The 144179-nt window shown below is 41.4% G+C and overlaps 2 protein-coding genes across 2 annotated transcripts; both read left to right on the top strand.

The window, feature by feature from the left end:
* Positions 1-15746: 15746 nt before the first annotated feature.
* Positions 15747-42435, top strand: PRRG4 (proline rich and Gla domain 4). The gene is made up of 6 exons (XM_056136197.1): positions 15747-15922; positions 16227-16349; positions 26126-26289; positions 28670-28718; positions 31760-31892; positions 39577-42435. The coding sequence occupies exons 2-6, from the start codon at positions 16250-16252 to the stop codon at positions 39809-39811; spliced, it is 681 nt and encodes a 226-aa protein (XP_055992172.1). The 5' UTR covers positions 15747-15922; positions 16227-16249; the 3' UTR covers positions 39812-42435.
* A 26492-nt stretch (positions 42436-68927) lies between these two features.
* On the top strand, positions 68928-141130 carry QSER1 (glutamine and serine rich 1). Its single transcript, XM_056135885.1, has 13 exons — positions 68928-69153; positions 96161-96273; positions 96854-97015; positions 101583-105275; positions 122438-122760; positions 123461-123577; positions 124042-124175; positions 125209-125426; positions 127686-127823; positions 131576-131673; positions 135269-135421; positions 137741-137836; positions 139467-141130. The coding sequence occupies exons 3-13, from the start codon at positions 96919-96921 to the stop codon at positions 139605-139607; spliced, it is 5208 nt and encodes a 1735-aa protein (XP_055991860.1). The 5' UTR covers positions 68928-69153; positions 96161-96273; positions 96854-96918; the 3' UTR covers positions 139608-141130.
* The last annotated feature ends 3049 nt before the right edge of the window (positions 141131-144179 follow it).

Below are 144179 nucleotides of genomic sequence, written 5' to 3'. Positions count from 1 at the left end.
CACTGCTCAGTTACCAGAATGTCAATATCTCTTCACCACTTATCCCTTCTCCCACGGTGTCTCTTTAATTCCCCTTCCTATATAATATTCCTGTACAAATTCAAGTTCCCTTTCACCTGAAATTTTAAAGAAAGTTTCTCTAGATTTCATTTTTCTAGCTTATATATATAAATAATAGGTCATACACACACATACACACACACATGCGCACACACACACGGGTGTGCCCACCATCCATTTTAGGAAATACAGCCTACTATTGGAGGTGATGGTTATTGACTAGACTTATTGTGCAAATAATTTCATAAAATATCCAAATGTTTAATCAACATATTGTATATCAGAAACTAATATAATTATATATGTCAACTATGCCTCATTTTTTAAAAATATAGGTCACTGGAGCCTCTCCCATATCCCTCCCAGATTTCATCATTTTTCCATGCTTACAAGTAACTATTCCACTGTCATTTTTCTTTTCTATCATATTATTTGCATTTCTTTATATTTTACTACATGTACTGTGCCCTTGATCAATACATTGATTAGTCTATGCCAGTTTTCCAACTTTGTCAAATTGGCATGATTCGGGATTTCGAAGATAGCTCAAAGGACAGGATCCAAACACAAAAATTTGTAAGTCTACAACTGTATCTCATGGTGTTTCACTAATAAAATTTTCTTTAAAAGGACAGGATACATGTTTCGTATGTAGGAAGTCCAGATTTCATCCCAACATCACATAGTGTCCCCCTACCCAGCACTCCCCAGACCAACCCCCAATCGCAGAGCTGGAAGTGGCTCCAACTACTGCTGAAAATATTCCCCCACAAACGACATAAATATAAACACACTCCTTTTGTATTTTTTGTCTTATTTTTTGCTTTAAGATCATACTTGATGCAAATTTTAGTAACTTTTTAAAATTAGTTTGCCGGGCAGGAGAAATAGTACAGTGAGCAAGGAATTTACCTTGCACACAGCCAAGTCTTATTTGAGCCCCAGAACCATATATTGTCTTCTGAGACCTGTCAGGAGTGAATCTTGAACACCGAGTCAGAAGTAAGCACTGAGTGCAATCTGGTGTGGCCCAAAAAACAAAAGATAAACAAACAAAAAAATTATTTTAACAGGGTCAGAGAGATAGTACAGCAAGTAAGGTGCTTACCTTGCACAAAACTGACCTGGATTTGATCCCCAATACCCTATCTGATTCCCTGAGCACCACCAGCAGAATTTATCATGAGCATAGAGCAAGAAGTAAAACCTGAGTACAGTCAGCTGTGGCCCACCCATGCCCCCAAAATTAGTTTGCTAAGGAGGCAGGACAGAAGAGAGAGGGTTGCTGGGACATTGGTGGAAGAATGCTGACACTGGTGGTGGGACTGAAGTTGGAACATTGAATTCATTGCCTGAACAAGCACCAAACTATCAGGTTAAACTACTGGACAGAACATTACCAACCATAGTCCTAAGTCTATGACAGAACATTGCCAACCATGGTCCTAGGTCCCTGCCCACACCCACCCCAGATCCACTGGGCGTGGCATGAATGTACTAAGTAATTAATAATTAAAAGAATTAAATATTTTTATTTATTTTGAAAATCTAGGGATTGAACCCAGAGCTTCACATGCCAGTCATGGGCTTTACCACTGAGCAATCTCTCCCATCAAAACTAGACCATTTTTAATGTTTTTCACACATGTGGTCAAACTGCCATCCCCCAAAAATGAGCCAATGAATCACTTGTGTGGTCTCAGAGTGATTGTTTCCTCACACTTACATCAAATTAATAAGGAAAAATGAATGTTCCTTCTTTTAACTTAGATTCATCACTATAACTGGGTCTCTATATTATCACCTTAAATAATCTCCCTGATCTTTCTCCATGTCAATTAATTCTGTATGACAGATAATTATTCTTATAGTAAGTTTCCTTGACCCAGCTCAAAAATCTTCAATAATGCCTCACTGTCTACTGAGTTGAGTACAAACTCTTCTGTCATTTAAGACATCCCCCACAAAATGGTCTCATCACATATTTCCAGTATTACTTTGTTAATACACTATTATCCACTTTTCAACACATACCTGATGATGATGCAGTCAAAATCATATAGTTGGGCCAGAGAGATAGTACAAAAGGTAAGACACTTGACTTATATATAGCCGACCTGTGTTTAACAAACAGCACCACATATAAACACCAAGCCCTAATAGGAGTTATCTCTGAGCACAAAACCAGGAGTAATACCTGAGCACTGCCGGATGTGGTGCCCTCCCACCAAAAAAAGAAAAATCACACCGTCATTATTTTCTGAAGTATAACCTGTACGTTCTCATTTCCATGTTGTAATAATCCAATGATGCAAAGTTATATGGGAGTGCTGCAAGTCTTTCCTGTGCCCTGGGCAGATGTTGCTCATTAGTCATCATATTCTTTCCCACTGAGCTGGGACACAGTATCCTGACACAAGGCTACAGACAATGAACTGGAATTGAACTTGAGATGAAATTAACCTGTCATTCCTGTAGCAGTCCTTTCACCTACTTGGCCTTTATCCTAGCTCTTCTTCTTAAATTTGTTCCCATAAATTGAGGCTCATTTAAAATGTTCCCAGTTTCAGTTCCTAATTCAACTCTCTACTTCCCTTTCTCTACAATATTACATGACTCTTACACTTCTTATTTCATTTAGCCTTGTGTCATTACTTGGATGCTTTATAAGCAATTAATATTTAAGGCAGTAAGATTGATAGGGAGTTCAGAATCCAGAGTCAGATTGAGTCAGTTCAAGTCCTGGATCCGTACCAAGAAGCTTTGAGCACTTGAATAAGCTATAAAATACTTTTAACTTCTTTGAATTGACTCATCTGTGAAAAGGACATAATAATTGGAAAGTTGAAAGGATTCAAGGAGATAATGCAAGCCAAGGGCTTAACTTACTTAAATGCAATCACAATCACAATCGCAACCATCCTGTTATTCGTCGATTGCCTCGAACAGTCCCCAGTAATGTCTCTTCGTCCTAGCCCTGAGATTTTTGTTTTAAGAAGTGCCATATTCAAGGCTCTTTCAGAGTTAGGAGAATGAGACCCTTCATTGTTACTGGTATTTGGCATATTGGGTACGCCACGGGGAGTTTGCCAGACTCTGCCGTGTGGGCAGGTTACATTCGGTAGCCTGCCAGTTTGTCTAAAGTAGGAATGAGATGATAAGAGGTCGCGCAGCCGCGAATGCGGCCGCGTGCTTCCAGGAGCTGGGTTTTATAGTCTCTGAATCTTGGCCGTTGATGGGATTACACGGCGCCAGGGGGCCAGTTGGTGGGTGTGACCCCCGCCTACTGGAATTTGGAGGATCTGGGTGGAGAATTCCCAGCCCCAGTCCGAGTAGGCTTGGAGATCTCGGCCCCGGAACCCGCGTGGCTTTGTCCCTCTGCCGGTACCTTCATGTGTGCAGAGAGTGGTCTCAGCATGGTGGTGGCTGGTTCTGGAGGTCTTCGGCTGCCAGAGCCCTGGTCAGGGCGGGGAGGAAAACTCAACCCGCTCCCCTCCAAGGGGCCCCGGCGAGGACAGCCAGGTGCGGGGGCAGGAGACTCTGCCACTTAAATGCAACACACACTTAAACCTTCATAAATATTATATCATTTTCAAATTCTTAAAACATTGTTGCCACATAACTTAGTGTTTACACTTCTAGATATACATCCCCCAAAATGGAAAATATCTTCTCATAGAAATTGTCGCATGAATGCAACATTTTTCATTAAAACCAAAATATGGAAGCAACCCATATATTCATCAATTGACTAACAAGTATAGATACATATACTGAAAGAAATATTGTGTAGTTATAAAAAGCATAAAGCACATTGGGGCCAAAGGGATAGTACAGCTGGTATGGTGCTTGCCTTGCATGTGCCTAACTTGAGTTGGATCTCCAGCATTCCAAATGGTCCCCAGAGCCCCTCCAGAAGTGATCCCTCAGCTCAGAGCCAGGAGCAAATCCTGAGCACCGCTGTCTGTCACCCCAAAATAAAACAAAAACCCACAAAAAAGAGCAAAGCACAATGCATATTAATGTACAAACCTTGAAAACATACTATGTGGAAAAAGTCTGGCACATATTATATATGACCACATACAATCACTGTATCACTGTCATCCTGTTGTTCATTGATTGCCTCGAGCAGGCACCAGTAACGTCTTCTTCATCCTAGCCCTGAGATTTTAGAAAGTGCCACATTCGAGGTTCTTTCAGGGTCAGGAGAATGAGACCCATCATTGTTACTGACTTTTGGCATATTGTATATGCCACAGGGAGTTTGCCAGACTCTGCCGTGTGAGCAGGATACTTTTGGTAGCCTGCCGGGTTCTCCAGAGTAAGAACTAGATAATAAGATGTCACGCAGCCACGACAGGGACTAATGGAGACGTTGCCGGCATCCACTCGAGCAAATTGATGAGTAATGGGAAGTCAAGTGATCAAGTGATGCAAAATAAACCATAAATAATTGGTAATTTGTCGCTCTCTAGAAATTCCAGGAATAGACTAAGCCCACTAAAGCAAAAAGAGTTCCAACAATCTTGAGGTTACATATGGATAAAATATCATCTCTCAGAAAATACTAATAGTGAACTAAAAAACTTTTGCAAATAACCATTAGGTATGTGGAAAAAATACCAATAAAACAAGAGGCTATTGCACATGCTGGGGGAGAAGGCAGCTCAGATAGAGAGGGGAGCACCAAGTAAAGGGTGTTGGGAGGATCCTCCCAGAATGAGAGATGCATGCTGAAAGTAGAGTATAGACCGAACATAATAGCCAATCAATGCCTCTTTTGCAAACCATAGCACCCAAAAGGAGAGAGAAAATAAAAGGGAATGCCCTGCCACAGGGCTGGGGTGGGATGAGGGAGTGGGGGAGTGGGAGGGATGCTGAGAGCATTGGAGGTGGGGAATGGGCACTGGTGGAGGGATGGGTGCTCAATCATTGTATAACTGAAACCCAAGCACAAAAAGTTGTAAGTCTAAAACTGTACCTCATGGTGTTTCACTAACAAAAATTAAAAAAAAAAACAAGAGGCTATTCTTAAAGAGTTTTTTTTTTAACATTAATGTCCACAGATGACCAGGGAAAATTATGCTGTTAACATTTCTCATTATGTGAAAATGTGCTATAAAGAGGACTCTTTCTGGAGATTAATTTGACAATATGCATAAACACACACATACACACACACACATGCAAACCTAGAAAATGGCCTGGAATGATGATAGTTTATTAAAAATAGGTCAATATATTTGACCATGGTAATGGGTGTTTTTCTCCTTTTTCCTTATCCCCCAAATTTTTAACAATAAATTTAAGTATTAATTTTGCAACAGAAAATAATTAAAGTGTTTATTAACTTTTTAATAAACCAGGAGAGAGGCGAGAAACCATTTCACTTTGTTAAAATCAACTGGCTAATTAAAAAATATATATATGAATAAGCTAGAGTTTTAATTAACCTTGTCAATTATATACCTAAAAATGCTAAATTAGGCATTAGATCTGGTTATAAAATTACTGACAAGTTATTGTCATTGAAAATAGAGAAGGCAATAATCTCCAGTACCGCTGAAGAGCATAACCTCCATGCTCATGGAAGTAAACTGCTCAGTCGCCTTCTTTTTTTTTCTTTTTGGGTCACACCCGGCAATGCCCAAGGGTTATTCCTGGCTCTACACCCAGGAATTACCCCAGGCGATGCTCAGGGGACCATATGGAATGCTGGGTATCGAACCCGGGTCGGTTGTGTGCAAGGCAAATGCCCTAACTGCTTTGCTATTGGTCCAGCCCCTCAGTCTCCTTCTAAGATGATAGCACAGTAGTGAGGAGTAGATGGTGCCCTTTAACCACACACTTCTAAAGCTTTCTTGTTTATATTTGTCTATTTAACTAGCAAAAATTGGAGATTCATTTCACTTTTCATCTCTTGACGAATGAAGGAGTCTTTTCAAAGTTTTTGTTATCTTATATCTCATCTTTTGCAAATTGTCTGTTCGTGTTAATTTTTGGTTTGTGTGTGTGTGTGTATGTGTGTGTGAGTTTCTTGTTGTATTGTCTTTTTGTTTGAGGGACTACATCTGGCAGTGTTCAGTGATTACTCCCAGCTCAAAGCTCAGGAGACACACCTGTGGTGCTCAGAGGATCATGCAGTACTAAGGGTTGAGTTGGAGACTTCCACGGGCAAAGTATATGCTCATCCCACTGAACTAGCTCTCTTACTTGTTTTTTTCCACTTATTTGGGGTTTTTGTTGTTGTTGTTTTGTGGGGTTTTTTAAATCACTATTCTTGTAGATTAGATGAAGCACTTTAGGGAAGGGGTTGTGATTGAGTGGCAGAGCCTTGCGTGAGTGGCCCCAGGTTCAATCCATGGCATAATAAATGACAATAACAAATGATTATTTGTACTTGAAGTAAGTTATTTGGGGGTCACACTCAGTACTGTTCAGGAGCTCTACCCATCATCTAGCTGGGCACTGGGAATGGATTGTTCCAGAAAGCATCTTGGAGACTACTCAGTGCCTGGGATCTAACCAAACTCCTACACACAAAAACAAGAGCCCTAACATTTTCATGTGCGAGTGCATATGGGGGGGGGGGGCGTGTAAGAATTAAACCTCGGTCTCACTCATGCAAGGCATATGCTTTACTATTAAGCTACATCCTTTAAATTATATTCTTTGCTCTTTATTTTTTATGTAGGAGTATTGCTATTTATTCAGCCATTGATTAGGCTGATTGAATTGAGCCTGAACTCCACCTTATCTTTTTTTCTTTTTTTTTTTATAATTTTATTTATTGAATCACCATGAGAGCAGTTACAAAGCTTTTGGGTCTAAGTCTCGGTCATACAATGAAACACCCGTATCTTCACCAGTGCCCATTTTCCACCACCAAAAACCCTAGCATACCTCCCATTGCACACCCTCCCCCTACCTGTGAGGCAGATGATTTCCACATTACTCTCTCTTTGATTACATTCAATATTTCAACACCAGACCCACCATTATTATTTAGGATTTTATCCTTACACTCAGATTTGCAAAAAAGGTAACAGAAGACAATTTGTTTTCTATTGCTGGTTATGAATAACATATGATGTCACATGACTGCAGTAGTGGCCGTGCAATTTTGAAATTCCAAAATTTTACAATTAAATCTGGAGGGATTTCTACCAAAACCTGCTGGGTTCCGAGATTTGTTCCTGAATCTCTTGGATCATGGCCATTAAACAGCTTGATCAGGAGCCAGAGAGGCCATTTGTGGGCAGCGACTTGGGAATCTCGTTGGGGCGGGAGGAAAGGGCCAGCTCCACCCCCATTCCGTGAGGCCCCGCTGTCTTATCACTGTGGGCCCAATACTGACTGTCAAATGGCCTCTGGAGGATGGTGGCCACCGAGCCACCAAGGGGGAGCAGGTGGAGGGACAGCACTCTTTCCCCTCTGGGGTGGTCTGGTGATAGTAGCCTACTGCGGGTTCTGGACATATTTCTGCCAAAAGCCGCTGGGCTTCAAGATTTGTTTCTGAGTCTCTGGGATCATGGCTGTTAAGCAGCTTGAGCAGGAGCCAGAGATGACGGCCACCGAGCCAGGGGGAACAGGCTAAGGCACGAAACCTATTCCCCACTGGGGTGGTCCGGCACTGGTAACCCATTGCAGGGACCGGACGCATTTCTGCCAAAAGCCGCTGGGTTCCGAGATTTGTTTCTGAGTCTCAGGGGATCATGGCCATTAAGCAGTTCGATCAGGAGCCAGAGAGACCTTGCCTCCAATTATGTAGCTGAGCCGGAGGTGGTTTGTGGGTGTGTCTAACTTTTGGCCATTTATTTTCTTGGTAAATTTTACCCCAAGTTTTTGGGGTCTGGCAAAAGGCACAGCAGCAATTTTGGGGTATCTGGAAGTCTGAAGGCACCATCAGGCTACTGATGCACTCACCTCACAGGTATACAGATTGACCTGCTGGTGGCACCATACCCCGGTATTCTTTGCTCTTTTGGGGGGATCACATTTAAATATTCTCAGGGTTTACTCCTGTAGTTGCTCAGGGAATCATTTGGGGTGCTAGGGATTGAACTTGAGTTGACCGCATGCAAAGTAATCACCCTACCTGCTGTACTATCACTAGAGTCACTTAACTTTTTTCCTCAGCTATCTGGAGCTTATTTCAGAATAAGGTGTGAAAGAGGTGGGGCTGGAGATACAGTACATTCTTAACAGTTGGTAAAGTGCTTGCCTTGCACACGGCTGACCCAGAACCCCACAACCAGATCCCTACCAGAAATGGTGATCCCTGAGCACAGAGTCAGGAGTAAGCCTTGAGCACAGCTTGGTGTGGTTCAAAAGAAAAGAGAAGAAAAGAAAAGAAGAAAAGAAAAGAAAAATGTGAGCAAGGCAACTAACCCTTAAAATCTCTTTTTTCAATGATGTTACCCACTGCTGAGCCATATACCTAGGTCTTATAAATATATTTTAAACAGATTACACATTATAGTATTCTACTGAAAGAAAGTATCTGCAATATAATTAAGGTACCCAAGGAATCATCACTTAATACAACAAAATTCTCTAGAATGTCAATATTTAACAATTCTTCACAATTCATTGAAAAACAGAACTCTGTTGGAAGTGGACTCAGTTGGAAGGATTTTGACAGCTTTCTTTTGCAAAGTATGTATTTCTTACTAATTAACTTCCATATTACTTGGAATTTTTACAAAGAATGCGTGTTATTTTATGACTAAATGATTAGGTTTTGGGTTTTTGGGGGGGTTTTTTGGCTTTTGGTTTTGGTTTTGGGGACACACCCAACAATGCTCAGGAGTTACTCCTGGCTCTGCACTCAGGAATCGATCCTGGCACAGCTCAGGGATGCCTGTATAGAACCCAGATCAGACACGTGCAAGGTAGCAAGTGGCCTACCTACACTATCTCCCCAGCCCCAGGATTTATTTTTTTAGAAAGGAAAAAAAAAGTTTGCCCTTCATTTCATAAGAAATTGATGTCACATGTCAATGTCAGATTGGAAACGTCACCTTTTCATGACTAAAAATGAACAAAAGAAACTTCATGATTCACAGGGTGTGAACTTCAAGTGAATGGCAGTGTAAATGATGATTAAGTAGAATTCTAATGCCAGTGAGGTAAAGTGGAAATCCCGGGTAGAAACCAGGTATTCCTGTTTCAATGTCCAGTCACTTACTAAATTCCTTAATTTCTTAAATTTTCTGCATCCCCCTGCTAATGCACTAAACAAAGTTTTCATATTGTTAGAAAAGAGGGTTTAAGGACTATATATGAAAGTCTTCAAAATTGAACTAAAAAATGCAGACAGTCACCAGCAACTCAGAGAACCTAAAAATGTTTTTGCATTCTAAGTCTCCTCTCTGAGGGCATCTATAATTTCAATGTGCTCACATCTCAAAGGTCCACAGAGGGTAGTGGAGTATCAGATGTGAGTATTTGAGAAATAACAGATATTTTATGTTATTGCTAATGAGAACAAAATAATGTTTTAAGAAACATAATCTTTCCAAATCTACTACTTCTGAACAAACTATTTCACTTTAAATATATTTCAGCTTTTTTGGTTTGGATATTCCAATCTCATGGTGGTCAGGGGTCATTCCTTGGATATGCTCAGGGGACCATATGCCAGGAATCTTCTGCATGCAAAGCATGTGCTCCAGTTCTTTGAACCATTTTCTAGGTCCCTATTTCAGCTTTTTGAGATAATAATTGCATATATACACCTATATATACCGTGTATACATACATATTTTAGAAGTGAGAATTTGTATATATATGTGGATATATATACCGTGATGTGTATGTGTATGTATATGTATATATAAATGTACATATACATGTATGTATATATACATATATATACAAATTCTCACTTCTAAAGAATGTACATTCCACAATTAATGTTTCCCTACATTCATGTGAATCCATATATAATAATAATGAGTACATAACCACGTTTTCTTACAAGCATATTCTCAGACTTGCCTTTAATATATTGGTGAAAAGGACTAAGAGAATTGGGTAATGAACAGATTTAATGATAGCATTAAGGATTAAGGGTTTCTGTGCCCATTAAAATGTTCTCTGCCAGAGACAAAGAGGAAAAAAGTGTCTGCCACAGGGGCAGGGCAGGACAAGAGAAAGGGGGGTGTGGGGAGGCGGGGAATGGCAGAGGGAAACTGGGGATATTGGTGGTGGGAAATGTACATTCGTGAAGGAATGGATGTTGGAACATTATAATTGAAACCCAATCATGAACAACTTCTAATTGTGTGTCTCACCTGTGATTTAATAAAAAAAAATGTTTTAATTGCTCTGCCTTCTTGTGTAATGTGGGACCTCACAAAACTCATAAAATTGAGAAGGTGCTAACTGATTCATTTTACAAATATGAATCAAACATCTGTACTAAACTCTGAAGAAAACTATTAGGGTAAACAGAGAGACAGACAGACAGACAGACAGAGACAGAGAGACAAAGAGAGAGGAGAAAACTTTACCAAAGAAGGTTAAATGGGAGCCTAGATTGTAGATTTTCTGATCTAACATTTCTTTAAAAAAAGTTTCATTTATCAGTATCAGCAATGCCTACACTGTTTATTGTCATTCTTTCATACAAAACTAATGCAGGATTCTTAAACACTGTCATTGCATTTCTTGAAGTTTGTGAGCGATAGCACAGCGGATAGGGCGTCCGCCTTACAAGCGGCCAACATGGCCGACCCGAGTTCGATTCCTCTGCCTCTCTCGGAGAGCCCGGCAAGCTACCGAGAGTATTCGATATGCCAGACACAGTAACAACAAAGTCTCCAATGGAGACGTTACTGGGCCCGCTCGAGCAAATCGACGATCAACGGGAGGGCCTTTACCTTTACCTTTGTGACTTCTTTAAATTATCTTTCATATATTGTCCATAGAAAGCATGGTTTGGCAATTAATGCCAATTAATGTATATGAAAAAATATATTTAAGAGCATCATTTTGTTATGAACATGAGTTACAAAAAGAGGCAAAAAATATGTGTTGAACACAGAAAGTAAAATTAAGATTAAAATAAGTTTAAAAAAAGGGGGGGCTGGAGCAATAGTACAGCAGGTAAGGTGTTTGCCTTGCACATGGCTGACCCTGGGTCAATCTTCTGTGCTCCATATGGTCCCCAAGTCAGCCATCCAGGAGTGATTCCTGAGTGCAGAGCCAGGAGTAAACTGAGACCACCACTGGGTGTGACCCAAAAAATCAAAACAAAGTCTCAAAAATGTGAGAAAGAATTATCTTTGTCACAGCATCAAGAGCAAAGAGTGAGAGTTCTTGTTTCTTGAAGTTTTTGCCTTTTGGTTTCGGTTTTGCTTGGCTTTTCTGAAGTTATGTTATTGCTTTGCTTCATTTTGGGATTTTTTTGGTTTTGATTTTCGTTTTGATTTATTTGTTCGTTTGGTTGGTTTGTTTTGTCTTGGTGGGGCCATACCTGGCTATGCTCAAGGCCTACTCTAGGCTCTATGCTGGGAGTCACTTTTGATCTTCTACATGCAAAGTATGCACCCCAGCCCATTGAGTTATCTCTTCTGCCTGAGTGAGAATTTTAAGACCAGCTCTGACACAAATTCCTGTCACAAGTTCCTGGAGTTCAGATCAGAGTCTTTTGTTTTTTTGTGTCCTTCAAGTATTCTAAGGGTTACATTTTTCAAGTGTAAGAAGCAATTCTAATTACTATCCACAATAGGAATTAAGGTGACCATAAAATCAGAGCTCCTCTAGTACTGTTACTGAAGATTTTAACTGCTCTCTTATCAACCAGTATTTGTCCCTAAAGGATAGAATTAAACTGAACTCAAGTCACAAGTTCCTTCGAAGATTTTAAGCAAATGTTTAAAATAAAATGTTTGATCCCTTTATTTGTTAAATCTGAAATTACCTGAATGCACATATATAATCAAAATTGTGTAGTAGGAGTCTTTCATTTTCCATCAACTGAATTTAGTGGGATAAAACAGCAGGTACCTGATGCTGAAATGTCAAGACTAAAATGTCACAGAAGCGCCAACTTTGGTAAAGTTGCATCTCCCTTTCTGAGCAGTCATTTGAAAGGGTCACCAGTGGGTCTCTAAAAATGTGGATGTGACCTTACATTGCAGACTTTCATGGTTCCAACTTTAACAATTCCTGTCACAGTCCTTGAGTCAATACCCATGCCCCCACAGTATATAGAATCTCCATTTCATTCTTGAATTCACACAGGTAAGTGGGTGGATATATATATGGGTATGTACAGAGGTCCATTTTTGAGTTAATCCCATCTCAGTTCTCTGATAAGGGTTTTATTTATGATTTATTTGAAATTAAATTAATTTAAACTTTACCTACTGCCTTCCAGTACTGGGTCTTAAATCAAAAATAAGATTTGAAAGAGCTGAAGACCACCTAACCAATGGATATTCAAGACCATTTACTTCTTCATGTTTCAGCATCTTTCTTTGTAAAGTGAAAAATCAGTAAGCAACTAAACTCTACAGATGGCCAAAATAGGTACACTTGAAATGCTTCAAGAGAAAGGTGTAAAGCTCTTTTAACCTTTTTTTTAAAAAATGATACAAAATAAGCAAATGAGCACAAGAAGAAAATAATAGAAGAAACAGAGCATTTTGAAGAATGTTACAGCCATTCTCATTCTCTCAATTGTCTAATTTCAAACTACCTTGCACTTCCAGTGGCTGAAGCTAGTATGCATACTGCCACATGTTATGATATTTTTCAGAATCCAGTATTGGATACACTCAAGGATGTAATTCACCACTGCAAAACAGACTTTGATTTCTTCATCCATCTTCTCTTCAAGACAATCAACTCTGATATTTGATGTGAGCACAAAGCCTCATTTGTCTGGTCCAAATATCCAGATATGTAGGCGGACACATTCTACCAAGGAATGTCATCAAAGTTCATGTCTGCAGATTCCACAGCATGAGGCATCTGACCATTTGCCTCTCAGAATATCCTGTGAAGAGTTTTTTTCCTACCTGAAAATAAATTGTTTTCACTTCCTCCCCAACTATATTATTTTTTTCTCTTTTGGGGTCACACCCAGCGATGCTCAGGGGTTACTCCTGGCTCTGCACTCAGGAATTACTCCTGGCAGTGCTTGGGATGCTGGGAATTGAACCCAGGTCAGCTGTGTGCAAGGCAAACGCCCTACCTGCTGTGCTATCGCTCCAGCCCTGCCCCTCCTCCCATGTGTTATTGACAATGAACCACATAAAAGTCTTTCTACAGGTTACTACAGAGGACATAAAGAGAGATAAGTAGGTTCCTGCTCTTGAAATGAACTTTACACACCAAATACAGTTCTCAGACTAAGTTCTCTAAAAGGAGATGGTAGTGTGTTTGTCTCTCTATTGTCAGAGATGGTGATATAATTTGATTAAACTAATGAATAAAAAGTAGGGGGGAATGAATGTTCTATTGAAGTCCTTTCCTGACTAAGATACCAGCCACAAGAAATTACTTCTACTCTGTATAGTCTGATCCCAGTTGTTTAAAAACAGGATAGAGATTGATGGGCCAGAGAAATAGTACAGCTGATAGGGCACTTACCTTGCACTTGGCCAACCTGGGTTTAGTCCCCAGTTTGGTTTCAAGGAGTGCAATGTCACTTTGGCTAAAGCATGTGCTATTCAGAAGAATTATTAAATTATCGAGCATGTGGGGCTAGAGCAATGGCACAGTGGGTAGGGTGTTTGCCTTGCATGCGGCCAACCCGGGTTCAATTCCCAGCATCCCATATGGTCCCCCAAGCACCTCCAGGAGTAATTCCTGAGTGCAGAGCCAGGAGTAACCCCTGAGCATTGCCGGGTGTGACCCAAAAAGCAAAAATAAAAAATAAAAAATTATCGAACATGCTATTTGGACAGCATAGGATATGAACATCACCAGGCATGGTTCTCTGCTGCTTTCATTACTGAGTCAGCATTTCTGCTTGATATCTGGTTTCTGTGCCCTTTTTATTTTATTATCTAATTATTTATTTTGGAGACTGCACCCAGTGATGCTCAGGGGTTACTTCTCAGGAATCACTCCTGGCGGTGCTCTTGTACAGAATGCCAGAGATTGATGCTGGGTGAGCCAGTGTGCAAAGCAAACACGAAACTGTCCTTCCGGCCTTTCTCTTTAACCTCTCTAACAGTTTATCCAACTGGCTTAGTGTGGTGGTAGAGCACTTGCCTTGAGGGTGTGAAACCCTGGGTTTGGATTCCCAACACCACAGCAACTAAATAAATAAAACAAAAACTGTTCCATGGTCTCAAGTATTTTTTATGTAAATTATAGCTAATGATATGTAATCCATTACATGTTAAAATTGAGAGCATTTCCAGGTATTAGTTCAGACCAGAAAAGAAAGTGTGCATTTTTTTCCCAACAAAGAAAAGTTCAAGATTTCAATGTAACTTTTTTAAAATTTTTTATTAGTGAGACACCATGAGGTACAGTTGTAGACTTACAAATTTTGTGCTCGGGTTTCAATTATACAATGATCAAATACCCATCCCTCCACCAGTGCCCAATTCCCACCACCACGGGTCCCAGTATCCCTCCCACTCCCATCCCCCCCAGCCCACCCTGCCTCTGCGGCAGGGCATTCCCCTCTGTTCTCTCTCTCCTTTTGGGTGTCAATGTGACTTTTTAAAAGAATAATGAAGTGATACTGATCCTGGCAGACATGACACAGGGAGCTAAGAACAGTATATATGTATGAAACAACCAAAACTTCACATCTCTATAATGAGCATATATTGGCGACCAGAAATGTGGCTCAGTGATGGAGCACATGCCTTGCAGGTAATAGCCCTGGGTTCCCCCAACATAGGGTGGGATGGCGGGGAGGGGGGGGGCAGATATTGATATTTAAACATTCTACCATAGAAAATAATAAACAGAAATCACAAGATTATACATGCAGACATTCGATTAGCAGAGGGATGACATAACTGCATACTAAGTTGCTAGTGGAAATTTCCACCGAACACTCACAGGAGAGTAAAAGTGAAGGCACAACCTGTCTTATCATAATGCAAATAGTTTCAACCATCCTGGGGACATCTTGAAAAAGATCTCGGAGAAGTCCCAGGCCTGGCAGAACCCAGTGAGAACCAGTCCATAAATATTCAGGTGACTTCCCACTTCAGTTTCCTAAATAAGGTGTCATTTTCTTCTCCGAGATTCTTTCTCCTTTCCCGGGCCACCCTCTCAAGACATTTGGAAGGAAACTCCCAAGGACTCTTAGGCCGGTGGGATCCCCAAACTCAAAGTTGGCCTGCTGGAAGCGCCAATCGGTAGCCCTGCTGAGCACAGAACTGAAATGCTACCCAGAGTTCGCCCGGTCGACAAATGAATTCCAAACCCGCCACCCGCGCTCCCGAAGCGGAGCCAGAAGCGGCGACAGGCTGCCGGGCTCGCCCAGAGCCCCGGGCAGACGCCTGGGCGGCCGAACAGAGCGACGCGCGGCTTCTCCGGAGACGCCCAGCCGAGGCAGGGCTGGCGCGGCGCGAGGGAGGCCGGCCCCCTGGGGGAGGAGCGCGGCGGGCGGTCACAGGTAGCCCTCGCCTCCCGCGGCCACTGCCGCGCTCCGCCGCTTCCCGGATCGTCCCCGCCAGCCAGGCCGCCGCCGCCGCCGCCGCTGCAGCCGACCCCCGGCGCCTCCCCTCTCGGATCGTGGCCCTGCGAGGAGCGAGGCCCCGAGCAGCGCGGCGAGGGGCGTGGACCGTCGCGTCCGAACGCGGGCAGCATCTCATCACCCCACCGCGGGGCTCCCCGCGCGCGGAGCTGCTGGAACATGAGCGCGGAGCTGCAGGTGCGCGGCGCCCAGCCTGGGGCTTTGACTCGAAATCCGAGGAAGGGTTGACAGTGCCCGCTCGGCCTCGGGCAGAGTGGGAGAGAGAAACTTTTGCTTCCAGGAGCTGGCTCGAGCCACTTGCCCGCACGAGTTTGAGGACAGCCCCCACCCCCTCCCAGGGACCGAAAACACACGCGCGGGCCGCAGTGGGGCGCCGACGCGCGTCCCCCCCCCCGCCCCCCCAGAAGCACCTTGCCAGGCTGGGAGATCTTTCTGTTCTCTCCTTTTCACTTAGTATTGCTGTTCTTTTCGTTTGTTTCAGCTTGTCTGACGGTTTGCTGGACTATGTTGACACTTCTGGTTCTGCTCGGTCAACTGCCCAGAGTTACCGTCGCGTTTCCTCATTGCACAAGAAGACCGCAGGAGCCCAGGCATGCCGGAGAAAGTAAGCGCGCAAATCCGAGCTAAGTTCGCAGGTCTCAAACGAGAAGGGGGTAGCAAGTGAGGGACTTGCCTTTAGCAGTAAAACCAAAAAAAAAAAAAAATTTTTTTTTTTGTTTGGTCGCTGGCCTATTTGGTCGAGTTGCGGTTGTTGTGTTCAGATTCAATCTGTACAAATTTATTTCTACAGGTCTTTTCTGGCAAGTATATGTTTAAGACTTGGGTTGCGGTTAACTGGCTGAATTGGAAACCTATTGCAACTCGAGAAAAATCACTGAGTGCCGTTTTTTTCTAGACGAGGCTTATTTGGTAATTATAATGAACGTAATTACTTGTGCTTCCTGGAAAGATGGCATTCAGGGAGTTCAGGATCTAGCCTGGACTTGTTGTGAGATACCAGGCAAGTTACTTAACCCTTTTCAGCTTGAATTTCTTTGTGAAACAATGAAAGGGAGTGAGGAGCGATCGTGGGTCCTTACTGACTTTGGTTTGTTTTGTTTGGGGGTCACACCTAGCTCATGGGTTACTCCTGGCAGTCCTTGGGATCATATGGGATGCAGGGGATTGAACCCAGGTGGCAGACTGCACAGGCAGTTCTTACTGATTTTTATGTGTCTGATAATCAGGACTTACAAAAAGTCAGAAGTTTCAAAAAAAAAAATTAGATTTAGGGCTTGCTAACTTACATGCCTCCTGAGTTCCTGTTCTATACACTCAGACCCGTTCCTGCCCATATTTTAAAAACCTAATCTAGAAAAATAAGAAACGGGGAAAAACAAGGAAAAGAAACTTTTGGCACTCAGCCTTCTTTCTCTATGTGACCATTGTGTTTTCTCACCAGAACCAATGCTTTAGATCTACTCCCCCACAACCCCCGTCCCTCATTCCTTCTTAGCTGCTCCTATTCTCGGCTTTCATTTGGGAAGGATTCGTTACACTGTTACTCCTGAATGACTTATTAATCATTAACATAGCTAATTGTGTTCAACATCTTAAGGGTATATCTCTGTGTGTACATGTATGTGTGCATTAGATAATACCAACCTGGGGTGGCAAAGCAATTGGATAGTCTAGAGAGAGATTTTGGAGGAATCTTCCCCAAAATACTTTTGAGTGTGTTGCATCATTCACAGAGTATAAGATAGGAAAGACATGAAAAACTATGAAAGGAATTTAGAGGTCATGCTTGAATGGGAAAGTCTGGTCTTATCTGTGAGCGATGTATCTAAGGGGTCCTATATGTTTTAAAAGCTGATTTGTTCAGTTAGTAACTATTCTGTTTAACGCATGCTATGTGTTACACTTTTTGTTGCTTCATGCTATGTACTGAGGATGCAGAAGTTAAAAAGGCTGTACAACTTTTTTTTAATCTGGCAGGAGCTCCATAAATACATGGCAGAGGATGGAACCCAGTGCCAAAAGCAGAGAAAGATTAGGGATAAGGTGTGGGAAGTTGGCTCAAAGGGCTGAAGCACATGTTTTACATGTAGGAACTTCAGTTTTGATCATTAACACCACATAGTTACCCCAACAAGAAACCAGGAATAGCCGTAAACATGACTGGGTGTGGTCTAAAAATAAAAAGTAGTGATAAGACTGTTTCTGGAGGGATTGGAGTGATAGTACAACAGGTAGGGAATTTGACTTGTACATGGCCAACCTGGATTCAATTCCCAGCATCCCAGATGGTTCCCTGAGCACCGCCAGGAATAATTCCTGAGTGCAAAGCCACGAGTAACCCCTGAGCATCGCCGAATGTGACCCAAAAAGAAAAAAATAGCCTGTTTCTGGAGGAAATATGTGGAAGCAGTCAATGCTCTCTAACTGCAAGTAGATTCTAATAAGTAAGTTGGAAGCCAGGAGGAAAATAAGAGACCTTCCTCTGAATCCTGATAAAGACTCAGGACAGAGTTGAAAATGACTTCAGAGGAATTTAGAAAGCTATGGGGATAAAAATGTAAAATTATGGGAAGAGAAAGGAGGAAATAGGCTATCTGGGTTGATGGTTTGAAGCAACAGAATGTGCTTTTCAGATGACAATGGCCTTCGAGGATAGCTACAAAAAGAGACTAGTAATAGAAAGAGAATCTGGGAAGCCATTGCAAAAGTACAGAGGCTAGGGACCAAGGATGTTGCTTAGTGGCAGCACCCTCTCTTGCATTGTGAGGCCTTGGGTTCAATTCCTGGTACTGTCAAGAAAAATTAGGAAAAAAATGCTGGAGAGATAATACAGCATTAAGGCACTTGTGTCGCTTACTGCAGACCTAAATTCAATACCCCACTATATGGCATCCTGAGCCCTTTCAAGAGTGATCACTGAGAGCAGAGCCAGAAGTAAGTCCTGTATAGTCCCAAAAACAAACAAACAAAAAAAGAAGAGTGGGGGTGGGGTGTTGATAGTAGGGCTCCTAAAATCATAGGAGAGACAAAGGAGCGTTTTATAAGATTCTGAAGGTCTAAGGTCAACCACAATCAAATTGAGCTGGAGAGACTGTACAGTGGGTAGGGCATTTGATGTTTGACATCTCTATGGTCCCTCGACCACCTCTGAGTGCAGTCAGGAGTAGACCCTGAACACTGCTGGGTGTTGCCGCCCCCTCAAAAGATCAGAGCAAACAATCTTAAAAATAAAATACAATCAAAATATAAACTTTCACACTTAGGAAGTACAAAACAGCAATCCTGAAAGACACATTTCATGAGGGACAAAGATTTTCATTGGCATAAATTTCATTTCAGTGGCAATAAAAGTTTTTATGAGTAGTTATTATTTAAATTGAAAGTAGAAGAATGGGAAGGTAGAGAATATTTTTATTAGATAATATTCTTGAGCAAAAGACTGCTAAATAAGAAATTTAGGGGTTTTTTTAAAGCCAATAAAATGTAAAACTTGATGTGTATCTGGAATGTAGCAGTACAGAAGCAGAATTTTAATTCCCCTTTCTTTTGTGGGTGGTAGGACTGGGTCAGACTCAGAGGTGTTCATAGGCTGTTCCTTGCTCTGTGCTTTGGAGTGATCCCTGGAGGTTTTTGGGAAACCATGTGTGGTGCCTGATATCAAACCAGAGTCAGCCACACGCAAGGCAAGAACCCTATGTCCTGTACTCTCTCCAGCCTTGTTCTCCATTCTAAAAATAGTTTTCATATAGCAGGTATAACTAAGTCAGTTTCACTGCTAGCTTAGCGTTTCAAACCCCCTTCTGGGTCAGATCAATACTACAGCAGGTACGGTGCTTGTCTTGCATGCAGCCAACCTAGGTTCTATTCCTGGCATCCCATGTGGTTCTCCTGAGCATTGCCAGGGAGTGATCCCTGAGTGCAGAGCCAGGAGTAAGGCCTGAACACAGCCCGGTGTGGCCCCCAATCAAAAACAAAAACAAAAAACACTAAGCCAAGCTAACTACCACCAACTATACTTACGAATTGCTTCAACGGATAGATTTGAGGTTTAAGATTTTTCCCACTATAGAAAACTTTTTGAGTACCTGTTGTGACAAGCACCAATACCCTGCTTATGAAGCTTCTTTCCCCAGTGAAGGCAGCAAAGAAAATAAAAAGCTATTGCATACCAGGTGATGATCAGTCGTACTGAAAAAACAAAGTCTCAAAGGGTCAGGGAGTGACAGGGAACAATGGGTGGGGATGGTGGTTCAAGGTAACACTAAACCAAATACCACAGGAGCTGAGAAAGAAAGCTCAAAGTTATATTGAGGGAAATAGCAAGAACAAAGGCAATGAGATTAGGCCTTGAAAACCTTTAGCTACTCCAGAATGTTAATAATAATAATAATAACAACAACAACAACAGACTATAGGAGAACAAGGAGACTACTCAGAACTCTATTTTATTTTTTTTTTTTGCTTTTTGGGTCACACCCGGTGATGCACAGGGGTTACTCCTAGTTCTGCACTCAGGAATTACTCCTGGTGGTGCTCAGGGGACCATATGGGATGCTGGGAATCAAATCCGGGTCAGCCGATGCAAGGCAAACACCCTACCCGCTGTGCTATCACTTCAGCCCCTTTAATTTTTTTTAAACAATAGCTATTGCAAGAACGCTGATGCATGTTGGTAAAGACTTGGACATTCTTAATTCTAGCCCCATTTGGTGGTAGCATAAAACTACAAGAATAAAAAAGGAGATGAAAGTACAGAAATATTTCATTACATTGGCTACCTTTTAGAGTGTCTTCAAACAACTACTCTAGTTTTCCCTTGAATTCAGATAATTCATCTGCCTTAATTAGAACACAGAAACAATTACTCTAGTATTGCATTAGTCAACAGAAGTCTAATAACTTAGACACACCATTTTTTTACAGTGCTACAGGACTATTTTTACTGAATCCTAATGAGTTACAAAGTTGTTCATGATTAAGTTTCAGGCATACAATATTCCAATACCAATCCTTTCACCAGCATCCACTTCCCTCCATCAATGCCCCCAGTTTCCCACTGCATCCCCAGCCTGCGTCTATGACAGGCACTTTCTTCTTTTTCCTTTGAGGCACTGTGGTTTAGAATGTTATTGATAGGGTACCATGTATATCACTTTACCTCCCATTATCACCCAGTCCTTATTTAGAACCAAAAAAAAATTCTTTCTTTTAAAGGTTTTTGGCCTCACCACCATTGTTCAGGTGTTACTCTGGGGTCTGCACTCAGGAATCACTCTTGGTGGTGCTCAGGGGACTATATGGAATGCCAGGGATAGAACCCTTGGGGGTAGCACGCAAGGCAAAGACCCTACTTGCTATACTATTGCTCTGACTCCGAGAGCCAAACTGTTTTTAAAATGGCTCCTTTTTTCTCCTTTCTGAGCTAGTTGCCTCTCAGTTTGAGTGTGTATATATATATATATATATAGAGAGAGAGAGAGAGAGAGAGAGAGAGAGAGAGAGAGCAATAGCACAGCAGTAGGGTGTTTGCCTTGCACGCTTCCAACCCGGCCGAGCCAGGTTTCGATTCCTCCTCCCCTCTCAGAGAGCCCGGCAAGCTACCGAGAGTATCTCTCCTGCACCGCAAAGCCTGGCAAGCTACCCGTGATGTATTCGATATGTCAAACACAGTAAGAGCAAGTCTCACAATGGAGACATTACTGGGTCCGCTCGAGCAAATTGATGAACAATGGGAGGACAGTGACAGTGATAGTGTATATATATATATTATATATATGTATATATAATATATAATGCATAATATATATATACACATACATGACTCCACTCGTTGGAGTTCCCAAACATTTAATTACTAAATGTAAAGTTAGATACATAATTATATAAACACTTAAATTTTCTTAATGCTCTCAACAAATATATTCACTATTAAGTAAGGTATGAGGTTCACAGCGCTCATAAAAATCTTCTGGAAGATAAAAATGTATAAAAATTTTAGCGAGTGGAAACATCGTTGAAAGCAACCGATCTTGGAACCAGAGAAATGGCCATGCACGCGGCTGACCCAGGTTTGATCCCCGGGTACCCCATATAATTGACCGCACACCGCCAGGAGTGAGACCTTAGCGCAGTCAGGTGTGGCCCCAAACAAACCCAAACCAAACCAATTGATCTTCCAGAAGAACGATAAGGGCGATCAGAATACTCTAGGTTTCGTCTGGTAGTCTCGCAGGTGAAGAGCCGAGATGAATCTTCGTTTTGTTTCGGGGCCACACCGGATTCTTATGAACGGGAACACTGGGGCAGATTCTTGCAGGGTTATGGCGGCTGAAACACGGGACAGTGGGTCCCAGCCACAGCGGTGATTCTAGATCGAAAGGCACACCTCACACGGGTCTGAGGGGTCTGAGAGCCAAGAGCATCCTGCCTGTCACCCCGCTCTGGCTGCGCGGCCCCACCCCTGTCTAATGACCACCATTTAAACAAATCAAAAAATAAGATAATAGCCATCTTAGAAGGTTAAAAATAAAATAAAATGTATTATTATTAAAATTTTTAATAATAAAATTGTTACTATACTTAATCTAACATGTCTAAAATATTTTAAAATATAAGCAAATAAACATTATTAGTGAAACCTTTCACATTGTTTTTAAAATATAATATTTGGGCCAGAGTGATAGTACAACAGGTATGGTGTTTGCCTTATGTGTGGCCGTCGCTGGTTCAATCCCCAGCACCACATATGGCCCCCCAAAGCCTGCCAGGAGTGATTTCTGAGTGCAGATCCAGGAATAAGTCCTGAGCACTGCAGGATGTGGCCCCAAAACCAATATAAAATAAAGTCTTTGAAATTCTGTGCCTGTTTTACACTTAGAGGAATTCTTAACTCAGATGAGTCACAGTTCACTGTCTCAGAAGCTGCTGGATCAGTACAGTACAGAGGATACTATACTAAACAGAGCAGCTTAATAAGGTTCAGAGTTGTTTGGAAGGGTGATTATTTATTGCAGTGTTTCCCAAAGTGGTCAGTACACCCTGGGGGTGCACCCCCCCATATCTAGGGAGGAGTAATAGTTGCAGGTGCAATAGGGTGGTGCTGTTGTTCACTTTATAAAGGTAGATTTTTCTAGGGACATTGAGTGAGATATATTTTTTAAGTGTGATAGATCAAATAAGTTGGGGAACATTTAGTTTAATAGAAAAAAATATCCTGGACAAGGCTTGACTGTTCTCGAGTGTTTAAGAGTAAATGATCGGGGCTGGAGTGATAGTACAGCAGGTAGGGTATTTGCCATGCACACGGCCGACCCGGGTTCAATTTCCAGCATCCCATATGGTCCTCTGAGCACAGCCAGGAGTGATTCCTGAGTGCAGAGTCAGGACTAACCCCTGTGAAACACCAGGTGTGACCCAAAAAGAAAAAAAAAGAGCAAATGATCAACCTAAGGTGGCACAAAAATCCTACTGGTTTTTCAAGCCATGCTCTCTCAGTCTTGAGCTGCCTTGATTGTTCATTTGAATATACTCTTTCTTTTATAGTAGGTTCCTCCGCCCCTCTCGGAGGGCCCGGCAAGCTACTGAGAGTATCTCGCCCACACGGCAGAGCCTGGCAAGCTACCCGTGAGGTATTCTATATGCCAAAAAAAGCAGTAACAACAGGTCTCACAATAGATATGTTACTCAAAATAGGAGACTAACACCCAAAAACAGTCGAGATAAGTACCAGAAGGTTTTCTCCATGGCTTGGAGGTCAGCCACACATGCTAGGGGAAAAGGCAGCTCAGATAGAGAAGGGAGCACCAAATAAAGGGTGTTGGGAGGATCGTCCCAGGGAGATGCATGCTGAAAGTAGACGATAGACTGAACACGATTGCCACTCAATTCCTCTTTTGCAAACCACAGCACACAAAAGGAGAAAGAGAACAAAAGGGAATGCCCTGCCACAGAGGCAGGGTGGGATGGGGAGATGTGGGGGTGGGAGGGATACTGGGATCAGTGGTGGTGGAAAATGGGCACTGGTGAAGGGATGGGTACTCAATCATTGTATAATTGAAACCCAAGTACAAAAATTTGTAAGTCTACAACTGTACCTCATGGTGTTTCAACTAATAAAAATTTTTAAAAAAGAAATCAATTATAAAATCAAAGACCCATAACACAAATATATTATATATGTTATATATACAATATAAATCCATCAAAATATAATGATTCATGGGGCTGGAGTGATAGCACAGCGGGTAGGGCATTTGCCTTGCATGCAGCCAACATGGCCAACACAGGTTCGATTCCCAGCATCCCTTATGGTCCCCTGAGCACCGCCAGGAGTGATTCCTGAGTGCATGAGCCAGGAGTAACCCCTGAGCATCGCCGGGTGTGACCCAAATAAACTATATATATATATATATATATATATATATAATGATTCACATAGGAGAAAAATAGAGATGTTACTGGTGCCTGCTCAAGCAAATCGATGAACAATGGGAGAACAATGCTAAAGTGAGAAAACCCAACACTTTTCAGTTCCTTTAAGTATTTGTGGGGTGGGGGGCTGTTTTGCTTCCTTGTTTGTTTTTTTCTTTGGTGTCAGGGAGAGAATCCAGGACCAACACACAACACACAAGGCATGTTTACTCGACCATTGAGCAATACCCTGGTCATTTCCCCTTGGTGTAGTTAGTCTCAGAGAATTTGAGTTCCAGTCTTGGTAATATGATCTGGAGCAAGATCATTAGTTTTGTTTATGTGACACACAAATGGGTCCCAACTTTGTGAGTCTTGGGACCCAGGATATGGCTAGATTATTAGAGTTTGTATCTTCCTTGTGCAAGATCCTAGATGTGATTCCTGTATTATTTATTATTTAAATATTGTACATGTTTAAATTTTTCTTTTAAAATTTATTTTAAGTTTTAAAATTATTCTTTTAAAACTTAAAAAACCTAAGTGATGGGGCTAGAGTGATAGCACAGCTGGTAGGGCGTTTGCCTTGCACGCAGCCAACATGGCCGACACAGGTTCGATTCCCAGCATCCCATATGGTCCCCCGAGCGCCGCCAGGAGTGATTCCTGAGTGCATGAGCCAGGAGTAACCCCTGAGCATCGCCGGGTGTGACCCAAAAAGCAAAAAAAAAAACCCTAAGTGATTATTTAGTTCATAGTTCATGTCCTTGTGAAATTTTACCGGCGGTACATGATACACAATTAATAACACCAAATCAAAATTAAGAATCTCTTCTAATTCTTGGCCCAATACCCTGTGCATTATATCAGACTAATTTTCCCAGTGAAGGTAATTGGGAACTCTTTAGAAATAGAATATCCTGGGTTAAGGGAGTAATAGTACTGCTAGTAGTGCATTTGCAGTTGAACCAAGTTCATTCACAGGCATCCCATCTGGTCCCCTGAGCACTGCCAAGAGTAATTCCCGAGTGCAGAGCCAAAAGTCACCCCTGAGCATGACTGGATGTGTCCCCCAAAATAAAAAGAAAAAAGAAAGAAATAGAATAACCTGGACTTTCATTAAAGGAAAAATAATTGTCTAGGGGGAAATCTGATATTCAGACTGTTGGCTCTGTTAATAATTTTTAACATAATCAATTATACTAATATTTATTGGCTTTTTGGGTCACACCCGGTGATGCACAGGGGTTACTCCTGGCTCTGCACTCAGGAATTACCCCTGGCGGTGCTCAGGGGACCATATGGGATGCTGGCAATCGAACCCAGGCTGGCCGTGTGCAAGGCAAACACCCTACCTACTGTGCATAGTGCATTTGCCTTGCACGCGGCCAACCCGTGTTCTGTTCCTTTGTCCCTCTCGGAGAGTCTGGCAAGGTACCAAGAGTATCCCGCACACATGGCAGAGCCTGGCAAGCTCCCTGTGTTATATTCAATATGCCAAAAACAGTTATAACAAGTCTCACGATGGAGATTTACTGATGCCCGCTTGAGCAAATGGATGATCAAACGGGAGGGCAGTGCTACAGTGCTCTAATATTTATAGTTTATATTCAGCAAAAGTTATTTTTTCTTATGTTTCTCTTTACAAGATTTTAAAACCATGCAAAAAAATCTAGTGTAAGGCTGGAGCAATAGTACAGCAGGTTGGGTATTTGCCTTGCACACAGCCAATTCAGGTTCAATTCCTGGCATCCCATATGGTCCTCTGAGCACCACCAGCAGTAATTCCTGAGTGCAGAGCCAGAAGTAACTCCTGAGTTTCACCAGGTGTGACCTAAAAAGCCAAAAACAGAAAAAAGAAAGTCTGGTGTAATATAACTACGTCTAGAGATCTGCTTATTTTTCATACAGTTAAAATGGTGATTTTCTGCCTTATTTTTATCACTGTTTGAATTTTTTTTTCTTTATTAGTCTTCACATCAAAAGAAGAAGCAAGCCTTTTCATACATAGACGTCTTCTATATAACAGATTTGATTTGGAGCTCTTCACTCCCGGTGACCTAGAAAGAGAGTGTATGGAAGAACTTTGTAATTATGAGGAAGCCAGAGAAATTTTTGTGGATGAAGATAAAACGGTAATTTGATTGATAATTTGGGGTCAAGGTGGGGGGGAGTGACATTGAGCCATACCTGGCAGTGCTTTGGGGGTCACTAGAGAGCCATCTGCTGTCCCATATGCAGGGCAAGCATCTTAACCCCTGTCCTGTCTTTCCAGCTTCTGGTTGATGATGTTAGTTGAAATTTATTACATTTTAAGAAAATGGCACTCTTGTCATTATTGATTTTATGGTTAAAAATAAATCAGAATTGGGAGCATGTGAGATAGCATAGAAGGTAAGATGTTTGTCTTGTGGTGGTCCTAGTTCCATCCCTAGTGATGCATATGGTCCTGCAAGCAACACCAAAGGTTATTCTGAGCACAAAGCCAGGAATATCTCCACTAGATGTGGCCCAAATTTTTTAAAATAATAATATGAGGGGCCAGTGAGATAGAACAGTAGATAAAGGTACCTTGCATGTGACTGACGTGGGTTCAATCCCTAGCACCCCATAATGTCTCCCAAGTCTACCAGGAGTGATCCCTACGCACAGACGCAGGAGTAAACCTGAGCACCATCATGAGCACAACTGGGTATGTCCCCCGCCAAAAGTCAGGATTATGTACCTGTTATATCTTTCCATTTCATTGAGATGCTAATAGCCTGTTCCAACTTGATTTTGTACCAATTGTTATAATTAATGAACTATCAATTATGTTGTGGTTTTTCTGTGTGTATAATGTTAGATAAAAAATATTATTAAAAGAAATCATAGAACAGAATTAAACTACAGGATATTATTTGAATTAGTTCTCTGACCTAGGCTTCAGTCATTCAAGGTTCAAAGCTGTGTCTTCCCTCAGTGACCTTACCTTTTTTGATTTCTGTATTTATATTTCAAGTATGTATTAATTCTACTATATGCCAAGTGCTCTGCTAGTTCCTGAGGATACATAATATAAAATCCTCGCATTCAGAAGTTTTATATTTTGGTATATACATAATTTAAGGGAGAAACTTTTATAAGGTCTTCCTTAAAATACAGTTAAACCCTGTTTGTTAACCTTGACAAGGTACAAAAGAGACAGACAGCACTGTCTTGTTATAATCTGACGTTGTCTCGAAGAATGTGACTCATATCTTGACTTTTGTAAGTTAAATAAAGCAACTCCTTTCCCCCTTTCTCAGGAGTTCCTTTTCACTCTTTGGTCATTATGTATCTTCCCAGGTATCTTGCCTAACCAGCGGCAAAGGAACCCAGTTCTTCATTCTTCCATTATTGTTCCTCCACCTCCCATTTCCCTGCAGGCATCTGTTGCACTTACTGGAAAGAAAACTAAAGTGCGTGTTTTATAGTTGGTCCTGTTGAAGTTCTGCTCTCTTTTTCACAAGCTTATTTTCTAATTTTATCATGGCACCTTAAAATCTACTTCCATTCTCTCATGTAGCAATGAATTTGAACAATCTCAGGGATGTCTTTCCAAATCAGCAATATTTCTCAAAAAAAAAAAAAAAACCTGTTAACAAAGGGGCACAAAGCTTAGAAACATTTTGACTTCTTTTCATACTTAAGGAGTCTACTGCCTTAATATTAACCTTTGGTATAGATTCACCAATTTTTTTTGGTATAGATTCACCAATTTTTTCTACTTTTTATCCTTGGTTTTTGGCCTGCACTGAGGGCCCTGCCCTCTGTACTGCCTCTTGGGTCCCTCATCATCAACATTTTTTGTGGGGGTCATACCTGGTGGTACTCAGGCCTTACTCCTGGCTCTGCTCTAAAGGATCATCCCTGGTGGGACTCAGGGGACTATACAGGATGCCAGGAGTTTAACCCTGGCCAGCTGAGTGCAAGGCAAGCACCCTGCCCACTGTATTATTTCTTTGGCTCCTCCCCAACTTTTTACTTTTTTATCATTATTTTTCTTTTTGGTTTTTGGGCCACATCGGCGATGTTCACGGGTTACTCCTAGCTCTGCACTCAGGGATCACTCCTGCTGGTGCTCAAAGGTCCATCTGGGATGCTGGGGATCCAACCCAGATTGGCTGCATGCAAGGCAAGTGCCTTACCTGCTGTACTGTCTCTCTGGCCCCTCACCAATATTTTAATGCTAAAATTTTCCTTGATGTTTGAATGGGGGCTCTTGGCAGGAGACAGAAGAGTAGTGGGGTACAGTGGTAGAATGCTGGCACCGGTGGTAACTTCCTAAACAATTCTGGAATTGGGTGAAACAGTGGTGAGTGGTAACTTTAATTAAAGTGAGTCATGCCCTCCAGCTTGAATGAACTGGTCTCATACCTGTGGCACATGCCAAGAATATACTGCCCCGAGTCTTGGTCATTGTGATCAAGTGAGATGATAATAAAGACATTAAATAAACATTAAATAAACTTGATGTATTTATCTTCTTCTTAGATGAAATTTTGGCAAGACTATTCAACGAAAGGACCCACCACAAAAACCGGTAAGGCAAAAATTAATGTAATCGAATGTTTTTCCCATATTTCTAATAGGTAAATATATTAGTTTCATTGTTCAAGTTGTATTGCTCAACATGCATGCCTTGTAAATCCAAATAATTTTTCTCAATTATACACTAGGCTCCGGAAACAGAGAAAGGCATATTCATCTATACACTGAGAATCAAGTTTGGTGAGATACTAGGGAAATGAGATAATTGACTAAAAGGTATTTTAAACAGTCCAACAAGTCAAGACTTGTACAGAATAAAAGTAGGACCTCATTAGTTTCAAGTAGCCAACTTTATAATTTTTTTACTATTATAGATAGAATTACTATTATTCTAGAAAAATTAAGATATCTAGATATTGGGATTAGAAGTGGGAACATTGTTTACCTGAAAAATTACTGTAAACAACTAAAGAAATCACTGTATCAAATAAGTACTGTGAGACAGGGAAAAGTTTCTTTCCCTGTCTCACAGCAGTTACTATCGGTGAGTGGGGATGAAAGCCATGGTGTAGAAATGAGTCTTGTTAGTCTTATAACTGCTAAGGTTTTCTCATTACTCCCACATATTATTATTATTATTATTATTATTATTGTTGTTGTTTTTATTGTAGCACAGCGGGTAGGGTGTTTGCTTTGCCGACCAAGGTTTGATTCCTCCATCTCTCTCGGAGATCCCAGCAAGCTACTGAGAGTATCCCGCCCTCATGGCAGAGCCTGGCAAGCTCCCCAAGGTGTATTCAATATGCCAAAAACAGTAACAGCAAGTCTCACAATGGAGACGTTACTGGTGCCCGCTCAAGCAAATCGATAAACAACGGGAGGGCAGTGCTACAGTGCTACAGTGCTACAGTATGTAATAAAAATTTTGAAAATACTGCTTGATAGTATACTTAACTTCTAGGTAGGGGATACCTTTTTTTTTTAATATATTAATCACTTCTTATGCTTTTTAGGCAATTTTTTTGCCAGTTACGTTTTCATTTTCCTTAAGTAGGATCTAACCAGAGAGAGACAATATCATAAATATCTACACTATAGTTGTTTAATACATTAACCTGAATTAATGCCAAAGTGTACGTAGCTGAGCAAAGACTGTATCTATTCCACTTAGTGTTCAATATCCATTTAATACAAACTTTTAAAAAATAAATACAACCATAATTGGGGCCAGAGCAATGGTACAGCAGGTAGAGCACTTACCTTGTACACAACCAGCCTAGATTCACTCTTCAGAACCGCATAATGTCACCCAGGCTCTACAAGAGTTATCCCTGAGTGCAGAGGCAGGAGTAAGCCCTGAGCACTGTTGGGTGTGGGAGGAGGAGGAGGAAGAAGAGAAGGGGAAAAAAAAGAAATAAAACCATAACAAGAGCTTTCAGGAAGGGCATTTAAAATTCATTGAGATCAGGGCTGTAGAGGCAATGTAGCAAGTAATGCACTTGCCTTGCACACATCAGACCTGGGTTCAATCCTCAGCACCGAATATAGTCCCTGAGCCCTACCAAGAGTGATCCCTGAGCATATAATTAAGAATACATCCTGAGAATATAATTAAGAATACATACTGCTACGTGTGCACCACCCCCCGAAAAAAAATTTCATTCAGGTGGTAAATTTAGCACAGTCTTCTTTGGAGGGAAGAAGGTGTTTTTGTTGTGGTAATGGGGTTGGAACCCTGGGTTTCACACATGAGAATCATGCTCTATAACTGAGCCACATTCCCAGCCCCTAGCACAAAGGCATTTTAAAGAATCAGTGCTAATTATGAAATACTTAATAGTATGCTTAAACCTTATTGAAATCAAAAGGTGGTGCTTCATCTGACAAGGGGTTGATATCCAGGATATACAAAATACTGGTTAAACTCCACAAGAAGAAAACATCCAACCCCATCCAAAAATGGGGCAATGAAATGAACAGAAACTTTCTCAAAGAAGAAATCCGAATGGCAAAAAAGCACATGAGAAAATTCTCTACATCATTAATCATCAGGGAGATGCAGATCAAAACCACAATGAGATACCATCTCACACCTCAGAGACTGGCCCACATTCAAAAGAACAAAAGCAACCGATGCTGGCGGGAATGTGGCAAGAAAGGGACACTCCTTCACTGTTGGTGGAAATGCCGACTGGTTCAGCCCTTCTGGAAAACAGTATGGACGATTCTCAAAAAATTAGAAATTGAGCTCCCATTTGACCCAGCAATACCACTCCTGGGAATATATCCCAGAGAGGCAAAAATGTATAGTCGAAGTGACATCTGCACTTGTTTGTTCATTGCAGCACTCTTTACAATAGCCAGAAACTGGAGGAAACCTGAATGCCCAAGAACAGATGACTGGTTAAAGAAACTTTGGTACATCTACACAATGGAGTACTATGTAGCTGTTAGAAAAGATGAAGTCATGAAATTTACATACAAGTGGTACAACATGGAAAGTATCATGCTAAGTGAAATGAGTCAGAAAGAGAGGGATAGACATAGAAAGATTGCATTCATCTGGGGGATATAAAGTAACAAAGTATGAGATTAATACCCAAGAATAGCTGAGATCAGCACCAGGAGGATTACTCCATAGCTTAGTGGCCAGTCGAGCATTCTAGAGGAAAGGGCAGCTCAGATAGAGAAGGGAACACCAAATAAAGGGTGTTTGGAGGATCCTCCCAGGAGAGGAGATGCATGTCGAAAGTAGACTATGGACTGAACATGTTTGCCACTCAATGCCTCTTTTGCAGACCACAACACCCAAAAGGAGAGAGAGAACACAGGGGATTGCCCTGCCACAGAGGCGGGAGAGATGGGGGGATGGGGGTGGGGGGAGTATTATCCATGGTGGTGGAAAATGGGCACTGGTGGAGGGATGGGTATCTGATCATTGTATAATCAAACCCAAGCACAAAAAATTGTAAATCTACAACTGTACCTCATGGTGTTTCACTAATAAAAAAAAAAAGGAAAAAAAAAGGAAAAAAAATAAAGGTGGTGCTTTTCCCTTTTATATTTATGTCTTTTATATTCTTTCTTTCTAAGATGAAAACAGAGAGAAAATTGATGTTATGGGCATTCTCACTGGCCTAATTGCTGCTGGAGTATTTTTGGTCATTTTTGGATTACTTGGTTATTATCTTTGTATTACTAAATGTAACAGACAACAACATCTAGGGTAAGTATCAAAATTTAAAATACTTCATTCACTCTTACGTATTATATATTGTGATTTTTAAATCGATTGAGCAAAATCTAAGTTTTGTAAATAAGTTTTTTATTCTGGAAAATTTTAGATAGATATGAAAGTTGCAGCAATAGCACAGAGTCCCCATATATCTTTCCCTCCATTTTCACAATTACCAGAGTGCATTTGTCAAAACTGAAAAACAAACACAGGTACATTTCTATTAACTGAACTCCAAACTTTATTTAGATCAGTGCTTTTCAAGTGCCATTCTTCAGACCACTGTGCCACTACTGACTTTAATGTTAGCAGTTTTTTGGGCTGGAGCAATAGCACAGTGGGTAGGGAGTTTGCCTTGCATGCAGCTGACCCGGGTTCGATTCCCAGCATCCCATATGGTCCCCTGAGCACCGCCAGGGGTCATTCCTGAGCGCAGAGCCAGGAGTAACCCCTGTGCATTGTCGAGTGTGACCCAAAAAGAAAAAAAAAAAAGTTAGCAGTTTTTCTATTGACTTTCTCTTCCTGCTCCAAGATTGAGATACCACGTGGCATTGAGCTGTCATGTCTCCCCAGTCTCCTCCAATCTGTGAAACTTATCCATTGCTTTACTTAACAATTACATTAACATCTTGGTGATGCTATTTCTAAAGGCCTTCAAAAGAATTACTTCCACAAATGTCAGCTTGTTTTTTTTTTTCAGCATTTCCTTCTAAGACGGGAGGCAGATAGCTGTATACCCCAATTATTTACAAAGGCAAGAGCTCCTGCAGTTTATTCTGAGTCAAAGAGTTAACTGGTTGTGTCATGTGGTTACCAAAATAGAAAAATAATTTTTAATTAGGTTTTTAAGGGTCAGAGAGACAGTACAGTAGGTAAGGCACTTGCTTTGCAAACAGCCAACCCGGATTTAATCCCTGGCACCCATATGGTCTCCGAAGCACTGCCAGGAGTAATTCCTAAGTGCAGAGCCAGGAGTAACCTCTAGCATTGCCAGATATGGCCCAAAAGTAAACAACAACAACAAAAAATAATTTTTGGAATCCTTGTTAAAATTTAAAGGTTACTATATTCTATAGTCAGTAAATACAGGTAAGTAAGTATAGAAATAAGGCTATTCCAAAACAAAATCAAGAACAAAAAAACACCAGGGCTGGAGACATAACTCAATCGGCTGAGCTCATGCTTTGCATGCAGGAGACCAGGTTCAATTCCTGGCACCACATAGTCCCCTGAGCGCAGAGTTAACTGGGAGTAACTCCTGAGTACTCCCAAACAAAACAAACAAGCAAAAACAAAAATTATGAAGTGCTGACTAGGCTCCCTGAAACTGACGCTTATATACCCCAATTCACACTTTCAAATTCTGTAACTAAGCTCTTGATGGTGACTGGTTGGTGAAAGAATTGTGGAACTAGTTGTGATATACATAATGGTGTGAATAAAATTAATACCACTCAATTGTACATATTAAATATTTAAAGGACAGATTTTATAATATATATGTATATATATCTTTCCACAATTTTTTAAAAGTTGTCAGGGTAAGAGTCTAAGGGAACAGATATGATTTAGGATTCATCTACTGGCAGATTAAATCTAATGCTGTGAGAGTAGGCAAGCTCCTTGAATGAGATGAGAGAAAGGACAGAAGGATACAAATGTATAGAATGCACAGGACTCAAGTGAAGAAAGAAAACGGGCTGAGGATGTAAATATAAAATAAGTTTATATCCTCAGGCTGGAATTCCAGAACAGCCCCATCGGGAATTAACATGATTTGTGCGCATAACCTATAAGCAAGGCAAATGCCTTAACCCTATATTCTATCTTAAGTCTTCCTTTCTATGTTGAGGTATACTTGACATTATTATAGTTTCAGGTATAGAATATAGTGCTTTTGTAAGTTTAGTTTGTACATCATCACACATAGTTACAAAATGGGGTTTTTTTTAATTTAGTTTTGTTTTGGAGGCACAGCTGGCAATACTCAGGGGTTACTCCTGACTCTGCATTCAATAAGGACTCCTAGTGGTGCATTGGGGATCATAAGGGGTGCCAAGGATCAAACCAGAGTTGGCTACATGCAAGGCAAGCACCTTACTTGCTGTACTATCTCTCCAGCCCCAGTTACAAAATGTTTTTTCTTGTTAATGAGAGCTGTTAAGAACTACTCTTTATAAACCTCATATATATATATATATATATATACATATATATATATGCAGCATGGTGCTTGTTCATCTATTTATTTTTAGAAATATCACACCCAGCAGTGCCCTGGCATTCCTGGTAGAGCATGACCTAAATGGGCACTAGAGCACAGGCCCTAGTCACCACTGTGGTCACCAGACTTGGGGTCACTAGAGTCACGCCAGTAGTGCTCAGGGAGACATTTGGTGCTAGGGATCCAACTCAGGATCTTGCATATGGTAGGCATGTGCTCTACCACTTGAGTATCTCCCCAGCCCAATACAGAGTTAGCTTTGGTCACAGTGCTCTACATTTGTAATTTGTACTAATTTATTTAATTACTGGAAGTCTGGACCTTTTAATTCCCTGGCTCTAGCAACCTGCTTTATTTTTCTTAAGCCATTTTTTTTCTTTTTGGGTCACACCTGGCGGTGCTCAGGGGTTACTCCTGGCTTTGCACTCAGGAATCACTCCTGGCGGTGCTCAGGGGACTATATGGGATGCTGGGAATAGAACCTGGGTCAGCTGCGTGCAAGGAAAACACCCTGCCTGCTGTGCTATCGCTCCAGCCCCAGACATTATCTTTTGAGCAGACAGATTTCTTTGGAGAGTGTCGGGGGGGGGGGGGGGGGGGGTCAGTAGCTGGGAACCGTTTTTGGCTCTTGCTTGGGGTTGCTTCTGGTAGTTTTTTGGGGGGCAGTTTGTGGTGCTGGATGTCTAGCTGGGGTCAACTGCATGCAAGGCAAGCACCTTACCACCCTGTACTATTTTCTCCATCCCAAGCTTTGTAGTAAATTTCCTATTAAACAGACAGGAAATGATTCAGGTCATTATGTTTTCTAGGATTGTGGATTAAGGTTCTATTTCAAATGGCCTTTTTCACAAGTTGGGAGATTCTTGGAAACTCAAAGATGATGAAGAAATAGGCAGAAAAATATTTTGAATACTCTTCTTGCCTTTTATCTCACCTTTCTTTTTCTTCTTTTTTTTTCATTTTCTTTCTTTCTTTTTGTTGTTGTTGTCGTTGTTGTTTTTCTTTTTGCCATACTTGGCAGTTCTCAGGGCTTACTCCTGGGAGGCTCAGGGTCATATGGGATGCCAGGGATTGAGCCCAGGTCAGCCTCTTGCAAGGCAAGTGCCCTATCTTTGCCCAGGATAGGCTGGCCTATTGCCCAGCCACTTAACTCACTCTTCTTTCTTTTCCACCCTACTCATATTTTCTCCAGAAATTTTTTGTATGCCCTCATGTTACGTTTCACTTGGCGTTTGTGATAGCACAGCCATTGTTCAGTGTCCTCACATGTGCTATTTTCTTCTACCATCTCCTTTGTTTTCCTTCCAGGTTTCTACTCTTCTGCATCGCTACATCTCTCTACCTGATACCTTTTAACGTGAAACTTAGCTTCTTCCCTGCATGAGAATAGACATAGAATTCAAAGACAGGGAGAGCAAAATGGTATCATGGTGGTGTCAATCATATATATATATATATATATATATATATATATATATATATATATCACTGTAAAACTTTGTCAGCCAGGCTAGCTCTCATTTTAAAAGTCAGATTGATTATACTCAATGCTGGTGTAGTCTAATGCTATACAGCTCACAGATCATTTTATCTGTTGTCTAGCTTTGACCCTCATGATAACACACTGAGTTTTTTTTTAGCCCCCAGTGACCTTTCATACTAGATTGACTGGACATCCTAGTTTTTATTTTATTTTATTTTATGTAGGAGTACTGCTATTTATTCAGCCACTGATTAGCTGATTGAATTGTGCATGAACTCCACCTTACTTTTTTTTTCATTTTTTATAATTTTATTTATTGAATCACCGTGAGGGCATTTACAAAGCTTTCGGGTCTAAGTCTCGGTCATACAATGAAACACTCATACCTTCACCAGTGCCCACTCTCCACCACCAAAACCCCCAGTATATCCCCATCCCACACCCTTCCCCTACCTGTGGGGCAGTTTCCACATTACTCTCTCTCTACTTTGATCACATTCAATATTTCGACACCAGACCCACCATTATTATTTGAGATTTTACCCCAACACTCAGATCGGCTGAAAAGGCAACAGTAGACAATTTGTGTTCTATTGCTGGTTATGAATAACATATGATGTTGCGTAGCTGCAGTAGGGCCATATGATTTTGAAATTCCAAAATTTTAACACTTAAATCTGGAGAGACTTCTGCCAAAAGTCACTGGGTTTCGAGATTTGATCCTGAGTCTCTGGGATCATAGCCATTGAGCAGCTTGATCAGGAGCCAGAGAGGCCGTTCATGGGTGATGACTTGGGTTGCCCATCGACAGTAACGTACTGCGGGGTCTGGACACATTTCTGCCAAAAGCCGCTGGGTTTCGAGATTTGTTTCTGAGTCTCTGGGATCATGGCCATTAAGCAGTTCAATCAGGAACCAGAGAGGCCATTCATGGGTGATGACTTGGGGTCTCATTGGGGTGGGATGGGGAGGACAGGCCTGGCTCCCCCCCCACCCCCTGAGGCCCAAAAAGTTTCATCACTGTGGGCCCAAGCCTGACTGTCCAATGGCCTCTGGAAGATGACGGCCACCGAGCCGCCAAGGGGGAGCAGGCAGAGTGACAACACCTTTTCCTCCCTGGGGTGGCCCGGAGACAGTAACGTACTGTGGGGTCCGGACGCATTTCTGCTAAAAGCCACTGGGTTTCGAGATTTGTTTCTGAGTCTCTGGGATCATGGCCGTTAGGCAGCTTGATCAGGAGCCAAAGAGGCTGTTCGTGGGTGATCACTTGGGGTCTCGTTGGGGTGGGGAGGACAAGACTGGCTCCATCCCCTACCCATGAGGCCCTGCGTGTCTCGTCACTGGGGGCCAAAACCTGACTGTCCAGTGGCCTCTGAAGGATGGCGGCCACTGGGCCCCCAGGAGAAACAGGCCAAGTCAAGAAACCTATTCCCACCTGGGGTGGCCCAGCACCGGTAACTTACTGCAGGGACCGGACGCATTTCTGCCAAAAGCTGCTGGGTTTCGAGATTTATTTCTGAGTCTCTGGGATCATGGCCATTAAGCAGTTCAATCAGGAACCAGAGAGGCCATGCCTCCAATTATATAGCTGGGCCGGAGGTGGTTTGTGGGTGTGTTTCCCACATACCTAACTTTTGGCCATTTACTTTCTTGGTAAACTTTGCCCCAAGGTTTTGCGGTCTGGCCAAAGGCACAGCAGCAATTTTGGGGTATCTGGAAGTATGAAGGCGCCATCAAGCTGCTGATGCACTCACCTCACAGGTACAGATTGACCTGCTGGTGGCACCATACCCCCTATCCTAGTTTTTAAATACTCACTGTTTTCCATCAGTTGCCCCAGGAATCTTCCAGCATAGTTCCATTTTCTCTTTTCAAACTTTCCAGTCCACAGGTGGGAGAACACTGAGGGAATAATTGAGAAAAAAATGAGTTTCCAGAAAAGTTTGTTTCTCAAAATAAAATTTCAAGAAATAAGAAACAAGATCTTTTTATTTCTTAATTTCTATAATTTTTGAATGCAACAGTTTTAGATTATTTGAGATATTACAGATGCATATGTTCTGTTTTCAGTTATTTAAGATGTGTGCCAGAAATTAGTTTGGAGAGCTAGAGCAATATGTAGTACAGTGGGTAAGGTGCTTGCCTCCCTGAAGCTGACACGGGTTCAATTTTCAACATCCCATATGGTCCCCTAAACCTCCAGTGATCCCAGAGTGCAGTTCAGAAGTCCTGAACACCACCAGGTGTGGCCCAATTACTGCTTGCAGAGCCAGACAGATCATTCCCTGAGCACTTAATTTGTATGCAGAAGGCCATGGATCTCTCTATGGTATCTGGAGAACCTTCCAGAGTGACCCCCAAGTACAGAGTCAGGAATAATCCCTGAGCACTGTCAGGTGTGACCTCAAAACCAGAAAAAGGAATAAAAAGAAACTACTGTGTAAATAGTTACTTTGATGATATTTTTATATTATTTCTTTACCTTGAAATTTGAAAATCTGGGGGCTGGAGCAATAGCACAGCAGGTAGGGAGTTTGCCTTACACGCGGCCAACCCAGGTTCAATTCCCAGCATCCCATATGGTCCCCTGAGCACCGCCAGGGGTAATTCCTGAGCACAGAGCCAGGAGTAACCCCTGTGCATCGCTGGGTATGACACAAAAAAGCAAAAAAAAAAAATTGAGGGGGCTGGAGAGATAGCACAGTGGGTAGGGCGTTTGCCTTGCACGCGGCCAACCCGGGTTCGATTCCCAACATCACATATGGTCCCCTGAGCACTGCCAGGAGTAACTCCTGAGTACAGAGCCAGGAGTAACCCCTGTGCATCGCCAGGTGTGACCCAAAAAGAAAAAAAAATTAAAAATCTGGGTCAGAGTGGGTAAAGCACTTGATTTGCAAATTTCTGACTCAGGTTCGATACCCCTCAAGCCCCACCAGGAGTGATCCCTGAGCACAGAGCCAGGACTAAGCCCTGAGCACCATTAGGTGTGCCCCATTCCTCCAAAATGTGTGAAGGCCAACATAGAAGAATACATAGACCTTCAGCCACAAGCTAATAAAAGTGGCAAATGATTAGCCTACAATGAATACATTCCAGGTTTCTGACAGCAGGAGTATGTTAAGTCCATAACTAGATCTGTGATGCTCTTAGTCACCTCTCCACTATTTAACGACTAATATTCCTGTTCCTATATCTATACATATCTTTTGTCTTTCTTCTCTCTTTCTCCTTCCCTCCAATTTCTTTTGGCGGGCCACCACATCTGGGGTACTCAGGGCTTACTTCTGGCTCTGTGCTCCTAAATCATTACTGAGGTACTCAGGGAACCACTTATGGTACCAGGATCCTTATTGATTTAAATAATGTAAATACTGAGTAGAGGTAGAAGACTACCTATGAATTTTTTTTAAGATTTTTGGGTCACACTCAATGATGCTTAAGGGTTACTCCCGGCTCTGTGCTCAGGAATTACTTCTGGCGAGCTCAGAGGACCATATGGGGTGCCGGGAATCAAACCCTGTCAGTCTCATGCAAGGCAAATGCCCTACTCATTGTACTATAACTCTAGTTCCTTACTATGAATTTTGGTTTTTCTTTCGCCTTTACTAAACAGCTCAATTCCCAATATTTATTTCTTATTAAGTTTGATTTAGGGGACCACTGTGTGGTGCTCATGGGCTACACCTGGCTCTGTGATTAGGAACTGCTCCTGGGGTGATGGTATCAATTTCTGGATTCTTGTATGTAAAGCATGCAGCCTGTTGGGCTCTCTCAAGTTCCTGATTTTAAAGCTTTTGGTCTTTCACCATACCAAGACTCTTTCAGAATTCATGAATAAAACTATTTTATTTAATATATTAGGTTCAACTTTTTTCAAAGTAGTGTGGTCTCTTAACTTTGCCATCTTAGCTCTTGTAGACCTAAAATGCTGCCTTTTCTAGACCTTAATGTTGTTTTTCTATATTTAGTTCTCCGACTGCCTACGTGAGAAGGGACAGACATGCCCCCACCATCATTTTTAGAAGACCCGAAGAGGCTTTATTGAACATACCACCACCTTCAGTGGAGGACTCAGGACTCCCTTCTTATGAACAAGCAGTGGCACTCACCAGAAAACACAATGCTTCGCCACCACCACCATATCCTGGGCCAGCAAAAGAGTTTAGGGTGTTTAAAAAGTCTATGTCTCTCCCATCTCATTAAGCCAATCTCATTATGCTTTGGTGGAAGAGAACATTCCACCAAGAAGAGGATATTCGTGTTATGTGAATGCATTATTTCCCCTGGATCAAAAAGGGGACATCACTTTCAGACTTTTATGACACACTGCAGGGAATAAAGGAGGAATAATCATGCGTCTTACACACTCCAGAATGTTTCTCACACCCTGTACCTGAGCGAGCTGGAGCAATAGTACAGTGAGTACTATTTGACTTGCATGCAATGGACTCAAGGTTTGATCCCTGGCATCCCAGATGATCCTCAAGCCCTGTCAGGAATGATCTCTGAGTACAGGGCTAAGGAGTAAGCCCTAAGCACCACTGGGTTTGGCCCAAAATTTTTTTAAAGAAAAATGAGGACAAACCCTTCTGGGGCTGGGGTGATGACTCCAAGAGCACATGTTATGCATCTGGCAGACTCCGTTTAATCCTGGCTCCATATGGTCCTCTGAGCACCTCTGGAATGATCCTCATACACTGAACTGGGAGTAGCCCTCAGTAACACTAGGTGTGTCCCTCCAGCTCTGCCCTCAAAAAAAAATGAAAAAAGAAAAAGAAAGAAAGAAAGGAAGGAAGGAAGGAAGAAAGGAAGGAAGGAAGGAAGAGCACTTTTGAGACCTGGGAATTCAGGAAAAGCAGCCTACCTTGCTGGTATGAAGCCTTGAGTTTGATCTGCAGCAACACCCACATGCTGAGTTCAGTCCAGTCAGCATGCTGTGTGGATTTCCTGTGTCACAAAAAAAGTGTATGAACTCTGGTACACCACAAGCCAGTGTGTAAGAGCACAGAGATGAAAGTGTAAGTGCATTGCAACCAAGTATGCAATCCCCATTAGCAAATCAACAGCAAAAGGAAAGGAAGGGGAGGAAGAAAGAGTGATTTTTTTGTTTATGTTAACTTTTGTTTTTAAGTGTTGAGCCAAAGAGATAGTCAAGGAATAAGGCACTTGCTTTGCATGCAGGTGATGCTGGGTCAGTCTCCAGCACTGCATAGGGTCCCCTGAGCACTACCAGGAGTACGCGCTGAACACTGCCAGGTGTAGCCCCAAAACAAAACAGACAAAAATATCCATTTTAGGGATGATATGGCTAAAACTGGCAAACTGTGCATGAATTTTTTTGTGTGAAATCAAAGTTCCAGATTTTTTTATACTGAGTATTAAAGAATTAGAGTTTCTAATTATTATATAATCTCAAGTCATAATATTGGGATCCACTCTTTATAAACTTTCACTTTAAGTATAAGAACGTCAAAGAATTTAACATTTCAGTATAAATTTGTGACTTGATATAACCACTTTGTTTTATATGTGTGTATTATTTCAGTGCTAAAGATTGAACCAGATTGAACTCAGTCCCTCACACATGCAAAGATAGTGTTCTACCATTCCCATGGTGAACTAAATCCCCATCTCCTATATTTCAAATTATTTCTTAGCACTTACCACATTTTTAGGTTTTACTGCTAATTTGTACTACCAGTCATGTTTTATTATGGGTGAGTGGTTTAAAAAAAAAAACAACTGAGCAGCCAAAGAGATAGTATAAGTGCAGATAAGGTACTTGCCATGGGCACAGCCATCCTGGCATCAATTGTCATCACCACATGTGGTCTCCCAAGAACCACCAGGAATAATCCCTGAACTCCCTGGTGTGAACCAGTACCCATACCACCACTCCCACTTCTTCCCTCCACCTAAAAAACACCTCTTATGAGAGCTCTCACTCTTTCTGTTGCCCTGAGTGAGGCCAGAACCATAAACCATGTTGAAGCTATGCTGAGTCTCTTGGGATCTCAGGAGCCCAGACCACAGGTGTGTGATCTGGATCATCATGTAGGCAGGACAGGACATGTCCAGGCTTCCACTAGACCTCATTCTGGGCCAGCAAGACCTTTCCATCAACAACTTCTGTGAAGTGGTCAATAAGAAGAGCAGAGATAAAGAATATCAAAGAAGATAACTTTCCTGCTTACCAAGATTTTTGTGCTGCCTGAAAGGACATTTGGAATAAAATTTGGGAAATCTATTGTTTCCTGTTTCTTGAGGGTACCTGCTGGGATTGAGCTGAGACTCTGTTAAAATCAAACCATCTTACTTGTTTTTGTTTTTGTTTTAGTTTTTTGCAGAGTCGGGTATGTGCAGAGAAGGCACACCTAGCTGTGCTGAGGGTTTACTCCTGGCTCTGTGCTCAGGGATCACTCCTGGTGGAACTCAGAGACCATATGGAGTGCTAAGATCAAACCCAGGTCAGCCACATGCAAGACAAAATGCCCTACCTGCTTTACTGTCTCTCCAGCCCCTAAAACCAAAATCATCTTAAATCAGATAAATCCCAAGCACAAAAAATTGTAAATCTACAACTGTACCTCATGGTGTTTCACTAATAAAAAAAAAAAAAAGATCAGTGGGATACAAGGGAAGTAGCTCAACCTCTGTATTACATACCTGACCCTTTAATTATCTCATATAAAGAACAATGAACTTTGAAAAAAAAATCAGATAAAAACAAGACCTCAATCCTTTCAGATGTCAAGGACTCCCATTTTAGATTCTCAGAGACTGTTTATTTATTGAAAACAAATCATCTGACAGCCTTAAGATGGAATTATGAAAATGGTCTTTTTGAAGTAATTATATTATCTATTAAAAGTTTACTACTATTAGTCATACTTTGATTTTACATAAGCACTTTATTTAATCCTCTTTGAAAGATCAGAGATAAATTCTACTTTGCCAACTTTTTGAGCTGAAGGATACAGGGGGAGGAAATAGCTCTCCCAAGCATTCCTCAGGAGGCCCAGGCTTCCCACCAGCAATTCACAGCCAACGGGACAGATGCTTCAGTGCAAAGGGCCGAGGATATGATGCTGCTTCAGCCCTGCCAGGCCAGCAGCTAGGGCCTCTAGGGCATCCGCCATAGTGCTCAGGGACCTCCAGGTCTGCACCACGCAATGCTCAATGCTTGGGGAACAATATGGAGCTGAGAATAAAGTCCAGGTAAAACTGCTGTAATATATCCTGGCCCCTTTACTCACCTTCAACAATCATACTAAGGCAGAGAAGAAAAACTTTCTCCAAGTCCAGCATATTGGTCGGGGCTAGGTTTAGAATCAACAAAAACACTTTGAGGCCCATTTTTTAGAGGCAAAATTATTAAATCTAGACAACTTGTTACTTAATTTTAAGAATAATTTATAAGCATTACCATAAGCATTACCACAGTGCTACATATGGATATAGATACAATTATATTCTCATACATATTTTTAGAATGAATACAAGTATTAGATGTGGTATGTTTTTATTGAATCATAAATTGAAATATTCCAGTAACTTGTTTACTCCCATTGACTCACAAGAGTTCTTTTATAAACTAACCTCAGAACCTGTGACAGTCACTTCCTCTCATCAGCTGCCTAGATTTGTCATAAGCCATTATTGGGTGTCAAACTGTTGCTCTAAAACAGAGTGAATCTAGAATTCATCATCAAGGTTGTGAAATCGGAGCTGGAGCGATAGTACAGCTGGTAGGGTGCTTGTGTTGCATGTAGCCAACCCAGATTCAATACCTGTCATCCCATATGGTCTCCTGAGCCCCACCAGCATTGATCCCTGAGTAAGAGCCAGGAGTCAGTCCTGAGCACCTATGGGTGTGACCAAAAAAAGAAAACAAAACACAGTGGAAACACTAATACTTGTACAGCTCCCTATGTTGTACTTGTAATTTTTAAATATAAAAAGGAAACTGCAATAGACTCATAACTGACAAATGCTTATAATAATTTAAAGGAAAATGTCTCCATATAAAATTAATGACATTTATATCTGTCTTGTTTACCTCTTCCTATTCCTGTTTTACTTTTTTTTTCCATTTCATTCCCCAAAACTTTATTTCCTAAATTTTACTATTTTCTAATCCCCACTCATGCCATCTCGTAATATTATACATCCCCCAGATGTTTTTTTTAAATTTTTGTTAGTGAAACATGCTGAAAGTAGTCTATAGACCAAACATGATTGCCACTCAATACCTCTGTTGCAAACCACAACACCCAAAAGGAGAGAGAGAACAAAAGGAAATACCCTGCCACAGAGGCGGGGTGGGGGGGGGGATGGGGGGGGAATACTGGGACCCGTGGTGGTGGAAAATGGGCACTGGTGGAGGTATGGGTGTTTGATCATTGTACAATTGAAACCCAAGTACAAAAATTTGTAAATCTCGGGCTGGAGCGATAGCACAGTGGGTAAGGCGTTTGCCTTTCACGCAGCCAACATGGCCGACATAGGTTCAATTCCCAGCATCCCATGTGGTCCACCGAGCACCGCCAGAAGTAATTCCTGAGTGCATGAGCCAAGAGTAACCCCTGAGCATCGCCAGGCGTGCCCCAAAAAGCAAAAAAAAAAATTGTAAATCTACAACTGTACCTCCCGTTTTAGTTTTGATGGTGAATTTTTTTTTTTGCTCTATTCTGTTGTGTTTCTTTCCAAGGTAGTGGATTAGCATTAATCCTTAACCTGTTTTAACACAGGTTTTATATATAATTAAGTCAGTTTTCCCTATTTTCACAAGCAGGAAATTAGTGGAAGACATTTAAAAAAAATAAAGGTATATGGGTGGGTAGGGCAATGGCTGAGGTGATGAGCATGTTCCTTGCTTGTATAAGGCACTGGGTTCAATCCCTAGCATCACATATCCCCTCTCTCCTGCACCATAGAGAGTGGCCTCAACATACACAAATATAAGGAACTGTAAGGACAGAGAGAGAGTTCAGAGGACTGAGTGCATTCTTTGCATGCAGAACTCTCAGGCTTGATCCCCAGCACCAAATTCTACCCATCCTCCTGAGCACCACAGGAACAGCTCCCAAATACAGACTGGGAGTAATCCTTAAGCACTGCTGGGTGAGGCATAAACCGGGGAGTGGGGAGGGAAGAGGGGGTAAGGGGAGCAAGGGGAAGACTAGAAAAAGACATTATAAAGGTTAAACATTCTGTAGGAATGATACTTATACACAGAATCACTGTATCACTGTCATCCCATTGTTCATCGATTTCCTCAAGCAGGCACCAGTAATGTCTCCATTTGTCCTAGTCCTGAGATTTTAGCAAGTGCCACATGGGAGGCTCTTTCAGGGTCAGGGAAATGAGACCCATCATTGTTACTGAGTTTTGGCATATCAAATTTACCACAGGGAGCTTGCCAGACTCTGCTGTGCGGGCAGGATACTCTCGGTAGCCTGCGGAATTCTCTGAGAGCAAGAACTAGACAATAAGAGGTCGCTTCTGGGAGCTTGGTTTTATAATCCCTGGATCTTGGCCATTGATGGGATTACATAGCGCCGGGGGGAGTTGGTGGGTGTAACTGTCTAGCTACTGAAAGATGGGGGGACTGGGTGGAGGAGGCTCAGTCCCAATCTGAGCAGGCTTAGAGATCTCAGTCCTGAGTCCCACACACATGGGTTCCTCTGTCGGTTCCTTCATGCTTGAGGCTCGTCCGAGCATGTGGAAAGCAAGACCTCTTATTGTCTAGTTCTTGCTCTCATTCCCCTGCCCCTGAAAGAGCACTTGCTAAAATCTCAGGACAGGGACAAATGAAGATGTTACTGGTGCCTGCTTGAGGAAATCGATGAACAACGGGATGAGAGTGATACAGTGATTTTTTTTATAAAGTTGTTCACAATAATTTATCACAATTAATATTCCAACACTAATCCCACCACTATTATACCTTCCCACCACCATTGTTTTGAATTTTCCCGACTACTATCTAAGCCTGCCCCAATAGCAGGCTGTAAATAATTTATTTTATATTGCTTGTTATGAATAATCCTCTAAATATTATCAAAAAAGTTTCCTTAGAAGAAAGTGTGTGAAGATTGTTGTATTTCACCCTAGAGCCATTAAGCCCTTGTATAAGAAATTACTAACATGTAGTTACAGGTTGAGCCTTGTGTGCTAATACAATTTTTTATTGAGATCGGTTGCCCTCTACCTTACACCCCATCCAATATGGTGTCTACTCCTGGTACGTCAATGGTGTAGCATATGAGATGTCGCACAGCCACAAATGCAGCCGCACACTGCAGGAATTCTAAAATTTTAAATAGGGTGATACAGCTGGAGTTAAATTTTTAACTGGATGGTGACTTTGGGGTCCAGAGGCATCTCTGCAGCTTGTTGATCTCTTCTGACATTTATTTGTGAGTCTCTGGATGATGGCTGTTAATGAGCTTAAGTGGTACCAGAGGCAGTTTATGGGCGTGACTGCCAGATCCCCGGAAGAACAGGGAGATTGGGGTAGGTCACCCATCCCCAACTCCATGAGAGCCTGGAGATTTTGGTCACAAAAATGGCATATCTGAGTTTTTCAACAGATTCACTCATGGATGAGGCTAATCCCTAGCTTGTGGAGATGGGAGTGAGCATGACAGCGATTGAGTTCTGGAGGTTTTTGGCTGCAGGGGCAATGTTGGGGCGGATAGAGGGACTCACTCACCCCTTCAAGAATGCCCTAGATAAGAGTCAACCTAGTGCAGAGGCATCAGACATCACTCCTGGTGAGTTTCAGGGACCGTGTGTAGTGCCAGGGATCGAACCTGGGCTGGCCTCACGCAATTCAGGCTCCCTAACCACTGTAGATCTCTCCAGTCTTCATCATTCATTGTTTTTTTGTTGTTCTTGTTTTGTTTTGTTTTTAAAGCACAGTGGATAGGGCACCTATCTTGTATGCAGCTGGCTCAGGTTCGATCCTTAGTACCACACATGGACATTGCCAGGAGTGATTCCTAAGTACAGAGTCAGGAGTAAGCCCTGAGCACTGTCAGACTTGTCCCACTTGATCACTTGATCACTTGACATCCCGTTATTCATCAACTCGCTAGAGCGGGTGCCAGCAACATCTCCATTCATCCCTGTCGTGTGCTAATGTAGCACAATGGCAAGGAACACGAAAAGCCTCAAATCGATCGTTCAGGCTCTTGACGAAGAAGTCTGACCATCTCATAGGTGGGCGGCCACGTGATCTTTTGACGTCCTGTGGAATCCAGTCGGTAATGGCTCTAGTCCAGCGGTCATCTCCAAATCTCATTACGTGTCCAGCCCATCTGATTTTCTACGCCTTAGCAAATGAGACAGCGTCCCTGATTCTTGACCGTCAACAAAGGTCAGAACTTTGGATTCTTTCTCTCATTTGAGTGAAGAGTGATACTCCAAGCATAACTCTTTTGATTCCTCTTTGGGAGACCTGGATAGCATTCTCATCATGTTTGCATAGGGCCCAGATCTCTGAGGTGTATGTTAATGCAGAAAGAACAGTGGAATCGAAGAGATGTGCCTGGAGCCGGAGGTTCTTCATTCACTTAGCTATTTCTTCGATATTATTGAAGGCGTTCCAAGCCGCTCTCTTTCTCCTGTGCAACTCAAGTGCCAGGTCATTTGTCATATTGACTTCTCTACCTAGGTATACATAACTATTGTATTCGGAGATGTTTGTCCCATTGAGAGTGAATGGAATGTCAGGAATGAAACCATTTTTCATAAACATTGTCTTTGTTAGATTCAGCTGTAGTCTGACCCTTCCACACTCACGGTCGAAGTCGGCCAGCATTTGTGCCGTTTGGCTGATGTTTGGTGTTATAAGAATGATGAGATCAGGAAGGAGAGGCTCATAAAATCTCAGGGCCGACCTAGGCTGCCAAAACGAAGAAGGACAAAAATGACTGTCTGTACTTTCAATGCATGTACACTGGCATCGGATGAATCCATTGAGGACTTGATGGTGCAAGCACGAAAGATCAAGTATGACATCATTGGTCTGACTGAGATGAGAAGGCGTCAGTCACATATGCCGTTTTTGACACTGGGGAAGAACTGTTCCTCAGAACATGTGACAAAAGAGGCGTCGGTGGTGTCGGTGTCCTTGTCAACACGAACTTGACCATAAACATTGTTTCATTCGAATGCCTAAAAACCCAAATTGGACGATTACACTTGAATAGGTGTGGCTCACTGCCAGCAGTTTCTATCTTCATTTTCTACGCATCAACATCCAATTATGATGAAGGAGAAATTGAGAAGTTCTACATGGAGCTGGAGAAATTCTATAAAGAAGACCACACCTTCTACAAGATCATTGTTGGTGATTTTAATGCCAAGATAGGACCGAGAAGATCAGCCAAGGAACTCCACATCAGGACACATGGCCTAGAATGGAACAAACAGACTTGTCCCAAATAGCAAAAACAAACAAACAAACAAACAGAAAAACTATATTTTTGAGGCTGAAGAGATAGTACAAAGCTTAAGGTGCTTATCTTGCATGTAGCCAATGCCAGTTCAATCCCTGGAACCACATATGATCTCTCAAGTACCTCCAAGAGTGATCCCTGAGCACTGGGAGATGTGTTCCCAAGAGAAAAATAAAACAAAACTATAATTTTGCACATTTTACCTTTATGGCAATTTGAAATATATGTAGCACTGTAGCACTGTTGTCCCATTGTTCATCGATTTGCTCGAGCAGGCACCAGTAACATCTCCATTGTGAGACTTGTTACTGTTTTTGGCATATTGAATACACCACAGTAGCTTGCCAGGCTCTGTTGTGCGGGCAGGATACTCTTGGTAGCTTGCCGGGCTCTCTGAGAGGGACAGAGGAATCGAACTCGAGTCGGCTGTGTGCAAGGCAAACGCCCTATCTGCTGTGCTATCGCTCCAGCCCTTTGAAATATATATGACATACATTTATACCTTCTGCTTTATGTGTTTTCTCCAATAATCTTTGTTTTTTCTTGGGGATGAGAGATAATGCAGCGGGTAAGGAGCTTGCCTTGCACACAGCTGACCTGGGTTTGATTCCCTGGCATCCCATATGGACTCCTGAGCACTGCCAGGAGTGATTCCTGAGTACAGAGCCAGGAGTAAGTCCTAAACAATGTTGTTGTGGACCCAAAACACCTTCAAAACCCCTTCAAAAAGTTTCAGTTCAAGATAATCCACTAGAAATAAATGTGTTGCATTTTCATTATCTAGGAACAGTGATAATTTTGAATACATATTTTCCCTAAACTTCTCTAGGAGTGGGTTGAAGCACAGGTAGGTGTGAACAAAACTCATTCCTCAACAGACAAATCTATTGGCTGTTCTGCTCTGTTAATATCTGTCTATACTACCTTTATGACTAACCTTAGTTTTCCAATTTTGCCAAGCCCATGCTACTTTGCATACTGTACTTTTGGAATGTCTTAGTGGAAATCCTCCATCTTTACTTTTCCCAAGATTAGTTTAATTATTCAGGTACTTTGCACTTCCCAGTGTATTTCCACCTATAATGTTAATATATTTAAAATAGCTTGTTAATCTCTACATAAAAAGGCTTTGGAATTTTTTTATTAGAATTGCATTTAATTTATAGAAATTTGAGGAGACTCAACACCTTAACAATTTTGAGTCCTCCATCTGTAATATAGTTTTCAAGATACCAAATTCTTTAAATGTTTTCTCAGCAGCATCCATTTGTTTTAGGGTAGAAATGTTGACTATAATAAACATATCCTTCAGTCATTCATACGCTTTTACTATTTCTTTCTATTTTTTTTTATTATGTAGGAGTACTGCTATTTATTCAGCCACTGATTAGGCTGATTGAATTTTGCATGAACTCCACCTTACTTTTTCCCCCATTTTTTATAATTTTATGTATTGAATCACCTGTGAGAGCAATTACAAAGCTTTTGGGTTTAAGTCTCGGTCATACAGTGAAACACTCATACCTTCACCAGTGCCCATTCTCCACCATCAAAAACCCCAGCATACCCCCATCCCACACCCTCCCCCTACCTGTGGAGCAGATGATTTCCAAATCACTCTCTCTATACTTTGATCACATTCAACATTTCGACACCAGACTCACCATTATTATTTGGGATTTTACCCCAACACTCAGATTTGCTGAAAAGGCAACAGTAGACAATTTGTTTTCTATTGCTAGTCATGAATAATACATGATGTTGCGCGGTTGCAGTAGTGGCTGCGCAATTTTGAAATTCTGAAATTTCAACAATTAAATCTGGAGAGATTTCCTGCTAGGTTCCAAGATCTGTTCCTGAGTCTCTGGGATCAAGGCCATTAAGCAGCTTGATCAGGAGCCAGAGAGGCCATTTGTGGGCAGCGACTTGCGGTCTTGTTTGGGTGGGGAGGAAAGGGCCGGCTCCACCCCCATCCTGTGAGGCCCCACGTGTCTCATCATGGCGGGCCCAAACCTGACTGTCCAGTGGCCTCTGGAGGATAACAGCCACCAGTCCGCCAGGGGGAACAGGTCAAGGCACAAAACCTATTCCCACCTGGGCTGGCCCAGCACTGGTAGCCTACTGCAAAGACCAGACGCATTTCTGCCAAAAGCCGCTGGGTTTCGAGATTTGTTTCTGAGTCTCTGGGATCATGGCCATTAAGCAGTTCAATCAGGAACCAGAGAGGCCATACCTCCAATTATATAGCTGAACCGGAGGTGGTTTGTGGGTGTGTCTCCCACATACCTAACTTTTGGCCGTTTACTTTCTTGGTAAACTTTGCCCCAAGGTTTTGCGGTCTGGTCAAAGGCACAGCAGCAATTTTGGGGTACCTGGAAGTCTGAAGGCGCATCAGGCTGCTGATGCACTCGCCTCACATGTACAGACTGACCTGCTGGCGGCACCATACCCCCGCGCTTTTACTATTTCAAATGTATTTTTAACTTAATTTTCCAGATCCTAGATATATAGCCGAGATAATTAAAAACATATGCTCACAGATTTGTATACAAATATTCATGACAGCAGTATTCATAATAACCACAAAATAAAAAGAAATGCCCACCAAACTACAAAGGGATATACAAAATGTTGGTACAAAGGAACTTTAGGGAGTTAGGGAATGTAGCATGGTGGTATAGCACATGCATTGTATGCATGGGGGCCCAGGATCAACCCTTAGCAGCAAAAAAAGAAACAATCAAACATTGAAAAGGAATGACCATGGTTTTTTAACCAAATTAAAACAAAAAATTTAAACAAAAGGAATTATGTCCTGACATATGCTACAGCATGAATGAACTTTGAAAACATTATGCTAAATGAAAGAAGTCAGACACAAAAGGCCATGTATATTGTATGGTTGCATTGAAATGAAACGCCAGTCTATAAAACGGAAAGTCGATTAGTGATTGTCAGGAGCTAGACGAATGAGGAACCCAGCTTTGCCAATGAAAGAGATTTCTAGGGGATGAGAGGGGTGGAGTGGGAAATAGTATGAACGTTCTAGAATTAGGTGATGGTGATGATTGTTGTACAATATTAAAGATATACTGTAAACATTATATCCCCTGTCAATTAGAGGTCACAACCTTGATGCTCTGCTCAGTGGTACATGCTAGATGTTGATTCAGTGCTGGACCCTGTAGTGGAGGGGTGTTAGCCCTGGGGACCATCAGGGCTACCTCTGACTGTGAAGGGTAAGGGGTGTGTGTGGTGTTGTATGGGGGCTGGAACACATGTGACCTCACGAGTCCTAGGCATAGATCCCACCACCTGATTTATCTTTCTGCCTCCTGAACAGTACACATTAAAATGCATACTTTGTTTTGGAGCTGTACCCAGCGATGCTCAAGGGTTACTCCTGGCTCTGCATTCAGGAAGCACTCTTGGTGGTACTTAGAGGACCTTATGGGATGCAGGGGATCGAACCAGGGTCAGTCGTGTGCACCCTACCCGCTGTACTATCTCTCTAGGCCCAAAATGTATACATTTTATATTTGTGAATTATTTATCTTTAAATTTTTTCTTTTTCTAATTGTTTTTGTTATTACATATAAAAAATGTAATTTTAATGTCCAGAACAATAAATAGTACAACAGGTAGGACACTTGTCTTGCACAAAGCCAACCTGGGTACTAGCCCCTGCACCATATAAGGTCTCAATGCCCTGGCAGGAGTGATCCCTGAGGGCAAAGCCAGGAGCAAACCCTAAACACAGTGGGTGTTCCCCCAAAACGTGTGTGAATGTGTTTTGTGTGTGTGTGTGTATATATATATATATATATATATGTAGTGGCATTGACCTAGTGTTCAGTAACCTTGCATAATTCAACTGTTTCTTTTTTTTCCAATTCCTTAGACTTTTCAAAGACATAGTCATGACATTCACAGTGTGTGTGCATGCGTGTGTGTGTGTGTGTGTGTGTGTGTGTGTGTGTGTGTATGAATTTAGGAATCAGAACCACTAGCAAGGCATGTTATCAGTGAGCTACATCCCTGGCCCTGAGTTTTAACTTTTTCTTTCTGTTTTTCTCAACTTATTGTACTGACTAAATTTGTGTTGTGTTTCTCAGTCTCCTGACATGGATCCCTCCCCACCTTGCTTCCTTCCTTTCTGCCCCCACCTCTTATATCACCTGCTGGTCCCCTAGTCTCATGCATTTACAAATTTTTGACTATCTTTTTTTTTCTTTTTGGGTCACACCCAGCAATGCACAGGGGTTACTCCTGGCTCATGAACTCAGGAATTACTCCTAGCGGTGCTCGGGGGAACTTATGGGATGCTGGGAATCGAACCCGGATCGGCCACATGCAAGGCAAACACCCTACCCGCTGTGCTATTGCTCCAGCCCCTTTTGAATATCTTAAAGGCCCAGAAGGTGATCCCTGATAAAGAAATGTACTAGACCATTACTGGTATAATGTTGGAATCATATGTGAGGTTGAATGCAATTGTGGGAGATGATGACATTGTTAGAATGATAATGAAAGGTATTGGGGTCCTTCATACTATATACTTTAACCTCATTTATGTCAAAACAAAAAGTTCTAGTTCTAAACAATTGAACAATTGCTACATGCTAAGAAATTCTCTTAACATGCATGATGTTATTGAATTCTCTCACCACCCTTATAAAGCAGCTATTATTACCCAATATAACAAAAGGAAACTAAAGCACAAAGAAAAAGTTAAGTTCAAGTGTGCTTTAAATCACACAAACTTATAAAGTAGCAGAAATCACTGTATCACTATCATCCTGTTGTTCATTGATTTCCAAGAATAAGACCCATCGTTGTTACTGGTCTTTGGCATGTTGAGTATGCAACGGGGAGTTTGCCAGACTCTGCCGTGTGGGCAGGATACTTTTGGTAGCCTGCCATGTTCTCCAGAGTAAGAACTAGATAATAAGATGTTGCGCAGCTGCAAATGCGGCCGTGCTTCCAGGAACTGGGTCTTATAGACTCTGGGTCTTGGCCGTTGATGGGATTACACGGCGCCCGGGGCAGTTGGTGGGTGTAACGCCTACATTCTGGAAGATGGGCGACCTGAGTGGAGGAGGCCCAGTCCCAATCCGAGCAGGGAGCAGGCTTGGAGATCTACGCCCCAGCTCCCGCACACCTGGGTTCCTCTGTAGTTCCTTCATGTGTGAGGCTCGTCCGAATGTGTGGAGAGTGAGACCATTCATGGCTGTGGCTGGAACCAGAGGTCTTCAGCTGTCGGGGCTCTTCTCAGGGTGGGAAGGGAAACTCAACCCACTCTCCTCCACGGGGCCCCGGTGAGGACAGCCAGGTGCGGAGGAGACTCTGCGCTGTTCTCTTCTGGGAGCTGGATTTTAAAGTAGCAGAGATAGCATTTAAAATAATACTGACTGATCCAGGTTCTGTCTGTTAATCACTGTGTCTGACTATCTTTACCAAGGTCTCAGAGTTTTACAGAGTGCATGGGAGATTGGATTGGGAAACGAGAGACTCTACTTTTATTGTGTTGTATAGTTAGAAGGCAAGTCAGCTTTTGTTTGGAGAGTCTGTAGTGTTTAAAGAAATTTAAGACCTCCTACTGGTTCTGTACCTCCTATGGATAATATCTTTGGGATTATTTCTCCTGGTTCTGATATGAGAACAAACCTTTCAGCACTTCCAGCAACATACCTTCCCTTGTCTTGTCTTCTTAGCCAAACTGCAGCCAACATTGTGTTGGTTCAATAACTACTGAGATCAGAGGACAGCTACTCCTCCCCTTTTTTATTTATTTATTTATTTATTTATTTTTGTGTGTGTATATCTTTGTGTTACAACACCCATCCCTTTACCAGTGTCCGTTTCCCTGCACCAGTGTCCCCAGTTTCCCTCACCCTCTACCCCCTCCAAGCCTGCCTCTATGGCAGGCACTTTGGCACTTCTCTCTTTCTCCCTCTCTTTCTCTCTCTCTCCCCCTCTCTCCCTCTTTTGCCCTCTCTCTCGCTCTCTCTCTCTGTTTTTGGGTATTGTGTTTTTGCAATACAGATACTGAAAGGTTAGCTGGTATATCCCTTTATCTACTTTCAACACTCAGTTTTTTGTCCACCATGATCATTTCCAGCTATTATTGTCATACTGATCCTTTCTCTATCTTACCTACCCTCAGCCCCACACACATTTATGATTGATTTCAATCACTGACCAGTCCTGCACTGACTGCATTTATTTGTGATATATATATATATATATATATATATATATATATATATATTAGAGTGATAGCACAGCAGGTAGGGCATTTGCCTTACATGCGGCCGACCCGGCCCACCCAAGTTCAATCTGACCCAAGTCAATTACTCCACCCCTCTCAGAGAGCCCAGCAAGCTACCGAGAGTATCTTGCCTACACAGCAAAGCCGGGCAAGCTACTTGTGACATATTTGATATGCCAAACACAGTAATAACAAGTCTCACAATGTTACTGGGCCTGCTCGAGCAAATCAATGAACAATGGGAGGACAGTGCTACAGTGCTATATATATATATATAGATAGATAGATAGATAGATAGATATAGATATAGATAGATAAATTTGTGTGTGTATATCTTTGTGTTACAACACCCATCCCTTTATCAGTGTCCCGTTTCCCAGCACCAGTGTCCCCAGTTTCCCTCCCATCATCCCTCACCCTCTACCCCCCTCCAAGTCTGCTATATATATATATATATATATATATATATATATATATATCACTGTAGCACTGTCCTCCCGTTGTTCATCGATTTGCTCGAGCAGGCCTAGTAACATCTCCATCGTGAGACTTGTTGTTACTGTGTTTGGCATATTGAATACATCACGGGTAGCTTGCCAGGCTCTGCCGTGCAGGCAAGATACTCTTGGTAGCTTGTCGGGCTCTCCGAGAGGGGCAGAGGAATCGAACCTGGCTTGGCTGGGCTGGCTGTGCACAAGGCAAACACCCTACCGCTGTGCTATCGCTCCAGGATATTAGAAGACTGATATACTCCTCTTTTAAAACTTTATTTAAACACTGTGATTTTTAAAGTTATTCACAATTGTTTTAGGCATTCAATGTTCTGACGCCAATCTTACCACCAGTGTGACCTTCCCTCCACCAATGTCCCCTGTTTCCCAATACCACCAACCCAAGCCTGCCTCCTTAGCAGGCATAGAATAACTTTCCTTTATATTGCTTGTTACAACATATACTAAAATATAAAATTACTCTTGCAGTACTCTTTTAGCAACCCCTTTGTGTAGTGGGGGGAATTGCTAGGATGGATGAGGTGGCATATGCATACTGGCTCTCTGAGGTTGCACATGTGTTGTGGAGAGCCACTTTTTAAAAGGCATACATAAAAACACTAAAATGAAATTGTTCCATAAAATAATAGAATAGACCACCATTTTCCCCAAAGTTGAATTCCAGATAAGGGATTGAGGTGGGTGTTTTATTCAGGAGGGAACAAAAATCCTAGAACAGAATTGCTCCTGTCAGAAAACACAAACTCCCAAGAACTCCAGTGAGTGTGGCACAAAAATTAAAATGCCAATTAACAATAATCTTGTGGTACTAGAGGATATAGAATGCACAGAGACACATGGCAGGGCCTTGGAGTGGGCAGGTACACCTGGAATGAGCATGAATTATGTTAGAATTATTTTAGAGACAAATCAGAGAGTGTGATGCAAATGTACGCACCAGAGGAATCCTCTATCACATGTCTCCAGTAATATTTTCAACAAGTTTTTGTTTGGGGGAAGGCCATACCTGGTGTGTGCTTACTGCTTACTCCTGGCTCTTCTGGCTCTGCACTCAGGGATCACTCCTGGTGGCACTTGGGGGACCATATGGGATGCCAGGGACTGAACTTGGTTGGTCATGTGCAAGGCAAGCGCCTTGACTGCTGTACTATCTCTCCAGTCCCTCCAATGAGGTTTTTAAGTTATGAACAGGACCAGAGAGATAGTACAAGAATTAAGTAGATTGCCTTACATGTCACTGATCTTGGCACATGGTCTCCTGAGCACTGCCAGGGGTCACAGAGTCTAGAATATCCCCTGATATCCACTGGGTGTGGCACAAAAAATAAAATATAAAACTTAGGTTGTGAGCAAGCAGCCCAAAAATAATTATATGAAAATATATAGGTGGTCTAACCAAATGCAGTGAGCATAATGAATAGTATAGTACTTACTATGTTATTTTCTTAATGTTCTCTATGAATGAATGTTTTCTGTATGAATTCTATTCAGAGACTGAACTTTAGTGTCTCTACTGAACAGAGAATTTGCTCATGGGAGCAGAAGAAAACTGAAAACACATAGATCAAGAGATTGGGTTTTCTCAAAAGAGGTACCAATGTGGTTTTGAATTTCCACAATTTTTTTTAAAAATTTTATTGAATCACCGTGAGATGGTTATAAGCTTTCCTGTTTGGATTACAATCATACAATGATCAAATATCCATCCCTCCACCAGTGCACATTCCCCCTGGTGTACTCCCTCTTTCCCACCCTCCCCTTACCTCCATGGCAGACAACATTCCCCATAATCTCTCTCTACTTTTGGGCATTATGGTTTGCAATACAGACACTGAGAGGTGATCATGTTTGGTCCTTTATCCACTTTCTGCACAGATCTCCCATCCCGACCAATTTCTCCAGCCATCTTAGTGAGGAATAGAGAAAGGTTCTCTATTCCAGCTGCCTTCTCCCCTTTGCTCATGAGGCAGGCTTCCAGCTATGAAGCAATCTATCTGTCCTGTGTAACTACTAACCTTAGATGTCAGCCTCATGTTATGTTGTTTTATACTCCACAAATGAGTGCAGTCCTTCTATGTCTGTTCCTCTCTTTCTGACTCATTTCATTTAGCATAATACTCTCCATGTCTATCCATTTATAAGCAAAGTTCATGACTTCATCTCTCCTGACAGCTGCATAGTATTCCATTGTGTAGATGTACCAAAATTTCTTTAACCAGTCATCTGTTCTAGGGCACTTGGGTTGTTTCCAGATTTTGGCTATTGTGAACAGTGCTGCAATGAACATATAGGTACAGAAGTCATTTCTACTGTGCTTTTTTGCATCCTCAGGATATATTCCCAGGAGTGGTATTGCGGGGTCATATGGAAGCTCAATTTCTAGTTTTTGAAGGACTGTCCATATTGTTTTCCAGAAAGGCCAGACTAGTGGGCATTCCCACCAACAGTGAGAGAGTGTCCCTTTTCCCCCACACCCCCACCAGCACTGGTTGCTTTTGTTCTGTTGAATGTGTGCAGTCTCTTATGGTGTGAGATGGTATCTCATCATTGTTTTGATTTGCATCTCCCTGATGGCTAGTGATGTGGAGCATTTTTTCATGTGCCTTTTGGCCATTTGTATTTTTTTTTTTTTGAGGAAACTTCTGTTCATTTATTCTCCCCAGTTTTTGATAGAGTTGGAGGTTTTTTTCTTGTACAATTCTACTAGTGTCTTATATATCCTGGATATTAATCCCTTATCAGATGTGTATTGGGTAAATATTCTTTCCTATTCCGTGGGCTCTTTCTGTATTTTGGTCACTGAGTCTTTTGAAGTGCAGACGCTTCTTAGTTTGATGTAGTCCTGTTTGTTTATGTTTGCTTCCACTTGCATGGTCAGTGCTGTTTCATCCTTAAAGATATTTTTAGCTTCAATGTCGTGGAGAGTTCTGACTACATTTTCCTCTATGTGCCTTATGGATTCATGTCTGATATTGAAGTCTTTAATCCACTTTGATATGACTTTTGTGCCTGGCATTAGACAGAGGTTAGCGTTCATCCACAAGATTTTTTAATTTACTATATCTGGTACAAAAGAACTAAGAAATCCTGACAAAACTAAATGTTATCAAGTAATTATATGCTTAGTAGTTAGTATTTATTATACTAGCAAGCATGATAATTAGGGAAATTTTAGATATTTTCTTTACCGCCACCACATCTGGGGTTTTGGGAATCAAGAAATCACCTTTTAAGGGAGAGCATAAGCGAGTACTGTAGGGAAGCTTTTTGCTCAAATTATATCTAGTGCCTTTGGACTAGACTATAGATGAGAGGAGCTGGCACTTCAGAGCACCTGCCCTGGGTTGGAGAGATAGTCTGTATCCTATAGCCTGTATCCTAAATTTTTGTGTGGAATGTGACCTTATTTGCAGAGAAAAAGAAAAGGGTGTAACTTTGCAGATGTAATTAAATTAAGAATCTTGAGATGACACCATCCTGAATGACCCAAGTGGATCCTAAATCCAGTGGTAAGCGTTCCATGAAGGACAGAAGAGGAACTGGGGTGTGTAGCTTAGTGATGGAGCACCTGATTCACTCCAAAGCTCACACAAGCAATAAAAAAAAAGACATGGAAAAGTCAATCATGTCCCAGGAACTTCTGGAAGGACCATTGACTTGGCTGTTCAGGGAGAACCCAAAGTCCAGTTCAAACTTGTATTGGCTGGTGATGATGGTATGGGTCAATGACATCTGTGAACCGTCACTTTGAATTTGAAAAGTATGTAGCTACCTTAGGTGTTTAGGTCCATGTGTTATATGCAAATAGAGGACCTATTAAGTTCAATGAAAGGGATTTAGCTAGTCTGGAGGTAATAAGAGGACTGAGAGATGAATGAATACCAGTGTAAGTTCTTTCCTGGCGGTACTCGGGAGACCATATGGGATGCTGGGAATCGAATCCAGGTCGGCCATGTGCAAGGAAAATGCCCTACTCTCTGTGCTATTGCTCCAGCCCCAATACCAGTATAAGGTTTGATGCAACATCAAGCGCTACTTATAGAATGTGCCTAACTGTCCAAAGAAATAATATAGGAGTAAGGTTTTTTGTCTTGTACTTGGCCAACCCAGGTTCAAACTCCTAGCACCACATATGATCTCTGAGCACTATCAGGAATGACCCCTGAATACAGAGTCAAAAGGGAGCTCTGAGCACCACTGAATGTAGTCGAACTACCCCACACAATTCCCCTAAAAAAATTTATCTGCCTAAGACATAGAGATCTGGTACATCTTTCTGGATCCCTATCCCTATCATATATATATATATATATATATATATATATATGTATAATACATATATGTGTATACACACACACACACACACACACACACACACACACACATATATATATATGGGCTGGAGCTACAGCACAGCCGTAGGGCGTTTGCCTTGGCGCAGCCAGCCTGGCAGAGCCAGGTTCGATTCCTGCACCCCTCTCAGAGAGCCCGGGAAGCTACCAAGAGTATCTCACCTGCACGGCAAAGTCTGTCAAGCTCCCCGTGACGTATTCAATATGCCAAAACACAGTGACAGTAAGTCTCACGATGGAGACATTACTAGGCCCACTGGAGAAAATCAATGAATAACGGGAGGATTGTGAATATATTCATAAAAGTAGTTGACAATAGTTCATTATCCCTATCTTCTTTACCTTTACCTATCTTCTTATGAAACAAAAAAGGGATATTAAGGGTAGGAAAGTAAAGGCAAAATTTATTGTCTTTCATGAAAAGAAAAATCTTAAGTGTTATAATAATTTGGCCAAAATCAATTACAACTTTGAAAGCACATCCTCTGGCTTGCTAGAAAACTAATCCAAGACCCTAACTTGGGGGTTTGTAGCCATGTCTGCTCTTCACTGCCAGAGGTTGATAGTGACCCAGATTTGCCCTATAGAAACTACCAGCTTTGACCTGAGCATGGTGTGGAAATTACAGTCAACCTTTCTGGATGAGGCAAGGACAGCAAAATGATAAAACTGGAGCCCAGCATCAAAAGTATAGTTTTATAGACAACTATGTGTGATGTCAGTGGTGCTGTGGTTTGCCATTTTATTATATAGCTAAGGAGATCATGTGCTTAATATCTTCAGGATGCTGAAGAAGATCAACAGGCTTCAGAATAAATTTGGCAGTTAAAACAACACCACCTCAGGTAATGAATGTAGCTCAGGGGCAAAGCAACATGTACTACATGTATGAGGCTGTGGACTAGAGGCCCTGGGCTAGATTCCCACACACACACAAAAAAAAAAATTGGGGGGGGGGGCTTTTTGGGTCACACTTAGCGATGTACAGGGGTTACTCTTGGCTTTGCACTCAGGAATTATTCCTGGTGGTGCTCAGGGGACCATTTGGGATGTTGAAGATCAAACCCAGGTGGGCTGTATGCAAAACAAATGTACTATCAGACAAGTACAGTGTGTACTATCACCCCAGCCCGTTTTTTTTTTTAATCTCATTTTTTGGCATTGTATATTTAGCTACCTGAGAGCACATTTGTTGCCTTTTGAATTTCCAATATAAGACTGCTACAGTTGGGGCCGCTGGGCTGGAGCGATAGCACAGCGGGTAGGGCGTCTGCCTTGCACGCAGCCAACACGGCCGACCCGAGTTCGATTCCTCCGCCCCTCTCGGAGAGCCCGGCAAGCTACCAAGAGTATTCGATATGCCAGACACAGTAACAACAAAGTCTCCAATGGAGACGTTACTGGGCCTGCTCGAGCAAATCGATGATCAATGGGAGGGCCTTTACTTTACTTTTTACTTTACTTACAGTTGGGGCCGGAGCGACAGCACAGCGGGTAGGGCGTTTGCCTTGCACGCGGCCGACCCAGGTTCGATCCCCGGCATCCCATATGGTCCCCCAAGCACGGCCAGGAGTAATTCCTGAGTGCAGTGCCCGGAGTAACCCCTGAGCATTGCTGGGTGTGACCCAAAAAGAAAAATAACTGCTACAGTTGGGCTAGAGAGATAGCGCCAAGACTGAAGCAAATGTTTTGTGTGTGGAAACCCCATGTTTGATCCCTCATTCGAACACTGACAGGTGTTATTCCCAACAAATGTACTCCAGTCACAACACACACACACACACACACACACACACACACTCAGACATGTCAAAGAAGACAAGACAGATGTACAGAGAAAGCAATGTGTAGACCAGGTGCATGTTGGAAGAATGTGGCCGCAAACCAAGGAATGCTACAAGAAATAGGGAGCCATGAGGAAGAATTTTTTTCTAGAGTCTCCACAGTGCATATGGCTCTGTGGTATCTTGATTTCTGATTTCCAGTTCCCAGAACTATGAGCCAATTAATTTCTGTTGTCTTTAATCACCAGCTTGCAATCATTTGTTGTAGCAACCAAAAGAAAGTTACATAGGTGGTAAAACCAGTGGTGAAAGAACGATACCTCAGGAATTTACACAGGTCTTAATGTACCCACAACACACAACAAGCTTATTAATTATAAAAAGAAAACACAGTTACTCTTCTGTGGAGAAATTTGCTATAGATCTTGAAACCAAGTATTTTTCTGAGTGTGTGTGTGTGGGGGGGGGTGGGGAATTGTGATTCAAAAACATCTGGTCTGAGGATCTTTTGGTACTATTGTTAATTTACATTTGTTCGCATGATTTGGGGAGTTATTTAACTGTATTAAAACTCAATTTCTTGGGCTTGTGGAAATAGCACAGAGCTTGAGATTCTTTCCTTGTATCAAGCAGACCCTAGTTTGAATCCCTGACACCAAGAATGACTTCCTAAGCCCTGTCAGGGATCACTCCTGAGCACAGAGCCAGGGACAGCCATTGAGCACTGTTGGGTATAGTCTCCCACCCCCCACTCAAAGATTCAATTTCCTAAAAAATGGGGATAGTTATCAGCAATGCCCTCATTCTTCAGGACATTTGCTTTCTGTGCTGGCACTCATTGTGAGGGCACTAGATGCCCCCTCATCATGCAGATCTATACATGAGTTTGTAGACCTGTGTGTGTACAGAATTGCTCCCTCAGCAATTGTAACATCATTAATACCGAGAACCACACACAAACACCTGAATAAAATCTGAGTTTGATTAAGTGATGGGCAGGTTCAGTGGCTAGTTTAAAATCCAGCAGGGGACTGGAGCGATAGTACAGTGGGTAGAGTGTTTGCTTTTCATGCAGCCTACCTGGGTTCAATCCTTAGCATCCCATATGGTCCCCGAGTACTGCCGGGAATAATTCTTGAGTGCAGAGCCAGGAGTCACCCCTGAGCATCGCTGGGTGTGACCCAAAGAGTCTAAATAAATAAATAAAATCTATGTGGGGCACATACTCTGGTGCCTACACCACAGTCCTTGACATGTCCTCTCTCTCTCTCTCTAACCCACTCTCTCGTCCATTCTCTCTCTCCCTTAAATTTTCCAAATAAAAGTATTTACCTAAAAGACGTAACTTGATATGGTCTTCAGGATCAAGGCCAATGACAGCACCTTTAAGAACTTTTTGCCAGGGGTCAGAGAGATAGTACAGCAGGAAGAGTGTTTCCCTTCCATGCAAATGATCCAGGTTTGATACCCACAACTTGTGAGCACTGCCAGGAATGATCCTGAGCACAGAGCACGGAGTAAGCCCTAAGCAGTGCCGGTTGTTCCACCCCACCAAATCTATGACCTAAGGTACAGCACATATGTATTTAATACATATTGATTAACTGGAGATTTTGTCTACAGAAAAGAGCTAACCTGGTGGGGGTTGGCTAAGAGAGGCCACTGGGACACTGGTGAAGAAAAGTGGTACTCTGGTGATGGATGCGGTATAGGAACTATGTAAGTATACTTTACACAGCGATCACGATCACAATCATGACCATCCTGTTGTTCGTCGATTGCCTCGAGCAGGCCCCAGTAACGTCTCCTTCGTCCTAGCCCTGAGATTTTTTAAAAAGTGCCATATTCAAGGCTCTTTCAGGGTTAGGAGAATGGGACCCATCATTGTTACTGGTATTTGGCATATTGGGTATGCCACGGGGAGTTTGCCAGACTCTGCCGTGTGGGCAGGTTACATTCGGTAGCCTGCCAGTTTGTCCAAAGTAGGAATGAGATAATAAGATGTCACAATAAGATGTTGCGTGGCCGCGAATGCAGCCGCGTGCTTCCAGGAGCTGGGTTTTATAGTCTCTGAGTCGGCCGGTACCTTCATGCGTGTGGAGAGTGGTCTCAGCATGGTGGTGACTGGTTCTGGAGGTCTTCGGCTGCCAGAGCCCTGGTCGGGGCGGGGAGGGAAACTCAACCCGCTCCGTTCCAAGGGGCCCCGGCGAGGACAGCCAGGTGCGGGGGCAGGAGACTCTGAGCTGTTCTCTTCCGGGAGCTGGGTTTTACAGTCTCTGAGTCTTGGCCATTGATGGGATTACATGGCGCCAGGGGGCCAGTTGGTGGGTGTGACCCCTGCCTACTGGAATTTGGAGGATCTGGGTGGAGGATGCTCAGCTTCGATCTGAGCAGGCTTGGAGAGCTCAGCCCCGGGACCCGCATGCCTTTGTTCCTCGGCCAGTACCTTCATGCGTGTGGAGAGTGGTCTCAGCATGGTGGTGGATGGTTCTGGTTCTTTACACAGCACCTCAATAAAAATGGTAAAAAGGGGCTGGAGATGAAGTACAGTGAATAAGACACTTACCTGGCACACAGTTGACCTAGGTTTGTTCTGCAGTGTCCCGTATGGTCCATGAGTCCACCAGCAGTGACCCCTGAACATAGAACCAGGAGTAAGCCCTGAGCACCCAGGTGTACCCCTAAATCATGCAAACAAACAAAAAAATGGTAAAGAGAAAAATGAAAGCTTCATCTGCCACATGTTTAATTTTTAGCATTTTTCTTGTCTGTAGTCTTTGTAGTCTTTTTTCATAATAAATGCATTATTATTTTAAAATACATATTAGTTATTCTAATGAGAATAGTTATCACCTACAGGATGAGATTTAAATTTGCTGCAATCTTTTTATTTAGAGAGTTGAAAAGTATACTCAATGAAATTCCACGTGGGATTGAAGATAGAACAACAGGTAGGTGCTTGTCTTGCATATTACTGACCTGGGTTTGATTCTTGGCACCCCACATGGTTCCCTGAGCCTGCCGGGAGTAATCCCTGAATGCAGAACTAGGAGTAAGTCCTGAACACTGCTGGGTGTTTCCCCTCTAACAGTCAGTTTCCTCAACTACAAAATGAGAATAAGAACTGCTCAGTCTAACTCCAAATCCACTAGCTGAAATACCCAGTGATTTTCTAATAGGATGGGAGAAAATTTGGGAAATGTGGAAAACATGAAGGAGTATTTGATGACATAATCTAGAGCATAGAGAGTACAGGGAGTAAGGCTCTTTGCATGTGGCTAGTTTCAATTCCTGGGCCATGCAGAAGGTTCTTCAAGCACCACTGACTGTGGACTAAAAAAAGTAGAATCACCTCTCTCCCAAAAAGATACAGTTTAAAGCAACACTTACTAAAGCATAGACAATAAACTTGGAAGGAACTAAGACAGGGATCGGAAGAAGAAAGAGGCCTTGAGTGTAGGACATCAATTCATCTTGTAGCAAAATTACACTGATTTAATAAATCTTCAGCCCATGTTAGAATTGAGAGAAATGGTGGTTGTGTGCATCAAAGGGGATGAGTAGGGTAGAGAGATTGTATAGAGGTTAAAGCACTTACCTTGTATGAGGTCCACTCTGGTTTGATCCCTGAGCACCTCTGGAGATTGACCTCTGAGCACAGAGCTAGGAGTAAGCCCTGAGTATACCACTGGGTTTTCGCTTCCCCTGCCCCCTCAAAGAAGGGAAAGTGTAAATGATCATGTGACATTTTATACTCTTTTAGTGCCACACCTAGAAATACTCAGGAGGAACTCTTGGCTCTGTGTTCAGGTATCATTATTGGCAGTACTCAGGGGATCACATGTGGTACAGGGGATTGAATCAGGGTCAACTGCATGTAAGGCAAGGGCCATTAACATTTGTACTTTCTCTCTCTGGCCTCCCCAATGTGTAATTTCAGGATGGCTATTTTGTTGTTTGTTGTTACTGAGCTAGGGATTGAACCGAGCTTTCATGCACGCAAGGCATACACTTTACCACTGAGTCACATTTCCAGTCTCTAGAATGGGTATTAAAAAGTAGTATATGTATTTATTCATACTGTAAACATACATGTTTGCCATCTAATATGATGCCAAGTATAGAACTAAGTGTTGGAAATTCAAGGATGATTAAATACAATTTCTGCTTTTAAGAAACTCATGATTGGGACCAGAGCAATAATACAGTGGGAGGGATGCATGCCTTGTATGCAGCTAACCCTGTTGGATCCCAGGCACCACATATAGTCCACTGCCTGAAAACTCATCCCTGAATGCAGAATAGGGAGTAAGCCCTGATGCTTGCCTTGCATGTCTTTGATCCCTGGCACCCCATATGATCCCTGGAGTGCACCATGGTTGACCTTTGAGCACACATCAGGAGTAAACTCTGAGCATCGCTGGGTGTGGCCCCAAAAAAAAACAAACAAAAGGAGTAAGCCCTGAGCACCACTGGACAGGCACAAAAACCAAGAAAAGAAAAAAAGCTGGGGGTGGGGTGGGGGGAGAAACTTATGATCTGTGGGAGAAAGAGAAAAGATATGCAATTAATTGTAATGCAATATGATAGTGTTAAATATTATAAATGTAATGAGTACCAAAGGGCAATTAAGAAAAAAGCAATTGATCACGATCACGATCATCCTGTTGTTCGTCGATTGCCTCCAGAAGGCACCAGTAACGTCTCCTTCGTCCTAGCCCTGAGAATCTAAAAAGTACCACATTCAAGGCTCTTTCAGGGTTAGGAGAATGAGACCCATCACTGTTACTGGTATTTGGCATATTGGGTATGCCACGGGGAGTTTGCCAGACTCTGCCGTGTGGGCAGGCTACACTCGGTAGCCTGCCAGGTTGTCAAAGCAAGAACGAGATAATAAGGTGTTGTGTGGCTGCAAATGCAGCCGCGTGCTTCCAGGAGCTGGGTTTTATTGTGTGTGTGTGTGGGGGGGGTGTTGGTGGGTGTGATCCCCGCCTACTGGAAGATGGAGGATCTGGGTGGAGGATATTCAGCTCCGATCTGAGCAGCCTTGGCCATCCCAGCCCTGGGACCCGCGTGCCTTTGTTCCTCTGCCGGTACCTTCATGCGTGTGGAGAGTGGTCTCAGCATGGTTGTGGCTGGTTCTGGAGGTCTTCTGCTGCTGGGGCTCTGCTTGGGGCGGGGAGGGAACTCAACCCGCCCCCCTCCAAGGGGCCCTGGCGAGGAAAAAAGCAATTGATAGGGGGAAATGTCATGTCTGAGCTGAATCTTCAAAGATGAGGATTTCTACAGCAAAAAAATAAAACTTATATTATTATTTAAGATAAGAACTACAAAGTCCACTGTAAATTTTTTTTTCCTTTTTGGGTCACATCTGGTGATGCACAGGGGTTACTCCTGGCTCTGCACTCAGGAATTCCTCCTGGCTGTGCTCGGGGGACCACATGGGATGCTGGGATTCGAACCAGAGTCGGCTGTGTGCAAGGCAAACGCCCTACCCCTTGTGCTATCGCTCCAGGCCCCACTGTAAATTTTGAACACTGTCTAGATCAGATTTAGGAGTTTGTTGGCTATTACTTGAAAGACGTCATGATAAGTTTAGGGACAGTAATATATTTCCAGTAGAGAAAGACATTTTCCAAATAATATCAATTTTACTAAAAAAGATTTATTGATGTTATCTGCAGATATGTTGCAACACTGAAAATATACTTACATAACAGGGTAAACTAAGGAAATTTCATATAACAGTCAAAGGAGCATGACATATTGAGTAATAATATTTAAAAAAATACTTGCTAAAATTTCTCCTTAATATTTTTTTTCTGACTTATGTGGCATAAGCAAACTACATAATGGTGTGAGAGACTATAAAGGTTTTATTGCTGCTTGTTTGGTATTGCCTGCATAACTCTCACTGAGTACCAGTTGTGGGTATCTTAAACTAAGTGCCATAAAACATTTATAGCACACCAGTTCATGGCCTACACTTACCATAGAAGAAAAAAAATTAGTGCTCACAAAAGTACTTATAAATGCAACCGCGTGAGTGAAAACTTTTTGTTTTATTTAGATTACAGATCTCCAGGCTGCAGTAAGAAAATAAATGCTGTAACAAAGATTTATGTGTCTTCCCTGCAGGATCTCAGATTATCAGGCAAATTCCTTTCCCAAGGAAAACCACTTTCCAAAGATGTCCTCAGTTAAACGTTTTCTGGAATTAACATAAAATTGGCAATGTCCCTTGTGTCTACAAGTTTGAATTCATTTGTAAATAACGGCTACTCACTTCCTCGCTTCTCCACCCCCGGACCAGACTCCTAGCATCACAGGTGCCGAAAGGCTTTCAGAAAGGAATGTATAGGAACAAAAGGATGTAGGCGCCTGGAGGAAAACAATCTCTTAGAATTGAAATAACCTCTGATCGGCAGATCCAACAGCAGATACTACCAAAATTTGAAAGTATTGATCAAATTTATTAGGCCATCTACTATTTGCTTAAACCTTTATTTTAGGTTTGAGGGATAACATAATAGGTGTGAAAACAGTATTGATTTCTTAAGAGTAGTGGACAACACATAGTTTCAACTTTTAATTTATGCGCTAAGGACCAAACGATGACTTTTTATGAACTCCAAGTTTCACTATTCACGAGTCACACAAATCGGATACACAATAGATCCTCAAATAAAGATCAAATTACGCCCGGACCCTTCAACAGCCTGGAGGTCAGGTCGGTAATGTTTGGGAAAGTCCAGCCGAATGAAGTTTCGATACTCAAACAAACAAACAAAAAACTCCAGCACCAAGTGTGCCGAGTGAGTTTAAATTTATTCTAATTAAAGTCATCCAGATGGCGGCGGGATTAATCAATGAAGAGGCGGTATTTATCTTGGGATAGACGATTCCGAAAATGCAAAATCAAGAAAAAAAAAATCCCCAACGTGGGGGTGGGGACAGCTAATAAGCGCCCCGGGGAAAGATCCTTTCAACCCCGGACTGAAAACAAATACGTCTGAATTGGAATCTCTTTGAATATAAATCTCCCCCTAACAGCAGGAAAAGGGTCCTCTGAGCCCAGCGAGTTCAGGGGGCAGGAAGGGGAGTCAGCGGAACTGGGAAACAGCCCGCTCAGCTGTTTCTGCTTTGGGACTCAAGGCGCCGAAGGAAAGAAGGCGCGAAGTGTGGGGAACGGAGTTCTTTTCGAGTCGCGCGCGCGCGCGCGCGCACACACACACGCACACGCACACTGTGCACACACACACACACATACATACAAAACTCCCAGGGTCAAATATCCCACCCCAGGCTCGGCGTTGACATGCCTTCCCGTGGGCAGCCCTGGACGCTGGGTTTCCGCTGCACAACCGCCTCCCCGGCGAGGGGCCCCCGCGGCGGCCGGACAGCTCCCCGAGGGGCGGCCGCGGGCTGGGCACCCCCGCGGCTCGCGGTCCCTCTCCCCGAGGCCCGCCAGCCGCGGGGCGCTGGGAGGAGAGGCGGGGCGGAGGGAGGTGGCGGTGTAGGGGTGGGGGGGAGCGGGAGGTGCATCCTGGGAAATCCAGCAACATGGGGCGCAGCGGCCGCCACAGCCGCCGCCGCAGCCGCCGCCTCCGCGGCGAGTCCTGGCCGCGAGAGCCGCCGCTTCCTTTACGCCCAGCTGCGGCCTGGCCCTCGCGCGCGCGCGCGCGTGGCGCGGCGCGGCGCTGCGGCCCGAGTGCCCCCCGCCACGCACTGGCCCGACCCGCCCTCCGCCCAGCCCGCGCGCCGGGGCCATGTGAGGGGGCAGCTCCCTCGGTCGCCGCCTCCTCCTCCTCTTCCTCCCCCCGCCCCCTCCCTCCCCTCCCCTCCCCTCCCCTCCCGCCCCCCTCGCTCGGGGCCCTGGAGGAGCCCCCGCTGCAGCCCGCCCTCCCCTGAGCAACCCCCACGATGGACAGGAACTACGCGACCTCCGGCTTCGCCGAGCCGCCGCCGCCGCCCGCGCCCCCCGTCGCCCCCGCCAGCGCCGCCGCGCCACCCCCCGCCCCTGCCTGGGCCTACGAACCCCGCGCGGCCGCGGCCAGCAGCAGCGGCAGCGGCGGCGGCGGCGGCGGCGGCGGCAGCAGCGGCAGCGGCAGCGGCAGCGGCGACGGCAGCAGCGGCAGCAACCCCAGCCTCAAGCCCAGGTAGCGAGGGTGGGCGGCGGGGTCGTGCAGCGCCGGGCAAGGCCGGGGATGCATTTGGGGCCTTCGCCCCTCGTTGCAGGCGCAGCCCCGGGGTCCGGGCGGGGCGGGGGAAGCCCGCCACTCGGCCCCCCTCCCACGCCTTCGCCCCCACCCCCCCCCCCCAGTCCCGGCTGGAGAGGAGGCTGAGGACTCCCCACGGGGGCGTGGGGGAGAGAGGGGCGCCCGGGGCAGGATTCGCGCTTGGGGCTGGCGCCCGAGAGAGACGCCCCGGCTGCAGGCAGGCAGGCAGGGCCGGGCGGGAGAGTCGTGGCTCTTTTTCCCGTCACCTTCTCCCGGGTCCCGGGCTCTTCTCACATGGTGAAGTTTGGGTTCGTGGCTGCTGAACTCGGCGGATCCCGGAGACTCTCAGGAATGACTCCGGGCGGGGAGGTGGTGGGCTCCCCCATCCCACCCCACCCCACACCCCGCAAGGAGTCCGGGGCTGTGACATTCCATTGTAAGGAACCTCGGTGGCCGACAATGTGGTCTGGGGTGGGAGGCTGGGGGCCCGGCGGCGCAGGGGAGGGGAAGCGGGAGAGGGAGAGGCGCCGAGCCGGGTCCCCTTGGCACTGGGGGGAGGGTGGGAGGGAGACCCGGGATGGCCGGGCTGCAGGAGAAGTCCCGGGGCGCGCGGCCCGGGAGGGCGCCTGGTGGGGGCGCGAAGGCAGCGCCGAGGCTGGCTGACATATGTTTGCAGTGGCCGGGCCAGAAGCTGTTTCTCCTCCACGCGTTCAAAGTTATTCAGGGGTTTCCTCCCCTTTCCCCAGCAATAGGAAGTGAGGAAATCTCTTCGCCTTCTGTGTCTTGGGGGGAGGTGGACTGAAGAGTGGAGGAGCCACCGGAGAGATGAGGATGGGGGTGGGGTAGGGGTGGGAGTAGGGGGCGTTGGGGGAAAGCTGCGAGGGCCGTTAAAGGTTTGCAGAACCGGTGCCTGCTTCTCCGGCCTCGGCTTCATTCTCCAGCCCCGGGTTCATTGTGGAGCGCCGAGGTTCAAGAGTTCATCTTTTGCTCTCGCCTGACCGAGGGAATTTAAAATGTTGACTCTCGCTCCATCTGGGAGCTCGCGGGAAACGTGTGCTAGTGGCCCACTGAGAAACGGTTCCTTTGAGTGATGGCTGGAAGGCGTGGTCTGGTTGGGGACGGTTCGGGAGCGGGGTGTTTCAAAGCCACCTCCGGCGAACAATGCAGGATCTGGTAGGTGCAGGCTCTGATTGCGAGGGGACCCGGGGAATCCTGGGTTGCTAATGACTTCATCCCCAGCTCCCCGCAAGCAAGCTCCGCGGTAGTGTGATCGCATCAGATTTCTTCTTATTGTCACTACAGAAGTGAACTTTCATATATTTTTTCCTTGCATATTATTACAGCGTACTAGGTTTGCCTCTTTGTTTTTTTTTGTTTGTTTTTTGTTTTAGGAAAAGTTCCACGTTCATGATTTGGAGACGGTGTGGGAAGGGTAGCTGGCCTTTGTCTTTACGCAGCACCTTGGGGGTGATTGTGAAAGAATGAGGAAAAATTGGGTTCCAAAAAAGGGAAATAAGGCTTCTTAGAACATTTTAGGTGCTTTTCTAAAAAAAACCTAGGATTTAAGAAAAAAATGAAGAATGTGATAGATCAGTATGGAGATCATTAAATGCTGAAGGCATTTAGAAATAGTCTGAACTTTCTATTATATACAATAAAGGCATTTTTAGAAGTTTTATGAAATATGTTGGGTACTTTTCCCGTTAATTTTTCTTTCCTTGGTAATTTGACTATCATTCAGTAATTTTTGCATTGAATATGATAGTTTACGAATTAAGAGTACTTTCTCTTCAGTGAAGCAATGATAGGTATTTGTGCTACTTTTTTTGTATGTGTTTCAAGTAAAAAATGTTTATTAGGTAAACTCAAACTAAAATGCTACCTAGTTATTTCTATTATTTCTTTTAGCAGAATACTTCTGAGGCAAGAAACTAAAATCCACTTGTCATATTTTCCAAATGTTATTTATCAAAGTAACAAAGAATGACTTCCAAACACATTTGAAAACAGTAAGTAGATTCATTTAGAACACATAATCTAAAAGAGATTTATTTATTTGTTTGTTGGAAGTTATTGATTCTTACGTTCATCCGCCCTACACCTTTTTGAAAAATATTTTAGGGGTGGGGTCAGCTAAATTATACCATGTAAAATTCAGGCTTCCCCCTCCCCCACCAACTTGCTTTGTTAACATTTTGTGTTGGGATCAGGCCATCTGTACAGGGCTTCACACATTTCTTAATTGTACCACATTTTATTCCTCAAACTGTGCAGTATCTTCAATTTCAGATAGAAAATATAGAAATTGAAATACGCTCTGCAAATCTCTTACTATGTTTTCAGATGCTTATTTATAATTTTACAATATTGAGAATGCTTTTTCAGAATACAGGCATCAGTTGAATGTTTTTGTTTGCCTGGTGGCAGTTTCTTCTTGAGGTGCAAATGAGTACTAGTCCTGATTGTGATATGGATACTTATTCATAAAGAATTAGCCTGTCTGTCACATTGTTTCCAGTAGCCTATTCAGAAACTCACAGAAATGACACTCAGTTTCTTTGTTACTGACATGGGATCTAACATCCCACTTTACTGCTTTGCTTTGCTTAATCCTGAACTGCCAAATGGTCAGGAATTGAAGGGAAATAAGCATGGTAGACATTACTTTTTTGGGGTATAACAGCTCCATCAGGTGCCAGGTATTTCTATTGTTTTAGCAATTGAAAAAGGTAACAGGGAAACCCTCAGCATTTTTACCTCAGTTAAGGCTTGTATTTCGACTAAGTAGAATATTTCTACTAAGATTATGCTTTGAAATTCAGGAGTAAGAATTGGTCTTATAAATCTCTTTATTTGTGCTCTACTCAAATGAGCATATCTTTGTTTCCAGTCATGCATTGGAAAATACTTTTCTTGGAACTCTTTTAGACAATCTGAATGCCTCTGCCTGTACTTGGAAATAAGACTATCATCAGGAAACTGCAGATTGGCTTTATCTGATATTTATATCTTGTGCAGAACAGGAGATAGGCTGCTTCATCATGGTGATGTTAGATGATACTTTCATAGTTGAATATGTACTAGAAATTGACTAAATGAATGTATTTTACAAGACAATATAATGCTTGCTTTTAGCTTTTCAAAAAAAACACTTGAAAAAGTCTGGTGGTGTGGTTTATTTTTTCCCCCATCAGTTTTTAGAATTTCCTAATATTGGGGCCAGAGTGATAGTACAGTGGGTAGGGTGTTTACCTTGTACGCAGCTAACCCAGGTTCGATTCCCAGCATCCCATATGGGCTCCCAAGCACAACCAGCAGTAATTCCTGAGTGCAGAGCCAGGAATAACCCCTGAACATTGCCAAGTGTGACCCAAAAAGACCCCCCCCAAAAAAAGAATTTCCTAATGTTTAGCTCTTTCTGTTACAGTATGAATGTGTAATGAATATGATTGTTACCACTCCCCACAGTGACCAGCTTCTATATGAAAGATTATCAGTAAGTTTTAAATGGAGAGTTTTCTTCTGGACTCTGAAAGATGTTGTAAGATGACAATTTATAAGAAACTCCAAATAAATGACAGTTTATAAGGATCTCCAAAGAAATTATTGAAAGGTCATTTTAAACCAACTGTTCAGAAATTAATTCCCGTGGAAACAATATTGTAATAGTTATTTATTGAGCAACTAATTTGTACTTGCTAGCTTGTTATAGGTAGTACAATTCTTTTTTTTGCGGGGGACAACACTCAGCAGTGCTCAGGGCTTACTCTGTACTCAGGGTTCACTCCTGGCAGTGCTCAGGGTACTGCACAGGGTACCGGGGATTGAACCTCAGTTTGCTGTGTGCAAGACGAGCACCCTATCCCTTATTATCACTCCATCCTCCCCCCTTTTTTTCTTTTAGTTTGAGTTACACACTCAAGGACTAATTTCAGCTTGTCGCTTGGGTATTGCTCCCAGCAGTGTTTAAGGGACAGTACAGTGCCATAAATTAAACCTAAGCATGCACCTAGCCCTTTTAGCGAATCCAAATCTGCCAAATCTGCCACACTCTGGCTCCAATCCCAATCCAAATCTGCCACACTCTGGCTCCAATACAGCCATTTATAAAAATTCTCACTACAATCCTTTGATGTAGTAGTTATTGTTGTATTTTTTTTTCATTCTTTTTTTCTTTTTGGAATAGGTTGATTGGAAAGTAGAAGGGTAAAAGAAGGAAACTCCCCCAACCCAGAGGGACTTAGTATAGGACTAAATTCCTATCTGCTTTTTTGAAGAGTACTATACAGTAGCCACATGGGTAGTAAGTAGCGGAACTGGGATTTATATGTGGCCAGAAGTCCACATTTTTAACTATATACCCCACTGCTTTAAGGTAAAATAGTTTAGTGCTCTAATATATCTGAATTATGAGTTAAAAGGAACCTTTGTTGGCTGACCTAAAACCTAACCATTGTTAGATTCTTATTTCAGTGTTCTTTGTTATTATTATTATTTTTTTTTTTACTTTTTGGGTAACAGGGGTTACTCTTGGCTCTGCATTCAGGAATTACTCCTGGCAGTGCTCAGGGGACCAGCTGTGCTATCACTCCAGCCCCACTGTTAATTTCTAATTGGAGCATACTTCCTTACACGTCATAGCTCTTTTCCTCCTCAGTCTCTGGTTCACTGCTTTTACCCTGTTCTTCACTAGTTCTCCCTCTTCTGATCTTGTTTCCTCAGGTAGGGATTAATATTTTTTGTTCATTGTGTGCTCTGTCCTAACTAAGTGTATTACTTCTGTGCCCAAGACTTTAAATATCCTTCTCTGGAGATGTTCGTGTATGTATGCTTGAAGTCTAAATCTCTTTCGAGCACCTCATCACATACCCAGCTTTTTCCTTTAGCTTTTACTTGAATATATAAAGGGCATTTAGCAATAAGCTTTATGTTTCCTCCTCTGCCCACCTCTGCTTCTCTAATGAAGCCCTTCTTAGTAAGTTAGAGCACTATCCACCTGGGTACTCAAGTCAGAATCTGGGAATGTGTGTTTAGTCACTAAGCCTTGATGCTATTATCTCTCTCTCTCTCTCTCTCTCTCTCTCTCTCTCTCTCTCTCTCTGCAACTCCCAGTAGTGTTCAGGGATCATTTCTGGTGCTTCAGGGGACCATATGTGGTGCCTGGGATCAAATCCAAATCTGCCACACATAAGGCAACTGCCCTGTTGGCTATACTGTCTCTTTGGCTCCCTATTGTTCTCTTCTAAATGTATCTTAAAGCTGACTACACATACCTGTTTCCATTCCTCCATGTTAATCAAAGCCATCTTTACTTTTCACTTGAATAACTTTAGTAGCTTCCTAAGTCATCTTGAACATTTTTTGTAGGGGGTAGTGCTTTTTGGGTCACACCCGGCAATGCTCAGGGGTTACTCTTGGCTGTGCACTCAGGAATTACTCTTGTCCATGCTCAGTGGACCATATGGGATGCCAGGGATTGAACCTGTTCGGCTGCGTGCAAGGCAAGCGCCCTGCCCGCTGTACTAGTGCTTCAGCCCTATTGATCTTTTCTTTCCTCCTTCAACTCATCCTTTTCGTAGTTTCCAGGATGACTTTTTAAAACAAAAAATTAGCTTCTCCCCATCAACTCCACAAAGAGATTGTATATGACTTTCAAACATAATTTATCCAAAACATGATTATCAATCGAAGTTATAACCTGTTCTCCCTTAATCTTACCCACCTCAAAAAATGATACACCATTAATTTCATAGCTTAGACCCAAAGGCTGAGTGATCTACAATTCTTTTTCTGTTTTTTGTTTTTTGGCCCATACCGGGCTGTGCTTAGACTTACTCCTGGCTTTGTGCTCAGAGATCACTCCTGTGGGGGCTTAGGGGACTCTCTGGGGATTAAACTTGGGTTGGCTATGTGCAAGGCAAGTGCCTTACCTGCTGTGCTATTGCTCTGGCTCCTACAATTCTTTTTTCCCCTCCCATCCTAATCAGCAAGTCTTGTTGGTTTGATTTCCATATTCATGCATGCACTATTTCAGTTGCTTCCTTTCTTTCCTATTGCTTTTGTTTATTTGGAAGCCACACCTGGTACTGCTCAATAGCTAGTCCTGGATCAGTGTTGAGAAGACTGTTCAGTGTCAGAGATTGAACCTAGACCTCCTGCATACAAAGCGTGTGCGCAATCCATTGAATGTCTCTCTGACACTGAGCTAATGTTAATGTTGCATAAATGGAATAAGAGATTAATTAGCAGCGTCTTTCAAGTTTAAAGAAGGAGGAAGCAGAATCGACTAGACCAGTTTAGGACTCATCCTCAAACAGATAACAGCATCACAGTATACTTCCATCAGAGTATTGATGAAAGCAGTCTCGGTCCCAGTGTGAAGTTATAGGAGGGAGACTATAGAAACACTCTACCACAGTAGATTATTAATCTAGTAATTCCTCATATTAGTCATTATTGGGTACAGTTCAATAGAATAAATTCTCCAGATGGCAACCTTAAGTAAAACAATGTCTCTTGAAAGCTGATCCCTGAATATTATTCATGTCCGGTGGAGGCCAGGATTTTTGTTTCATCAGTGTTGAAAACAGTATTGGAAGAAATGATGTTATTTGAAGACCTGTTTTACTTCTTAGATTTTAGAAAGCCTTTGCTGACAGGTCAGAGAGTTTATTCTCTACAGCTAAGTAGAGGAGCTGTATAAGGTTTTTGAGAAGTAAAATGATGATTGGAGCCTAAAAAAGGTATTTGATAAGATTAATTTGGCAGTGAAATGACAAATGGATAAGAACTGCTAGAGATTGAAAAAAAGATACCTATGAGAAACAATTCATGAGACCAGACAGGAGGGAGGTTGTATTGGATTTTCTGCAGAAACAGAACAAATAGGAGGGGAGCAGAAAAGTATGATATTATGGGAAATTAGCTCAGGCCATTATGTCACTAAGAAGTCCCTGCAGACCCAGGGAAGCTGGTAGTGTGATTCAGTCTCTATCCTAAGGCCCAAGAACCAAAGCCCAGGATATAAACACAGGTCTGAGGATATGAGAAGATGAAATGTTCCAGCTCAACTCTGAAGTGAGGCAAACGCCTACCTTTTGTTGTATTAATACCTTCGATGCATTGAACCATGCTCACCCCACATAGGGGAGAGCAATCTAATTTTCTGAATCTATCCAAGTGCTAATCTCATCCAGAACACCCAGAAATTATGATTAATTTTGGTAGCCCATGACTTGTCAGTTGACACAAAACTAACCTCCTTAGTACATCCTTGTCAGCTTTTCACCCATGAGCGCTTCCTTAAACCTTACATAATCTCTAAATAAAGTCAATGATGGTTTTATTTTTTTGTTTCTAACATGATGTGTCTATCCCACACTTGGCATATCTTTTTCCCAGGAGAGGAGATAAAATCCTTGAGTAATATTTTCTCCTTGATATCCCATGACTTAAATACTATGAATGCAAGATCAGCAACACTTGAGTACTAAGATATAAAAATTAGCTCATCTTACATTTCATGATAAGGGAATAAGGGAGAAAAGGTGGAAACTCTTCAGTTCAATGGGTTAGGATTTCCTGCTGTAGCATTTCTCCGTTTGGACCTTGGATCTCTAAGATAGCAGAACATGAATGTTTCTGGGAGGAACAGAGTAGTAGTACAGTGGATAAAGCATTTACCTTGCATGTGGCCAACCCAGGTTTATTCCTCAGCACCCATATGGTCCCTGAAGTCCTCCAGGAGTGATCCCTGGAGAGCCAGGAATAAGCCAGGTATGGCCCAAAAACACACAAAAGTTTCTGGGACAGGAAACAAAAATTTGCTAGTGGTTCATAAAAGATGTTAGTAATGGTATTGCTCCCATCCCATTCCTTGTTTATCGGCTCTTTGAATCTTGACTCTCAGAGAAGCTTTATCGGGCATTGGCATCCAGCTGGTGCTTTAACAGTTTTCAAAAGGTCATTCCACTGTTTTATTAAGTCAGCTGCTTCACCTTGGTGTCAAATATGACAGACCAGTGAATTCCATAAGCATATTTTACTTATTTTATAAGAAGCGTTGCTGTGTAGAATACCATGATTGCAGATAAAGTGTTGACAATCTCTCACTCCACAGATGGTAGTTTTGGCAAAGTCACTGTTCATAGGAAAGGCAAATCCATATTCATGTTAAGTATCTATTCAATAGGAACAAGACACTGTTCCTTTCTTTCTTTCTTTTTTTAAATTTTTATTAGTGAAACACCATGAGGTACAGTTATAGACTTATAAAATTTTTGTGCTTGGGTTTCAGTTATACAATGATCGAATACCCATCCCTCCATCAGTGCCCATTCTCCACCACCACTGATCCAGTATCGCTCCCACCTCACATCCCCTCCCATCCCACCCTACCTCTGTGGCGGGGCATTCCCTTTTGTTATCTCTCTCCTTTTGAGTGCTGTGGTTTGCAAAAGAGACATTGAGTAGCAATCATGTTTGGTCTATAGTCTACTTTCAGCATGCATCTCCCATCCTGAGAGGAATCTCCCAACACCCTTTATTTGGTGCTCCCTTCTCTATCTGAGCTGCCTTTTCCCCTAGCTTGTGCAACTGGCCTCAAAGTCATGGAGTAATCCTCCTGGTACTTATCTCGGCTATAAGACACTGTTCCTTTTATGGTGGGAGATGTTCCATATAATCAACCTGTCATCACCTGTCAGGTAGCTGATCCTGACCCTGGAGACTAGTTCCATATCAGGGGCTCAGTGTTGATCACTGTGGTTATCATAATGGGCACTCAGCAATGTCCATAATCAGATCGGTCAGGTTGCATAAGCCTCCATCCCTGCCTTCATGGGTACTTTATTCATGAACTCAGCAAAGGCTGTGAAGAGAAAAGTTGACTAGTAACCGAAAAGGGGGTCATATTATAAGCCTGGTACAGTCCTCCTTTACTGAGGTCACCGAGGTTATATGGAACACAGATATCTTCAGTATTTTGCCCATTTACAGAGGCTAATGGGCTGGAGCTATAGCACAGTGGGTAGGGCATTTGCCTTGCACGCGGCCGATGTGGCTGATGCAGCCGACCCGAGTTCGATTCCTCTGCCCCTCTTGGAGAGCCCTGAAAGCTACCGAGAGTATCTCGCCCACACAGCAAAGCCTGGCAAGCTACTCATGACATATTTGATATGCCAAACACAGTAACAAGTCTCACAATGGAGATGTTACTGGGCCCGCTTGAGCAAATCGATGAAAAATGGGAGGACAGTGCTACAGAGGCTGATAATGCTCACCTCTTACCCATATTTTTTTGTCACCAATGTTCCCTGACCATCCTGCCAAAACATTTGCTACAGTACATCAGTCAGAATATAAGTGCTCTGTAAGTTTTTTCTCCTTCCAAGCAAGTGGTCCACCAAATGTATTTCTTGAAGTTCTTCCCACTGGCAGGATTTCCCTTCACAATTATTATTTCTCTTCACAAGGATGTCCCAGAGGGGGCTGTAATGCTGCAGCTATTCACTCCTCGGTGGTCCTTGCAATATCTCACAAAAACATCTGTAAGTCATGTAAGTCGTGTAAAACGGAAGGAAGTCTTCTCTTCCTCTGTCAACGGATTGTGAGTGTGCATACAAGGAGAGAAAAGGCAGTGTGGCAAGAGTTGGGACCGTGGGCATTTGGAAACTTGTGCCTTCAGGACTCCCCTGTTTATACCATATCTGTTTGTGATGTTTAGTGATAGAGTCTGTCTGTGTATGCCCAGCCTTGTTGTTCCATGAGTCAAGTATTGACCTCTTCATAATGGCTACTTCAAGTTGGTTGGTATCTTGGGGGGAAGACCCGGTAGCAGGCCAAGAACTATTTCTCAGCTGTCCCTGGAGCGATAATACGTGTTTGCATGCACCTGACCTGGGTTCAATCCCTGGCACTCATGTAGTCCCCTAGCCCACCAGGAGTGATCCCTGAGTACTGCTGGGTGTGGCAAAACAAAACAAAATACCACCAACACCCTCCCCCGAAAGGGATGGGGGTAGAGAGGGGAGATATGAGAGAGAGAGGTGCTATTCTCCACAGATGGCCGGGTCTTTCCAAAATTCTAAAAGCTCGTGTGTAGGGGCTAGCCAGAGGCTCCAAACGGCATCACTGTTGTACTGGCTTCTTCAGGAGCCATTAAACTTGCTGGATCATTTCAACCAAGTTGCAGACCGCTGCCTTAAGCACCTCTTGTTACTCAAAATTTGCAACTTTTGGGGTCACTTGGTACATGACCCATAACAAGATATCCAAGGATGGAATATGCTACTTCTAAAATCTAAATAGGGTACCAGAGAGATCCTACAGGGAATCAGGCTAGCCTTGTATGCAGCTGACCCTAGTTGGAATTCCCCACCCCCCACACACTGCAAACATGGTCCCCCAAACATCACCAGGAAAAATTCATGAGTATAAAGCCAGAAATACCCCTGAACACTGCTGAGTGTGGTTCCCCCAACCCCCCAAAAAATCCAAGGGCTCAAGAGATTGTATAGGGGGTAGGGTGTTTGCCTTGCGTGCTGCACAGACCAGGGTTTGATCTCTGGCACCCCAAGCTCACCAGGAATGATCCCTGAGTACAGAGCCAGGAGTAAGCTTTGAGTACTGCTGGGTGCACCCGCTACCCCCACCCCCAACCAGATCCAAAGAGAGCGTCTAAGCATTTCCTACTTCTTGATGGTAGGAGTGTCAGAGAACACAATCTATCTTTTACCTCCGTAGGAGTATTTCAACAAGTCCCATTCCCCTGGACTCTGAGAAACTTCACTGAGGTAGAATAACCATGAATTTTTGTCCAATTTATTTCCTATCCTGTACATTTAAATGGCCTAACAGTAGTTACTTAGATACAACTTGCTTATTATATCAAATCAGCTTAATGTTTCTGGTGTAATAGGCTAATTCAGTATGTAGTGGAAGGAAAAGGAAATTAGATTCTCTGAACTAAATTTGACATCAGGCTAGAGAGTGATCTACCCTCTCCTTATATATCTGGTAAGGGTGAAGGCGTATATTACTCGCCTTGCCAGGTAAAAGCAAACTGCTGTTAGTGGGCGTTATGACCTTGAATTATTATTCATCCAGTTACAAGATGAGCTACATCTGATTTTTAGTGATTCCAATGTTACCAGGAGAAAGGAAGTTTTCCTAGAAATACTTGCATTTTTCATACAGTTCTTGATTGAACTGAGAATTCAGATTATCTAGTGAGTTTATCCTTTCCTTTCAACACTTCGTCAGCAACATTTGGAGTGACCAACAATATACATTAGTTTTCCCATACTATTTGATTGGCTCTGCACTCAGGAATTACCCGTGGTGGTGCTCAGCGGATACCATATGGGATACCAGGAATCAAATCTGGGTCGACGGCATGCAAGGCAAATACTCTACCCACTCTGTTATCACTCCTATAATATTTGAATGTGTAATATAGAGTCATTTAGATCCTTATATCTTATAAGGGATTTATCAGAAGTATCCAGTAGAAGTAATGAAAGGGTAGATGTAGGAGACCTTAAAGATTAAATTGCCTGAAGCTATTGGAAAGCACGTGTTTAAAAACTAGTAAAGGGGAAATACAGACACTTCATGGTCACCAGAACAATAATGCTGTAAAGAAAAAAATTTGAGGCCAGAGAGATAGTATAACAGTTAGGCGCAGTCTTGCACGAGACTGACCAGGATTCAAGCCCTGGGATTCCATGTGGTCCTCTAAGCCCAGCAGGAGTAATTTCTAAGTGCAGAGCCAGGACTGACCTCAGAGCACTGCTAGGTGTGGCCCAAAAGCGCAAATGAAAAACACCAGAAATGTTAATTCACTTATTTTAGACATTGTGGATTCAGTGTCAAGACAAATTAATTCTTGTGGAACTTACATTCTTAGGAAAAGAGTCAGACAGTCAAATAAACAAGAAAATTCCCTCTGTGGAAAACAGCATGGAGATTTCTCCAAAAAAAGAAGACAGAATTGCCAGACGAGCCAGCTATTCCTCTTTTAAGCATTTATTTTGAAAAGATATCTGCATACCTATGTTCATTGCAGTGCTATTACGATGGCTAAGACCTGGAAACAGCCTGAATGTGCAGTGACAGATGAGTGCTAAAGAAGTTCTGCTTTATACATCCACACCGTCGAATACTACGCAACTATAAGAAAAGATGAAGTTTTACCTTCTGCTATAGCGTAAACCAAAACAGGAAACCAAAGTATGGTCAAATTACAGCAAAAGGAATAATGAGGCTGAGAACTGTAGCCCTGGGAACGTAGACCAGAGAAACACCACCGTGTGTACGAGAGAGCTGCCTGGAGTACAGCGGACTTCCATGCACAGAAAGATAGGCGAGTGCACAGCCAGCTCTGCTTTATGCAGATGAGTTTCTCGGTGCAGTTCTGACTGGTGGAAAGCTTATCTCAGGATGATGCTTCAATTTTAATTCTGGCTGGTTTGTTTGGCCAGTTTGGTTCAGCTGTGTCTGGGCATTCCTGAACATTCCTGAATCTTGGTTCTCAGTCATCTCCTTCCTGTTTAGTTCCCCAGTCTCAAGTGACTTCAAAATGGGTTGCTATTTCTTCTGAGGATGAGGTAGAATGTGCAAATGAAGGATCTAGGGCCTCTGGGGATTAACATTTGTCCTGGGAGATTCTGTCTTCAGTTATTTTCCCAGAGCATACTTCTGCTAAAAGTCTGTGTGTGTGTGTGTGTGGGGGGGGGGGGGGGATGGTGGATCTGATTTTGTGCATCTATACCATAAGATGTGTCATTCCAGAGGGCTCCTATCATATATCACACGCTCTTCTGGAGTTTAGTATACATTGTGAGCAAAATCAGGGTAAGCAAAATTCCTGATAAAGGGAGACAGATGATAAATAATAAAACTCCAAGTTACATAGCAAGCTGAAGAGACAATGAGAAATAAGTAATGGAATGTGACTGGGAGAGGCATTACGTATTTCATTTCGGTGGACGGCACGGGCTCATGGAGATCCTGATCCTTGAACAGAAATTTGATGGTAATGGCTTTCAGAAATGAAAGGCCTGTTTCTCTTTTGTTTTCTTTTGGGTTGGGCCACACCCAGGTATGCCCAGTCCTTATTCCTGGCTCTGTGCTCAGGAATCACTCCAGCTGGTGCTCATGGAACCATATGTGGTACTGGAGATTGAACCCAGGTTGGGTACGTGCAAGGAAAGTACCCCACCCACTGTACTATTGCTCTGACCCTGAAAGACCTACTTTAAATTGAGTGTTTGATTTACTGGACTGCTTCTTGCACAGTTTGCTAATTTTTACTCAGATAAATCTAGCTAGATCTTTCAAGTCTAGACTTTTTTACTGTCAGTTCTTTTTTTCTTTTTTTTTTGACCAATAGTAAGCATTGGATCATCCTTGTGCAAACTGTATGCACATGTTGTATAATTTGAAAGAAGTAAATGGGAGGATATGGGCTTGGCTTCAGCATATCACTTTATTTATTGATTGCAGCAGAACCATGACTAGAGCCTACCTCTACTCCTGTCTCTCTTAATTTGGGGGCCACTCCCGGCAGTGCTCAGGGCTTATTCCTGTCTCTGCAGTTAGGGATCACTCCTATAGAGCTTGAGGAGCATATGGGTTGCTGGAATTAAATCCAGGTTAGCTGCATGCAGGGCAAGCACCCTACCTGCTGTACTATCTGTTCAGCCCCTCTTCTTTCTTTTATCTCCAAATGAAACACCCATATTTTTTATTATTCTTTGAACGATATTAGGAGTGCCTTGATCTTGGGGGTCCTCTCCTCAGACCACTTTTTCCTCCAGTGGTTCTCTCCTCAACTTTATTCACTTCAGAATGTCACATTGTAGAAAAGACTTCTTAGTGCCATGAATGATACAGTGTCTGTCCCTTCTTCTCCAGTCACCGGGTGACCAAATACCCTGCTTGAAGTTTCTTCATAGCAGTCATCAGTCCTTGATACTAAATAGGTCTCTTCTTGTTCATTGTTCATCTTTGACCATTAAGTTGAGTTTTTCTTGGCTTTCCCCACCCCTTCCCAGAAGCCTATATTCTCTCTTGAACATGAATTTCTCTTTTTCTCTCCCTTCACATTTCTCTATGTAATTTTGGGGGGGGGGGGAGGACATACTTGGCAGTGCTCAGGGATTACTTCCCAGGGATTATTCAGGGGTTATTACTGGTGGGGTGTGGGGGCCTATGGGGTGGCAAGGATTGAACCTGGATTGGCTGCAAACAGGCAATCTCCCTACCTGCTCTGGACTCTATGTAAATTTTTTTCCTTTTATTTTTTTGGGGGGTGGGGGTCACACCCAGCAATGCTCAGGGGTTACTCCTGACTCTGCACTTAGAAACTACTCCTGGTGATGCTAGGGGAACCATATGGGATGAAGAGAGTTGAACCTGGGTTGGCCACCTGGGTTGGCCACATGAAAGCCAAAACACCTTACCTGTTGTACTAACACTCCAGCTCCCCTATGTAATTTTTTTTTAAGTAAAAAGATTTTACTTCACACACAAAACATTTTAGTAAATGTTTAGTAAATTGGGTATTTCTTTTTTAATTAATCTTTTACGATTGTTTTAATTGAATCACTGTAAGATACACCCTTACAAAGCTATTCAAGGTTTTATCAGTGTTTCAACACCCATCCCTCTAACAGTGTACGTTTCCCAGCACCAGTGTCCTCAGTTTCCCTCCCATCATCACCACCCCCCCTTAACCACCCCTCCCCTCGCCTGCCTCTATGCCAGATGCTTTTCTTCTCTCTCTCTCTCTCTCTCTCTCTGGGTATTTCTTGGCAGCAGAACTTTATTTTTCCACCATGTTTCAAATATGTGCTTAATATAAAATAATTTAATAAATGATATATTCAGTGCTGGAGTATATTCTCCTTTAACTTGGTATCTAATACTTCAGAGTTTAAGTTCGATCTCTGTTGAAGTTTTTTAGGGATCTTATCCATGTATCTTGTCTGGAAGATATTTATGAAGTATAAATAAATACGAAGTAATGAAATTTTTATATGCCTTATTGCCATCATTCTCATTACTAGGTGATCGCTAATCCTATTTAAATAACCTGAGACCAGATTTGTCGGACCCAATGAAGCGTGGCAAAAACAAAAATGTGGGTTAACTAAAATCCTCTGCTTGGATCTGCTTAAACTAGATGGCTTAACATTTTAAGCAGTTTCTCTAAGCAAACAGCATGGTGAATGTTGCTCGGGTAAAGCAGCTGGTATAATCCTCACTTAACAGACACTAAACTATTTAATTCTGTTTGATTTGGCTGGAGCCACATAGGGTCCAATGGAATGATGCCAGTATAAAATCGTGAACCATTTGGAAAGATGGGATTTAAGTAGAACTATTATAAAATTAATGTGTAAATTTAATAAGCTTATATAAAAATATAAATATATAAAATATATATAAAATATGAAATACAAAACTGAAAGTGATCTTTTGCGGAAGGGGTCACCTACTTGGGGTGCTCAAGGCTGTTCCTAGCACATAACTTGGGTGTTGTTTCCAGCCAATCTAGAGGTCCCCTAGTGTACCAAGGATCAAACTTAGTCATGCATACTAGTTTTTTGAGTTGTCTCCCAGCCCAGGATGATCTTTTGCTATTAGAATCTTTACTTTTTCCATATAAGAGCAAGTTTTGGTATCAATGTGATTTTTAACATACTAATGAATGGAGCTGTTTCTAAATCTTACAGTTTGTGTTTTGATATGGCATAGGGGATGATGGTTCCAAAATTATTATTGAAGGCTAATTTAATATACCAGCTAGTTAACTTTAATCTGTTGTTCATCCTAATATGATTATTTTAGCATCGTTCTCATATAATTATAATTGGAGTCATTGTAGTATGTCTTTTATTGATACTTAACATACATGTCAGGAAAATTTAAGTCCTTAAGCTTAAACATATGGAACAATATTTTTTGAAATATTTTTTGAAATATTCTCTCAAAATAGATACATATTGTCTAAGGTTTATCATCATTTCTTTCTCTGCATTAATCATGTTGGAACCAGAAATTCAGGACATGTTGCAGATAGGTAGAAGCTGACTTCTTTCATCTTACCAGCAATAATATTTTTATCATGGAAATTTGCAAACCAGATACATTTAGAGAAAAATGATCCAGTAAATTCATTATCTTTAACCAATGACAATAATTTCAACACATGGTCAGTCCTTTCTATATATATTCCTGCCTACTCTTCATATTTTGTACTTGGCTTTGTATTCATTCAAAGCAAATTTCTGACTAGTGTGTCTCTGAAAGGTCACTGTCACTGTCACTGTCCTTCTGTTGTTCATCGATTTGCTCGAACGGGCCCAGTAACATTGTGAGACTTTTTACTGTGTCTGGCATATCGAATACGTCACGGGGAGCTTGCCAGGCTCTGCCACAGGCAAGATACTCTCGGTAGCTTGCCAGTCTCTCCAAGAGGGGCGGAGGAATCGAACTCGGGTTGGCCATGTTGGCTGCGTGCAAGGCAAATGCCCTACCGCTGTGCTATCGCTCCAGCCCATAATTTTATTGATAAGCTTAATTTCTGAAGATTTCTTTGGAAAACTAAAGTTCAATTTTTTTTTTTCGGCTTTTTGGGTCATACCCAGCAATGCTCAGGGGTTACTCCTGACTCTGCACTCAGGAATTACTCCTGGCAGTACTTAGGGGACCGAATGGAATGCTGGGGATTGAACCTGGGTCGGCCGAGCGCAAGGCAAATGCCCTACCCACGGTACTATGGCTTCAGCCCCTGAAGCTCAAATTTTTGAACTTCTAGGGGCTGGAGTGATAGTATAGCAGATAGGGCATTTGCCTTACCCATGGTTAACCCAGATTTAATCCTTGGCATTCCATATGGTCCTCAGAGTCCAACTGAGAGTGAGCTAATAGAACTTTGGGGTTTGAGTCATCTGAACATCTTTTTAATACCTGGAAAATCTTAGTCACTTTGATGTTGGCCTTCTTTTTTTGGGATATTTATTGCAAATGGTAAAACTGGTGTGTCTTTATTATGAATAATGTTTGGATCTGACAGAAATTTGGGGTGTGGCCTATTAATCTCCTTGGCAGATAATACTTAAGCACCGTGATTTACAAAGTTGTTTATAATGTAGTTGTAACGGGCTTTCAATGTTCCAGCGCCAATCCTGCCACCAGAGTCACCTTCCCTCCACCATGTCCCCATTTTCCCAACTGCCTCTTAGTAGGCACACAATAATTTATTTTATATTGCTTGTTACAATAATGGCTAAGAGAATTATCAGAAATAGTTAAGTAAGACAAAAATTTGTGAAAATGGTTATGTCTCAATATGGGGATTATTAAGTCCTTGTCTGAGGATTTACCAAGCTGTTTGTTGCTAGTTGAACCTTCTGTGTTATTATTTTTGCTTGTTGAGTTCAGTTGTCTTCTGTGTTACTTTTCCATCTAATTTGGTGTGCTCCTACTGGGATTTCAGTATTGTGGAATTTGGAGGTGTTGCATGTATAGGTGAAGAATTTTAAGTATAGGTGGCAGAGCAGTTCAGAAATCCAAGATCTGTAAAACGGGGCCAATGAGTTCAGATGGCAGAGCCTGTGAGGGCTGGCTATGGCTGCTGGGACTTCCAGAGGAACCCGGCTGGAGGGGAAGCTGCCCACCCCACTCTGAAAAGATGCCAGAGTTCTCAGCCTCAACCTGAAGTTTTCATGGGTTGGTGCCCCCAGAGGTGGTTAATGAAGCAGTGGAGTTGGGCCACTGATGCAGCAGTGGCAGTTGAGTGTGGGTGGGGCTGGCGAGGCAGTAGCATGGGGACTCAGCCCATCCACTTCCCAAGGGTTCCCCAGAGTTTTCAGCTGGGAGGCCATCATGTCTGTGATTTTGGGACTCTGAAGAGCAGGGCTGGTGGGCGAGTCAACAGGGCGGCGGCTGTGGGCCATCCCACTCTTATTTCACCATTGCATCATGAATTCAGAAACACTTTATGCTTAATCAACTTAAAAGAATCATTTTTATATTATGGTGTGGGGTATCTTGGCAAAGATCACCATTGACAACTATGACAGTAGAATATATCTGCCTTAAAATGATGCTTGGGCCAGAGATATAGTACAGTGAGAAAGGCCGTGTATACAGCCAATCCAGATTTAGTCTCCAGCACTGTGTATGGTTCCCAAGCACCACCAGGAGAGATCCCTGAGCACAGCATGTGACCCCCAAACCAGAAAAACGTTCGGGGCTGGAGCCATAGTACAGTGGGTGGGGCATTTGCCTTGCACAAGGCCGGCCCGAGTTCAATTTCCAGCATCCCATAAGGTCCCCCAGCACCACCAGGAATGATTCCTGAGTGCATGAGCCAGAAGTTACCACTGAGCATCATTGGGTGTGACCCAAAAAGAAAAAAAGAAAAAACAAACAAACAAAAACCAGAAGACGTGACACTTTCACCTAGAGAGCTAGTGCAGTGGGTAAGGTGCTTGCCTTATACGCAGCCAACTCTGTTCAGTCCCTAGCACTAGCTGAGTGTGCAAGCACAGCAACCTAGTGATTCCCACACACAGATAAAAAAGTATATGCAAGCACCAGAGTCAGATATGTGTGCAACCTCTGGTTGTTGCAGTGACCACAATGAAAAGAAGGAAAATTGGAGAGGGAATTTAAGTAAAATATTTTACAGTCAATAAATGGCAACACTATGAATGCTGAGCTCACCTTAAGTGCAGTAATAATGACATTGATTGACTGTTGAGTGTTATAGTCAACTGTGTATGATTTATCATTTATTTATGACAAGTGTGTTGTTAATGTTTATCTTTCACAGGTTGGAAGGTGGAGGTCAAACTATGTGGTTAGCCTCAGCTTGCAGAAGTTGTAAAGGACAGAACTGGATTTTAATTCTGTGGCTTAATTTGCAATACATTTTGCTTTTATTAACAGTTTTTACATAGTCCTTTCAAGGCTTGTTAGCTTTTTTAAAAATTCACAGTTAATAACTCCTTAATAAAGTGCTGGTAATTTTTATACTTTTTATTTTAAACTCAGACTTTAAAAGTAGCTAAACTTGTTACTTAAGTACAAATGGGATAACATGCTAGATTTCCACAAAATGTTCAATAGAGTTTGGAGTTATACTCCATTTACAAGGTAGATTCTATACTAAAAATACTGTATGATAGAGTGTAAAAATATTTAGCTTACCTCAGAAAACTAGAATTTTTGTGTAAAATTGTGTATTTTGCTGAAAATTTTGAAACATGTTAGTAGTCTTGGGACTGGATTCTGAGAGACCTTATTTCCAGTCCAGGCCTCTTATCTTTCTTACCTTTGAAAATATATATCTCAGAATAAAACAGTATTTTTCTAAAGCTTATAAGTAATGATTTTTTATTATGTTGGAATGTTTATCTTTTCAAATTTTTATATGAAAAAGTGATATGATTACTCAAGGCAAAATCATCCATTGAGCACTTAAGTAATTCACCCTTGCTTAAGCAACTTAATATGAACAAGTACTGGCTTGTTTACCTGGGTTTAACATATTTTATGGAACTTTCATTAATTGATTTTTAAACCTGGAATGTGTTTTGTTTCTTAAGTATAATGAATAATGTAGTATGCTGTCAATAGGTAGATTTATATATGTTTTTAATATTGGAATATAAAACACTTAACGGCTTATTCTGCAAAAACAGAAGCAGAACAATCAGTCAGAAGACATGGCTTTCCTTTGTTAAAGAAATAGATTGGCATTACCATGGATTTGTAAGAAACAAGAAATAATTAACCCAAACAGCAAATACCCTGGAAAAAAATTGTTTTTATTGATGCCAGGGACTGAACAGAGCCTCACTCATGGAAGGCTAGTGCTCCCCAACTCCAACATTTATAAAGTATCCTGACTCTTATCCCACCTTATAAAAATTGACTTTTTATTCCTTCCCACCTCCTTCCTCTCATGGGTTCTCATGTCATCGCAGTGGGGTGTGGACATGCTGGCTGTGGTGCGTGCCTGGGTTCCCGTATCTGGTGGTGCTCCCTAAGGTTTGCACCCTCCTGTGTCAGTGCTTGTCAAAGGTGACACTGAGGCCTACAAGTTAGTGGTGTAATGCTTGATGGAGTGCTCTGCAGTACTCCTGGGGCTTAAGAAACCCACTCCCCATTTCTTTTTCTTTGCGTGCAGCCAACCCGGGTTCTATTCTTCCACCCCTCTCAGAGAGCCCGGTAAGCTACCGAGAGTATCACACCCACACAGCATAACCTGGTAAGCTCCCCGTGGCATATTCAATATGCCAAGAACAGTAACAACAAGTCTCACAGTGGAGATGTTACTGGTGCCCGCTCAAGCAAATCGATGAACAATGGGAGGACCGTGCTACAGTGCTACCATTTTTATTGAGCTACTATGACATACCCCTTTTTGTGTGTTTATATATACCAGGCTGTGATGGCAGCAAGAAAATAATCATTGGCTGTGTGGAGGATAGCAGACAGCGTAGGCTGCCAGGATTACACTTGCCTGTGTGGAGCTCCAGTGATTTGAACTTGTGACCATATGTGCTTGTGCTAAGCCTTTTCAGCATCCCCTCTCAGCCTATTTATTCTAACTTGTAGAAAGTTTTTTTTCAGTTTTGACATGGATTACAGATATTTATAAGTTTTTTGTTGTTGTTGTTTAAGTGTAAGATAAGTGGTTTTTAGCTGCCAGTCTTTGGAGCAGTGATGTTGTAGCACAGATATGAAACAGTGGAAGTCACAAGTGTAGGCTGTGTTTTTGAGAATTGTTTTATCATTTGTTTGTTTGGTTTCTGGTTTGGAGTACTGCTTAGGGCTTAATCCTGGCATTGTTCTGGGAACCATTTGTAGTGCCAGGAATTGAATCCAGGTCACCTGCATGCAAGGCAATTGCCATATTCATAGTATCTCTTGAGCCCCGGAAAATTGTTTCAAATTAACAGAGAAATTGAGACAATAATACTAAGATCCCAAATTGTTTCCTTACTCATAAGCCCCAGTTGATAACTTCTTATATTCTTTTTTTTTTTCTTTTTTGGGTCACACCCGGTGATACTCAGGAATTATTCCTGGCTCTGCACTCAGGAATCACTCTTGGCAATGCTCAGGGGACCATGTGGGATGCTGGGGATCGAACCCGGGTCGGCCACATCCAAGGCAAACACCCTACCTGTTGTACTATCACTCAGACCCTATTTCTTATATTCTTAAAGTATATGTGTTGCAATTAATGAATCTTGTTTGTTTTGTTTTGAGGCTACATCCAGTGGTGCTCAGAAGTTACCCTTGGCTCTGCTCTCAGGAATCACTCCTGGCAGGCTCAGGGATCATATGTTTTGCCAGAGATTGAACCTAGATTGACCTCATGCAAGTTAAGGACCTTAGCCATTGTACAATGTCTCTGGCCCCTAGTGAATTATTACTGATATATATTATTAGTTGCAATCTTTAATTTTTTAAATGACCATTTTTATTGCAGTACCATGATTTATAGTACTGTTAATTATACTTTTTGTTCACACATTGTTCCAGCACCATACCCATCACCAGAATGTCTGTAAAAGTTTGTAATTTATTCGTGTTTTCTTATTGGTTGCTAAATTTCTCTTTTTTTACAGTCATGTCACTTTATACTTCTTTATCTTGTCTTAGTAGATTTTTTTTTGCTTTCTGTGTCACACCTGGCGATACACAGGGGTTACTCCTGACTCTGCACTCAGGAATTACTCCTGGCAGTGCTCAGGGGACCATATGGGATGCTGGGAATTGAACCCGGGTTGGCTGTGTGCAAGGCAAATGCCCTACCTGCTGTGCTATCTATCACTCCAGCCTCTTCGTAGGTTTTTCTTGACTGGCGCTTTCTTAGGTTTTCTTCTTTTTGATGACCTTCATAGTAAAGCTTGAGTTCTGGTCAACTATTTTGCAGAACTGAAAGAGAACTAAAACATCTGGCCCCTCTATTGAAATTGGCTCCCTTTTTTTTTTGTTCATGGAGTTGGGTTGTGATTTTGTTAGAGAGAAACTTTGTGTAATATACATGATTTATCACTGTTGATACTAATCTTTAAACCTGACTTAGTGTTCATTACATTTCTTCATTAAGTCACTTTTGCATGTATATATTCTGGAGATTGAATTAATTTACTCCTTTTTACCATGTTCCCCCCAGCCTTTGAAATGAAGTCAGTATGTGAAGTTCACATTTAAGGAATAGGGAGGTATGAGCTATGTTCTTGAGGACAAACTATCTTCATAAAACATTCAGAATTCTTTAAGGTGGATTTGTGTTTTCTATTTACTAACTTAATTCCTAATTGTATTAGTATGGACTCATGGATGTTTTGTACTGGTTAAAATCTAGTAGTACTTAACTTATTTGCAAAATATTCCAGCTTTGGTGATTGGATACTTTTTCAGTTGGTATTTATATCCCTTTAATATGTTCCCATAAATGTAACATTTTGGCATCTTCTTTTTGTTTATTTTTTTCTTCTTGGAAGCAATTTAATATTCATTGCACTCCAGATGCTTTAAGCTCATCTGTCTTGTTTCATATCCCAGTAGTAAAGTCAGTCATTTCTCCAGGGAGCCGTGGTTATTTTTTCTTGAACAGTGGTATTAGGAACTAAGGTCTGCAACCTAGGTGCTTTTAAAGCTGCTAGAGTGTAATTATTCTCGGCTATCAGCTGATAGAGTAAGGAAATTTATATACAACAGGTGTTTTAATACAGAGCATGGGCTGCTTCAATAATTTGAAAAGCAGATAGGATGGTAGGAATATTTTAAAACGACAATTAGGTATTTTTGTTCTAAAGAATTTCAAATTCATATGAAAAAAATAGCAAAACAGTGAAGTTCAGGGGTCAGAAAGAGTGTACAGGTGGAGGTACTTGCCTTGCATCCCTCTTACCCCAACTTGATCCTTGGGAACCCCATCTGGACTAGAGGTGTGGTGGGCTGGGATTACTACAAAGGGGCCTGGGAAAATCACGAAATGGAAAATTGAGTTTCTCTGGGATTTCCGTAGTGTTTACTGTTTGTTGAAATTCACTGCCTGTATGTACTCTAGAAAGGATGAATTTTATTGCATGCATATTATATTTTACTTTTTAAAGATACTAAAAATAAGAACCTTGTGAAGTAGGGACCATATACCATATACAAAAGTTATTTCAAAATGATTTGTATACTAAAATAGAAACAATACTTTGAAATTTAAGAAAAGTCTGGGGTCACAGAGGGGTAGTATAGGGGTTAAACTTTTGTCTGGTTTCTGGCCGACAGTGGTTTAGTTCCTGGCACCATGTGGTCCTGCAGACATTGACAGGAACAGCCCTTGAAGGGCCCCTGATCTGAACTGCAATCTGGGGTTCCCCACACTGAAGTGCTTAGTTAGGCAAAGGTTTACCCAGAGAGATCCCTTGGCCTCCTGAGCACCACTTAAGAAACCCCTCCCAAAAAAGTAAAAGAAAACCTAGGAGAATATAATAGTTGACAGAGACTTCATAAACAGAGCACTGAAAGTATTGGTTATTTTTGAAATGGTAATTTAAGTTGATCAGAAACTAGAACATTGTTAGTAAACTCAGAGGCAAAGAATAGAATGGTTGCCAGGAGCAGGAGGTAGAAAATAAGGAGTTCAATAGATTAAATTTTTTTTAAAAAGTTCCAATTATAAGATAGTAAAAAAGTTGAACCTTACTTTGCATTTGGGAGCCTGGGTTCGATTCTTACCCCCACATGGTGCTCTGAGCACTGCCAGGAAGGTGTGACCTCAAAATGAAAAGTAGCAAAGCTTCATTTATATGAAATGAATGAGTTCTTGAGAGATTTAATATTTTGTACCCATAATCATCAACATTGTTTTGTATACTTCAAAATTTGTTAGGTAGAATTCATTTTAAATGTCTTTCAGGATTAAAATTAATTAAAAATTTGTATTTAAAAACAGTAAGAAAACAAAGAAAGTAAAGACGAGACATTAGGAAAAAGCATTCATAATAAATATGACCAAAATGTGGATGCAGAATTTCTTTTTTTGTCTTTTTGGGTCACACCCGGCAATTCTCAGGGGTTATTCCTGGCTCTGCACTCAGGAATTACTCCTGGTGGTGCTCGGGGGACCATAAGGGATGCTGGGAATTGAAACCAGGTCGATCGCATGCAAGGCAAATGCCCTACCTGCTGTGCTCTCAGTCCAGCCCCGCAGAATATTTTTTTTTAATTATTAGAACTTAGTAAAATTTCTTTAACAACAGTTCTGTTTTGTTTTGTGGCCACATTCAGCAGTGCTCAGGGATAACTCCAGGCTCTGTGCTAAGGGGTCACTCTTACTGAGGCTCCAGAGATCATATGTGAGTGATGCTGGGAATTGAACCTGGGTCTACCATTTGCAAGGGAAGTGCTCTACCCGCTGTGCTATATTTATATTACTCAACATTTTTTTTAGAAATAAAAAAAAATTTTTTTTCTTGGTGAATTTTGTATTTGGGGGGCACAGGAAACAGTATTTAGTCAACATTTACAAAAGGGAAAAAGTTTTCAACAAGCTGAACAAGAGAAACTTGAAGAGTAGTAAAAGCATATTAAAAGATACATTCATTGAGGCCAGAGTGATGGTATAACAGGTAGGGCAATGACTTGCTCTCGCCAGAGACAGGTTTGGTCTCCCAAACCCAGTATGATCTCCTTAGCTCCTCCAGGAATTAATCCCTGAGCACAGAGCCAGGAGTAAGCCCTGAGCATTGCCGGGTGTCACCCCATAACAAGAACAACAAAAAATCCCAGATGTTTTGGCAGAGATTAGAGAGATTGGAATGTATTATCTCTGTTACTTGCTGTTACTGATTTAATATTACATTGCTTCAGGCTTCAAGTCTAATAATGATAGAGGATGATGACCTTGCTAGGAGATAAAATGATCCTAAAAGTTATTTTCAGGTGGTTTAGTAAAGAAAAGTGTGTGTGTGTGTGTGTGTGTGTGTGTGTGTGTGTGTGTGTGTGCAGAGAAAGTTAAGACACAAAACATTAAGCTGTTGAATTTTGAATGACAGATACGTGTGGATATTTATTGTACTATTTCAGTTTTTCTGGGTTTCAGATATCCAAATGGGGGCCGGAGAAATAAGATAGTATAGGAGGTGAGCTACTTGCCTAACATGCAGTTAACCCTGATTCAAATCCCTGGAACCATTTTTGGTCCCCCAACCTGGCATAGAGCAATAGAGCATAGAGCAATGAATAGTCCCTGAGCACCATTAGGTGTGGTCCCAATTGACCCCCTACACCCCAGAAAGGAAATAAATGTGTCTAGAATAAGAATCATAGTGGGGGGGAGGGGGAAATTCTTGCTCTAATCACTTTTAAGATTATATGAGATTTTCTTGAAGTTTTCTTTTGAGTTACTGGGAAATACTGATTATTAATTTATTTGAATTTAGGGCCAACCCAGGTTTGATCCTGGACACCAAGCCCCACCAGGAGTGATCCCTGAGCTGGGAGCTGGAACTAAACCCTGGACATTGCCAGGTCTGGCCCCAAAACAAAAATAAACAACACAATGTAATTTATTTAAATTATCTGGTATTTTATTTGGTGGGGCTGGAGCGATAGCACAGCAGTAGGGCGTTTGCCTTACAAGCAGCCAACATGGCCACCCCGAGCTCGATTCCTCCGCCCCTCTTGGAAAGCCCGGCAAGCTACCGAGAGTATCTGCCCGCACGGCAGAGCCTGGTAAGCTCCCCGTGACGTATTCGATATGCCAAACACAGTAACAACAAGTCTCATGATAGAGACGTTACTGGGCCCGATCGAGCAAATCGATGAACAACGGGAGGACCATGACCGTGATATTTTATTTGGTAATACCAAAGGAACTGTAGAAATGACCATGGCGAAAAGGAGAGAGAGAGCAAGAAGGAAAGTGCCTTCCATAGAGGGAGACTGGGGGTAAGGGGTGGGGGGGCTGGGGGATGTGGTGGGGAAATGAGGGATATTGGTGGTAGGAGGTGTGTACTGGTGGAGGGATGGGTGTTGGATCATTGCATGACTGAAACCCAATTATGAACAGCTTTGTAATGGTCTATCTCATGATTACCCAATTTAAAAAAATTTACAAAAAAATAAGTCACAATGGAAACGTTACTGGGTCCACTTGAGCAAATCAATGAATGGGAGGACAGTGCTACAAAAAGATAATGTGTTCATACCCAGCTCAGTCAGCTTAATCAGTAGTTGAATAAATAGCAGTACCCCTACATTTATAAAAAAAAAAAAAAAAAAGGAAGGAGGGAGGAGGGCGGGAGGAAGGAAAGATGGACCTTCGCTCTGGAGTGATAGTCCACTCGGAAGGACACTTGCCTTGCATGAGGCCGACCCGAGTTCAATCCCTGGTACCCTATATGGTTCCCTGAGCTCTGTCAGGAGTAACCCATGAGCACAGAGCCAGAAGTAAACCCTGGGTATTGCCAGGTGTGGCCCGAAAACAAAATAAAAATTAAAAAAAGAAAAAGAAAAAACGATCTTGATAAGTTCCTTTCTCATATAGATGGAAATTAGTTCGAAAGCAGTTAACCTGTAAACCAGAAGTAATGCTTAGGCGGTGAATTCAGCCCTGTTTTCCAGCATGTCGAGCTTTCCAGTGTGCTATGTTACCTTTCCCAGTAATAGGACTCAGTTGGAGGTAAAGTTGGGTTATGGAGAATGCTATGTGTTATTTTCATTTCCATTATATATCATGTGTATTTTCTCCATTTTGAGAGTATTATCAAACTATGTTACTTGATTTACTGCTATATAGACTAGGTGTTTTATTAAAAGACAATTGCTTCTTTTGATAGTTGCTTTACTAGAAATTTTTATTATATGTTTTGGACTGTGGTTTTGGTTACTGGTTTTTATTGTCCTCTAGTTTAAGCTATGAAGAAGGACATCCCTCACACTCTGAAACAGATCTCCTGCAGAGACAGACCTTTGCAACCTCTCACCAGCTTCCTGGATATACTTCCACACCTCAGCCAACTGGTAAAAATACTCACATGCACTATTTCAACAGTCTGGGCACATTTTGTCAGTCTAAAGTTTAGTTAGTTAGGTTTATTATGTTGAATTATGAATGTGTACAAAATAACTCTGCTGTGGGAAATGTTAAAATGAGATTAAAAGTCTCATCTTTTTCTGAAAGGGAATATCTATTTAATCATCTGAAAGACCTTTTTCATGCATCTTTGTTGATTTCAAATCATAAATATACTTGATTAATACTTGATATTTTGAAATAAAAAAAAACAGGTTCACTGAATATTTAGTCTCAATTTTCAGAGACTTAAAAAGATCAGAGATGCACCAGAGAGATAGTACAGTGGGAAAGGCACTTACCTTGTACCCATGCTGGTTTGATCCCTAGTATCACCTATGGTGCCCCAAGCACTACCAGGAGTTAAGTCCAGATCCAGGAGTTATGAGAATCTTTGGGTATGGACTCAAACCAAAAAAAAAAAAAAATTAAAAAAATAAATAAATAAACCACCACAAACCCCAGCAGAATATAATTTATGTATATGCATATATTTTACTTCGGGACATACTTTATTTTCAAATGCAGGTCTTTCTGGAATATTTGATACTAGTGTGAACGGTGCCAGCAGTAACACTAAAGAATCTTCGGTGATGAATTTTCTCTCTGCTGTTGAATCTCGAACTGCTCAGGCTGCTTCTTCAGGAACTACTCTTTTACCACAATTCAGGGCTCCATCTTGGCAGACAGGTGATACTTGATTTTTAGAATTTTTAAGTCCTGTGAAAATAGTGAGAAAATTAAAATTTATCATCTTGTTATGGTAGTGGGCAAAATGGTGCAAATTATCTTTTTTCCGGTGAACTTTAAATTCTAGGATTTTTTTTTCTTCTACAATTCCATGTGAACAAATTTAAGACATTGTTACTGACAGAAACTCAGTTTTAGCACTGTTGTGAGGACTAACAAACTGAAGAAGATAGATAATGATAAAAGAAAGCTGTAGGGGCGGGGGTATAATTTAAAAGTCTGCAGCTCATGCCTTGAATATGTGGAACCCGATATTCATTCTTTCCTGGTAGTCTTGAATATGTGGAACCTGAAATTCATTCTTTTCTGATATAGTTCATGGCCCAAAACACCACCAGGCCCAGGAAGCATATTGTTGGACCTGAACTTTGAACCTTCTGTTTGCTTGACTGATTATTGCCAGGAGAAGCCCTGATTCCCTCACCATTGCTTGGGAGACAAAACTCTAGATGTGAAGTTATTAACTAACAGTTTAGTTATTTGTATACCTGACAAAAGCACAGATTAATATTTTTTTTTAATTTTAACTATTGAGATTTAATTGTAGCATATTTAAAATATACAGCATAGTAGGGCTGGAGCAATAGCACAGTGGGTAGAGCGTTTGCCTTGCACGCGGCCGACCTGGGTTCGATTCCCAGCATCCCATAAGGTCCCCTGAGCACCGCCAGAAATGATTCCTGAGTGCAAAGCCCCTGTTCATCGCTGGGCGTGACCCAAAAAGAAAATAAAAATAAAATATCAGTTACCATGTTTATCCTTTTTTGGTGAGAGAACAAATTTCATATATTTTAGTGACTTTAGCCTGGTTAGGTGATATAATTAAAAAGTTTGAGCTGGAGAGATAGCACAGCAGGTAGGCGTTTGCCTTGCATGTGGCCGACCCATGTTCGATTCCCAGCATCCCATATCGTCCCCTGAGCACCGCCAGGAGTAACTCCTGAGTGCAGAGCCAGAAGTAACCTCTGTGCATCACTGGGTGTGACCCAAAAAGAAAAAAAAAGTTTTGGGAGGCCAAAGAGATATTATAAGAGGTAAATGATTGCCATCTAAACATGTCTTGATGCACTCTAATACAGATCCCTGGTACTACATATAGTGGTTCCCTGTTCTGGCAAGGGTCACCCCTGAGCACAAAGACAGAAACAGTACTTGAGCATCATCAGATATGACCAAAAACAAACAAAAAAAATCTTAGGACTGATTTTTATCATTAGTATAAAATTGTCCTTAGTTTAACAGGTTTTTATCACTACTTAATAATGGTCACTGAGAATCTGGAGAGATTATATATTGGGTAAGGCACTTGCCTCACATACAACCCACCCAGATTTGATCCCTTGTTTACCATGCATTAGCAGAAGCAATTAATTCTTAAGTAACAGGACTAACTCCTGAGCATTGCTCCGTGTATGTTCCTCACCCCTCCCCCCCAAAAAAAGTCATTGTAAGTTGATACTAATATATTGTATTCATCAATACATTCCTGATTTTTCCTATTTTATTTTTTAGTTGTTTCTAAACCCAAATTATAGGTTTTGTAATTTTTTTTCTAAATGAAAAAAAAGCCACCATCAGTTGACAGTGCCAGGGTATAACTCCTGGTGGAGATGGTTGGAGGACCATGTTAGAGATTGAACCCAGGTTTTCACATTAATGAACTCGGCTCATCTATAATTCTCTGACTTTTAAGACTTATTATCTTGTTTTAAGGAACAAGAAATGTTATAACATTTCAGAAGACAGCGTTGAGAAATAACTAGGGAAAAATGGCTGGAGATATAGTGCAGTGGGTAGGTTACTTGCCTTGCATGTGTCTGACCCTGGTTTGATCCCTGACATCCCATGTGGTGTTTACCTGAACACGCCAAGAGTGATTCCTGAGTGCAGAGGTGGGATTAACGCCTGAGCACACTGGGAATGGTCCAAGCAGATAGGGTGCCTGCTTGTATTACATGCTTCTGACCTGCATTTGGTTTCCCAGAACCACATGTGCCCGGAGCATGACCAGGAGTGATCCTTGAGCACAGAGCCAGAATAAACCAAGCTCTGCTTGTGTGGCTCCAAAACAAAACAAACTAATCCCCCCAAATCTATAGGAACTTTTATTTTTAATTCAGCCCACTAATAGAGCTCCTAAGTTTGTTCTTTTTTCCTGTTTGCTTTTTTTTTTTTTTAATGCTTTTTTGGATCACACCCAGCGATGCCTAGGAGTTATTCCAGCTTTGCACTGAGGAATTACTCCTGGTGGTACTTGGGGACCATATGGGATTCTGGGAATCGAACCCAGGTCAGCCTCATGTAAAGCAAACGTCCTACCTGCTATACTATCGCTCCAGCCCCTTTTAAAAAAATTTTTGGGTTATACCTGGTGATGCACAGGGGTTACTCCTGGCTCTTCACTCAGGAATAACAACTGGCAGTGCTCAGGGGACCATATGGAATGCTTGTAATGGAACCTGGGTCGGCTGTATGCAAGACAAACGCCTTACCTGCTGTGCTTTCGCTACAGCCCCCTTTTTTCCTGTTTACGAGGAAAGAATGAGCATTTTAGTGTGAACAGTATTGAAGTAGAACAGTATTGAAACCAGAGTTTTTGTTTTTTCTTTCTGGGATATTGTCATACTTTTATTAAATTAGTTTTCTATTCTAGTTCCTATGAAGTGTTAGTCTTTAAGGTGTAAGTATAATTAGATATTTTCTGTGTAAAAGTAATACTTTTGTTTGTCTGTTTTGGACCACACCCAGCAGTGCTCAGGACTTCCTCCTGGCTCTGTACTCAAGGGATTATTCCTGGCTTGGCTCAGAGGACCACAAAGGGTAGGCCTTATGCAAGCAAGCATCATACCCGCAGTATTATCTTTTTAGCCCTGTAATAGTAAATCTTTCATCGCATTACTTGGAGAAAAATGAGAGAAAAAATGTTTTTAAAGGGTGAGACAATCATTTCTCCATTTTACCAAAATCGGTAATGTTTGTATTGTGTATATTGGTACAAGGGATTAAATCGACTTTCCACACATGTTGAGCCTGTGCTCTGCTACTGAGTCTCATCCTTGACCCTAAAATTTGTTTTTATGAAAGTATACTTAAAAAATTTAAAAAATAAAATGGAAATAATAATTATAGTAAATTATAATTCTGATTATAATCTACTTTTCAGAGAGGAATTAAGTTTAATGTTTACTCTCTTTTGATGTCTTTGTATAGCAAAATCTACAGAACCATAATCAATGATAAATTATTAGGCTATGCCATGATTACTTGTTCATTCTCCTTTAGATGAACATTTAGGTAATTTCTCCTTATAGATTATATATAACATACACAATAATTTTTAACAAATTAAAATTTTATAATTTGGGTCAAATCGATAGTACAGTGGATAGGATGTTTGCCTTGCATGTGGCTGACGCAGTTCAATCCTCAGCATCCCATATGGTCCCCCAATGAGCAGTTAGGAGTAATTCTTGAGTGCAGAGCCAGGAACAAGCCCTGATCATTGCTGGGTGTGGCCCCAAAACAAAAACAAAAAGTAAAAACAAAATAAAATTTTGTAGTTCTTTATTTTGGGGGGCAGTTTGGGAGCAGCACGCCTTGTGGTGCTCAGGTGCCCCAGGGTGTCACTATGGTGTGTCAGGGATCTGATCCAGGCATTCCAGCCCTTTGAGCTAGCTCTCTAGCCCTCTCATTATTTTTGTGAGATTAATTTCTAGAATTAGATGTACTGGATTACAAGGATAAATACAGCTTTACTTTTGCTGTATGTAAAAGACTGCTTTTCTAAAATATTAACTTCATAGTACTTCATTAATTTTTTTTATCAGTAAGCCCTCCCGTTGCTGGAAGTCATTCATCAGAAGTCAAAACTTGAAATATAACAGGATTTTCAACTGGATATCTTTGGATAAAAGAAGATCCACTGTTTACTTCTCTATTATATGTATTCCACTAATGTAGACTTTTAGTTTCTATTTTAATCTTAATGTTTTGATTTTTTTCGTTGATATTTTGACTTGAGGTTTCAGAATAAATTAATTATTAGAGATAAGGAAAATTTTTAGTGGTTTCTTAATTTTCAGTTAACTTTTTCTTTTTCAAACCTATTTGCATAAAATTATAGATATGAATTGGAGATGCCTTTGTGAGTGTTTTAAGAAAGTGATATGTTGGGATCCAAGCAGTAGTATTGTAGGTAGGGTTCTTGCCTTGTATGAGGCTGACTTGGTTTGATCCCTGGTATCCCATATGATCCCCTAATCCCCACCAGAAATGATCTCTGAACTCAGAGCCAATAGTAAGCCCTGAGCACTGCTGGGTGTAACCCCCTCCCCCAATTTTTTTTTAAAAAAGGGGAAAAAATAAGGTGTTTTGAAATGCAATATTCAAAACTTAAGGAAAAATTTTCTGACCTTTAATAGAATTTATATAATCTTAAACACATAAAATCTGTGTTAGTCTGGTGATTTTTAATAAATATTGCTAATATGAAAAATTGTTTTCATAGGTATGCATTCTTCATCGGCAGCTGAGCTCTTTGTTACTGGACCTTTGCCAACCACTGGAACACTTCCACCTTCTGCGCTCTCTGCTTATCAGCATCCTACTACCTTTAGCAATAGAAACTTTGCTACCACCTCACCTTTGGTGCTTCCAGATTCAACTTTTAACACTACATCAAATGGAATTTTAAGTCCTCATGATCCTTTGCTACAAATCAAGACTTCCCAGGGAACTATTCCAACTGCTTTGGCATTTGAGCGTCTGGGAAATTCCGCATTAAGTAACAGCATACCACCTCAGTCATCAACATATCGCTCAGCTCAAGAATCTGCACCCCATCTTTTACAACCTCAATTTAGTTTGTTGCCTTCAGCACTGGGAGGAGCCCAGCAGACTCCTCAAGCCTACAATTCAACTCTCTTTAATAATTCAACTGCGTCCATTGATAGAGCTCTTCTTCGAGAATGTAGTGTTATTAAACACCATCAGCGGCCTTCAGGTACCCAGTCTATTCAGACACAACTGACTGGTTCACAGCATTCCTTACATAGTTATCTTTCAAATCCAAGTGTAGTTAATTTTCAGGAAACAACTAGGCAGTCATCTTTATCCTGTAGCCCAATAGGAGATTCTACTCAGGTGAGCAATGGAGGATTACAACAAAAACCCTCCCAAGTCTCTGTGGAACTTGATCAATCTTACTCATCTGCAATTCCGTCATCAGGATATTCTCCTCATTCTACTACAGAAGTAAAGAGCTGTCCTACAAAACAACCACTAATATCTACTAAGACCCTTAAGCCTCCAAGTGTAATTCCTCCTGTGCAAACACTAAGCTATTCAAAAACTTTACATAACCAGACTTCTGTAGTATCAGGCCAAGCACAAATTTATTCTACAGCGCAGCTACCAAGCCTTTTATCTGTTAGTCAGTCTCAAAATTATGGTTTAGTACAGCCACATAATGTGCCATCAATTGTTCATTCACAGGTTTATAGGCCCAGCAAAGTAGAGAAGATACCACCTTTATATAAAACATTGACTTTTTCTGGATCATCTCAGGCTTCTGAAAACCAGACACTAAATTATTCGTCTAATCAGCAAGAAGTGTTATCTTCAGTTACAAATGAGAACTACCCTGCTCAAACAAGAGATATGTCTTCAGTTAGCCAGTCTCAGAGTTATTCATCCGGTCATGCTCAGGGTTTATCACCAGTTAGCCAGACACAGGCTAGCTATTCATCTCAATCACAAGTTTTGTCAGTTGTTAGTCCTTCAGAAAGCTATGCTTCAGGGCAGTCCCTAACTTTAACAGCCCCTTCTCTTTCTTATTCTTCTGCCTCTCGGGCTCAGAATTTGCCAGATTCCAGCCCAACACAGAATTATATTTCTGTGCATTCTTCCCAAAATGTTCAGACTCAAGGGTCATCTCCACCTCAGTCCCAAAAGTTTTTGCCTGTTGTCCAGTCACCATCTTTTGTATCCTCTACCCATTGTCAGACGTTACAGGATAATATACCATCCCCTGATCCAAAGACCTATGCAGAAAGAAAACTTGATTCAACTGTGTACACACCTTCCAAGCAAGAAGGTGATTTTCCAATGCAAGAGTTACCGGTATTACAGCCACAAGTATCTCTTGAGTCTTCGACCCAAAGGCTCTCAGACGGGGAAATTAATACTCAAGAGTCTGCTTATAAAGTGTCAAAGGCAGATGACAGATATTCCCAGAGTGTAATCAGAAGTAATTCCCGTCTTGAAGATCAAGTTGTTGGGATTGCTTTGCAGGGATCCAAAAAAGAAGAAAGTGTGGTTGGGTCAGTGACACAACTTAACCAGCCAATTGGGCAAGTCAATAATGCAGCAACCCTTGATATGAAGAAGGCAGCTAATTTAATGCAGACCCCCCCACAAATAAGGTTGAATGCTAAAGACCTGAACCAGCAGCATTCACTTATTCATAAGGTGCATGAAACTAAGGTCCAGGAACAGCATGATCCAATAATCAACCCCTCATCTCAGATTCAAATTTCAAATCATGCCTTAGGGCATGGTCATCAAGCAACCCTTCCCAATACACAGGTCCTTTTAGATCCTGCCTGTGATTTACAGATTCTTCAGCAATCAATACTGCAGGCAGGTTTAGGACAAGTAAAGACATCTTTACAAGTACAGCGTGTTCAGAGTCCTCAACAAATTGTACATCCTTTCCTTCAAATGGATAGTCATATTCAGAGCAATGGTGAGCATTCTCAGCAACAGCAGCTCCATCCTCAGAATTCTGAAATTATGAAAATGGACCTTCCAGAATCTTCAAAACCATTGCATCTAACAACAAAGGGTCATTTTAGTGAAACAAATCAGCATGACTCAAAGAATCAGTTTGTGTCTCTTGGATCAATATGTTTCCCAGAGGCAATGCTTCTTGGTGATGAAAGGAATATTTTATCAAATGTAGATGATATTTTAGCTGCTACAGCAGTAGCTTGTGGAGTCACACCTTCTGATTTTACCAAGGCAACGGCAAATGCAGCCATTCCGGCTGTTGAAGATGGTGATTCTAAATCTCATTTCCATCCGCCTTTAGATGTAGGACCTGTGACTTCAGATTTTAACTCCATCACCGCTACAGTAGGAAAGCCACAGGGTCTCAGTGATATGTCTTTAAATGGAAATCAGGTGACTGTGAACCTTTCACCAGTATCCAGCCTTCAGTCAAAAATGGCTCTTGATCAACAGCACGTTGAAACATCTTGTCAAAGTAAAACATCTAAAGTAATTTCCCCAGGGGTTGGATCAGGTCATGAAGCTCAGGAGACAAGTTCTGGCCCATTCAAAAAACAGTCTGGTGCCAATCATGAATCTGAAGAGGACAACGAAGTTCCTGTTGATAGTATGTTAAATAATAACAGAAACCAAGAATTTGTCTCTAGTAGTAGAAGTATAAGCGGAGAAAGTGCTACATCAGAGAGCGAATTCACCTTAGGAGGCGATGATGGTGGTGGACCCATGAACCCATCTCAGAGCACACTTGCGCTGTTGACCTTGGCTCAGCCTGGGGATACAGTTGGTGGGAAGGTGGAAGAAGAGAACCAAGATTTAATGCATCTCGGCCTTCAGAAGAAGAAAACGAAAGGAAAAGGGCAAACTAAAGAAGACGAGAGCAGTAATCAGAAGCAGCTGAAAAGACCTGCCCACCACAAACGCCAGAACCCAAGGGGAGCCGATACATGTTTCCCCTATACGCCTCCTTCCTCAGAAAGCTGCCATGATGGTTACCAGCATCAAGAAAAAATGAGACAGAAAATCAGAGAAGTGGAGGAAAAACAGCCAGAAGTCAAGACAGGATTTATTGCCTCTTTCTTAGATTTTCTGAAGTCAGGGCCCAAGCAGCAGTTTTCCACTCTTGCTGTGCGAATGCCAAACAGGACCAGACGATCAGGGACCCAGGTTGTTCGTACATTTTGTCCCCCATCACTTCCAAAGACTTCGTCTACAGCACCCGCACCTTTTATATCTGAAACTGGAAGTAATAGTCCATCAGAAAAAGCTGATAATGAACTGAAAAACTTGGAACCTTTATCTTCATTTTCTTCTGATGAAGAAGACCCTGGAGTATGCGGTCAGGATAGTCATAAAAGCTCCTCTACCACTTTAACCTCTTCGGATGCTCCTTCTGATAAAAAGAAGAAAACAGGTAAAGTTTTATTAGAATTTAGATTTACAAGTATGGTTTTCCAGCATGATTTTTGGGGAGTGTAGACTCTTTCAAGCTTTCTCAGCTTGATGCAAGCCTGTAAATGTTTTAAGACAGGATGCATAGGTACATATATCAGGGGCTGTTTAAAAACATTCCTTGTCTGACCTAAAAAATTCTGGGTTTTTTAAAAGGGTCAGTTAACTTCTGATATATTTTTTGAGGGGTGGGAGCTCTTCTCTAGGTGTACCTTACCTAGTATGCTTTTCAGATTTCTCTAATCTGAGACTTCATCAGATGGCTTATATGAAGCATCGTGTGAGGGGGCACGTTTTCTAGGTATGTTGATTTAACTGAAGAATAGTATTTTCCTATTAAATATGGTTATATGTACCTATGCACATTAATTAAGATAAAATTGAAAACTTCCTTGTTGACTCTAGACTATCTGCCCCAATTGTTGGGCGTGTGTTTCACTTTCCTCTGTGATTAAGGGAAGCATTCCCAAAGTAGATGGGTTTGAGGCCACACCTGACAGTGCTCATGAGTTACTCCTGGGTCTGTATTCAGTGATCAAAAATGATGTAGCATTCCCAAAGTGGATGATACTGTGTCATTTCTCCACCCCCCCACCCCATACTGGAATAATCCAGGAGATGATAATAGCCTTGGGTGCAATCGAGGGTGCTTTCTTTTTTTTTTTTTTCATAAAGAAGGTAGATTTTCAGCTGCTGAGATTTTTTTTTTTTGGTTCTTGTTTCTTTTCTGAAAAGGGACTGATTCTAAACTACTATTTTAAATATAAAATTACAAACTTGTTTTATGGAATCTTCAGCTGCTGAGATTTTTTTGGTTCTTGTTTCTTTTCCGAAAAGGGACTGATTCTAAACTACTATTTTAAATATAAAATTATAAACTTGTTTTATGGAATATGCCCCCAAAAAGTATAAAAAAAAAATTGTTGTAGCTTCTACCTCCGTAACAGGACCTAGTAGAATGTTGTGAGAAATGCACTGCTGTTTTTACTTTTGTGATGGGGTCATCCTTTGCTAGTCTCAGGGCTTATTCCTGAGTCTCCTCAGAGATCACTTCTGGTAGTGCTGGAGAACAGTATTTGGTATCAGAAATTGAACCCTCGTTGGCTGCATTTAAGGCCAGCACCGTACTGACTGCACTATCGATCTGACCCAGAGATATGCATTTGTAACTGCAGTGATGACAGGCGATCTGAAGAGAAACCAGCGGTAGGGCATTTGCCTTGCACGCGGCTGATCTGACCGAGCCAGGTTCAGTTCTTCCGCTTCTCTCAGAGAGCCGGGCAAGCTACCGAGAGTATCTCGCCCCCAGCTACCCGTGACGTATTTGATATGCCAAACACAGTAACAATGAGTCTTACAATGGAGACATTACTGGGCCCGCTGCAAATCGAAGAACAACGGGAGGACAGTGACAGCTGCAGTGTACAGCTAGTGAATTTTCCAGGTCCATGTAGCTAGTGAAGGGCAGAGCTGGAATCTGACCTAAGGGTTTGGTTGATTCTGGAGCCACTAGTTCTACTGAAATCTTTTGTGTAAAGTGGTGCTTTTTATTTTGTGGTTTTCTTGTTACCTTTTCTTTTGATTTGAGATCACCTTTAACTATTAAAGTAATAGAGCTGATATCCCAAGTACTCTCTTAACATAAATATCAACACTCTTATAAAAAAAAATCTCTTTGTCATGGAGAGAAATAAAACCTTTTGTATCTCTGTTCTAGTGTATGAATTGAAAACCATTTTCCAGGGCCAGAGAGATATAGATAGTACAGTGTGTAAGATGCTTGCTTTGTAATGCAGCCAGATGGGTTTGATCCTCAGTTCCATATGGTCCTGAGTCCTGCCAGGAGTGATCACTGACTACAGAGCCAGGAAGAACCCCTGAGCATTGCTAGGTATGGCCCAAAAACCAAAAAAAGAAAAAGAGCAAGAAGAAAACCACTTTCCTCAAGACAACTATTGTCATTTCGTTTTAATTTTTATGTGAAACGTTTTATTTAATTAAAAAAAATTTGTTTGTTTTTGAACCACACCCAGTGATGCTCAGGGGTTACTCCAGACTCTGCACTCAGGAATTACTCCTGGAGGGCTCAGGTGACTAGATGGGGTGCTGAGGATTGACTGGGTTGACCTCATGTAAGACAAATACCCAACCCCCTGTAATACCGCTCTAGCCTGTGAAGTGTTTTTTTTTTTTAATGTAGTTTAGTCATTTATGATTACACCCAGCAATGCTCAGGGGTTACTCCTGGCTCTGCCCTCAGGAATTACTCTTGGCGGTGCTTCGGGGGGACCATATAGGATGCTCGGGATTGAATTTAGATCTGCCGCATGCTCTACCTGCTGTACTATCATTCGGGCCATCATTTATGGTTTTGAAGTGCAAAGTTTCTATACCTTTACCACCACCAAAGTTATTTTTGTTTAACTCACCATTTATTGTTCCAGGGAGATAGCTCAAAGCTGAGGCACATGCATTACATGCACAAAGCCTGGGTTCAATCCCAGGTACCACATGTTCCCCCAAACTCTGACAGTAGTAGTATACCCCATGCCAACCGCCCCCAAAATAATACCATCAATCCCAATCCTTACTGATAGGTCTTTGAAGTTCTCTTATTAACCATCCCTATTGCTTGTTTATATATTTATTTTAGTTTTAAGGGTACACGTGACAGTTGTCAGGACTTACTCCTGGCTCTGCACTCAGGAATGGGGTTGGGGGACCACATGTGGTACCTGGAATTGAATCCATGTTGGACATTTGCAAACTGTTTGCCTGGAGCCCTGTCAGGCAACACTTGGTGATGCTCAGGTTTACTCCTGGTTCTGCACTCAGGGATCACTCCTGGCAGACTGGAGGAACCATATGAGCTATTGGGGATTGAACCCCGGTCGGACACTTGCAAGGCAAATGCCCTACCCACTGTATTATCACTGTTTTTCATTTCTTATAGGTTCTCTTTTAAAAAAGGTCTCCCAAACAGCTATGCGGTGCTTTGGGCCTTGCAGTGCTGGGAATTACCTGGTCATCTCTGGTGTGCTCAGGGGCTTCCATGGCTGCACCTGGCAGTGCTTCAGGGACCCTGTTAAGCTGGGATCAGACTGGGCATGGCCATATACAAATATTATCTCTCTGGCTGTAGATACTTTTGATCACATTGAAGACTTCTTGCAGGGGTCAGAGATAGCTCGGTGGACAACAGCACTTAACCTAGTTCTGATAATATGCAAATATTATCTCTCTGGCCAGAGATACTTTTTGTCACATTGAATAATTTTCTTGCAGGGGTCAGAGAGATAACTCAGTGGACAGCAGCACTTAACCTAGTTCTGTCTCTGGTACACTTGACCCTCCTGAATACCACTGGACGTATCCTCAGTGGCCTCCAACACTGCTCAGCCAGATAATTGAACCTGCTAGTTGGTTGCATATCACCATCACCAGGAGTAGTCCTGGGGCTTTGGAGCATTGCTATAGAGGCCTCCACACCAAAAAAAAAAATCCTTGCATTTCTGCGTATCTTAGTTTATGAATTGTTTTGAATTTTCCCTTCCAATCTATCTGAGGCATTCCCTAGATCCTGTATAATGTTGAATTTGTTTGTCTCATTGTTTTCCTTCATTTGTTGAGATAACTCTGTGTTTTTGAATTACATTGATTAATTTTCAAATAAATTTTAGATCTTATATGCCCAGAGTGAATCCCACTCACTGTTTTTTTTTAATGTATTGATAGACTGAATTTTCTGTATATTTTGTGTTTGTTTAATAGTGGATATTAGTTTCTACTTTTTGTTATGCCTTTGTCTGGTTTTGTTGTCTGGTTATTGATGATCTCATGAATGACTTGAGAAATGCACCCTTTTCAGTTTTTACCCTTTTTTTTTTTTTTTTTTTTGGTCAGGAGGTCAAAAATCACCCTGTAATGATTTGGAGTCACTTCTAGCAGTGCTCAAGGGACCAACCTGCTCCAGCTCTGTGGGCTACCTACCATCCTCTTCTTCCTCCTTCCCCTCCTCCTTTTCCTTCTCCTCTTCCTTTTAAATACTGTGGTTTACAAAGTCATTCGTGATGATTTGTTACATTCATTATTCCAGCACCAATCCCACCACCTCTGTCACCTTCCCTCTTGTTTTCTAGCCACTCCAAATGGTGCTCAGGGCTTACTCCTGACTCTTAGGAATCACTCCTGGCGGACTCCAGAGACCACATAGGATGCTGGAGATCAAACTTGGGTTGGCTGTATGCAAGGCATGCAGTACTGCCCTACCTGCTGTACTGTTTCTCTGGCCCTAGCTCTTTTTCAGATTTCTGAAATAAATTGGAGAGTTGTATTTTTTTCCACAAATGTTTGGTTGCATTAGTAAACTCACCTGGACCTGCAATTTTCTTTGTCAGAAAGCTGCTAGCTTATAATTCAGTTTCTTTCCATATAAAACCACTCAACATTTCTCTTCTTCGCTGTTTTGGCAGTTTGTTTCTTTGTGTTTTAATTTTGTTCTTACCTTCCCCTTTTTGCTTTTGTTGTTTTGATGACTGATAGCTGCACACACCTCACAGTTTTTGGCTCACTAGGTTATAGTGCTTCCCAGGAGTTTTACTTGCTCTTTGTGGTGTCCCTTCACAATCTGGTACTGAGCAAGGGTCTAACACTTGAATTGTAATGCTTCCCCGAGGTTGCACACTAGGCCTCAGCTTGTTTTGTTTGTTTTTGTTTTGTAGTGCTAGTAGTGCTGGTAGTGCTCAGGGCTTACTTCTGACTCTGTTTGGGGATCACTCTTAATGGAGCTGGGGTTGCCTGATGCAGTCAGTGCCGGAGACTGAACCAGTGTCAGCACAAGGCAAGAGCCTTACCCATGTACTATCTCTCTGACTCCTTCAGTGCTTGCACATTTTTAGTTGTGGTGCTCGTCATGTCTAAGAGTATGCTGGAGATCACATAGTCTGTTGCATACCAGCATGAATGGAACTAGAGGATATTATGCTGAGTAAAGTCAAAGAAAGGGATAGGTACAGAATGGTTTCTCTCATGTGTCATCTCTGCATAATATACAGCAAGGTAGTACAAAAAAAAAAAAGCCAAAGGTGAAATGACAGGAGAACTTATCCACATGATTGAGTTGATAGATGGAAGGGTTAAAGGAAGGGGCATTGTAGTCCTTGGGAAGAGAGTTGGGTACACAGGTGCAGTGTTGGAATTATGTGCATGAGAAACCGTCATTAACAGTATTGTAAACCACAGAACCTCAGTTAAAGAGGGGAAAAAAATCATACACTACGACCTGGGTTCTATTCCTCTGCCCCTCTCGGAGAGCCCGGCAAGCTACCAAGAGTATTCCACCCGCATGGGCAAAGCCTGGCAAGCTACCCATGACGTATTCGATGTGCCAAAAAAAAAAAAACCAGTTATAAGAAGTCTCAAAATGGAGACATTACTAGTGCCCGCTTGAGCAAATCGATGAACAATGGGAGGACATTGCGACAGTGCTATACAAATTAGGATGCATGTGTGGGAGCGGGGTTATCTTCAGAATGAAGCACCAGTTTTAGCACTTTTTAGTGTTATTTTCTCCACTATTTTCTAATTTATTACAATAATGTATTATAATTTTCATATTTGACTTATGTGTGGCATTTTTGTTGAATTTTCTTTTTGATGTTTTGTCAACCTGATATTTTTGTATTTTTTAGATGATTATACCTCCTAAAAATGATGGCATTTTCTCTTTTTCATTTATTTTTTCCTAGGGGAGGGGAAAACAATAGCGGGCTCCCAGGCAGTGCTCAGAGATCCCAGGACTACATCCAGCTAATCTTGACCTGGTAGTTCAATGCAAGGGCAAGATATTGTACTGCAGCAAGAGCTCAGGATTACCCAGGCTACTCCAAGTAATCCCAGAGTCTCCAGGGCCATATTTGGTAGTACTTGGCCAACTGTGTGGTATCAGGTATTGAATTGATGTTGGCCACATGCGAGGCATACACCTTAACTCCTGTATTGACTCTCAGCCCTTTTTTTGTCTGAATTCAGTCCATACCCACCAGTGCCAGGATCGAACTAGCAAGCATCCTGCTCTCCTCCTTGATAATATATAGCACTGTAGCACTATCCTCCCATTGTTCATCGATTTGCTCGAGCGGGCACCAGTAACATCTCCATTGTGAGATTTGTTGTTACTGTTTTTGGCATATGAATATGCCGCGGGTAGCTTGCCACTTTCTGCCATGTGGGTGGGATACTCTCAGTAGTTTCCCAGGCTCTTTGAGAGGGATGGAGGAATCGAACCCGGGTTGGCTGCGTGCAAGGTAAACACCCTACCTTCTGTGCTATCGCTCCACCCGATAATATAAAGTGTTTGGTAAAGGTAAAAAGGTAAAGGTAAAGGCCCTCCCGTTGATCGTCGATTTGCTCGAGCGGGCCCAGTAACGTCTCCATTGGAGACTTTGTTGTTACTGTGTCTGGCATATCGAATACTCTCGGTAGCTTGCCGGGCTCTCTGAGAGGGGCGGAGGAATCAAACTCGGGTCGGCCATGTTGGCCACTTGTAAGGCGAACGCCCTACCCGCTGTGCTAGTGTTTGGTAATTTAATATTTATTTTCAGGTTCTGGTATGTTACTGAATTTCTTTCATTGTTTTAGTTTTTCTGATTTGTCAGAGTTAATCGTAGATACTGGATTTTGTCAGATGCTTGTATTAGCTTCTGAAAAATGTTTTGTCCCTTATTATTGTATCACTTGACTTTGTAATGCTTGAAAAAAATTTTTTTTGCTAGGGCCATTCCTGGTGTTACTTTGGGCCCAGCAGGGCAACACCTGGCAGTGCTCACCAGGCATGTTCATTTTGAGGTGCCAGTCATTCTAAGTATATACTCTGGCATTGGAGCAATCTTCTGAGATTTATTAATTTCAATCTAGTGGTTTGAAAATGGCAGTTCAGTGACCATTGTCCATCCGCAGGTGTGAAATGTTGACAATCACAATCAATCCAGTATAAGATTTAAGTTACAATGGAGTTTCATTTGGGACGTTTCACTCCTGGAGTCATGATTGAAAAATTGCTTTCTAGTGTGTTTTGTCTTAATCTTTACTTCTGTGATGAGGAAGAGGTTGTTCTTTTAAATGAATGGGGATAATTTTGTAATGGGTTTGGAAAAAATTGTATCATATAACAGATTTGGTGGAATTTCCTAGGCATATCTCTAGAATCTGCTAAATTTTTTCTTGATCTCATGTTTGATCTATCTAGGTTAAATCAAAAAGTAGATGAAAATTTTTTTTTTGTTTGGTTTTGGGTGGATTTTTTTATTTGCTTGTTTGGGGGCACAGCAATTAGTCCTGGTTCTGCACTCAGAAGTCATTCCTGGCGGGTCTGAGGGATCATATCAGATACTGAGGATTGAATTTGGATTGGCCACAAGGAAGGCAAGCACCCAAGCACCCTACCTGCTGTAGTGTCTCTCCAGCCTCTAAAAAGATACTCTAGGAAATGTGAAGATCATTTGTTTTTTATGAAGTAGTACATAATAGTCTCAGAAATGTATGGGCCAAAATCATAGTAACAGTGGGTAGGCACTTGCCTTGCATGCTGCTTACCTAGGTTCAATCCCTAGTACCACGTGTTATCCCCCAAACCCTGCCAGGGGTGATCCCTGAGCACAGAAGCAGGAGTAAGCACCAGGTGTGACCCTACCCCCCAAAAAAGACAAAAGTTTAGTCTCTTGTTTTTTTTTTATATTTATGTTCCTTTCTTACCCAAATGATTAGTTAAATCATTTTTACTTAGTCTCTTGGCTCTTTGGGTCAGAGCTGGCTGTGCTCAGGGCTTATTCCAGGCCCTGTGCTTGGCAGGTCACTCCTGGTGATGCTTGGGAGATTGGACAGTGGTACCAGGGATCAAGACTGGACTGCTCAGCACATTGAGCTCTTTCTCAGACCCCATACTTTGCTTTCTTATTTTTGTTGGCAATTATTTTTACCTATGCTCCTTGAGTTTATTTAATATATGCTTCCTGATTTCTTGAATAAATAACTGAAATACTCCAGTTATTTTTTTGTTTGCTTTCTAAGGAATGGCATTACCATTTTTGTCTTTGCATCATACACTGGTTTTATCAATGCTTTGCCCATTTCTTAGTTTTGCTTCTTCTATTTCTTTATTACTAATTTATGATCCTACTATGAAATGATCAAGAAAATATATCATAAGTAATGCCTGCATTTTGAAATTTATGGAATCAACTTTTAAAAATACCGTATCAGGTGCTAGGAGATTTTATTTAATGATTTTCTTGATATTTTATTTAATGAATGATTAGATTATATAAGAAAATGTGTGTATATGTTGGAAATAAATCACTGATCTATAGTTCGTCTTAAAATTTCCCAGCAAATATAAAAGTAGATAGGGATGTTTCGACCAAAATGTCCAGGGTTGTTAGAATTTGGTTATGGTATGTGAGGATTTGTATTTTTCTTTTGGTATTTGCTTGAAATTTTAAATTAAAAAGTTTTAATAAATCCCTCCTATCCTTGTTTGTAGGTGACTTGATCTGTTGATTTCTGGAAAAGATGTGTTAAAATTTACAACTATATTTATTGTATTTTTCTAAGACTGTTTATATGTTTTAATCTGTGTAATTGGTTGCATTAAAATTTATCGTAATAGGGGCTGGAGCGATAGCACAGCAGGTAGGGCATTTGCCTTGCATGCAGCCAACATGGCTGACACAGGTTCGATTCCCAGCATCTCATATCGTCCCCCGAGCACTGCCAGGAGCAATTCCTGAGTGCAGGAGCCAGGAGTAACCCCTGAGCATCTCCAGGTGTGACCCAAAAAGCAAAAATAAATAAATAAATAAACTAAATGACTCATCTTCATATTTTAAAATTTATCATAATAAAAACTTCCCATATAGTTTATCATTTCTTTTGTAATATTACTCTTCTGATTTTATTGTTAGCATCTTAAGTGTATTTTTTTGTCCTTTTATCAGAATATCTTTTCTTGGGAAATATAATTATATATGGGAGTATAATACACACAAGGAAAGCACATTGGGGCCAGAGTGATAATGCAGCATGTAGGACACCTGTCTTGCTCATGCCCCATCTGAGTTTGATCCCCGGCATCCCATATGGTCCCCTGAGCCCACCAGGAATGGTCCCTGAGCACAGAGCCAGGAGTAAGCCCTGAGTAACACTGGGTGTGGCCCCAAAACAAAATAAAACAAACCAAAAAAACAGGGAAAAAAGCACATATAACAATTTCTGTAAATTTGAAAATGCAGACATTATTTAAGCCCTATTCTCTGACCATAGTATAGTAATTTTACAAAAGGGTAGCTGAAAGAAAAAAGGAACACAAAATAAATTCCTGTTTTTCCCTTCTCTATGTTACTGTGAGGATGGTTGGAGGTTGTGTTGTTGGTTGCTATGCTTGCACACCATCCACATTTTCAACCTCTCAAACATTAACAGCATATCTCCTGGGCTAAATGGACTTTACAGTGGAGCTCCATGGATGATGCCCTCCTAACTACATGATCACGGTCTGTGAGTTATTGTTAAACTGTTTAACTACATGATATTTAAAAAAAAAAAAGAAAAAAATCCATTGCCATTTCTTTTTTCTTTCTCTATTTTTGTTTGTTTTTTGGGCCATACCTGGTGATGTTCAGAGGTTACTCCTGACTCTGCATTCAGGAATTATTCCTGGTGGTGCTTGGGGGGGACCATATGGGATGCCAGGGATCGAACCCAAGTTGGCTGTATGCAAGGGAAACATCCTATCCGCTGTCCTTTCTCTGGCCCTCCACTGTCCTTTCTGTTGCTGGAATGATTGTGGAGATCACTTACTTGGCTGTAGTGCTTCCACACTGTAGTCTAGTCCTTCCTAGGGGGCTGCACGTTTTTTTGTTTATTGTAATTTTATAAAAGGGTAGCTGAAAGAAAAAAGCTTACACACTTGGTTGTGATACTTTAGAGACTGCATAATTTGTTGTACCTGCGGATCCCTAAATAGCATTGCAAGGGGAATTTTTGGGTGCATGCTAGTGGGGATGTGGGGTCATGCTTTAGGAAGCAGTTGTTTTGCCACTGAGCTATCCAGAGGCCCCTGCCATATTATTGTTACTGGGTCTCCTAATTCTATCCTGTTTCTTAACACTTAGTAAGATATACCTATGTTTTAAGTAGTTAGTGTTTGTTTAGATGTCCTTCTGTATTTCCCATATTCTTTCTATTATCCTATTATCCTTATTATCTCAACCTATTAATCTTAGGGGATTCATTGGTTACAACCAAAACGTAGCTTATATTTTGCTTTTCTGGGAGATAACTCATGTTAATGTCTCAATGTTTATCCATAAATAGTTATGTGGTTTTACCACATCACTTGGCATTTAAAAATTCAGTGAACTAATAAACAAGGATTCTTAGTTCTTCTATCAGTCAAATTGAATAACAGATTTAAAAATTCGCTAGAGAGGCCCAAGTAATAGCACAGTTGTTAGGGTGTGCTATTGAATGCCACAGACTCGTGTTTAATCCCCGGCACCCCAGGTTCTCCAGGCACGTTAGGGGTAATTCCTGAGTGTAGAGCCAGGAGTAAATCCCGAGCACTGCTGAATGTGGACCCCAAACAAAAACCAAAAAGAATAAAATTGCTAGTAAATCTGTATTAATAAGTAATACTTATATGATATACCGAAGTAACCTTTCTCTCGACCCCTCAGAAAAGTTATCTTTTAAAAACTTCTTTTAAACTTAATATGTGTCAGACTGGAGTGATAGCACAGTGGGTAGGGCGTTTGCCTTGCACGCAGCCAACCCGGTTCCATTCCCAGCATCCCATATGGTCCCTTGAGCACCGCCAGGAGTAATTCCTGAGTGCGTGAACCAGGAGTAACCCCTGTGCACCGCTGGGTGTGACCCAAGAAGCAAAAAATATATATATATATATAAATAAAGTTAATATGTGTCCATAAATACTTAGAGGAATAATACTGATTTTCAGGAGTGTAAGAGATTGAACCCAGGGCCTTATTGGTATAAGACCTGCGATCTACCATTGAGCAACACTTCTGTCCCATGAGTAAAATTTTTTTGCTAGGAAATGGTGGTCCTTGGGCCACACCAGCAGTGTTCAAAGACTCCTCTGAATTCAGGCTCAGGGAACCATTCCTGATGGCACCATTTGTGGTGCCAGCAATCAAACTGGAATTGACCAAATACAACGCAAGTGCCCTTACCCCCTTTACTGTCTCTATGGCCTCCCATGAGTCATTTTTTTGGTGGGTGGATAGATGGGTGGGTGGGAGGGATATGGAGCCACACCCAGCAGTGTTCAGAGATTGCTCTTGGCAGTGCTCACTGCATGTGGTACCCGGAACTGAACCTGTGTGAGCTCCACACAAGACAGATAGTCTAATCATAATTCATGCTGTACACCTTGTGCAGGAGGAATCATGTTAGGAACAACAAAAATCCTAACCAAATGAGTTCAGAGCACCTTAACCCAGCAAAAGCATTCTTTTTACGTTTAAATTACTTTTGTATTTTGTAATTAAAGTATTTTGAATACTTTTGTATTTAAAAGTGCTAGTTTTTGTCTACTGTTGTTATTCTTTAATATTTGGTGCCTTTTGGTTGCATGTTAGTGTTTAATATTTGGTACCTGTTGGTCACAGGACATAAAAAGTGTCTGTCTGGGCTAATGCAATAGCTTGCGGACTGTGGCCTCTGGGTCCATCCACAGCACAACCAGGAACAACCCTGAGAACCTTGCTAGGAGAAGCCCTGGCACTTTGTGCTCAGTCTCCTCACCTACAAAGTCAACTTCCATTTATATACAATTGTTGCCCAAAAAGTTCTTTTGAGACTCACATAGCTAGAATATTGTGATGAAATTTGAGGGTGCCAGGGATCTACCTTGGTGGTAGAGCACTGTATGAGGCCTGTCTTGATCCCCTCCCCTCATATAGATATAGAATTTGGATGGAATTTTGTAGTACAGGCTCCCCCCTGCCCAAGATGTACAGTGTGAATTATTAGACTATTCACATGTAATTCCTGATCAGAACCTCTTGATTTGACAGGATCATCTAGACGTGTGATGATAGTTTTAGTCTAGAGTACAGAACTGTAGGCTGATTGACTGGTATCACCCTTCTTAGTACCATCTCTCCCAAATTAACTTGAATAAAGTCTTTGTTCTGGTTGTCAAACAAGACTTTAGCTCACTAGTTTTTCTTGCCAGTTTGCTTTTCCATTTTAGATGGAGGTCTGAATTGCCTCAGGCTCTGCTTTGATTCCCTCTTTCCCTTCACACTTTTCGGGAAGAGTATGCTCTGTTCTTTGTGTTTCCCACTATGATCCAAATATTCCTACTGCCAGCAGCTGTGTGTTAACTAGAGATCACTGACCTGAGTTTTACTTCTTTATTATTCAGTTTATTAAACTATTATGCCATTTCGGAAGTCTGCTTATATTCATTAAACCGTTATAAGCGTGTAATTATTGCTACTGTACTAAATTGCTCTTTAAGATTAAAGGGGCTAGAGAGTCAGTAGAGCACCCAGTTTATACTCCAGATCCTTGAGGCATCTCCCTGGCTCTAAGAATATATAAAGACTTCACACTTCAATAGTGAAAAAACAAGCTAATTTAAAAAGTAAGCAAGGTTTCCAAATAAAACTTTGTTCCCTTCCTCCCAAAAAAGACAGTGGTATAATGGCTAATAAGAAACTGGAACCCCTGAAGACCTGCTGTATAAATGCTTACACATGCATGTCCTTTGTTCATATTTGGCATTATTCCTAAACCCATTTAAGAAGTCAGATGCTGGGGCTGGAGCAGTAGTACAGCAGGTAAGGCACCAGCCTTTTATGCAGTAGACCTGGGTTTGATCCCCTGGCATCCCAAGCATCACCAGGAGTGATTCCTGAGTGCAGCCAGGAGTAACCCCCTCACCCCGCCCTCCACCCCTCACTCCCCCAGCATCACCAGGTGTGGCCCAAAACCAAGGTGAAAGACAGATGTCATTTGATTATTTTCATTGTTCAAACAAGGGCATGATCTGCAAAGAAAGCAGGTTTGTTTTGTTATTTGGGGGGTTTGGGCCACAGATTGTGGTACTCGGGTTACTCCTGGCTGTGCACTTAGGAATCACTCCTAGTATAGTATAGTATAATATAGTATAAAGTAGCCATTCAACTTCATTCTTCTATATATAACTGTCCAGTTGTTCGAGGGCTATTTGTTGAAAAAAATACATTATTTCCCCACTAAATAGTTTTGAACTTTATGAAAATCTTTAACTATAAATATGAGTTTGTTTCTGTCTTTAATTCTACTTTATCTATATATCCACCCATATGCCACTATTACTGTCTTCTTATGGTAATAGAAAAAAAAGTAAATAAAAGTAAAAGCTTTATAGAACTTTTGAAATGTTATAAATTGAGTCTCCCAACTTTGGTTTTGGTGGTTTTGGGGTTTTTTTTTTTTTCAGGATTATTTTGCATATAATGGGTCTCTTGCTTTTTCATGTGAATTTTAGAATCAGTGTCTTAATTTATGCAAAAATGCAGTTAAAATTTTTATAGAAATTGTGTTGCTTTTGTTTTTATTTTATGGGTGACACCTGGTGATGCTCAGGTTACTCCTGGCTTTGCACTCCGAAATTACTCCTGATGGTATTCAGGGGAGCCAAATAGGGTTCTGGGGATCTAACCTGGGTGGGCTGCGTATAAGGCAAACACCCTACCATCACTCTGGCTCCAAGAGATCCTGCTGATTTTATAATCAGTATAGCATTGCTGTCCATATTATACTGTCTTCCAATCTACAAACATGGAATATTTTCACTTAATTAACTCATTAATTACTTAAACAATGTTTGCATAATTTTTGTTATATGAACTTTGCATTTTCATAAGAGGGACAGTCATGCCCGATTGCTCAGGGTTTACTCCTGGCCCTGCACTGAGGCATCACTCCTGACAGGGCTTAGGAGACCATTTGATGTGCTAGTGATCAAACGAGGTTGACTGTGTGCAAGACAAAGGTTATCCACTGTACTGTGTCCAACTGGAGTTCCAACTATGTACCTTTAAAAAAATTTTTTTTAATTTTATTTTGGGGCCACATCCAGGTATGCTCAAGAGTTACTCTTGGCTCTGCACTCAGGCATTATTTCTGGTGATACTTGGAACTGCATGGGACATGGGATATCTAACCATTGTCGGCCACATGCCAGATGCCCTATCTGCTGTAGCATCTCTCCAGCCCATTTATTTTTACCTTTTTTAAATTAGTATTTTCTTCTTTTTGATGCTATTTTAAGTGAAATCATGGTCTTAAGTTTTTATTTGGATGGTTCATAGCAAGTACATAAGAATGCAGTTTATTATATGCTGCAAATGTCACTGTCACTGTCACTGTCCTCCCATTGTTCATCGATTTGCTCGAGCGGGCCCAGTAACATTGTGAGACTTGTTACTGTGTTTGGCATATTGAGTACATCACAGGTAGCTTGCCAGGCTTTGCCGTGCGGGCGAGATACTCTCAGTAGCTTGCAGGGCTCTCCGAGAGGGGCGGAAAAATCGAACTCGGGTCGGCTGTGTCGGCCGCATGCAAGGCAAACACCCTACCCATTCTGCTATCGCTCCAGCCCACTGCAAATGTATTGAACTTAAATATTTAGTTGTAATAGTTTTTCAGTAGATTCTTAGGATCTTCTATATAACGTTATGTCATCTGCAAATAGAAATAGTTACAGTTTTATTTCTTCAGGAATCTCTTAAGGGGAAACATCTAATTTTTCACCATTAAGTATAATGTTAGCTGTTAGATTTTAGTAGATGCTCTTTATCATGTTCAAGAATTTTCCATCTTTTTTTTAGATTGTGTTTTTATCCTGAAAGTGTTTAAGTACATTATATTTTACCAAAAGGTAAAGGTAAAGGCCCTCCCGTTGATCGTCGATTTGCTCGAGCGGGCCCAGTAACGTCTCCATTGGAGACTTTGTTGTTACTGTGTCTGGCATATTCGGTAGCTTGCCGGGCTCTCCGAGAGGGGCGGAGGAATCGAACTCGGGTCGGCCATGTTGGCCGCTTGTAAGGCGAACGCCCTACCTGCTGTGCTATCGCTCCAGCCCTACTGTAAAATTTTTTTTCGTATCTGTTAAGATGATTCTATGTTCTTGATCCTCACTTTATCTATGTGGTGATTGATCTTACACTTCCGCATACATCTCCAGGATAAAACCAACTTGAACATGGGCCAGGAAATAGTACAGTGGTTAGGGACCTTGCCTCGCATGCACCCAATGTGGTTTCAGTTGTCTGTACTACCTGGTCCTCCAAGCATCACTGGATATAGCCCTGGAGTTTCCTTAGCTCTTCTGGGGTCGTCCAGATATCCTCTGCACTGTAGGACCCAAATTGCATTGCATCCTCAAGCCCTTGTGCTGAATGCTCACCCTGATTGGTGGAGAATTGCCTGTGAGAGTCCCTAGACGTCCTGAGCATAGCTTCCCCCTTTAGCAAAACAAAACAAAACAAAAACCAACTTGGTCATGAAATATAATTGCCAGGGAAAGGGAAGGTAGAATCTTTCGGCTAGATGCTCTGATGGCCCAGGGGCCACTTCTGGTAGTACTTGACCAACGGGGCTCGTTGTTCAGTGCTAGTCAAAGGATGTGGTGCTTCTCAGTACCTGCAATTGTGGGAGCCACCAGGATAACATTAGTGGTGCTCAGAGCCTCAAGACCATGCTTAGGAGAACTTGTGGTATAACAGATCAGATCAGTGTTGGACTCACGGTTCTGTCTCCAGGCTTAGGATGTTTATGTTATATAAACATCTTTGATTGATATACTCATTTTTGAAAAATTTTGTGTTTTCATTTTATATATAAGACATACTGGTTTACAGTTTTTCCATGTTTTTGACTGATTTAAGTTTCGGATTAATACTGATTGATAAAATTAGTTGGAGTGTGTTTCATTTTTTTGGAGTTAATGATGGGTTGGTATTCATAGTTCACTGTTGCTGGAATCAATCTTATACTTTATTTGTGGGATATAAAAAATTTTTTTTCCTCTTTTGCTATTGGGTTTTCCAGGTATTCTTCTTTTATTATATTCATACCTAGTGGCACTCAGGGTTTACTCCAGGCTCTGCATTCAGAGATCACTCCTGGAGGTGCTCAAGGGACCCTATAAAGTGCCAAAGATTGAACCTGGGTAAGCAGTATTTTAGGCAATCACCCTACCTGCTATTCTCTATCTCACCTTGGTATTCTGTTTCTTGGACACCTTTACTATAGTTGGTTTCTTTCAAAGAATTTGTCTAGTTTCATCTAAATTCTTTGTTGGCATTGATTTTTCATGTTGTTGCTATATTGTCCATTTTCTTTCTGTAGCGTAGAATGCTGTTTTAAAGTATTTGGGGGCTGTTTTCCACATCTAGCTTTCCTTCTAGGAATTCTTCACAACTTTGATCATTTGTTATTTTCTGTTTGTTTGTTTGTTTTTGTCTGGAGTCTACACAAGTAGTTCCCAGGGCTCACCCCTGGCTCTGTGCTCAAGGATCAAATCCTAGTTGGCCAAATGCAAAGCAAGCACCCTATATCTGTGTTATCTCTCTGGTCCCTGATCTTTTGTTCACTTTTGTATCTCTGTTTTTAAAAATCTTTGTATGGATGAGCTTAAATATAAGTTTTTGGATACTTAGATTTCATCTGGATGTAATTATCAGCTCTTTGATTCTTGGAATTATCTGAAATTAACTGTTCTTTCATTTCTTACTGTGGTTTTTGTTGCATATCAAAAGTCTTTATTGTTGATTGATTGGTTCTAGGGCTGTACCTGTTGATGCTCAGAGCTTACTTCTTGCTCTGCACTTGGGGATCGCCCTTGGCAGTGCTCAGGGACCATGTTGGGTGTTGGGGGGGGTTATTGAAACAACGTCAACTGCATGCAAAGCATGTGCCCTACCCACTGTACTCTCTCTTTGGCCCACAAAAAGAAACTTTTAATTTCTTTTTAAATTGCAGGTGTTATACAAAACAGTTAAGTGTCTATTTATGTCATTGATTTTCTTTTCCTTGCTCTAATTTCAGAAGCCATACAAGTAGCAGCCACTAGTTCAACTGCCAACACTACTGGTTCTGCTACTACGTCTTCCACCACTGCGGGCGCAGTGAAGCAAGAACTTCTCTACTCAGCTTCATCCACAGTAAACAACTTGGAAAATACAAATTCTGCAGAACCCCAAAAATCCGTTGAACTTGATAGTCTTCCTTTGGACCAGTTTGCAAAAGGACAAGACACTATAGCCATAGAAGGTTTTACAGATGAGGAGGATACAGAAAGTGGAGGAGAAGGCCAATACAGAGAACGTGACGAATTTGTTGTAAAGATAGAAGATATAGAGACTTTTAAGGTGATGTCACAGTTCACCAGTATATTTGTCATAGCTTAGGCCTGTGACAATAGGTCTGCCCTTATGATGCCCTTATGATGGATTTCATGATAATTTTTAGCTTCAGGTGCAAATGCTATAGGTTTATAATTATTTGTAGTTTTCATGAGTGTTAATAAAATTAATCTGTACAGATCAGATATTTTGCAAAATAAAATTTGGGAGTGGCCCTTAGGCCCCAGCACCACTGGAGGAGCTCCCCAGACAAAAATAAAATGATTTAAAATAATTTTAAATTGTATCTTAATTTATTACATTATGACATGACCAATCAGTATGTCACATTTAGTTATTAGTAATTAAAGAGGTTTTAGGTGTTAATTTTTTTCAAAGTTTCTAACTCATTATTAGAAGTTTTTATGTGACTATCTAGTTTAGGATGTTTTTATTTGTTTTAAGTTTTGGGCCCAGACCTGGCAATGCTCAGACATCAGTTTTAGTGTTGTTCAGGGTACCCTAGGGTGCTAGGGACCAAACTCAGGGTTCTTGCATGCAAAACATGTATTCTTGCTCTTTAAGCTATCGCCATAGCCCTTAATTTAAAATAAAAAATTTTTAAACCCCCAAAACTTTTGAAACCCATTATGATATGTGGGTCTAAAATCTAAAATAAGTTGCTAGTGCTAGTTTTTATAAATACAATTAATTCTGCTTATTGTAGGAGGCTTTACAAACAGGGAAAGAACCTCCAGCTATTTGGAAAGTACAAAAAGCTTTATTACAGAAATTTGTTCCTGAAATTCGAGATGGACAAAGAGAATTTGCTGCTACAAATAGTGTAAGTAAAATGCTTGTTTACATTAGCTTCCCCCACCTCACCTCCCTGCTGGAGAATAAATGTAATTGTTTAGTAGTGTTTAATATCTGATGATTAGCCAAGTGAGATTGAGTCTGTGTATGTGCTTACTGGAGTTTTATTTATTTATTTTAATTTTGGGGCCATATTTGGTGGTGCTCAGGGCTTACTCCTGGCCATGTGCTCAAGGGATCACTCCTGGTGGGCTTGGGAGACCTTACGGCGTCCCAGGGCTCAAACCTGGGTCAGCTGCATGCAAGGCAAATGCTCTACCCACTGTAATTATCATTCCAGCCCCTGCAATCATTTTTATTCAGGGTGAAATTAGCTTAGCCAGAGCTGCATTTTTAAAAACAAGAATGCTGGTCTTAATTATGAACTGAAAAAAAAATATTTCATGTATAGAATATATAGTTATGTAATTAAAGTGGATTTTTTTTCCTTAGTACCTTGGATACTTTGGAGATGCAAAGAGTAAATACAAAAGGATATATGTGAAGTTCACTGAAAGTTCAAACAAAAAGGAATATGTTAGAGTCTGTTCCAAAAAGCCAAGAAATAAGCCTTCGCAAAATATCAGGTATTTTCTTATGTAACTGTATAGTGGTTATGTGAAAGGTTATTACTGGCAGAATTACATCAACCAAAGAGACTTTTTTGTTGTTCTATACAAGTTTAAAGCCAAGTCCCTAATGTAGTATCTTTTAAAGTAATGAGACAGGAACTGTAAAGCTCATAACTAAACATGGTAAGTCTGGTACCATTTTCTTTCCCAGGTTCCTTTTGCATCATGGGGAGGGTAGGGGGAATAGAATTTACAATCCAAAGATTCAGGTACAGCTTTTTGCAGCCTGGAGTTAAACCAATTTTCCTGGATGCATACCCTCCACCTCCCCTTTTCATGTATAAAATGAAACTAATGGACTGTCAAATTCCAGTGAAATAAATGCTTGATAAAACTCCAAAACCTGTATGTAAGTAGACAGATAGACACTAAAGTTACTGAATATTAATTTGACTTGGTTGTCTGGAGCATGAATCCAAAGCATAACTGGTCAAGCCACATTTCTTGTGGTATGTATTAGAAAGAGGGTATGACCCTAGGTTATTCTCACTCTATAGATTGAGAAGGTATAAAAAACATCCCACTTCATGTTATGACTGAAGTCTCTAGGAAGAACAGACTGCAGGTCTCCTGGAGGGGATCTAGGACAAATGCAGTTGAGTCTTCACATGAAAACTTAACACCCCTAGAACCTGTAGGAGTTTCTGTTGATCTATCAGTAGTTTGTTGTGTTTCAGTTCTGAAACCCACTGTTATAGTCTCATTCTCTGTAAAATAAGTTAGTGACTAGAGGGGAGGAAGAAGGAGAGCGAAATAAATTGCACTTCTGGAGCCTTAATAACTGAATATTGAATGTCAGCAGATAAAGAATCTATGAGAATTTCATGGGCAGGGGCATCACCACTGGATATCAATTTGTAGGACTTGGACTATATATTTTGGAGGTGTGTTAAGACCATTGCTTTTCTTCTTCAGTGAGTCTCATTGGTTAGTCTTTTAATTTGTTAAGATTACAGTACTTTAATGAAACTGATTTGTAACATTACAGAACTGTTCCATCAAAGCCAAGTAGTAGCAGTAAAACTTCTGATCCTCCAACACCAAAAACTGTGACTACAAAAACCCCTTCTGTGAAACCCAAAGTTAAGCAGCTGAAAGTAAAAGCTGAGCCACCACCAAAGAAACGGAAGAAATGGAAAGAAGAATTTTCATCATCCCAATCTGATTCATCTCCTGAGATTCATTCTAATAGTAGTGATAATGAGGGTGAGTGTCCTAATAAGGTTATCTACATGAATGGAGAGATGTGATGTTGACAGTCTAGAACTTATTTTGTCATACCCAGCATGGGCTATTCTTGGCTCTGTGCTCAGTGGGAATTCGAACCAGGGTTGGTGGGATACAAGGCCAGCAACCCTCATCCCTATACTATTTCTCTGGCCCTCAAAAAAAACATTTTTCAAGGGGCTGGAGCAATAGCACAGCGGTTAGGGTGTTTGCCTTACACGTGGCCAACCCGGGTTCGATTCCCAGCATCCCATATGGTCTCCCAAGCACCACCAGGAGTAATTCCTAAGTGCAGAGCCAGAAGTAACCCCTGAGCATCGCTGGGTGTGACCCAAAAAGCAAAAAAAAAAAAATTTTCAAGAAATTCAGCTGCCTAATTAAGTCCTGCTTAAACTATTTTTTTTAAATTGAATCACAGTGAGATACACAATTACAAAGTTGTTTATGACTAGGTTTCAATCATATAATGTTCCAACACCCATCCCTTCACCAGTATGCTTTTCCCACCGCCAGTGTCCCCAGTTTTACTCCCACCCCCCCACCCACCCCCAGCATTCATAATCTCTCTCTCTCTCTCTCTCTCTCTCTCTCTCTCTCTCTCTCTCTCTCTCTCTCTCTCTTCCCCCCCCCCCCAACACACACTTTCCTTTTGGGCATTATACTTTGCAATACTGAAAGGTTATCACATATATCCCCTTACCTACTTTCACCACTCAGTTTTGTTTAAACTTTTATAAAAATGAACTCCCATTTACTATAAGTAAATACACTAGGTGTAAACTCTGCCTACACACAGCTTTGTAAAGTAGAAAGGGCTATAAAGGAAGATTTGTGCATTCTAGCCTTAGTGATGCCAATAACCTCACCGCTTTGGGGAAAATGAGAATTAGATCAGAGTACTGAGTAAGAGTCCCTCTAGTTCTAAACTTCTGAGTCATGCTTGTACCATGAGAAAAGAATTAAGCAAGCCTAGGAAGGAAGGAAGCCCTAGGAAGTAGTAACTCTAGATCTATAATGAATAGGCTCTGATAAAGTGTATATTCCATGTATACCTATTTATGAATTTTATAATAGAGTGCTATATATTTACCACAAGCCAACCAGCTGCCAGTTACTAAGCTAGGTGCCTTAGTTATTTCTTCTATAAGATGAAATTGTTGAAGCAGATTGGAAGTTATCATTCTGCTTTAGAAGCACTTTTACACTCTTAAAAACTATTGAATACATGAAAGAGTTTATTTAGGTTATACCTATTTATACATAATCTTTAAAGTTAAATCTGAGACCATTGTAAAACCAAGAATACAACAGCACATATTCCTTTAATCATAAAACTTGTTGTGTACTATTTTCTAAATACTATTTGCTAAGTACTATTTGCAGTTCAGTAGTCTAGAGCAGTAACTGACAACTGTGATAACTGGGCCAAATTTAGCTACAGCCTATTTTGGATGGTATGGTGAATGGTGGCACATCCTGCAACATCATACCTGGCATTTTAAAGCCAGTGCTTTAAGCCTTGAGGATAGCTAATGGATGCTTCTCTTGGGGATAACTATCAGACTTTATGGCATAAATGCTTTATGATAGTATTTCTCATTTATCACATAGAACATTAAGGGATTTACTCAGGAGTAAGGCTTTGGGGCAACACCCAGTGTTGCTCAGGGCTTACTTCCAGCTCTGCATGCAGGGATCACTATTGGCAGTCTCGGGGGTCCACATGGGGTGGGTGCATGGAATTGAATCTGAGTTAGGTGGTGCAAGGCAAACGTCCTACCAGCTATACTAAGTATATGAAGTATATAATACTGTTATGAAAAAATTTCTATGTCACAGACTAAGGGTCTTAAGCATAGCAACAAGAGTTGGGTTTTTAAAAGTCTCCAGGGAAAGAGGCCGGAGCAGTAGTACAGCAGGTATGGCATTTGCCTTGCGTGCAGCCGACCCAAGTTCAATCCTCAGCATCCCATATGGTCCCCCAAGCACCGCCAGGAGTAATTTCTGAGTGCAGTGCCAGGAATAACCCCTGAACATCGCTGGTGTGACTAAAAAAAAATTTTTAAAAAAAAGTTTCCAGGGAAATTATTTTTAAAAAAATCCCCAGCGATTTTGGTATATGAACCAAGAGAAAGAGCATCTGAAATATGTTTATACCATAGATTTGCTAATAGGTTCTTTTTGCTTTTGAAGTTTTCAGTAAAGAAAATGTGGTATTTCCTCTTTTTTCCCTTCCAGAATTTGATCCTCCAGCTCCCTTTGTCACTCGTTTTTTGAACACAAGAGCGATGAAGGAAACCTTTAAGAGCTACATGGAATTGCTAGTTAGTATTGCTCTGGATCCTGACACAATGCAAGCCTTGGAGAAGAGCAATGGTATGTACTTAGTATTTTCTGGATTTTAAAACTCCTATAATAGGGGCTGGAGTGAGAGTTCAGTGAGTAGAGCGTTTGCTTTGCATGTTACTGACCCAGGTTCGATTCCCAGCATCCCAAGCACCGCCAGGAGTAATTCCTGAGTGCAGAGTGAGGAGTAATCCCTGTACATTGCTGGGTGTGACCCAAAAAGCAAAAAAAAAAAAAAAAAAACCCTGTATATTATTGCATGTTTAATTTGTGATTTGTGTCATATTTTCTATATACTGTCAGTTAACAAATTATGTAACTATTAATATTCATGACAAATTAGTTTACGACCCATTAATTTCTTTTACTCAAGAATCTATCAAATCTATCTGCTTTGAGGGCCAACTTTGGGGTTTGAGGTGGAAATATTCAAAATATGGTGCTGGGAATGTGTAAAGATGGTGGGATTGGTGTTATATCAAATGTAATAAATTATTGTGAACAACTTTATAAAAATAAAATTTAAAAAATATAGTAATATTTCACTGTGGTGTATATTATATGGAAACTCCTGGTGATCATACATTCTGTTATTTAATAATCGGAAAGATTAGTCAGATGATGTGAAGATTAAAATGTATTTGTGTCCAGTAAAAGATTACCTCTAATCAATTAACAGTGGATAAATATATGGATTATTACAATATGAACAGTGGCTTATATTTATTGGTACTATTACTCTATTTTGTAATTTCTATTCTTAAAGTAAGAATGAAATTGATTAATTTTTAGATCTAATGTAGCACTGTTCTCCCATTGTTCATCAATTTGCTTGAATAGGCCCAGTAACGTCTCCATTGTGAGACTTATTGTTACTGTGTTTGGCATATCAAATACAGCACGGGTAGCTTCCCGGGCTCTCCGAGAGGGGCGGAGAAATTGAACTTGGGTCGGGTTAGCCGGGTCAGGCACGTGCAAGGCAAACCTACCTGCTGTGCTAACACTCCAGCCTTAGATCTAATGGTCTTCAGCTATTACAGCATTCACCAGACGCTACTAAAAATGTACATTAGTCATCTTTGTCATGTAAAACTGGAAGGAACGTTAGAGATAATCTAGTATAAAAGTATTTTGTAACAGAGATTCCAAGAAATTCATGCATTTCCTAAAGTTAAATAGGAAATTAATGTTTAAAACACCACAGTTTGATCACACTAGTTAAGACTGGGATGGAGCTCAGGGGATAGAGCACTGCGTAGCTGGGCTCTAGCCCTGAATCTGTGGGCCACAGTGTCCCTTCAGTGCCCTAGTCGTTGTCCCTGTCCTCTCCATTCCAGCACCATTATGGAAAACTATAAAAATTTCGTAAAATCTGGGGCCAGAGCGATAGTACAGCAGGTAGGGCATTTGCCTTGCAAGCAGCTGACCTGGGTTCAATCCCCAGCATCCCATATAGTCTTCTGAGCACCGCCAGGAGTAACTCCGTGAGTGTAGAGTAACCCCTGAGCATTTTTGGGTGTGACCCTCCCCCCAAAAAAAATTAATAAAATTTTAAAATTCAGTAGTTAATTCCCTAATTTTTGTTGTTGTTGTTTGAGTGTGTTTGTTTGTTTGTTTGTTTGTTTGTTTTAGGAGGGGGTGTTGTGTTTAATTATGTCATTCTTCCTCAGTTAGTTAGTAGTGGCTATTTTTGGATGGTCGGTAGATAGACTGATAGGTATGGATGGATGGATGGATGGATGGATGGATGGATGGATGGATGGATGGACGGACGGACGGACGGTTAATCCATGGACCTCAGGACTGCTCCTGGCAATGTGCTCAGGGATTATTTTTGGTGCTGCTCAGACTACCACGTGTGGGTCCAAAACATGGTTAGCTACATGCAAAGCAAGCAACTTAGTCCCTGTACGGTCTCTATGGCATTGTGGCATGGGGTAATTATGTTTTAGATTTTTTTCCTATTATGCTTATCATTTCTGATATTTATTTAGAACTGGCGCCATGTAATCGCATCAAGGGCCAAGACCCAGAGACTACAAAACTCAGCTCCCAGAAGCGCGCAGCCGCATTTGCGGCCGCGCAACATCTTATTATCTCATTCTTACTTTTAGACAACCTGGCAGGCTACCGAATCTAACCTGCCCACATGGCAGAGTCTGGCAAACTCCCCGTGGCGTACCCAATATGCCTAATACCAGTAACAATGATGGGTCTCATTTTCCTAGCCCTGAAAGAGCCTTGAATATGGCAGTCTAAAATCTCAGGGCTAGGACGAAGGAGACGTTACTGGTGCCTGCTCAAGGCAATCGACGAACAACAGGATGATCGTGATCGTGATTTAGAATTGGGGAAGATATTTTTGTGACTAATTTAAAATAATTACAAATAGTTGAATGTTTTTGTGAAATGTAAATTTTTGTAGTATTTGAAAAGTTTAATCTATCGTAAAGATTTTATTTTGTTTTAATCCCCAGGGATCAGAAAGATAGTTCATTGGATTGAGATGTGATTTGCATATGAGAAACCCAGGTTCAATCCTGGGCATAGCATGATCCCCCAGGCACTGTTGGAGTTACGACTGAGCACAGAGCCAGGAGTAGGCTTCCCCTTCCTACCCCAGAATCACCAGGTAGCCTGAAAATAGTTCAGAGACAGGTGTGTGGCTCAAGTGGTAGAGCACATGCCTTGAATATGTAAGACTCTGGGTTCTATCACAGATATACTGCGTAACTGCCCAAGTATGGCCAGAGGAGGACCCCTGAGTACCATAGTTCCCCTGACCCCACACACCCTAAGTAACAAAAAAGCCACAAATTTTTCATTTATATTATAGTGTCCATAGAAAGTGTGCCTCACTAAGACTGTTTCTCCAGCTAGAGAAGTGATCTTTCACAGATCATTGCTTTATTCCAAATACATAACATCTTTTTCAGCTCTGAAGTTAGTAACCAGATTCTGGTAATTGTATACACATTTCAGAAAGGAAACTAGAGGGTGATTAGTATCATTTTTTTTTTTTTAAAAAGTAGAGGGTGTAGCTCAGTGGGTAGAACACAGGCTTTGAATCTGTAAGGCCCTTGGTTGGATCGCAGAACTGCAAAATGAATAAATGTTATTCAGCTTATAAATGAGATTCTAGTTAACCAAAAAATACCAATGCAGCACCAAAAGTAATTAATTTATACTTTGATAGTACTAAAAGAGATTAATGTTGGGTTAGTGTTTGCACAGAGAAAATCCTGGGATCTTTCCCTGGCAGTGTCTCTCTCCCCGTGTACATCTCCCCGGGGAGGTGACCCCTGCAACAAGCACTTTAAAAATAAATAATGAAAACAAGCTTAAAGTTTAAGGGTTAAAAAGGAAGCAGAAGTTTTGGGTGGAAATCTCTGTCATACTTTTTAGTCTTCCTTTTTCTAAAAATAATCAGACTCTTCCCTTCTGGTTTTGACACTGGATTTTTTTTTTCTTTATGGGTCACACCCAGCGATGCTCAGGGGTTACTCCTGGCTCTTCACTTAAAAATTACTCCTGGCAGTGCTCAAGGGACCATATGGAATGCTGGGAATCGAACCTGGGTCAGCTGCAGGCAAGGCAAACGCCCTACCAGCTGTACTATCACTCCAGCCCCGATTATTTTTTTTACCTACTTTTTCTCTGCCTCTAACTACTTCAAATTTGGAATATTATTATGATTAGTGTTTGAGAAAAGGATTGATTTTTCTAATAAATTTATGTGTTAACATTTCATCTTACTATAATGCATTTTTATCTTGTTTCAGATGAGCTACTTTTGCCTCATATGAAAAAAATAGATAGCATGCTGAATGATAACAGAAAGAGACTTCTTTTGAATCTTCATTTGGATCAGTCGTTCAAGGTATTTCCTTTAGATTTAATAGCAAAAATCAACAACAATCATAGTCTTTCTTAAATATAATCTGAAAGAAAATTTATGGAAGTAATTCTCTTTTTTTCCACTCTAGTTTCATTTTTTTTTCCTTTTTTATAATTTTATTTATTGAGTCACCATGAGAGCAGTTACAAAGCTTTCGGGTTTAAGTCTCGGTCATACAATGAAATACTTGTCCCTTCACCAGTGCCCATTTTCCACCACCAAAAACCCCAGTATACCCCCTATCCCACACCCTTCCCATACCCGTTGGGAGATGATTTCCACATCACTCTCTACTTTGATTACATTCAATATTTTGACACCAGACCCACCATTATTATTTGGGATTTTAGCCCAACACTCAGATCTGCCAATAAGGCATCAGTAGACAATTTGTTTTCTATTGCTGGTTATGAATGACATACGATGCCACACAGCCGCAGTAATGGCCACACAATTTTGGAATTCGAAATTTTAACAATTAAATCTGGAGGGATTTCTGCCAAAACCTGCTGGGTTCCGAGATTTGTTCCTGAGTCTCTTGGATCATGGCCGTTAAGCAGCTTGATCAGGATCCAGAGAGGCCGTGCATGGGCGGCAACTCAGGATCTTGCTGGGGGTGGAGAGGAAAGGGCCAGCTCCACCCCCATCCCATGAGGCCCCGTGTGTCTCATCACTGCGGGCCCAAACCTGACTGTCCAATGGCCTCTGGAGGATGGCAGTCACAAGCCGCCAAGTGGGGGAGCAGGTGGAGGGACAGCACCCTTTACCCCCTGGGGTGGCCTGGCGCTGGTAACCTACTGCAGGGACTGGACGCATTTCTGCCAAAAGCTGCTGGGTTCCGAGATTTGTTTCTGAGTCTCTTGGGTCATGGCCATAAAGCAGCTTGATTAGGAGCCAGAGAGGCCATTCGTGGGTGGCGCCTTGGGGTCTCATTGGGATGGGGAGGAAAGGGCCGGCTCTACCCCCCATCTCATGAGGACCTGCGTGTCTCATCACTGCAGACCCAAACCTGACCGTCCAATGGCCTCTGGAGGATGGCAGCCACTGAGCCGCCAGGAGAACAGGCCAAGGCATGAAACCTATTCCCACCTGGGGTGTCCTGGCATGGTAACCTACTGCAGGGACTGAACGTATTTCTGCCAAAAGCTGCTGGGTTCCAAGATTTGTTTCCGAGTCTCTGGGACTATGGCCATTAAGCAGCTTGATCAGCAGCCAGAGAGGCCATTGGTGGGTGGCGACTCAGAGTCTCATTAGGGTGGAGAGGAAAGGACCGGCTCCACCCCCATCCCATGAGGCCCCTTGTGTCTCGTCACTGCGGGCCCAAACCTGTCTGTCCAATGGCCTCTGGAAGATGGTGGCCACTGAGCCGCCAAGAGGGAGCAGGCAGAGGGACAACACCCTTTTCCCTCTGGGGTGGTCCAGCGCTGGTAACCCATTGCGGGGACCGGATGCATCTCTGCCAAAAGCTACTGGGTTCTGAGATTTGTCTATGAGTCTCTGGGATCATGACCGTTAAGCAGTTTGATCAGGAACCAGAGAGGCCTTGCCTCCAATTATATTGCTGAGCCGAAGGTGGTTTGTGGGTGTGTCTCCCACATACCTAACTTTTGGCTGTTTACTTTCTTGGTAGCACAGCGGTAGGGCGTTTGCCTTGCACGCAGCCAACATGGCCGACTCGAGTTCGATTCCTCCACCCCTCTCGGAGAGCCCGGAAAGCTACCGAGAGTATCTCGCCCACACAGCAGAGCCTGGCAAGCTACCCGTGATGTATTCGATATGCCAAACATAGTAACAACAAAGTCTCCAATGGAGACGTTACTGGGCCCGCTCGAGAAAATCGATGAACAACGGGAGGACAGGACAGTGACAGTGACTGACTCTCTTGGTAAACTTTGCCCCAAGTTTTTGGGGTCTTACCAAAGGCATAGTAGCAGTTTTGGGGTATCTGGAAGTCTGACGTCACCATCAGGCTGCTGATGCACTCGCCTCACAGGAGTAATTCTCATTTTATAGAATTTTTGCCCAATAGAAATTTGTTTTTATTAGTCTGTTTACCTTGTCTTTTTATCATGTGAATTCTTTGTGTCAGTCATCTTTTTTTTCTCTAAATTCAATTTCCGGTATTAAAATTCATCTACCTAGTGATTTCCAAATGTGTCATCCCTTTAAACTGCCTTTTTTTTACTTTCAAACCTCTTCAAACTTTCACAATTTTTCCTATAATTAGGATCAGTATTACTCTGGTGATTTCTAGAGGGAAAGGGTGTTGGGTGGGATGGGTGGGTTGGGTAGGATGGCACTGAGACCGTAGTGGTGGGTGCAGTGCATCTAGTACACATAGAGAAGGCTTTGGTATATCCCTGAAATAGTGAGTTAGCTTTTTCTTGGTGCAGTGATCAAAATTTTCTTTCCTTACTGATTTATTCACACACACACAACCTGTTCATTTATCTTGACACCACCAGGTGTCACCAGAAACCAGACCAAAACCAAAGAATGGCTTAATGTAAACTATTACAAATAGATACTTAAAATATGTTCTATTCTCTTTGGAAATAATTAGCACCATTTCTCAACATTATCTGGGTAATTTTAAGATTCAAGAAAAGCTTTGTGTGTGTGTCGGTATGCATGTAAAACATGTGCTCACCTTTGGACTCCATCCACTCTCTCAGATCTTTGTTTTTTGGAGGGGGGTGGCGTTTTGCTGTTGTTATTTTTAGAATTTACTTTTTTAACTTATTTTTTTTTGTTGGGGCCATACTCAGTGATGCTAGGATCTTAACTCCTGGCGTCCTGTTCAGGGATCACTTCTGAAGGCACTAGAGGGACTATATTGAGTGCTCAGGATCGAACTCAGGTTGGCCGCATTCAAAACAAGCACCCTATCCACTATACTGTCACTCTGGCCCTCCCCACGTGAACCCTTTGAAATCGATGATAATATTTTCCTCAGCATTTCTTTACCTCAAGTCATCTATTGCATCTTAGCTCTTTAGAAGGTTGTCCCATGGGTAGATGCTCACCTTGCTCACGAACAACCCCATTTCTACCTCAGCACCCCCATGATAGCCAGAAGCGATCCCAGAACTCAGTGGGGAGTAAGGCTTAAGCACTGCTGGCCGTGGCCCCTCCTCCCAAAATACCAAAGTTTTCTCCTTTCATTGTCCTTGACTGTTGTTTCCAGTTTAGAGTCTACTTAGTTTTTTTTTTTATAATTGATTTAGCATTGGCTTACAGAATTTGAGCATTTTAGCTTCAAACCTGTGTATGTCCAATTTTCCCAGCACCATTTGTTGAAGAGGTTTTCCTTTTTCCATTACACGATCTTAGCTCCTTTATCATAGGTTAGATGTCTATATGTGCCTTTTAGTTCATTTCTGAACTCTATTCCATTGGTCTAGGTGCCTGTTTTTGTTCCAACACGAATAATGTTCTAATTATTATTACTTTGTTAATCTTGTATTTAGTACACTGTAAATATCCCTCACATGTATTTGTGTGTATGTGTTTATTTTTATGTTTGAAGAATAGCAATTAAGATTGATTTTTCCCTTGATGTCTTTTTTTTTTTAAGAATGCTTTGGAAAGCTTTCCTGAATTAACGATAATTACTCGAGACTCTAAGGCAAAAAGTGGGGGATCAGCTATTTCTAAAATCAAAATGAATGGCAAAGCTTATAATAAGAAAACTCTAAGAACTTCTAAGACAACCTCTAAATCTACACAGGTAGGTGTATTTTAATTAATGGAATCATGTCTTTTACTGTTGTTGCCAAATGTGAAATCTTCCCAGGCAAAAATGAACAGCTCTGATTCAAGGACTTGGGCTTGGTTTTATTTTTAAATCAGTGCCTAGCACTGTAGCACTGTCCTCCCGTTGTTCATCGATTTGCTTGAGTGGACCCAGTAATGTCTCCATTGTGAGACTTGTTGTTACTGTGTTGGGCATATTGACTACGTCACGGGGAGCTTGCCAGGCTTTGCCATGCGGGCAAGATACTCTCAGTAGCTTGCTAGGCTCTCCGAGAGGGACAGAGGAATCCAACCCAGGTCAACCGTGTGCAAGGCAAACGCCCTATCCGCTGTGCTCTCGCTCCAGCCCACCTAGCACAGTATGACATTAATATGACATAATTATATAAATTAAATTTTTATTTAATTTTCTTTGTAGCCTTACTTAAAGTTGTTTCATGCTTATATATATAGACTTTAGTTAAAGAGGGTTTTTTTTTTTTTTATTAAAGGGGCAGGGCAATGCCAGAGATCAAACACAGGCTAAAAATGCAAAACACTAAGTGTTCTGTCAGTGAGCTACATTCTACACAACACACACCAAATATGCTCATATAGTTAATTTTGACATTGGCTGCAGATGCATAACAGATAAGTTAACCTGCCCACATCCCATAAAAAGAATTCACAGGGGTTCCATAGCTTCAAAATGCTCAACTTTAGGGGGGGCCAGAAAGATAGCTCAAAAGACTGGAGCGTATGCTTTACTTGCTGGATGTCCAGGTTTGAGCCCAGCCATTACATGGTCCCCCCTGAGCACCATGAGGAGAAATACCGCAAACACTTCCAGTGTAGTAACAGGTCGGATCCCCTGGGCATTGGAAAGTGTTGCCCACCCCAAAACAAGAGAGTTCAGGGGCCTGAGAGATAGTATAGTGGGTAAGACACTTGCCTTGCATGTAGCTGACCTGGTTTCCTTGTCCAGCACTACATATGTTCCCCCAGGTCTGTCTAGGAGTGATCCACAGATGCTTCGCCAAGTGTAAGGCCTGAGTACCACTGGGTCTGATCCCAAAATAAAGACAAATTCAATATTGAAATTTCTTCATTTTCAAATATAGTTTGAGTTACTGCTTTTTCAGAAACAGTTTAACAACATCAATTCTACCTCAAGATTATATCCTGTGGAAACTCATTCATAAATACATAAGAATATAGGGGCTGGAGCAGTAGTACAGTAGGTAGTGTTTGCTTTTGCATACAGCTGACCCAGGTTCAATCTCTGGCATCTCATATGATTCCCCAAGCATTGCCAGGAGTGATTCCTGAGTGGAGAACTAGGAATAAACTCTGAGCATTGCTGGGTGTGATGTCCCCACGAAGAAATACGTAAGAATATATGCCTTTATTTGTTGCAGAAATGTTTTGTAAGACCAATCCAGTAATGTATCATTAGTGTAAGACTAAATAGCCAATGTCGGTATTGTAATGCGTTGTTGTTGTTGTTGTTGTTGTTGTTGTTGTTGTTGTTGTTATTAAGATTCATTCATTTTTTTTCAATAAATTTTTTTGAGGGGTTGGAGAGATGGAACCGTACAGTGGAGCCAACATGGATTTGATTCACAGTACCCATATGGTCCCCTGAGTACCACCAGGGGATCAAAAACCAAAAGAATTTAAAGAAACAAAAGAAAAAGAAAGTATTGTTTGTTTGGGAGGCGTCAAAAGCCCAGAGGTGCTCGGAACCATGTAGTGTCCAGACATCAAGATACTCTCGGTAGCTTGCCGGGCTCTCTGAGAGGGGCGGAGGAATCAAACTCAGATCGGTTCAATTCCTCCACCCCTCTTAGAGAGCCCGGCAAGCTACCGAGAGTATCTCGCCTGCACGGCAAAGCCTAGAAAGCTACCCATGACGTATTCAATATGCCAAACACAGTAACAACAGGTCTCATGATGGAGATGTTCCTGGGCCCGCTCGAGCAAATCGATGAACAATGGGAGAACAGTGCTTTGTACAACCTGAGTTTGATCCCTACCACCACCAGGTGGCCCCCTAATCCTCAGCACTGCTGAGATGACCTGGCTGTTCCTAGCATCCAGAACGTGAGTAGCTCTACATTCTTGGATCCCAGCATTGAATCACAGGTCTGCTTCACTGAGAATCCTCACTGGTGCCCCCAGGCCTCCCAAGTAACAGTTGGGAAGCTACCCCTAGTCCCCCTACAGAAAAACATTCCAAGATCAAATGTTCTAAGAAAAATAACATTGTATCTGTGATCAAATATATATGAGGTCTTTTTTTTTCTTTTTATAGGAGTTTGCTGTTGATCCAGAGAAAATACAGTTGTATTCTTTGTATCATTCACTCCATCATTATAAATATCATGTTTATCTTATATGTAAAGATGAGGTAATAATTTAGACTTCTTTTCAATAGTAACGTATGGTTTTGCAGAGTTTAGGGATACTGTAGCTATACTCTTTTTTTTAAAATGTTTAAAGAGATTTATTTTTTTCAATGTGTCTATAATATATAAAGAATGATGAGATTTATTGTTGTGTGTCTCATTTAATGAACTTTGAAGCTCACACCTCTGGTGGGAGAGCTCTAAGTGATGTTTTTAATGCGTTAGTACTCACTTCACATTACTGCAATCAGTGTTACTTAACTGAATGTTCTCCATAAGACATAATGATCCTCCTTTAGTTTACTTTAGCCACTGTTCTTGAAAATTCACTGTCTTTCATATCACCATAATGACTTGATCCCACTTAATTGTAGAGAAATAAGAGGTTTATACCCAGGCATGATAGAAATGATAGTTCAAGTTTAATTTTAACTTTCAAGTAGCCTATTTGAAGTTGCTCACAAATTACATAGAAGAGCTTACCATTTTGTGGCTTGAGAATAAGTATTAATATCCTCCAAGGTCAATAGCGATAAACAGGTTATAGATAATACTGCCCTTTTTTGACCTCTGCTGTCAGTTTTTTAGTTAAAAAGGGGTGAATTGGCTTAAAGATTTATCTGATGTATTTGTAGTGATGTGATACAGAAAGATGTTTATGAAATGTTACCTCTAGTAAAAGTGGAAAAAAGTCATGCAAAATATGTGGACTATTCTTACAGCGCTCTAAGTGCATAATTGACCCCCCAAATTTGTCATTTAGCTTTTAATACAGTTGAAAAACATGGGGAAAGCTTGGGCCATTTTTGTCTTTTCTTATCTCCAGAAGCCAAAATTCATAGCTAGACTTTAATCATTTTACTTTAGTTATTTTCTATGGCTGAAATTTTAAAAGTTTTTGTTTTTATTTTGGGGGTCATACCCAGCGATGCTCAAGGGTTACTTCTGACTCTACTACTCCTGGTAGTACTCAGGGGACCATATGGGATGTCAGGCATCGAACCTGGGTCGGCCACAATCGAGGCAAGCACCCTACCCACTGGATTATCGCTTCAGCCCTTGTAATTTTAAATTTTAAATATTTTTGTTGAGGTAATAAGTTTACCAGAATGTAAATGTTTTTTGGTTTGTTTTTGGGTGGGGAGGTTGGTCTTTTGTTGTTTGGGGGCATCATCCTGTGCTGCTCAGGTGTTACTCCTGCCTCTGCAGTTAGGAATTACTCCTGGCAATGCTGGGGATGCTGGGTCAGCCATGTGCAGGACAGACACCCTGCCCATTGTACTATTGCTCCCGCCCCCCAGAATGTAAATGTTCATGTATTTTAGGAGTCAGCGTTACCATGTCCACCACCAAAGTGCCAGCACCCCTCCTCCACTGACCATTACATCCTTCAAGCTTCTTCTCTTACCTCTTCAGTAACCAAACCTATACGCAGATGTAGGTGTTGTGTTTTGGATTTTTTTGTCACTGTTGGACACTATGTCCTTGCTTTGTTGGTCCTTCCGTAGATGGAATTGCTTTTAAATGACAAATATAGGTGAATTAATCTTCCATCGGGATTTAAATAAGTCCTTGCAAAGAGTTTATAAAGTCATACGTGTAAGCTAATGTGGCAATTCTTTTTTATTTTAGATTTCTTCTGTGCAGAAAAAAAATGAAGATTTAGGACAGGAAGAAATTGTTCAACTTTGTATGAAAAATGTAAAATGGGTAGAAGACCTTTTTGAAAAATTTGGAGAACTCCTAAATCACGTACAGCAGAAATGTTCCTAACATTTCCGCAAAAATCCCACCTACTTGAGATAGCACTAATAACAAGGCCACGTGGGGTGGTTAGAGAGGGCCTAGGGCCGCAGATAATCGATGTTCAGCATAGTCTCCTGCAGGCGCACCTGCTTTGATCATGAAATTTGCATCGTGACCTCTGCTAAAGGACAGTGGTGCTGCCAAGGAAGTCACTCCTTCGGAAGTGGACCTAAATCCCAACCACATTTTTATCCGAATGAATGATTTTTCTATTTTGTAAATCATCGGGGAACTGAGTTTTATTTTCAGAAATGTTTTTGTGACAAATGATGAAGCATGCACTAAATATAATTGTTCTTTATTGCTAGAGAGATAACACTTAAGTAACTTTGTTTTTGTATTTGTTTGGTTTGGTTTGGTTTTCTGTTTTCCCTGTCTGACGAAACACCAGAATGAAAGAGAGGTGACAGAAAGTGTATGTTTGTATCATGTCTGGCCACACATGCGAACGTGTTGTATAATATGTAAAGGGATCTGGTGTTATGTGACATTCTGTATGAGAATATCATCAATTTAAAATATAAAATTCAGAAACTGCATTCTGCTTTATGAACTCCTTTTACTCTTAACATGTTCAGGAAACTGGATATGGATCTTGGTGCAATTATATGACTGCTTTTTATATCAAATTATATTGTGATTAAAAAAACAATGACATACTATTTTACCTATCTCAAAGAAAAGTATTTTCCTTTATACTGTTTTTCCTTTGGAAAATTTTTCACTTGTACTTTTTATTTCACTGGTAGTTGTATTTTTCACAAGAAATATTGTGGTTATAATTATGTTTGTATTTTCTACTATACTTTTATTATTTTCAGTAAATCTTATTTTGTTATATATTGAATTTCTGTTGACTTCTATCTTGAGGTAACCTTTTTGTTGTTGTTTAAACAGACTTGCTTCAGTGTTATCCAGAATATACGTTCAGTACCAGAATTAGTGTAGCTTTATAAACGGGCTGTGTTAGACACTGCATTGATTTTCTAATTCATAAAAGTCAATTTCTCATTGAACTAGCACTTGATTGACTGGTTTGTTAAAATAAGAGTCTAGGCACATTTTCCTGTGACAGAAATAATATTCATAATCAGACTACATGCAGTGTAAAACACAACCACCTGATTCTTAGAACTGGAAGTGGCAGACCTCTCCTTTTGGTGCCTTTCAGACCTCTATAACATGCTATTGTAGCTTTCTTTAGTTCGTAGTTAGTATTTCAAGTAGATTAGCTGAGACAGTGAATGTATTAGGTTCAACATGACCTTGTGTTTTATTTGTGTTTGCCAACAGGATGCCTTATTTGTTTGAGAAAAAGTTTTACTAGTGTCCTTCTATAAGATTTCCTTTTTTGGATTCTAAAGAAATTGTTAATCATCACATGTTTCTTTCTTTTAACACCATTTAGTGCCTTAAATCCTATCAAGAAAGCAGTGTTACTGCTGATTGCCCAAATAAGAGGTGCTTGTGTAGACTTTGATATTGTCTTGACTTTGAATCTTCTTATACTTAGGCTGGCAAAAGCAAATTGAAGGTAACTTTAGACTTGATTTGCGAATAAAAGACTGTTGCATTTAGTAAAAATTAGTATTTGAGTTAAGCTTACATATTTATTTATGATGGTTATCTTATTAAAAGCAATAATCCTAATCAAATAATCCTTGTCTCAGACAAGATACTCGATAATAGCAGTTTCTCTCAAGGATTAAATGTTTTCAATTCTAAAAGCTACTTTTTAAAACCTTGCTGAGGCAAGTTTTTTTTATAGGTAAAAGTAACTTAATTAGATTCTTGACATTAATTTTGCTAAGTGGGTAAGAATAAGAAGCAGCCATATTTCTTTCTGTGATCAACTATGGACGAAATTGGTTTCTTTCCAAAGCTAAGAGTGATCACTGTTATCTCTTAATGGACTATTTGAAGTATATGTTTTTATATTGCTTCCCAGCTTACTTTCCTGAATAATGGATGGTTTAAATATTTCTGAAAGCCAGCTTGTATTTGGGTAGATGTCGAAGTATATTTTCAAACTCACTAGCTTTATTCTCTTCATGAAAAGGTCTACAAAAAGTAAGTGTGTCCCGAAAGTTAATCTGTACAAAATAATCATTTTCTTTCCAACTACTATTACCCTCTTATTGTTTGCAGTTGTACTTATTTTGGCCAAACTAGTATTTTCATAATATCAGAAGCCAAGTCTGCGATGTTTCTAGAGAAGAAATATTGTGTCAAACCTTATTTGACACATCGCATTTCGAACTTTGGCTTTAGAGAAAAGTAAGGTTCGTCTTGAAAGCTGAAAATTAATCCTTTTTTATGAACTTGAGTAAATACTTAGCTGACTAACATTCACATTCCTTGTCTGGTCTTCAAAATTTATAATACAGTAATAATTTAAAGGTGTAGCTACAGTTAAAAAGGTAAAGCACATAATACCACAATCAGGGCCAGCAGATAGGGCATTTGCCTTGCACATGACTGAGCCAGGTTCTACCCCCAGCATCCCATATCATCCGTTGAGGACTGCCAGGAGTAATTTCTCAGTGCAGAGCCAGGAGTAACCCCTGAGCATCGCCAGGTGGAACCCAAAATAAAAAGAAAGAAAAAGCATATTGCCACAACCTAAAAAAAAAGACATTTTTAAGTCAGGTTCAACATGCCCTCCTGCAAATACCTGGAACTAATAGAAAAAAAATTTTCATTGGTGTTAATTTCTTGTTCAGTTAAGTGGTGGGAGAAGCAGCCTCCTTGTTCCTTCTTGCATGATAACCCAGTTTGTATTTAAGTTGATCCTCAAATGACATCACAAATCTGAGTTAGAAGTCAACTATAGAAATTGCCTGTTTTTGTAATATTACATTGTCAAGTAGAGAACATTAGTAAAATGGGAAAAGTCTATGCTTAAAATGGCCTTAAATGTCTTTAAATTTCTTTTAAAGCACTGGAAGTGGTTCCTGAGCACTGCTCAGGGTATGACCCGACCCAAAACCAGCCAGAGAAAAAGACACAGATGACTCATCCAATATTGTTTTCAAATCCTTCTTGTTTTAAAATCTAACGAGGACTGGTGAGATACGACCTTGGGTAAGGCCCTTGGCTTTGCAGATGGCTTACCCAGGCTCGATCACTGGCACCCTTATGACCCACCCTCCCAAGAGTGATCCCTGAGCATTACTGGGTGTGGCCCCAAAACAAAGATTTTCTTTTAAAAAAAGGTCTCACTTTTATTTTAATATATATTTATTTTAATTAAGTAGCTCTTATCTATCCAACCAATGACTTTGAAGATACATTCATAAATCGGTGCAGTTGGAAGGCTGTTGAGTCACTTTAATCCCCAAAGGTTGCTTCAGATATGAGCATTGTGGATTTTATTGCATTTACAGGATGCAGCTTTTGTTTTAAACCATACTTCTGTTTCTCAAAAAATGTTTTTCAAGTAGTTTGAAATATTCCAGAATAGCTGTGACTTTGTCCATTGCTTTTCATATGTAACTGCACAAATGTACACAAATGTGATAGTGAACAATGTACACTATTGGTTGTGCATAAACTTACATGTGCATCCTTGATATCTATGTTCACAAATGCGTGTTTTCACAAATCACCTTTATAAGTGAAAATAATTGAAATTAAGGATACAAAGAAACTTGCATTTGTAGTTCAGAGTTTTAAGTGGTCCATAACACAATGTATGGAAATGTGAAAGACAATTTTGTATATTTGTTTGTTACTAACTCAGATCATTAAAATGAGAAAAAAAATTTTAAACAACAAAAGCATAATGTTTTGGGGTTTGGTTTCTGTTTTCATTTTTTAAGAATTGTGTTATCCAACAACATCATGATGTAGATTCCTAACACAACATACATCATGTTTGTAGAACCTTAGGTACAAATGGTGTAGGCCCCATGTCTCATTTTCTCAAATGATTAAGTCAGCATTATTGATAATATTTAATAATAATATATATATAGGTACTGTAAGTTTTGTCATTTTACATGGTTTGAAAATGCTTTTAAATTCTGTAACTTTAATTCTATTTTTAAGTTTAGGTAACATTATCTCAATACTGTTAACTTTCATGAACTTAATGTGCAAAATGCCTTCAATACCAGTGAAGTGCCCAGATCCCCTCCCCTTCACTGTCCCATGTCACCTCAGGCAAGTCCTTTCCCTCCCGACTCCCCTCATCCCTCTCCTCCACTGCTTAATGATGCAGATTCTGCAGTCAGAGGTCTAGGATTTGTCTCCTTTTGATAGTGTTTCCTTTTTTTCCTTTTTATGCCACAAGTGAGTGAGATCAAGTTTTATGTACTTCTGACTTATTTCACTTGACAGGGTGTCCTCCAGCTCCATCCAAGTTGCCATGAACTGCAAGATTTTATTTTCTCTTAGCATTACTTAGTGTTCCATTGTGTGTATGTATATCACAATGTCTTTATCTATTGATTTGTCACTGACATTTGTATTGTTTCCATATCTTATTATAATGTTGTAATTAATGTTCTTGTATTTTGGGGATAGATGCGGAGAAGT

The sequence above is a fragment of the Sorex fumeus genome, unplaced genomic scaffold, assembly GCF_029834395.1.
Source record: "Sorex fumeus unplaced genomic scaffold, SorFum_2.1 ptg000007l, whole genome shotgun sequence".
Taxonomy (NCBI): domain Eukaryota; kingdom Metazoa; phylum Chordata; class Mammalia; order Eulipotyphla; family Soricidae; genus Sorex; species Sorex fumeus.
Note: the sequence above shows the minus strand (reverse complement) of the source record. Positions and strands in the feature narration are given on the sequence as shown.

Excerpts from the sequence above, each read along its gene's own strand:
- PRRG4 (XM_056136197.1), top strand. The coding sequence starts at position 16,250 with ATGTTGACACTTCTGGTTCTGCTCGGTCAACTGCCCAGAGTTACCGTC. Across the intron at positions 28,719-31,759 it reads AGGACCCACCACAAAAACCG|ATGAAAACAGAGAGAAAATT; the intron begins GTAAGGCAAAAA and ends TTTCTTTCTAAG. Across the intron at positions 31,893-39,576 it reads AACAGACAACAACATCTAGG|TTCTCCGACTGCCTACGTGA; the intron begins GTAAGTATCAAA and ends TTCTATATTTAG.
- QSER1 (XM_056135885.1), top strand. The coding sequence starts at position 96,919 with ATGAATTTTCTCTCTGCTGTTGAATCTCGAACTGCTCAGGCTGCTTCT. Across the intron at positions 105,276-122,437 it reads TGATAAAAAGAAGAAAACAG|AAGCCATACAAGTAGCAGCC; the intron begins GTAAAGTTTTAT and ends CTCTAATTTCAG. Across the intron at positions 122,761-123,460 it reads AAGATATAGAGACTTTTAAG|GAGGCTTTACAAACAGGGAA; the intron begins GTGATGTCACAG and ends TGCTTATTGTAG.